This window comes from Lutra lutra, chromosome 16 (assembly GCF_902655055.1).
Source record: "Lutra lutra chromosome 16, mLutLut1.2, whole genome shotgun sequence".
In the NCBI taxonomy this organism is placed as follows: Eukaryota; Metazoa; Chordata; class Mammalia; order Carnivora; family Mustelidae; genus Lutra; species Lutra lutra.
Genome location: NC_062293.1, coordinates 21,150,359 through 21,278,119, shown reverse-complemented (window position 1 = coordinate 21,278,119; position 127,761 = coordinate 21,150,359). Strand labels below are relative to the sequence as shown.

Sequence of the window (127,761 nt, the reverse complement as noted above, 5' to 3'; positions counted from 1 at the left end):
AAGAGGTGGAAGAGTTGAAGAGACATTTTGAAAGTAGAGATGGTAGGTTGTGCTCATTAGGAAGATGTGTGGAGAGAGAGACCAACGACCATGTTTAGATCTCAGATTTACTCATAGGTGAGAGGGGAACTGAGCCACAGAGCTGCCATCTGGGGCACTGGGAAGAGGTGGATGATGAGGTCAGTGTGGGACCTGCAAGGTAAGCAGCATGAAGCCCTTGAGAGGGAGCAGGGCTGAAGACACAAGAGGCCGCAACACCCAGACGCAGAATGTGCTTACTGCCCAGTTCTTGGCCTGGGATGAAAGGTCACTTTTATGTGTGTTAGTCACAGTTTTTTGTGAGCCTCTGTGTGCCTTACCAACATCCTGAATTTCCTGGGTGCTGTCGGGAAAACCCTCCCATGACAGCACCTCCCGAGTCAGCAGGAATGTCAGTGTGGGGAGATTTCACACTTCGAGGCAACTCAATTTTCTTTAAGCCTGATGGAGCACTTCATCCCTTCACAAAAGCAGGCTATAGGAGCCTTTTCAGTTTGTCATCCTAATAAAAATGCCTGTAAGTAAAAACATTTGGTCTTTGTTTTCTGAATTGCATGATCTTTTCAATTTCTGGTAAATTCCTTTATGATATCATTTGGGGATAGCAAATAGCTGGCATCAGGATGGCTACGGACATCAGTCCTTTCCTTGCATGATGTTCACTTTATTCTTTGCTGAGCAGGCAGGCAAAGGTTTCTGGGTTTGGGTTAAGTGGTGGACTTTAGGGGCTTTTTCCAGATATTTTCTAGTGTGTGGTTATAGCCAAGACAGAATCAAGGCTTGCTAGCTTATTAGCCTGTGCCGACTGGATTTCTTTTAAACGGAAATAATGTTTTGCGACTTGAAGACAGCTGATACTGGCTTAAAGGGAGGGGTGAGTGAGCCCTTCCACCCTGTGTCCCATGGACATGTATGATCCTGCTGCAACATGCCAGAGCCGGTTTTGCGGGACTCAGCCACACGGCACATGCACGCTTCATCCAGCTTCTGCTCACTGGCAGTGCTGCCTGTTTTTCTTGGAGGGTTAGTTCTCGTGTGTTACTGTGGGCTGTAGAATGTGCAGTAGTAACAGGAAATTATACACAGTTAAGGAAGGTATAAATTATGTGTGTTAAGTAAAATTAACCTGGTTGGGAAAACGGATGTTTAATAAAATTTGGATGCCTAATATATGACAGGCATTGAGAAAATTAAATTTTTGGCTGTTCACTGTGTGAAATCTAGTATTGAGATAGTTAAACATAATTATTTTATAGTAAACATCGGGTTTTTATTCCCTGGAATTATTTGCTAACAATAGTTATATCAAATAATTTTATTTTGAATCAAATGTTTCTCATTGATTAGTTAGACAAATATGATTACTGGGTTGAATTAAATAGCTACTATATTTCCAAAGAATTCCTGTAAGTGGCTGAAATTTTTTAAAATTAAGATAATTAAATGTTAATGTATTTAAATAACTGGCATGATGACTTTAAAATACATTTTGAGTTGTTAGTTTACTATAATATGCAGCTGATTGTATAATAACAGCAAACCCTTATATAGCATTCACTATGTAGCAGATATGGTTCTATGCTTTGCATGTATTATGTCTTTTAATTCTTACAGCAGCCCCTTGTGGTTGGTATTAAAGATATCCTCTGTTTTACAGATGAGGGAAACTGAGGCATAGCGAGAATAAGTAAGTTGCTCAAAGTCAGCAACTGGTAAATAGTGGAGTTGGGATTTGAACCCTGGCTATCTGACTCCAGAGTCTGTGTTCTTAATCACTGTATACTAATACATAATCTCTCCATTGTTGGCTGTTATATTTTTGAGGAGAAAAATATGTAATTTAGTTTATTTTAGCCAGTCTTTGTTGAGCGCCTGCTATTTGCCTTGCACTGTGGTAGGAGACTGAGGGGACTTGGGAATGAGCAGGACACAGTTGTACTTTCAGGTGGTTTAGTTTCTACTGGAGTTCTTTGGGCACACAGGACTTGAAGACAAAGCGGAGTAGGAAGGTCATTCCAATTGTAGTGAGCAGCTGCAGTAAAGGCACAGATATGGAAAAGAACCAATTGTCATTAGGAAGCAGTGAATAGTATACTGTGTCTGGAAAAGAGTCTTGGAAGGTAAAAGCTAGATGGAGAGTCTTGACTCACAGGCTGAGGAGTTTGAACAAAAGTAAAGTAGTTAGACCATTGAAAGCCACTGGCATGTTTTTCTAAAGCAGGGAAATTACTTCATTAATCTCCCCATTTGTAAAATACCACATCGCTAGAATGTTTAAGGAATAAAGTAAATAATGCACTAAGAATGTTTAACATGGTGTCTGGAACATAGCGAGTGCTCAATAAATGGTTCTAAATAAAGGGTAGTTATTAATTAAATGAAGGGGAGGTAGAGTTCTTTCCCCATCATTTACAAGTGTTCTATTTAACAGCGAGGTGGTCTGGGGTATATCCTAGGAGTTTAGCTTTCCAGTCTCTCAATGTCTGAAGAGTCTTCTGCCTGTTCAGTCTTCACTATAACTTTGCAACCAGTAGGAGCTCCACCTCTCCAAGGAAGGCCTAGTGGCCCTCCGCCTTGCTTTGTTGGAACCCTGTGAAGCTACTGGGAAGCAGTGTCTCCTTTTCTAATACCTTCTGCCATGTTGCCATTTTGTGGAGGTAGTTCTTGCAAACCCTCAGTAAGATTTATTATTTAGAAGGGACTGAAGCACAGCTCTGTCAGCTTGAGTATGGATTTCTCATTCTGAATTCCTTATTAATATCTATGGTTTATGGGAAATGATGCAATTCACATTGAAATTCAGTTTGAAAAAAAATTTTATTTTAAGATTTTATTTTTTTACTTGACAGAGATCACAAGTAGGCAGAGAGGCAAGCACAGAGGTGGGGGAGGCAGGCTCTCCGCTGAGCAGAGAGCTGGTTGCGGGACTCAATCCTAGAACCTTGAGATCATGACCTGAGCTGAAGGCAGTGGCTTAACCCACTGAGCCACCCAGGTGCTCCTGAAAAAATTTTTTTAAGACTTTATTTATTTGACAGAGATCACAAGTAGCAGAGAGGCAGGCAGAGAGAGAGAGGGGAAAGCAGGCTCCCCGCTGAGCAGAGAGCCCAATGCACGGCTTGATCCCAGGACCCTGAGATCATGATCTGAGCCGAAGGCAGAGGCCCATCCCACTGAGCCACCCAGGCGTCCCCAGTTTGAAATTTTAACTGGAGAACCATGATGTATTAGGACAGCTTAAAATCATAGTTGGTCAGCATTCATCAGTAGAAATTTGGCTTCTTGGTCAGTTGGGAAGAAGTATGTGAAAAGAAGGAGAGGACCATCATCTGTGGGAAAAAATTCCTGCAAGTATTGAGTGTTTTGATTTTTCTGAGTGCAGATGAGTTGGATAAAGAAGGAGCAACCACCCAAATGGAGTAAAACACCACCCTGGACAGCCTTCTTCCTAGTTTTCTCAACTTTATCCTCTACTCTTGTGTATTTGAGTATTGTTAACCTTCTAGTAGTAGGGTTTTGTGCTCCTGAAGATGTACAATTGAATGGAGAGGAGGAAGAGAAAAAATTATTTATTTTTTTTTAAATGCCAAGCATATTACTATTGATAAACTTATTTTTTAAAACTATTTTATTTATTTGACAGAGAGAGAGAGAGAGAGAGAGGTCACAAGTAGGCAGAGAGGCAGGCAGAGAGAGAGGAGGAAGCAGGCTCCCCACTGAGCAGAGATCCCAATGTGGGCCTCAATTCCAGGACCCTGAGACCATGACCTGAGCTGAAGGCAGGGGCTTAACCCACTGAGCCACACAGGTGCCTGATAAACTTATTTGATACAGGGACACTGAGATATTAGAACCCCTATTTGATAGACAAGATATAACTGGGTAGATTTGTGATTTTCATCTTAGGTCTTCTGATTCCTTTTTTTGTTCCTTCCTACAGTTAAAAAGGTCTTTAGAGTGATCAAAGTGTACAGTCTATACTCAAATACAATATAATAAGATATTTGTTTGGCTTACTTCCAGTTTCAACCTCTGGTCCACACGAATTTCTGTTCTTAACCTCTGTTTGCTTCTCTCTCGTTTTTGTCTCTTCTGTTCAATAAAACAGTAAGTGTTGGGGTGAAGTTTCAAAATGCTAAACTCAGAGTTTCCTGAATTCTATCTTTAGGATTCATTATATTATCTCCTGCCTCCCCAATGATGCCCTCTAGGGGAGAACCATGAATTTCTCCTGCTTCGAGATCTTCTGGCTGTTACTCTACATAAACCTCTGTCATCTTGATTCTTCTCAAACTTTCTCATGGCTTACCACCTCAGAGGCTCTGAAAATCCTGTGTTCCTTCGCTTCTCCATCCTACAATGTTATAAACCTACTAGGATCTTTTCTGCAGGCCTACAGGTCTGATCTTTTGGACAAATGAATACCATCTTTACTTTATTCTCGCTCCATTCAAACCAAGATTCCTCCCATCATTTTAGAAAAGATTTAGTTTGTCTCTTCCATCAAAGATAAATACTGTATTGAAAAATCTTAAAAAAAAAATGAGGGGCGCCTGGGTGGCTCAGTGGGTTAAGCCGCTGCCTTCGGCTCAGGTCATGATCTCAGGGTCCTGGGATCGAGTCCCACATTGGGCTCTCTGCTCAGCAAGAAGCCTGTTTCCCTCTCTCTCTGCCTGCCTCTCCGTCTACTTGTGATCTCTCTCTGTCAAATGAATAAATAAAATCTTTAAAAAAAAAAAATGAAGAGCCCCAATATGAACAAATATTTGGTGCTTTGGATTAGTCTTTCCCAATCTCATGAGAACACTTTTACTTAACTTTCAAATCCCCAGGCTCACCTAAGGCTTTCATGCTTCGGTTGATGTGATGATTCAGCATTTTCTCCCTTCAGTTTCTCAAAATCCCTTTGTATTCTTGGACTTTTAAAACTAAGTTTGCCTATTAGTGTTTAATAGAACAACCATGATGGAAAGCAGAGAAACCTGCTTTCCATCATGGTAGTTATGGTTTTGGGGATAAGTCAGTAATTAACAAAGGGCCACTTGCTGTCAGGTCTCCATGGCACAGCCCACTTTGCATAGAAGGTTTTTATAGACATGGTAGAGCTTTCTTAACTACAGAGCTAAATGGTCCTGAGCAGTCTCTCTTGTTCCTCAGTCAGAATTTGTCAGGCCTATAATGTAATTCTCTGGCTGCCACCGCCAAAGCTCAGAGTTGTTTTTTTTTTTCTTTAAGATTTTTATTTATTTATTTATTTGACAGATAGAGATCACAAGTTGGCAGAGAGGTAGGCAGAGAGAGAGGAGGAAGCAGGCCCCCTGACGAGCAGAGAGCCCATTTCGGGGCTCAATCCCAAGACCCTGAGATCATGAGATCATGACCTGAGCCGAAGGTAGAGGCTTTAACCCACTGAGCCACCCAGGTGCCCCAAAGCTCAGAGTCTTATTTGTTCCATAGTTAGTTCCCAGGATTAGCCAAAGTTAGATGGGAAGTCTGAACAAATGGTTCAGTAGATAAACTAAATTTTTAAAGGCAATAAGAGTGTAACAGTAAGGGTCCCTTCAAGAAACAAGAACCGCGGGGCACCTGGATGGCTCATTGGGTTAAGCCTCTGCCTTTGGCTCAGGTCATGGTCTCAGGGTCCTGGGATTGAGCCCCACATTGGGCTCTCTGCTCAGTGGGGAGCCTGCTTATCCCTCTTTCTCTGCCTGCCTCTCTGCCTACTTGTGATCTCTGTCAAATAAATAAATAAAAATCTTAAAAAAAAAGAAACAAGAACCACACCCATTATTTGAATCAAGTGAGTTGTATATGGAGTCTTTAAAACTAAGCTCTTAAAAAAATGAAAGGGTTAAAAGGGGATACTGAGATGTTACAAATGTAGGAACTACAGAAAACCCTGGGAAAGATAGTTTCTTTCAAGGGAAAAGGGAGGGAATTAACACTTAGAAATTTAGAGAGGGGGTTGTCCTGAGAATCAGATGTTTCAGGAAAACTGGCTAGCTGGTGACTTTGAGTGGGGTGTGCTGTGAGGCAGTTTCTCCAAGTGTTGAGAATATCGCAGACTGGATTTAGGTGCTTTTCGGGGAAGGATCTGGGGCTGCTGGAGTGAACAGGTATTACTGGGAGAGACTCCTGGGAATTGTCAGCATTCAGGAAGTCCCAATTAAGCAGAAGGAAGCAAAAAGGAAGGAGCACGTGCCTTCTTCCTCTTCAGCTTTGCAGCTTTCCTCTGTCACCCCCTAGTGGCAAAGCCTGACAAAGTGGTTTGCAGAGCATCACAGGGCTGATAACAGCAGGGAGGGCATGCAGCTGGGACAGTATCTTAGCACCTGGTACAGAGGAGCTTACTCTGAAAGCCCAGAGCTTCCCAAATAGGCATCTTTAAATCAGCTGAACCACCGATATCAGCGAGGGAGACAAACCATAAGAGACTCTAAACTATAGGAAACAAATTGTGACGGTTGCTGGAGGGGAGGTGGGTAGGAGGAAATGGGGTAACTGGGTGTTGGGCATTATTAAGGAGGGCACATGATGTAAAGAGCACTGGGTGTTGTATACAACTGATGAATCACTAAACTCTACCCCTGAAACTAATAATATGCTGTATGTCAATTATTTGATTTTAAATAAAGTAAAAGATAAATCATCTACCTTCCCACACCATTCTTTATTTCCAGTTCCTTAATGTCATTGTCTCATTATGAGTTTTGGAGTCAGAGTTGGGTTCATATTTTAGTTTTTCTTTGTGAGCTGTGTGACTATAAGCAAGCTATTTAATTTTCTTTAGTCATTAAAAAACCACTTTGAGATATGATTGACATACAAAAAACCAAGTTTAATGTAAATAACTTGATGAGTTTGGAGGTAAGTATATGGCCAGTGAAACAGCATAATCAATGCCATAAACTTGGAAAGTTTCCTCTTCTTTTTTTTCTCATTTTCCTCTTTTTTTTGGTGATAAGAACACAATATACATCTTTTTAGCAAATTTTGAAGTATACATTGCAGTATTGTTAACTATAGACCCTGTGGTACACAGTAGAACTCTAAGACTTACTCATTTTACATAACTGAAGCTTTGTACCCTTTGACCATTACCTTCTCAATTCTCCCCACTCCTGAACCTCTGGTAACAGATGTGAAATATTGGGGTCCAGGGGCAAACAAGAAAGAATTCTTGAGACATCTTTGGTGCAAAAAGGGTAGTTTTATTAAAGCACAGGGACAGGACCTGTGGGCAGAAAGAGCTGTACTGGGGTTGTGAAGAATGGTTAATTTTATACTTTCAAGTTGGGAGGGGGTTGGGTTAGTCTGAGTCTCTAAGGAACTTGCAAGCAAGGTTTCCAGGACCCTGAGGGACTAGCAGTTGTTAGGAAAACTCCATTTACTACTGTCTAGTAAAACCTTAGTCATGAGATGCTTCAGGTGAATATCTGTGGACCATATGCTTGGAGGATGATTGCTAACATATATCTTGGGTCAGGGTAGAGATAAAGGAAGTTTCCAAAGGGATTTTTATAGGATCCTGGAGGTCTAGCTAATGTCAAGCTAAAGTTGTCTTTTGCCTTTTGCAAAGTATTAATGGTGAAGCAGTTGAGTTCCTGGAGAACGTTCACTCTGCCGTATCAAATACTTGTTGATGGGCTGTAAATTGTAAGGAGATTTAATTTGTTTTTGTTTGTTTGTTTGTTTGTTTGTTTGTTTTTGCTTTTTTACTCCACATCAGTAACCACCATTCTTTTCTCTGTTTCTATGAGTTTGACTATTTTAGTTTCTCATATAAGTGGCATCCTCTAGGATTTGTTCTGCATCTGGTTTACTTATATTAGCATAATCATCCATGTTGTTGGAAACAATACAATTTACCTTCTTTTTTAAAGTTGGGTAATATCTCATTGTATGTAAATACCATATTTTCTTTATCCATCATTCATTGTTGGATACTTACTTTGCTTCCATGTTTTAGATATGTGAATAATGTTGTAATAAACATGGGAGTACACCTGTCTCTTTGAGATCCTGGCTTCAGTTTGTTTAACCTCTTTCAAATTTAATTTACTTATCTTACAAAACCAAGATAACTGTCTGTTTCACAGAACTGATAGAATATTAAATGAAATTGAGTTCACTTGAAGTTTAGTCTGTGTATAGCATATGGCACTAAACAAGGGAAGGAGAAAGGAGAAGAAAAATAAGGAAGCAAATACACATAGTTTCTATAATCCTTGTAATTGGTCACAAGATTGTAGTTGATACTTGTAACTCTCTCCCTCCTCTACCTGTTTTATGTTTTTTTTTTTATGCTCAGTCAGGACTTGAGTTGGTTGAGGTTCTTTATCTGATAGGGAATGATTTAAATCTTCATTTCTGAAAGGTCTTGAATCCATAGTGGTCCTTTTTCAGGTTGTCAATAAATGGGTTACACTAGTACACTCAAATAGAGTATATATTGAATTCAGAATCCAATAAAGCCCACCAAGAGTTGTGCTTTTTCCCAGCCGAAGACAGTTCAAGGGACAGCAGTTTTTCTTTCATCCTAAAAAGGAGATCTCAACATGTTCTAGACAGTTTGACTCCAAGAAGTTTCACTGAGGTGGGAACCTCCTTAATTTTTGTGGGGTTTATCTTCAATCCGGAGTTCACATGTGTTTACTAAGACATCTAAAGTACTTGCTACTTCCTGCTCCTCAGAAACAATTAGCATGATGTCATCTGTAGTGTCACTGTAGTGGACTGATATGCTGTGTGGAATATCAAGTTGATTAACATCTCTGCTGAGTATATTATGACAGAAAGCAGGAGAGTTGACACAGCCTTGAGGCAGTATTTGTAAAGTTACTGTTAGTCATGCCAGGCCAGTTAAAAGCAAACTACTTCTGATTGTCCTTGCAAACTGATTTGGAGAAAAAGGCATTTTCATGTCAAAAGCTGCATACTTCTATGCCTGGGGCTATGTTGATTTGTTCCATGAAATACACTCCATCTGGAACATAAGCTCCAATTGGAGCCATTACCTAAATTAGTTTAAATAGTGGTAGATAATTACTCTTATATTCTAAGATTTCAGCTTATTGGATAAACCTTCAGCTTATTTGGATAAATACATAAGAACACAATTGCTGGATTGTATGATAAGCCTATGTTTAACTTGGTAAGAAATAGTCCAACGGTCTTCCAAAGTGGCTGTACCGTTGTATATTCCCACCAGCAGTGAGAGAGAAGTCTTGTTGCTCCAGCAGGATTTCACCAGCATTTGGTGTTGTCACTAGATTTTTAGCCACTCTAATGGTGTGCAGCTTGAACTTTTTAAAATTTTTTTTTACTCTTTTCCTCCCATTTAGAATGATCTTCATGGGCCCCAAAGATTACCTCCTTTGGGAAGCCTTTCCAGATGCCACTCCTGACGTAACCCCTGCTGGTCCCAAAGTGATCTTTTCCTTTTGAAATCCTGTTTCTGGCCCTTCCATCTTCTTCTTTGTAGTCTACATAACCAAAGTACTACTTTCCACAGCAGTGGTATTACTTTATTGTAGTTTCCCCTGCTCTGTCTGGGTCCTGGGTTGTCTCCAACTCCCTTTGAATCGACCCAGACATGAAATTCAGATCTTCCACTGGTATTCACAGGAAAGTTGACCTACCCTAAAGATTGTGTGAGTTTGGTAACTTAAGGGGAGGAGTCATAGAATAATATTCATGACCTCCTGACTGGGTCTCTCCTCTCTTCTTTCTTCTTCTCACTCCCTTTCTGGAGTATTAAAAAAAAAATCCTTCTCTCTGTCTCATGTGTAATTATTTTACATCCTTCTTTTAGGGTTTTGGGTTTGCCAACATGCACGTCACATGTGATGCACCTATTGTAAGTTGGACCGCTGAGGCATATTGCCACAAAAGCCTCTTCCTAAGATGGAGATTTTTTTCTACCAACTCTCAAGAAAATACAGCTTATCTTGTTAAATTGTTTGTAACTATTTTCTTCTTCTTCTTTTTAAAATATTTTATTTATTTATTTGACTGACAGAGATCACAAGTAGGCAGAGAGGCAGGCAGAGAGAGACGGGGGAAGCAGGCTCCCTGCTGAGCAGAGAGCCCAATGTGGGGCTCGATCCCAGGACCCTGGGATCATGACCTGAGCCGAAGGCAGAGGCTTTAACCCACTGAGCCACCCAGGTGCCCCATGTAGCTATTTTCACACATACTTTTTCTTACTGGATAGCAAATTTCTCAAGGATAAGAAATAAGTTTTCATCTTTCTGATCTCCATAGTCCCTGCTTTAGAAGTGGTGATCAATAAATGTTTATAGAATGAATGAATGAATAACACTATATATGATTTCAGTTTCCTTTAAAAAGAAATAAATATTTCTTTCAAGTAGGCAGTCATGAATTATCACAGTTAACCCATTTTATGTATAAATAGACGCACAGACTATGGTTTGTTTGCCCAGTTATAATATTTATTAAAGAAATGACTGAAAACACTGTATCACAGATGTAATTGAAATAGCCAACAGGCAAGATCATTATGATCCACTCCCCCTTGCAAAAAAAGGGATGGAACCAGATGTTGAACTATGAAAAAGTCTAGCCTACTTCTTAGAGGATGAATGTTGGGTGAAGAGCTTCCATTCTTTCTGGTGACAACTGAGAAAAGTCACTTGGCTATATTCTGGTGCTTTTGATGTTAGAAAAATGCTAGGTAAACAGAGCTAAGAATAGATTATAAGGCAGGGAAGAATTAGCATTGTGGGTAGTTCTCAAGGGTTAATTCTACAGTATATCAGTAATTTTCAACCCTGCAAAAAAATCAGAAATAGATATCTAAAGCATTTTGATAGTCAGCTGGTAGGTTCACAGCATTTCCGTGTTTGCAGTGGATGGTCAGGGTATCTACTACAGAATGAAATCAGCTAAAACTCATATACTTGGTAGCTCTCATAACAAAAACGCAAATGGAAGTCTAAGAACTTGTGGTGGTCCAGGGTGGTTGAGGAGATACGCTATTCAGAGATACTGTATTCTGGGCAACTGGAAATCAGCAGCCTTTCTTTTAGCAGGTGGGCTCACAGCAGGTGGGCTGGCAGCAGCTGGGCTGGCAGCAGTAACAGCAGCAGGCTGGGCGGCAGCAGGACTGTCCACAGTAGGATGGGCGGCAGCAGGGGGCCTGGGCATGGTGCAGCTGGCAGCAGGTTGGGGGCGTGCAGCTCACCACGCAGCAGGGGGGCAGGCAGGTGTCCTCCACGCGGCAGTCAGGGCGGCACCACCTGACTCGGCAGCTCACAGCTCCGCAGCCACCCTCCTGGCCACCACCAGTGCCACAGCTGGTTCCACAGCAGCTGGGCTGGCAGGAGCTGGTCTGGCAGCAGGTTGGCTGACAGGAGCTTGTCTGGCAACAGCTGGGCTGGCAGCAGCTGGTCTGGCAGCAGGTTGGCTGACAGGAGCTGGTCTGGCAACAGCTGGGCTGGCAGCAGCTGGTCTGGCAACAGCTGGGTTGACAGCAACTGGAGCCACAGTTCCCACTGGTGGTGCAGGTGGGAAATCCACAGAAGCTAGTGGAGCAGCAGGCCATGGTCAGGACTTGGGTTGAGAGTTGGGTTGCTTGTCGGTGTTTTGGTGGTAAAGTCTATGTCAGACAGGCCTTTTATATATCTGAGCCAGCTTCTATTTATAAAATTCTTAACATATCTTCCTTGTTTTTGTTTAAATTTGTTCCTCATTGGTCCTCTGATTGGCTTACATTGAAATACTTATGACCTATTATGAGCAGCAGTTTAGAAATTACTTTGTTTTATAGTTTCATTTGGACTCCTCATATTGGTTCTTTGCTCTTTGGAATACATTTGTGGTTTTCCATGTTCAAAGAGCTCTTCCATTTTAGTCCATGTCAACACCCTCATTTTGTAGAGGTGGTTATTTCACGTGACACTCTGTCCATATCTCTAAGGCTAAGGATAATTGTGCTCTTAGTTTTAACTATTATTTTTTCCTTTTGGCTGTATGGACTGAATTCTGTTGAATGTAGGACATTGGAACATCCACTGAATTGAAGAGTACCTTTGGTTATAGATAATTAAAAGCTTCCAACTAATTTACTCCAACATTAAATCAAATTACTATCATAGTTCCTCTGACTTCAATCAACTTGAAATATGTAAATATTATTCATATTCTAGGTCAGAAATCTTTTCTTGTGAACCAAGTGATATAGTTTATATAAAGATATCTCACACAGGGCATAGCTTCAGGTAGATCTTTAATAAATGCTTACCAAATCTGATTTTGAATGGGTGGAGTAAAAGACATGATTCATGGACACATGTACCAATTATAAATAATTTAATAGAACTTTCAAGCTGTAGTGCCTCTCGTGGAGGAGTCCTTGTTATTGTCAAAAGAGAGTAGGAAGTCCTGAAATATTTTTCTGCATTGAAAAGTTGAACCAAAGCTCAGGGAAAAACATCTGGGAGTTAGGACATTTTGAAGAAGGCACTGCTATCTACTATATTCTTTGAAATGCATTTGATCTATCATTGTCAAATGTTTTTGGTCTATCATTGCTACCAGTTAAATGATAGAAGTAAATTCTGGGAGCTTGTAAATAACTTGGAAAATATTTTTCATGAAGTGTCCTATATTTTGTCCTATTGTGTTTTATATATTGCACTAAAATACTTAATGAGGAATTAAAAAATTAAATGGTAAAAGTGTTTTTTTATTCTAGATTTATGTTAATTTCCTAAGAGAACATCTTTCAAGTTGGGTTGCAAAATGCAATATACAGAGTTCGAGATTTGTAATGCATGTGTCTGACCATTGGTGATGGTAGAACTCACAGGGTATCTCCCTGGCTCTTTGTTCTACTGTCATTTAGATTAGAGATACATTTTATACAAACTCACAGTAAATGAAGGTGAGTATTAGCAGTTGAAACTCTAGAGAGCAATTTGGGGACCAGTGGTAAGAATATAATAGGTACGACATAGGAATTAAACCTAAATCCGATATTTTAAAATTTACTTATTAAGTAATATAATCTTTAGATATTAGGTACACATGAAGGAGAACATCTAGTATATAAACTGTAAAGAGAATAAAACAGTAGAGATATATCTAGGTAGAAGTCCTATAGATTTGAGCAACCTGAAAATTTTAGCCAAAAGTGATTTTACTGGCTTAGACCTAATCATAATAGGTTAGAACATTTTAGGTATTTGAATAAATAAAGATTATTAAATGCATGGAGGATTTTATTAACTGATGGATTCAGCATAATGTAATTAGTATTTAATATTTCTGGTTTAGGGTTTCTGTTTATGCTTTAGGATTATTATCAAAATGCAAATCCACTCTTCTTGAATTCCAGCTAAGGGTGGACAAACTTAGAGGTAGAAGGAAGAAAATAACTCAGTTTGCTTTACACATTTAACATTTTATTTGAAATTAAGGGGATATTCAAGGAGAAATGTCTGAAAATTAGTGGGGATCAAGAGAAAGGGAGGAGACCAGAGATGTCACTGAAATGAAGAAATACCCCACCCTGGTGCCTTTTCAAGCAAGGCAGGATATCTAGATACTTTGATTGACACATGCTTTCAGCATGCTAGTTCAGCACATCCAAGAGGGTCCTAAGACTCATTTCTGAGTGACTTAGAAACATCATGATACTTAGCATGGGAGTAAAATTGAACACTTCTTCAGAGATCAGAGCAGTTTGCTTAGCTTCTCCTTTCCTTCTTTCTTAATCAGCAGCCTTGCTTTAGCAGGTGGGCTCACAGCAGGTGGGCTGGCAGCAGCTGGGCTGGCAGCAGTAACAGCAGCAGGCTGGGCGGCAGCAGGACTGTCCACAGTAGGATGGGCGGCAGCAGGGGGCCTGGGCATGGTGCAGCTGGCAGCAGGTTGGGGGCGTGCAGCTCACCACGCAGCAGGGGGGCAGGCAGGTGTCCTCCACGCGGCAGTCAGGGCGGCACCACCTGACTCGGCAGCTCACAGCTCCGCAGCCACCCTCCTGGCCACCACCAGTGCCACAGCTGGTTCCACAGCAGCTGGGCTGGCAGGAGCTGGTCTGGCAGCAGGTTGGCTGACAGGAGCTGGTCTGGCAACAGCTGGGCTGGCAGCAGCTGGTCTGGCAGCAGGTTGGCTGACAGGAGCTGGTCTGGCAACAGCTGGGCTGGCAGCAGCTGGTCTGGCAACAGCTGGGTTGGCAGCAGCTGGAGCCACAGTTCCCACTGGTGGTGCAGGTGGGAAATCCACAGAAGCTAGTGGAGCAGCAGGCCATGGTCAGGACTTGGGATGAGAGTTGTGTTGCTAAGAGGTTTTTGAGCTTTGGCTGCACCTTCTACAGCTGGCCTTTTATATATTTCCTAGAGCTGCATATTTCCTTGACATTCAACATTGTTCCTTAATACAATTTGCAAAGTCAGTCTCTGATTGGCTGATTCCTGAGTTGTTTAGAAAGTTATTAATAGCATTTCAATAACCTGCTTTGGTCATTATTCAATTAAGTCTCATTGTATTTCTTCTTTGCCCTCTGGATCATTATGGAAGCCAATCAGAGCAACACCTCTTTATGCGAATCATATGAGAGACTAGAGTTGGGCCAACCCTGGCTTGCTTTGTCATACTTGTCCTATGTTAACCTTTAGGCTGAGTTTGTCTAAACTGAGCATTTTCTTTCTAAGTGGTCACTTGGGACCAGGACTTCATAAATAGAATTTGTTCAGATTTGGAATGATTAACATTAGTGTCATCAAGACATGAGCTATCTAAATGAATCAGCATCCAAAAGCACTATGGCTTTCTAGGATCTGTCTGTGCAAGTTAGAGGATACTAAGAGTTCTAACCAGTATTTTTACCTTTATCCATCCAATGGATTTTACCTTTATACATTTCCAGTTGAAATCCTTAATGACTTTTGCTGGTAGATTGTTTTCTCACTCTACTAATTAAAAATGTATGCTAGTAATGAATACATGTTTTAAACAAGTCAAATAAGTACACAGGCATATGAAGAAATTTAATATTTTTCCTCTCTTCCCCAAAACACCCATCCCTTCCAAAACTAGTACTTCAGAAATAATAAATATTAACAGTTGATACATATTCTTTGACACCTTTTCCCCTGCTTTTGCAGACATAAACCAGCATTGATAGATAGATAGAAAGATTGTTCATCTAGTTAAGTAAAAGTTGGGGCCTATATGTATTTTTAAAAAGTTTTAATTATAATAATATAATATAAAATTTACCATCTTAACCATTTAAGTGTACTGTTCACTAGTGTGAAGTACATTCACATTGGTGTGCAATCTCTAGAACTCTTTTTTACCTCCCAAACTGAAACTCTTTGTCTGTTAAAGAACAACCTTTCCATTCTGTCCTCCCTAGGCCTTTGATAACCACTTTTTCACTCTTTGTATTGATGAATTTGACCAAACTAGGTGTCTCCTATAAGTGGAATCATACATACATCTTTTTAATGAATGGCTTATTTCACTTAGCATACTGTCCTCAAGATTCATCCATGTTTAGAATGTATCAGAATTTCCTTCCTTTTTTAGGCTGAATAATATTCCATTGTATGTATACAGCATGATTTGTTTATCCACTGATGGACACTGGGCCCGTTTCCAACCTTTTGGGTATTATGATTAATATAACCATGAATGTTGGTGTACAAATATCTCTTCAAGATCATACTCTCAATTCTTTTGGCTATATTCCTAGAAGTGGAATTGCTAGATCACATGGTAATTCTGTTTTCAGTTTTTTGGGTAACTGCCATACTGTTTCCCATAGTGGCTGCACATTTCCACCAACAGTGGAATTTCTTCACATCCTTGCCAACACTCTTTGGGTTTTTTGAGTGTAGGGATTCTAGTGGGTATGATTATATGTCATTGTTGTTTTGATTTGCATTTTTATAATGACCGTTGATATGAAACCTTTTTTCAAGTGCTTGTTGGCTGTTTATCTTTTTTGGAGAAATGTCCATTCATGTCCTTTGCCCAATTTTTAATTGTTGAGTTGTAGGACTTCATATATTCTAGATATTAGCTTCTTATCAGATATATGATTTGCAAATCTTTGTCCCATTCTCTAGATTGAATTTTCATTTTGTTCATTGGTCCTGCAATGCACAGAAGTTTTTAATTTTGATATAGTTCAATATTTGTGTTTTTAATTTTTGTTCTATATGTTTTTGGTATCATATCCAAGAAATCACTGCCAAATCCAGTGTCATGGAAAACACATGTCTCCCTGTGTTTTCTTCTAAGAGTTTTACAGTTTTATCTCCTAACTTTAGGTTTTAAAACCTGTCTTCAGTTAATTTTTGTGTATGGTGTGATGTAAGAGCCCACCTTCATTGTTTTGCATGTGGATATCCACTTTCCCAGCACCATTTGTTGAAAAGACTGTCCTTTCTCACAAGGATCTTGTGAATGATCTTGACACTCCTGTTGAAAATTATTTGAATGTATATGTAAAGGTTTCTTTCTAGGCTCTTTCTTTTATTCCATTTGTCTATATGACTGCCTTTATGCCAGTACCACGCTGTTTTGATTACTATAGCTTTGTAATCTAGTTGAAATCAGGAAGTATGATGCCTCCAGCTGTGTGCCTCTTTCTCAAGATTGATTTGGCTATTGAGAGTCTTTTGTAGTTCCATACAGATTTTCAGATTATTTTTTCTATTTCTGTGAAAAATACCATTGGAATTTTTGTAGGGATTGTAGTGAATCTGTAAATTGCTTTGAGTAGTATGACATTTTAACAGTACTGATTCTCCTAATTCATGAGCATGGAATACCTTTTCATTTTTTTGTACCTTCTTTAATTTCTTTCAACAATGTCTTTTAGTTTTCAGTATACAGATCTTTCATCTCCTTGGTTAAATTTACTCCTAAGTATTTTATTCTTTTTTGATGCTATTATAAATGGAATTGTTTTCTTAAATTTTCTTTCTTTTTTTTGATTTATCTTTATTATTATTATTATTTTTATTATTTTTGGAGAAAGAGAATGAGAGGGAGAGCAGCAGAGAAAGGGAGAGGGAGCCAGAGAGAAACTTAGGCAAGCTTCATGCCCTTGTGGGGCCTGATGTAAGGCTCAGTCTCACGACCCTGAGATCATGACCTGAGCCAAAATCAAGAATTTGACACTTAACTAAGCCACCCAGGCCCCCCTTAATTTTTCTCTTATAGATTGTTGTTAGTATATAGAAATGCAGCTGATTTTTTTAATATTTTGCAACTCTACTGACTTTGTTGATTAGTTCTAAACATTTTCTTCTTTCTTTCTTTCTTTCTTTCTGGTGGAGTCTTTGGGGTTTTCTATATATCATATCATGTCATCTGCAAGTAGAGACGGTTTTACTTTTATCTTATTTGGATGCTGTTTACTTCTTTTTCTTGTCTAATTGCTTTAGCTGGGACTTCCAGTACGATGAGAAATAGAATAGATAAAAGTGGGCACCCTTCTCTTTTTCTTAATCTTAGAGGAAAAGCTTTCAGTCTTTTACCACTGTGTATGATATTAGTGTGGGTTTTCATATATGGCTTTTACCAGGCTGATGTACTTTGCTTCTATTCCTAGTTTGTTGAGTGTTTTTGTTTTCTGTTTTTTTTTTTAATTATGAAAGCATGTTGAACTTCATCACTCTTTCTCCATCTATTGAGATAATCATGTGTTTTCCCCCCTTTGTTCTGTTATGTGATGTATTATATTCATTGATTTTTTTTTTTTTTTTTTTTTTTTGTCTGTTGAATCATCCTTGCATTCTAGGATAAAATCCCACTAGGTCGTGGTATGTAATCTTTTCAATGTACTGTTGAATTCTGTTTGGTGGTATTTTATTGAGGACTATTGTATCAATATTCATCAGGGATATTGGTCTCTAGTTTTATCTTCTGTAGTGTCTTTGGCTTTGGTATCAGGGTAATGCTAGCCTCATAGAGTGAGTTTGGAAGTGTTCCCTCTTTAATTTGTTAGAAGAGTTAGAGGATGATTGATTTTTAACTTTTCTTTAAATGTTTGGTGAAATTTACCAGTGAAGCTTCTGGTACTGGGATTTTATTTGTTGGGAGGTTTTTTTATTACTGATTTAATCTCCTCACTAAATCTGTTTAGATTTTCTATTTCTTCATGATTCAGTTTTTTTTTTTTTAAAGATTTTATTTATTTATTTGACAGAGAGAAATCACAAGTAGGCAGAGAGGCAGGCAGAGAGAGAGAGGGAAGCAGGCTTCCCGCTGAGCAGAAAGCCCGATGTGGGGCTCGAACCCAGGACCTGGGATCATGACCTGAGCCGAAGGCAGCGGCCTAACCCACTGAGCCACCCAGGCGCCCCCATGATTCAGTTTTGATACATTATGTGATTCTAGGAATTTATCCATTTTATCTAGCTTATCTAATTTTTTAGCCTATCCCATATGTATTAGTTATTCTTTTAAATAGCTATGCACTATTCCAGAGTTTGATCATACCACAGTCTATTCAGTCATCCCCCTATTGACAAATCCACAAATATTTTTGTTTGTGCTTTTGAATTAAAGAGATCATAGAATTTTAAGCTAAAAGGGACTTTAAAGGAGTCCAGCTTTAGGTGATTATGAGAACTAAATTAAGCTAATAGAACTAAACAGGCTTCTCAAACAGGTTCTACCAGAAAGTGTATTCTGTGACCTCAGAATACTTAATCCCCCTGAACACTGTTTTATTCATCTGTAAAATGAGATGATCTCTCAGACACTCCAGGGCTAAAATTGTATAATTGCTCTTCCAGATCATTCATTCCTTAAGGGCATGATCTGCTATGTCTGATTCATTTCGGTATTCTACATAGTGCCTTCTGCACAATCTTGAATATAGGCACTCTGTAAAGCCTTGTTGAAGCAAGGAAGGAATGAATGATTGGCAGTGTATTGTAATGATAAGTAGCCAAATTTGCATTTTACCCAAGTCACCTGTCATTTTATTTTATACTTTTTTCTCAGCAGGAGCTCTTAGGTAGTAATACCTGAACGTGGTCAGTAGTTAAAGAAACAAGAGGACAAAATATGTTTCCATTTTTGTTCTGTTGTTCAAGGGTGTCTTCTGGGTTGGATCAGGTCTCTAGAAGAAATGTTGGGGAAACTGATTCTTTGCTTACATGTTATCTTTTACTCATGCTTTCTAATATCTTGACTTTCATTAACTCTTTAATGAATAAAGTATTGTAATCTTCACCAAAGTAATATATTTTTTTAAGATTTTATTTATTCATTTGACAGAGTGAGACACAACGAGAGAGGGAACACAAGCAGGGGGAGTGGGAGAGGGAGAAGCAGGCTTCCTGTCTAGCAGGGAGCCCAATACGGGGCTCAGTCCCCATACCCTGGGATCATGACCTGAGGTGAAGGCAGCCACTTAAGGACTGAGCCACCCAAGCACCCCATTAACCAAAGCAATATTTTTAATGAAAAAGAATTATCTTCAGCTCCCTCCAGTTCTTTTTTTTTTTTTTTTTAAAGATTTATTTATTTTAGAGGGAGAGGTGGAAGGGAAGAGGGGAAGAGAGAGAGGGAGAGAAGAAGCAAGGCGGAGGGGCCAAAGGAGAGGGAGAAAGAGGCCTATGTAGACTCTGAGCTAAGCCCAGAGTTTAGTCCCATGACCCCGAGATCACAACCTGAGCTGAAACCAAGAATCGGTTGCTCAACTGACTGAGCCAACCAGGAGCCCCTGGCTCCCTCCAGTTCTGAGTCCAAGAAAACACAAATTAATCTTGATCCTTGTCTGAAAACTACCCAGATTCATGAAGTATTTCCTAATGCTGTGTTTAAATCTGTGTGCATTCTGGTGTGCCGGGTTAGTGTCTGTTCTGAGCTTGGGTCATGATCCCGGGGTCCTGGGATCGAGGCCTACATCAGGCTGGGAGCCTGCTTCTCCTTCTCTCTCTGCTTGCTGCTCCCCTTTCTTGTGCTCTCCCTCTCTGTCAAATAAATAAATAAATATGTATAAGTTCATTGTATGTATTTTTTTCATTCGTTGTGTATTATGTATGCATACATGTGTATATATAATAAATACATGTATTTCTAAGTGGAAATTTTAAACCAAATTAGTTACATTATTATCTTCACTTTCAGTTTAGAAATGGGAAAAGTAAAATCCTCCATCTAACCAAAAGCATATTTCCTCAGAGAGCCTTGTGCAACTTGTCGCTTTCTTGCTTTACTCTGCAAAGCTATGTATAAATGGAAGAGTGTAATATATTAACCTTATATTCCCATGGTTTGAAGATTGCCTGAAAGAGCATTCCTTTAACAGACTTAAAAAAATACATCATATTCTGGCTCTGGATGCAGAGTTCCTGGCTTCTATAACTTTCTGGTTATAAAAGTACTTTATGAGGTCAGGATATGGAAATAGAGCCTGTGCCACTTCTGAGGCCCTTTATAACTGCCTTTGCTCTATCTTTCTCTGGGGATTAACCTCCGTTAGATCTGGTAAAATTTCCTAGAAACCATTGTGGTATAGCAAAGGCAGACTAAAATCTTTTGTGACTTTTTATGAAATAGGTATCACGAACACACTCAATGAAGAGAAAGAGATATGTTTGCTGCACCAAATAGATATAATTTAATAGGCGTTGGTATATTATTCCCCTTTCATAAAAAGTGCAGTTTGCAGAAAGGTGGAGTATAGGAGGTAAATATAGGACAGATGATTCTTCTGTGGCATCGGTGACACTGAGTCACAGAGTAGATTCAAATGTGTGTTGAAGCAATTTCTTGAGTTAAATTCGTATTTTGGCAACGTCATTGCGGTGATCAAGGTCTTTCTGGAATTGAATGGAATTAGATAGGTCTGTGAGGCCCAAATATTTGGTATCCCCCACAACAAAAACCAAATAAAAATTCAAGAATTTGTTAGTCATCCATGGGTGGTAGAAGAGATAATTAGTTCATGAATTGATTTGGAGGTTGAAGCTTCAAATCAGAAATTAGCAGGCTTGCTTTTAGCAGGTGGGCTGGCAGCAGCTGGGCTGGCAGCAGCTGGGCTGGCAGCAGTAACAGCAGCAGGCTGGGCGGCAGCAGGACTGTCCACAGTAGGATGGGCGGCAGCAGGGGGCCTGGGCATGGTGCAGCTGGCAGCAGGTTGGGGGCGTGCAGCTCACCACGCAGCAGGGGGGCAGGCAGGTGTCCTCCACGCGGCAGTCAGGGCGGCACCACCTGACTCGGCAGCTCACAGCTCCGCAGCCACCCTCCTGGCCACCACCAGTGCCACAGCTGGTTCCACAGCAGCTGGGCTGGCAGGAGCTGGTCTGGCAGCAGGTTGGCTGACAGGAGCTGGTCTGGCAACAGCTGGGCTGGCAGCAGCTGGTCTGGCAACAGCTGGGCTGGCAGCAGCTGGTCTGGCAACAGCTGGGTTGGCAGCAGCTGGAGCCACAGTTCCCACTGGTGGTGCAGGTGGGAAATCCACAGAAGCTAGTGGAGCAGCAGGCCATGGTCAGGACTTGGGTTGAGAGTTGGGTTGCTAAGAGAAGTTTTTGAGTTTTGGTGGTGACTTCCACATCAGGCCTTTTATAAGCCTTGACTAGCTATGATTTACATAATTCTCAAAATCTCTTCCTTGTTTGTATATAAATAATCTGTCTCTGAATAATAATTGCCCTATTCCTGAGTTATTTGTTCAACTTCTGAAAGCTTTTATAAGTTCATTTTATTTGGTCTTCAATTAAGATTCTTTACCACAGTCAAGTAGTCATTGGTGTTCCCTGGGTACATAACACATAATGCCCCATATTTGTTAAAATTTGGTGATTACCCTAAGAATAATTGATGCCTCACCTTTAAGGAGTGTCGTATTACTCAGTGTTGACTCTGATAATCGCACTCTTGGGTCTCACATGACAGTTTAATTCCCAGCAATGTGGTTCCAATATGAACTACTGCCTCTTTATCTTTTTCATCTTCGATTTATGAAGCAAAGTGATCTAGCTGGCCAGAAAGGGATGCTTTTTTGGGGGACTGAGAAATGTTGAATTGTTACTAATGAATTGAAATGAATTGTTACTAATCACAATTTCTGGAGCGCTTTGGAGCTCAAATGGTTCTGACTGCTTTGCATGTATCAGTTCATTTAATTTTTACTGCAGTCATATGAGCCATGCCTATAGCTACTTCCATCATCCAAGTAAGGAAACTGAGCCTCAAGCAGATTTACGTCTCTTGCACAGGTTCACAGCAGCAAGTGGTGAATTTGGAATTTGAATCTACATCATCTGACTCTAGACTGAACTCTATTCAACCACTGCAGTCAGTACTCTGTTTTCCATGTAAGCAATTGTTGTAGAGAAAATCAAAGGGTAAAAGAAAGATGTAAAAATTTGTTCACTTTCAAACTTTTTAGAGTCCAGGGAAGAAAGGCAGAGCTTTGGATGAGGAATAACACTATTTATTAGGACTTATCTGGAAAATTTTGGTGTTTTTTTTTTAACTCCATAATAAGCACGTTTCGAGAAAAATCTCAAGTGCTTTTAAAAAGGTTAATCCCTTGACTTGAGACTTCATCTAAACTTTGGTATTAAGATGTCTTCTAGATTTAAATATCCTTAACTGCATAAAAATGACAGTGTATTAACACTGGAGCACATGACACACTATGGTGTGTTAGATCGGCGGCTTGCAGTTTACTGTACATATTAGGAACTATTCCAACTCGTTGAAAGTTAATATAATTTGAATGAGACAACTGATGAGGGTGAAGATGAAGCTTTTGTGTAGGTACAATGAAAGGTGACCTGGCTTTCACTGAGTATGGATTATATTGTAGGGAAATGGAAGTTAAAACCATACAGAGTTTGAATCAGAATACCAAGTTTTAATTCTGCTTCTCTAGAAATGACAGCTTTGAGTTAAGATCATAACTCTTCTCAAATCAGAATTAAGACGTTTTCAAATCCCACATCAAATGTGAGTTAAAAGGTATGTGAATTTTTTGCCTCCTCTCCTTAAGCAAATCTATCACACAGATTCTTTGATAAGCTGATTTTTTTTTTAACCTTGGATGTTTGAAACATGTAGATTTATCACCATTACAATCTCCCAGAGCTACTTCATTCATATTTAAATTCAGTAGAATCTTTTATTTTGACAAATGATAAATAATAAAAACATAAATTGCAAAAATTCAGATGTTTGAGGAGTTGAAATACCTCCTGGTAAGGGCACTGGACATAGTGGTGTTGTCTTTTAGGTCTCCATTTCTGGCTTTTCTGGTGTGGCACTGTTTATAGCATCTCCCTTGGTGCAAAACTTAACTCAGTTTTCATGTTTCTGGTCTTTTGTTACCCTCAGAGAATTATTAGGTGTTTTAGCTGGAGTTCTCCAGAGAAATAGAACCAGTAGGATAAATATAAAAATATGTAGGAAGAGATTTATTGTGAAGGATTGGTTCACACAAATAGGGAACCTGAGAAGTCCACCAAGAGCACTGAAGTCTGAGGGCAGGAGAAGATGGATGTCCAGCTTAGGCCACAGAACAGTTGACTCATTCTCTGCCTTTTTGTTCTATTTGGGGTCTCAAAGGATTGGATGATACCCACCCACATTGCTGAAGGCCCAGGTTCTTTACTCATTCTACAGATTCATATACTAATTCCTTCTGTAAACACGTTCACAGACACACAGGAAAAATGTTCTACCAGCTATCTGGGGATTCCTTAAGCCAGTCAAGTTGTTACATAAGATTAATCCATCACATAAGGTATGACACTTAAATTTGAGAATTCTGTTCTTCTGCCATAGACTAATCTGAATATTCTCTTATCTTCCCTAAGTAAGTCAAGAAAATAAAAATTACTTCCTTCTACCACTTAAATCTATTTCTTCTTGATTGGTTCTTATACAAATGGAGTAAGAAGTTATGGTCCTTTGTGATGTTTCGCTGTGTAGATTTTTCAGACTTGTTTAAAGGCTGGAAATCTCCATCTGTGGTCTTCTTTGAGAAAAGAATGCCAGGAACTTTACATTTAAAAAAGTATTTTATTACTATGCATATTCTCTTTGGTTTTCATTACTTCATTTAAGCAATGGGGCCCAGACCCAATAGTACCATTTGGAGAAAGGATGTGTTTGTCTCTTATTATTGAATATTTACCTTCTGTTTATAGATACTAATATTTGAGTTATTTTTCTTTAAGAGATCAAGGTTCTGGGTTTTTTACTGTAATTTTGGGGTGTCTCTCAATTCCTTAAAGTCCATTTTACTAGTTCTTTAATTCAGCTGCCTCTGCCTTATTATTTTTTTTTTAATTTTTTAAAGATTTTTATTTATTTATTTGACAGAGAGAGATCACAAGCAGATGGAGAGGCAGGCAGAGAGAGAGAGAGAGGGAAGCAGGCTCCCTGCTGAGCAGAGAGCCCGATGCGGGCCTCGATCCCAGGACCCTGAGATCATGACCTGAGCCGAAGGCAGCGGCTTAACCCACTGAGCCACCCAGGCGCCCTGCTGCCTCTGCCTTATTTAGGTTCCTGAGTGATAAGACGTGGTTGATATACCAAAGAGTTGAACATGCCCAACTTTTTATTCTAAATCAAATAATAAGATTTTTTCTCTGAATGTCAACCTGGCTCTTTTGGGTCTAACCTGAAGCCTTCTAAATCAAAGGTACATCAAACCTAAGTCTTCCTAATCTGTTGGAAGATAAGAGAGTGGTTTATGAGGGGCACAATATTGAACAAGTTTTAGACACATTGTGTATGAATATGTAGGTTTCCCCTGTTGGGGGGCTCTGTCCACTCAGAGGTTGGAGAATCTTCTTCACAAAAAGATGCGCAAGCTTAGTAAGCTGTGTATTCTTCAGACTGTGTCTACCTAAAGGGGGTGACTTTTTCTAATTCTGGTGAAGTCGTGCTAGTGGAGACAGCATCCCTTTGACTTAGTTTTTGAGTTGAGGTGAAATTCACATAACATATATTAAACCATTTTAAAATGTACAATTGAGGGGCGCCTGGGTGGCTCAATGGGTTAAAGCCTCTGCCTTTGGCTTAGGTCAGGATCCCAGGGTTCTGGTATCGAGCCCCACATTGGGCTCTCTGCTCAGCGGGGAGCCTGCTTCCTCCTCTCTCTGCCTGCCTCTCTGTCTACTTGTGATCGCTGTCTGTCAAATAAATAAATAAATAAAATCTTTAAAAAAATGTACAATTGAGTGGCCTTTAGTGCATCCATAATGTTTTACAACCACCATTCCTGTCTCTAGTTTAGAAGCTTTTTCATTGCCTTAGAAGAATCCCTAATAATCTTGAGTAATCACTCCCCATCCCCCTTTATCTCCAGCCACTGGTTTACCACTTTGATTTTTTTTTTTAAGATTTTATTTGTTAGAGAGAGAGAGAGAGAGAGAGAGCATGAAAGGGGTGAGGGGCAGAGGGAGAAGCCAGCTCCCTGATGAGCAGAGGGCCTGATGTGGGACTTGATCCTGGGAAGGCAGTTGCTTAACCAACTGAGCCACCCAGGTGCCCACCACTTTGATTTTAAAATCAAAGATTTTATCCATTAAAAGGGAAGTTCTTATTACGTGTTTTTTTTTTTTTTAATTTTATCCTTGCTTCATTCTAGAACTCTGTCTGGAGATTAGAATAAGAATGGGCATGGTGAATGCCAGGATTGTGCTCCTTTAAATCCATTCCTGTAGTGAATATTTATTTTCTACTTAACAATACATGAAACAACTATATAGATGTTATAGAAACATTAGTTGGAATTCCCTTTCAACATTTTCCAAAGTATATTTTGAGGAATACTAGTGTTACAGGATGTCAGTTGGTAACAAATGAGTGGAAGATTCTCTAAATCAGTTTGGGAGTAATAGTTATAGAGCTTTCTTTAATGTTCTAATGTGCTTTGTAAACCTTCAAGATGGTGAAAATATATGCAACGTATTTGACCATTGAACACTTTTTCCCTGTTGTGCGTCTGAAGAGTCTGTCAGTTCATTGCCTGTTTAGGAAATAATCTGTCCAATGCCTGGGAGAGATGTTGTAAGCAATGGAAGTCAGTTCTTTCATTTTCCAGGCTTTCTAAACTGGTGCTCAGGCAAGCAAAGGGTCTTGCTCAAGAATCCATGGATTCTTAGTTACAGAGTGGGGACAAGGACTCGGGATGTCTTTACATTTTATGCTGATATTTCGAAATCTTGTGTTTATTGTCTTTCCAATTATGTATTACCCTTTTATACCCTTGGTAATTCAAAGAATTGTACACAGAGTCATATGTGAATGAAATGAATAGATTTGGTAACACCTCAAGAAGCTAAATGACATAAAAATTCTTTTTTGTAAAGTTGATCTTCTGGAACACCTAGCCCACCGGTTGCACATGTGAGGACCTTGGAAAATAATTTCTAAATACTGATAGATTCTTTTAATCATACATTTTGGCTGCAGAATATTGGGCCATTTAATGTTAAAACAAAGGAAAACCATCTTTTAAAGACCTTTATAAAAGGACAAAAATAAAGACCAACCATACTGCCATACCACAGTTAGTAAGATTTTGAGAAATCCAAGTACCCCGATAGCAATAAAAAATTCCAATGAAAAGAAAGCTCCAACCATGACTTCATCACTGAAGAATAAAATTTTATTAAATCCCAAATCTAATGAGCTGTTGAACTATTTCAGATGATATTTATAGTAAAGTTTTACATATTCCTCTTAACCTTGCTGGACTTCTATTCATATCCAGGTTTATGAAATATTTTTGGTTTTTGATTATAAATTCACATTTCAGGAAAATTATGTAGCCGTGTGACAAGAGTTCGCAAGCTGGGTTATGAGTATTGGAGCTCAGAAGTTTGTTGGGACTCTACATTGGCTCGTTTTGAAGTGCCAGTTTCTCAGGATTCCTTTAGAAGGTATTCAGCAGGTGGGCTGGCAGCAGGTGGGCTGGCAGCAGCTGGGCTGGCAGCAGTAACAGCAGCAGGCTGGGCGGCAGCAGGACTGTCCACAGTAGGATGGGCGGCAGCAGGGGGCCTGGGCATGGTGCAGCTGGCAGCAGGTTGGGGGCGTGCAGCTCACCACGCAGCAGGGGGGCAGGCAGGTGTCCTCCACGCGGCAGTCAGGGCGGCACCACCTGACTCGGCAGCTCACAGCTCCGCAGCCACCCTCCTGGCCACCACCAGTGCCACAGCTGGTTCCACAGCAGCTGGGCTGGCAGCAGCTGGTCTGGCAGCAGGTTGGCTGACAGGAGCTGGTCTGGCAACAGCTGGTCTGGCAGCAGGTTGGCTGGCAGCAGCTGGTCTGGCAACAGCTGGGCTGGCAGCAGCTGGTCTGGCAGCAGCTGGTCTGGCAACAGCTGGGCTGGCGGCAGCTGGAGCCACAGTTCCCACTGGTGGTGCAGGTGGGAAATCCACAGAAGCTAGTGGAGCAGCAGGCCATGTCAGGAGCTCGATTGAGAGTTGGTTTGCTTGGTGGAGTTTCTGGGTTAGAACTGCTTATTTCACTTGGGCCTTTTATAGGTCTTGGCCAGTTCCTGTGTTTGTGATGGGCAGCATTTTTATCTTGTTACTCTTTAAACAAGCTTTTCCAGAGTCCTTTGATTGTTCAAATATTGAGTTATTTTAAATGCATCCCAGATTGGTTTTTCCTTATTGCTCAGCTAATGCTCACTAAGTGTTTTTGTCCTTGGTAGAAATGTCGTTTCATTTCCAAACAATGCTATAATTTCTCCTCAAGTCTCAGCTTCCATTCTGCATTTACGATCATATCACCTGACAAAGTGACTCTCACTCATAAGATGATGTGAATTTTTAAGGTCATATTCACCAGACTCAAGTCTCCAGAGGAAAATTATTAACAACTGATTGTCTTTTATGTAAGACTGTCTTTGTATTTTTTTTTTTAAAGATTTTATTTATTTGCCAGAAAGAGAGAGCACAGAGGAAATGACAGGCAGAGGGAGAGAAAGAAGCAGGCTCCCGCTGAGCAGAGAGCCCGATGTGGGACTCGATCCCAGGACCCTGAGACCATGACCTGAGCTGAAGGCAGAGGCTCAACCCTCTGAGCCACCCAGGTGCCCCTGTCTTTGTATTTTTTAATTAATAAGATTATAGTCCCTACAGTCAGCCAGATAAAAACTCTGATAAACTTCACATTCATAGAAATTCATAGATTTTTTTCCAGGAATTGGACCTCTCCAATTTCCATGATCTCTCCTGAACTTCACACATTTAGACATCAGAATATATCACTGAAGAAGATCTGTAGAACAAAAATGGCTCTGTTCCAATTTATTGTGGATATTTTATTAGCATGAATTTAAAAGGTTAAAATTCATAGCCAATAATTAGGAAAATATCACACAAAATTTCAAGTGTAATTTGTATTTCTCTATGAAAGGTAAAAATCACTGCTATGTAGATTATCTAGATGGTATTTTTTTAAAAGATTTTATTTATTTATTTGACAGAGAGATCACAAGTAGGCAGAGAGGCAGGCAGAGAGAGGAGGGGAAGTAGGCTCCCCACTGAGCAGAGACCCCATGTGGGGCTCCATCCCAGGACCCTGAGATCATGACTTGAGCTGAAGACAGAGGCTTAACCCACTGAGCCACCCAGGCACCCCTAGACAGTATTTCTTAAAGGTGGGATTTTTATTTTATGTAACTATACCATGTGCCCTGTGAAATGATATTAGGCCAAAGAGCATGACAATTGATTTTATGAAGGGGAATCAATAAAAGAAAAAGCAGGAGTTAGGAGATACTTTTTCTGGATTACAGTGTATAAGGCAGGGTAGGAAATGAATGATCAAATATCATTCAATAGATATAAGTGCAAAGAGATTAAATATCCTTAAGATATAAGTGTAAAGGGATTGATGTTGTGGTATGGACCACTTTTAATTTTCCCTGAGCTTCAGTCAATGTTAGAATACTGTTAAATCTAGGAATGGCTATAATTTGGAGAGGTAAATGATTTGCTCCATTTACAGAGTACATAACCAGAAATTTTGATGTAAATTTCAGGAAAATAAATTTGAAACAATTTTGGTGGTTGTCAAAAGAAAGAATTTGTTGTCAAAAGACGAATGTGTAGGGTTACATGGGGGGAAATGAAAAAAAAAAGTGGTGACCAAAAAGAGCATATTATTGCTACTTGTGGTTAGGTTTATTCTTCCCTTCCAATCTTGAATAGGAGCACATAGTTATTTATGAGGTGGAAGAATTGGTTTGTGCAGTGATAGAATTACATTAGGATGTGATTCATGCCACTGTCAAGAAAGATGTTCACGTCATATGATAACCATAACTATAGGTATGAAGTTAAAAAGTGGTTGAAGGATTCATTAAATATCAGAGATAAAAAAAATTAATAAATCACCTTGTCCAAACATTTGATTGTATAGTTATAGAAACTGACATCATTAAAAAAAAACTGACATCATTGTTTTTATAAGTAGCAAATGTTTATTAAATCATCATTTATGCACATAGCAGTAAAGGGTTGTACAGAAAGCAAGATTCAATCTGTCTCATATCTTGCTCTAGTGTACAAATCATTGTAGTATTGATAGGAGGGATGAATCAAGGGAAAGAGTCAAATATATTATCATCCATCCTCATAGTTTTAAGTTGGAACACTGATGTTGTGGTACAGACTGCTTTTAATTTCCTCTTGGCATCAGCTGATGTTAGTATACTACTGAGTCCAGGAGTGACTGCATTTTGGAGAGGTTAGTGACTTGCTTTATTCACATAGCACACAACAGAAGAGCTGGGTATAAAACTCCTACCTCTCCCTCCTGTATCAGTTCATTTTATTTTATATCATGCTGTTTTCCAGGATCAATAAATTATTAAAACTCTTTGTCTCCTATTAAGAAAATACTTAAAAAAAGAAAATACTTTATAATAGCTCAGGAATAGAAATATTAGTAGTGAGCAGAAATGCTATGGAGTAGTAACTTTAATCACATAGTAAATAAGCATGAATATGTTCAGATTCTTTTAAGTGTCTTCTGGCCAGAAGGGTTTTCTCTAGAGCAGCAATAACACATTTGATTTTTAATTGTTTCTTATTTCCCACATTCATATTAGGTAACATACCTTGGATTTCTATGTCTGCCACATTCTTTGTGTCTTCTTTATTCCGTGGCTATCATCTTAGTTAAGTTCTTACTGTGTATCACTTGGACCAGTACAATGGCCTCTTAATTTGTTTCTGTATAGCCATTATATGTCCAGACTTTGGAGTTCTTTTTTGATAAGCAGCTGCCATAAGAATCATCCTGTTACCCAATGCCTGTCACGCCATTCTCTTTTTCCAAGGCTTTCAACAGGTCCTTAGAATTTATTGCATTAAGGGCATACTCCTTTGGTTAGTATTCAAAGCTCACGCATTTTCCAAATCTATCTTCCATTATTCCTTTGGGATCTCTGCTCATTCTACATATGTCCAGTGTTCCCAGCCAAACTATCCTCTGAATAATCCCTCTCTCTATACATTTGTGCACACTGTTACCAGTGTTGAGAATGCCATCTGCCTTTAGATCTGCATGCCAAAATCTTAACCCATATACAATGCTAGTTCCCTTTTCAGTCCTTCTTGTTCTCCCCAATCAATAGTGATTTCTCTGTTGACATCAAAGTGTGTTGTACTTTTTTTTCATTTTGTAACTTTTACTTGCATTATTATGACTTTCATTTCTCTCCCTAGAAGTTTTTTAAAGAGGGACACATTTTTAACTCAAGTTTAATTGCTGTTGTATACCATCTAGCCTGTGATTTGCCAATGTTAGGCAATCAGTACATTTTTAATTTAAATTTAATGAAAATAATTAGAATGAATAAGTAAAACCAAATATGTATTTGCTAGGCCAAAGAAGAGAAGTTTATTAGAAAACAAGCATGCCACAAGACCCAAGATCTACAGTGGGAAGAAGGGAGTTGATACTGTTACAAAGACTTGAGAACAGTCCAAGTCTTAAGAGATGAGCCTGGATTTCCATTCATCCTCTGGTTGGCTTGGATTTTGATGGTTCAGGGAAGGAGGTTTGGTAGGTAGAGATGGGAGTATGGCTTTTTTTTTTTTTTTCAGAAGGTTGATTGCTTGTTCTAGATGGTCAGTACACTTCTTAGCAGCAGGGGGAGGTCCTACAGGTGGTGCGGCAGGGGGCAGGCTGGCAGCAGGGGGGGCGGCAGCAGGGCGCCTGCACAGAGATGGGCTGGCAGCAGGTGGAGGCCCAGCAGCAGGGGCGGCAGACCACTGCCGTGCAGGACGTGGGGCAGCAGCTGATGGGGCGGCAGCAGCCCTCCTGCAGGCCACAGGGGTCACAGCAGACGGGGCGGCGGCAGGGCTCACAGATGGGGCGTGTGCAGCGGCAGGTGCAGGTCACGGGGCGGCACACGGTGGTCTGGCAGGACACAGGGCGGCAGCAGCAGGGGTCGCGGCAGCAGCAGGGCTGGCAGCAGGGCTGGCAGCAACCTCCTCCACAGCCCGAGGAGGAGCAGGTGGAGCCGCAGCAAGAGCCGGACATGGTGATGTCTGGGGTTGGTTAGGGTTGGACTGGTGAGAGGATTTGGGTGTTGTCAGGTGTGAATGTCTCTGTCTTACTCTTGGCCCTTTATATACCCTGGCCAGCTGCTGATGACACCCCCCTCCATTTATCTTTTGGCCAATTAAGTAGAATTTTGTTTTGACTAATGATTGCATTGCTTGTGACATACTCACGATCTCATTAGAGAACTCTTGTTTTCCTAAATATGGATCTATTCATGCTGTTCATCATCAAAATCTAAACCCTCACAGTCATTTGAGATAATAACAGCTCTTCATATTTATGTTGGGTAGGTAGCACCTGATGAATGTTGGGGAAAATGGTCCTAAAGGAACTGCAAATTGTAAAGGAAACATATAGGGGTCTCTAGATCAGTGACTGGATCCTGACTTGACCCCCAGGAGATGCCCTGAGAAACTTGCATGTGAGTCAAACAGGTATTGGACATGTCCTTGGGTCTGGACTCCTTGGAAGTTTATTGACATATTACTTGATACAATAGAATGCATATACCTTGAATAAGACCGCAGTTCAGATAATTTGTATGGGAATGATAAAAGGTTACTTTTTTTTTTTTAAAGATTTTATTTATTATTTATTTGACAGAGAGAGATCACAAGTAGACAGAGAGGCAGGCAGGCAGAGAGAGAGAGAGGGAAGCAGGCTCCCTGTCGAGCAGAGAGCCCGATGCGGGACTCGATCCCAGGACCCTGAGATCATGACCTGAGCCGAAGGCAGTGGCTTAACCCACCAGCCACCCAGGCGCCCCAAAAGGTTACTTTTGTAAGTCAGTTAAGTTATTGAAATAAAATATCCATGGTTGCATTTCATTTTTTCCCCTTCTTTTCTCTAGGTCAAGTTTGAGCGACTGTGGTCCTTCTGGCCACAGAATGTTGATATTTATTTCTGAGATGTGACTTTTTTTTATATTTGCCTTTCTTATATCTATGATAGAGAATTATGTAACAAGAATTTTTTTCTTAATATCCTTGACATAGGCACTGTATGACTAAGTGGTAAGATGGAGGTTTTCAATCAGCATTGCAGACATAGATAATACATTGATCAGAGGAGGCTTGTAGGAGGCTGCACAGGTGTTCTGTGATGACACTGCTTCTTAGGGAAGTGTTGTTAGAGGCCCTTGGGGAGTTACATGGGGGAAGAAGTCTCATTACTTTTTAGCTTTTCCCCTTTTATTATTCACCAGACAGGATTTTTGGTCACTTTAGGATCATTCCCATCATTCAAAAGAATATGCCTCAAGCCCCAGGAGCTAAAGATCCCCCAGTGAAATTTTAAACATAATTCTAAAACTTTAGAAGGAATGTAAACTGACTGAACATATAGTCATAATTGGGGAAACATAAGAGGGATAAATGAAGTGTGGTCTCATCAATGAAGACCTTTGATTCTCTCACATTTCATGTTCTTTCTCTTGTCCATGGACACACTTGACTTTTTTCCAAAGCATCAACCAGGGCCAAGATAAAAACTCATGTATTCTACTCTTTCTTGTTCTTTTTCTTTTTCCCAGCTTTATTGAGATATAAGTGACATATAACATTTTGTAAGCTTAAAGTGTACATTGGGGTGATTTTGTGCATGTATATATTGAAAAATGCTTACCATGATATAATTAGTCAACACATCCTTCACTGTACCCTATATAATTATCATTTTGTTATTGATTTTTGTTTTTGTTATTGTTTTTATGGTTTTTGTTGTTATTGTTTTTATGATGGAAAGATTAAAGCTTAACTGTCACAGCAACTTTCAAATGTACAACATAGTATTGTGTTTTTTTTAAATTAAATTTTATTTTTTCAGTGTTCCAAGATTCATTGTTTATGCACCACACCCAGTGCTCCATGCATGTAATACATGCCCTCCTTAATATCCACCACCAGGCTCACCTATATGGGTTTGATTCAATATGGGTTTGATTTGAATTTCCCTGATGGCTAATGATGATGAACATTTTTTCATGGGTCTGCTAGCCATTTGTATGTCTTCTTTGGAGAAGTGTCTATTCATGTCTTCTGCCCATTTTTTGACATAATTATCTGTTTTTTGGATGTTGAGATTGAGGAGTTCTTTATAGATCTTGGATATCAGCCCTTTGTCTGTAGTGTCATTTGCGAATATCTTCTCCCATTCTGTGGATTGCCTCTTTGTTTTGTTGACTGTTTCCTTTGTTGTACAGAAGCTTTTGATCTTGACGAACTCCCAAAAGTTCATTTTCGCTTTTGTTTCCTTTGTCTTTGGAGACGTGTCTTGAAAGAAGTTGCTGTGGCCGATGTGGAAGAAGTTACTGCCTGTGTTCTCCTCTAGGATTTGTTAACTGTGGTCACTGTGCTGTCCATTATATCCTTGGTGTTCATCTTGTAACTGAAAGTCTGTATCATTTGACCAAAATCTCCCATTTCTCCTACTCCTCACCCCCTGACAACCACCTTTTCTCTATTCTCTGTTTCTATGAATTCGATGTTTTTGATTCCACATGTGAGGTCATACATTATTTGCCTTTCTCTGACTTACTGCACTTAGCATAGTGCCCTCAAAGTCCATCCATGTTGTTACAAACAGCAAGATTTCCTTCTTTTTTTTTTTTTAGGGTTCAGTAATACTTCATTATGTATGTATAAAACATAGTTATTCATGGGGCGCCTGGGTGGCTCAGTGGGTTAAAGCCTCTGCCTTTGGCTCAGGTCGTGATCCCAGGGTCCTGGAATCAAGCCCCACGTTGGGCTCTCTGCTCAGCAGGGAGTCTGCTTCACTCTCTCTCTGCCTGCCTCTCTGCCTACTTGTGATCACTGTCTGTCAAATAAATAAAATCTTTTAAAAAAACACAGTTATTCCAAGACTTGGAATATACACACACATCATATATATATATATTACTCATATATATATGCCGTGTGTGTGTGTATACATATATCTCATTTTCTATATGCATTCATCTATCATTTGACATTTAGATTGCTTCAGTGCCTTGGCTCTTATGAACAATGCTGTAATGAAATGGGAATACAGAACCTCTTTGAGGTCGTGATTTTGTCTCCTTCAGATATATACCCAGAAGTGGGATTGCCTAGGTCATATGTTAGTTCTGTTTTTAATTTTTTGAGGAGTCTCCATACCATTTTCCAGAGTAGTTTTACCAGTATGTATTCTCACCAACAGTACACCAAGGAAGGTTCCTTTTTCTCCACATCCTCACTAGCATTTGTTAAATCTTGTTATACTAGTGTTCTAACAGGTATGATGATATCTCATTGTGGTTTTGATTTGCATTTCCCTGATAATTACTGATGTTGGGCACCTTGTTGGCCTCTGTATGTCTTCTTTGGAAAAATATCTATTCAGGTCCTCTGTCCATTTTTCAATCAAATTGTTTTTTTTGTTTGTTTGTTTGTTTTGCTTTTTGTTTTTATTTGTTATTTGTAGTCCCGCTTACTGATTTTTTTGTTTTTGTTGCCTGTGCTTAGCTCTTTTCAATGCACATTGTCTCATCAGTTTTTCATATTGTTGGGGGTTTTCATGATCACATTTTATGTAAAGGGAGCCTTTCAAGGATACATAAAACCTTAAGTTAACAAGACTAATTTCTCTACTCTGAACACTTTTGATCCAAAATCATTCCAAAGAGATTTTTTCTTTCTCCTTTGTAAAGATCTACAGAAAGTCCGTGAGTCTCTCAGAAAGCAGTTCTAGTGTTAGTCTAAGATCCTCATCCCCAGCCCATATTCAAGCTTCATGTACAGGCAGAGAAAATATGGGTCCAATTTCAGAAATTTGTGCCACAGAACTCTGTGATTTGACATTGGTGGCAAGCCACAGAGCATTTTTTAATGCCGCTTATCCTAAAACTAGGTAACCTTCACTGAAAACTTGGCCACTTATTGGCTGTGTGTCCTTGGGCCATGAAGGTTAATGATAGGACACACCCAAGTTGTTGTGACAGTAAATAAGCTATTATTTGTCACTTGCTAAGAACAGTGCCTGGCACTTAGCAACTGTCTTGTGTTTATTAAGTGAATATATTTTTAAAAGTCATTTTCTTTGGGTGCCTTTATAACCTTTAACTTTTGAATTTAGAATAAAGGTGAGCATATTTGATATGGCAAATGGCCTGCTCTTTCAGTTAACACTATTCAGGTGGCGCCTGCACCACTCTATTCAGTTACCACTCTATTCTATACCACAGAATATACACTAAAAAAGATAATCTATTGGAGAGTCTCATTAATAATGAAGTAAACAAATGAAATAATAATGAAGTAAAATAAAAATGCCTGGAAGGGGGCGCCTGGGTGGCTCAGTGGGTTAAGCCGCTGCCTTCGGCTCAGGTCATGATCCCAGGTCCTGGGTTCGAGCCCCGCATCGGGCTTTCTGCTCAGCAGGGAGCCTGCTTCCTCCTCTCTCTCTGCCTGCCTCTCTGCCTGCTTGTGATTTCTCTCTGTCAAATAAATAAATAAAATCTTTAAAAAAAAAAAGCCTGGAAGGAAGATATAGAGTTCCGTATTTTTAACACCAGTTTCTCAAAGGGGAGTTAGGTTATTGTTGTAATACCTATAAGAAGAATATGTGTCAGAATTGTGGATAGTGGCCTGAACTGTACTGAGAACCCCACAGTCAATGCAACACAGAGTGAGCTCTTAGAAAAACTTCCATTAAAAAAAGCCTTAAAGCTGATTTAGACAGATTCCTGGTGGTGAAGGGCAACATATTTTGTATTACTAGTGCTAGGACTTTATTTAACACTATCATTTAATGTAACAGTATGATCAAATTTTAACATGGAAAATATTGTCTTATGTTCTTAATTCTCAATTGTCTATTCAAATGGACAAAAATAATTATACCTGTAATTTAAAACTGCTAACAATTAAAACAAACTTTAATTGGGATATATCAAATTACACACCTTATTTAAGCAGTTGAGATGATCCCAAAGAGTTAAAATGCAAATCAATGTTTAATAATTTGATCATTTTAAAGGTATCAGAAAGTCCATCATATATGCCATAGTGATATTCTCTTCTATGTATAATAAAATACTTCTTCTGAGTACAAATAGCTGCTAATTATCTGCTTTACATCCATTTAGACTCTGATAGGTAGGTTTTTAAAAGCAGAGCATAATCATGAGAAAGGTTCAAATATTTTTCCCAAAATAGATACAGGTTTTAGACAGTACATTCCATTAAAAGGAAAATATATGTTCATTTTAAAATTATGTAATTAAAAATTATAAAGAAGAAACTGAGTACTATTCCCAGTTACTCTTAGATTTTGTTGCATCATGTTTTAGGTAATTTTTAAGGCATAAACATACATAAACATGCAGAATACATTTTCCTTACAGAATAGTTGACTATGTTACAGCTTGTTTATTTCTGACTTAAAAATGACAAGATAATTGCACGTGTTTCCTAGTAAGTTTACAATCTTCAACTATTTTTAACTACTTGACATTTCTTCTATATTTATATTGCTTGCAGTATGTACTATTTGACTTTTTTTTCTTATTTATACTTCATCTCCCTAAATACATTGTAACTTCTTTGAAGCAAGAGCCCTCTTTATTCTTTCATATTCTCTCAGTGTGGTCAGCTCAGTGTCTTGTTCATAGTAGATATTTAACAATGTGTAGACTGACAGTGATTGATTAATTTGCTTGGAAAATGCCATTACTGCCCAGTTCCTGAGCATAAAGGTGAGCAGCCTTGAGAGCCGATGTTGATTCAATACCCACAAGACTTGACACCCTGAATAACACTCAAAATGACTACCAGATCTGTAACCCATAGAAAGGAATTACCCAAAACCACAGTTATTCTTGTCCATAAAGGACCAAAGAATTCCTCTGGGCAGAAGAACATGTCTCCTACCATACTGAGAGGAAGTGTTTGACTTTTAAGGGCTTAATGTCAGGGGGCATATGGTCTCCTGGATCTTTAATGAACATCAGTGATTATATTAGTAAGAAACTTACTTTATCTTTCATTACTCGTTGCTCTTCAGCTTCACAGATGTGTTTGACCAGATGTTGCCTGAGGTTCTTTCCACCTCTAACACACTGGGTTTTCTAAGCTTGCCAACAGGTATCAGATCAGTGACGGAACCCTCATCAGCTGAGATGCAGCCTCCTTACTGGGTATTGTTCAAGGACATTTCCCAGATGTTTGGCATGTCTGGATTGTGAGCACATCTGACTCTCTGTGTATGATGAAGATTTAGCTGTGCCCACCTTTCTCACGTGGTTATTGTGCCTTATAAATTCCACTTACAAGGATAATAAGGAAACTACCCAGACTTGGGTTATTTTAGAGAACAAGTTGAGAGGATTATTGTGCATCTTGCTTTGAATGTCTGTGGACAAAACAGAACCTACTGAAAGAAAGTATCACAAAGACCATGATTTCTATGCTGGAAATACTAAGTTTATTAGGAAACAGATGACATGATTGAGGAGTTAGACAGGGTTCTTGGGAGGACAGGGTACTCTTCATGAGTAAGTCAGACTGAAAAAGGGGTTCCAGTGCTTGCTCCAAGCTAGGGTGAAGAGATACAAAACAGACTTCTCAGAAAAGGCGTGCTGTTCTGTTATGAAGAGCAGGATGGATGGACCCCATCTTCTACTGGGGACCATCAGTAATTGATGCACTGCTCAGCAGCAAGGGGAGGTCCTGCAGGTGGTGCGGCAGGGGGCAGGCTGGCAGCAGGGGGGGCGGCAGCAGGGCGCCTGCACAGAGATGGGCTGGCAGCAGGTGGAGGCCCAGCAGCAGGGGCGGCAGACCACGGCCGTGCAGGACGTGGGGCAGCAGCTGATGGGGCGGCAGCAGCCCTCCTGCAGGCCACAGGGGTCACAGCAGACGGGGCGGCGGCAGGGCTCACAGATGGGGCGTGTGCAGCGGCAGGTGCAGGTCACGGGGCGGCACACAGTGGTCTGGCAGGACACAGGGCGGCAGCAGCAGGGGTCGCGGCAGCAGCAGGGCTGGCAGCAGGGCTGGCAGCAGGGCTGGCAGCAACCTCCTCCACAGCCCGAGGAGGAGCAGGTGGAGCCGCAGCAAGAGCCGGACATGGTGATGTCTGGGGTTGGTTAGGGTTGGACTGTTGAGAGGATTTGGGTGTTGTCAGGTGTGAATGTCTCTGTCCTGCTCTGGGCCCTTTATATACCCTGGTCAGCTGCTGATGACCCCCAGGACACATGATCATTTCCTTGTTTGTGTTTATTTTTTCTGAAATGACACTGATAGTTTAGCAAGTTCCCTAGACACTTTTTTTTTTTTAGGTGCTCAGGTATTCGTGAAAGACCATTTGCTTTCCTTATTTAATGGAGACCCATTATATTTTGCTATTTATGGTTCGAATATGAACTTAATGACCCTAACTTCAAAGTTTCCAATTATCTTCATAATTCAGAGATGTTTTACCAATTGATGTTTTGATGACACAGAGTAGCTGTCATGCTCTTACTAATAGTGGAAGTGAATTCCCCAAGTTGTGAGTGTCTGTTTCCGCTGCTAAGCTTCTTGGACAAAACAAGTTCAGGAAAATAATAAAGGACTATTTCAAAAGTCATGGTATCTCAGTAAAAGAAGTTTTACTGTGTACTTCTGGGAGCTACAGGAATCCATCTTATCATCTTGTCATCAGTGTAGTTTTTCCCCCCCAATTTTTTAATTTTGGTAAAATACATATATAACATATAACATATATTTTTTAAATGTACAGTTTAGTGATATGGTATATATTTATACTGCTGTGAACCATTAGCACTTCCATCTCTAGAGCTCTTAAAAAAAGATGTAATTAAATAATTAGTTAAAAATTAATTAATGAGAGGGTGGTGGGTGGGCAGGCAGAGGGAGAGAGAGAATTCTAAGCAGACTTCACACTGAGTGCAGAGGCTGAGGTGGGGCCTGATCCATGAGCCTGAGATCATGACCGAGCTGAAATCAAGAGTTAGATGCTCAACTGACTGAGCCATCCAGATGCCCTTGGAACTCTTTTCATCTTGCAGAACTAGAATTTTGTACCCATTAAACACTAACTCCCCACTGGGACATCTGGGTGGCTCAGTTAGTTAAGTAGCTACCTTCAGCTCAGGTCATGATCCCAGGGTCCTGGGATCAAGTCCCGTATTATGCTCCTTGCTTGGCTTGGAGCCTGCTTCTCCCTCTGCTGCTCCCCATGCATGCTCTCTCTCTCTTTCTCTCTGACAAATAAATAAATAAAATCTTTAAAAAAACCAAACCAAAACAAAAAACCCCACTAACTACACATTGAACCCCTCTCCCCAGCCCCTGGCAACCACCACTGTACCATTTTTTTTTTCTTAATTATTTCTTTCACCCCCGACATCCCACAGTATTGGCTCCAACACTAGGGTGTCATGAGTGTATGACTTTAGGCAAGTCACTTATCTGGTTCCTTATGTACAGAATGTACAATATAAACTCAGCCTCTGGTAATCCCTGTTCTATTCTCTGTTACTGTGACTTTGGCTTTTTTTTTTTTTAAATTGTTTTAGATATGTGCTCATTATTTTCCATAGTCGTAGCTTTCCAAACCATGGAAAATTGCATTTTTTAAATCTTCACAATAATGTATCATTGAATTCTAACAACTATATTCTAAATATTGTGCTAAAACAAATACATGTATTCTCACAATAATCCTATGAGATAGGTATTGTATTCCTCATTTTACACATAAGGAAGTAGAGAAGTGACTTGCCTAAGATCATACACCTACTAGGTTGGAGCCAGAGCTTACTGCAAAAACATCTGTGGGAACATTATTTGTAAGCTGAAGAATGGAATATGGTTATCATATTCCCTGCCATTAAGGAACATCTGTTCTATGTATGAATTTTTTTTTTTTTTTTATTTGACAGAGAGAAATCACAAGTAAGCAGAGAGGCAGGCAGAGAGAGAGGAGGAAGCAGGCTCCCCGCTGAGCAGAAAGCCCGATGTGGGGCTCGAACCCAGGACCTGGGATCATGACCTGAGCCGAAGGCAGCGGCTTAACCCACTGAGCCACCCAGGTGCCCCCTATGTATGAATTTTAACAGTGAATTTATCTTTAAAATAGTTGGTATTTATGAAATGGCTAATTTTTAGAGTTATCTGAAAGGATTCTGACGTCTTCCCCATATCCTCAGGAATTCAAAGAATTATCTCCCACATAGCTTTCTAAAAATCCCAAAGCAGGGGCACCTGGGTGGCTCAGTGGGTTAAACCTCTGCCTTCAGCTCAAGTCATAATCTCAGGGTCCTGGGATGGAGCCCTGCATCGAGCTCTCTGCTCAGTGGCGAGTCTGCTTCCCCCCTCTCTCTGCCTGCCTCTCTGCTTACTTGTGATCTCTCTTTCTCTGTCAAATAAATAAATAAAATCTTTAAAAAAATTCCAAAACATACCCTAAGGAGATAGCATCAAAGTTGGACCTAACGAAGTGGTTATGGGGCACTATGAACAAAGCCACTGTTGAGAAGGTATAATTTACTCTACCCTTTAAAGTTCTTCTAGCTGGACTAAGAACCAGATTGACATGTGACAGATTAAGAGGAGAAAATAAAATTTAATGGCATACTTATGGGGAATCCACACAGCCATGGAAATTCCAAAGACATTGAGGCAACATGATACTTACATGAGCTAAGGAGAGAGGTGGGGGTCTGAGGATACAAAGGGGAGAAAGACCATGAGCCAGAAGGTGAGAGGAGATGTTTGGAAAACAAATTTTGCCCTATTAGCAGATAAGTGTCTTATATAAAGAGAAATCTTGTTAATAGATTTCTTCCTGGTAGAGGCAGGTAGTTGCAGGGGAGGTAAAGAACATTTCCTGAATCTGCTGGGTTTTGATTGCTTTTAACTCAGGAAAATGTTTATGCCGAAGTGGCCCATTTTGGGGCAGCCTGCCCTTGGCCCCTACACCACCATCTAGATGAAGGTTGCAGTCTGCCATCCTAATAGAGCACCCAGGTAGTGATCCTGCCAAAAGTGGTCTCCAGGCCTGCTTTGTCATACCCTGTATCTTGTTCCCTTGTCTCCCCATGCACTGTGCTTGAGCATTCTCCTGCTCCCAGAGCCAGCTGTGATTCTCAGTCGTTTGGGACTGAGGAAAATCACTTCCCTCAGCCACTTTGTAGACTCTGCCTTTGGATTTGCTTGGTTCTGATCTTTTGCTTTACAACTGATCCTGTTCTAGGTCCGTGGTTGAAGGCTGTGGTGCAAGCCTCCTTTCTGATCATTCTGCTTGCATAGTTTCTTGCAGGCTTACCCAGATCCACACCAACCACTGTGGTTAACCATGGCATGGAGTTACTCTGAAAACAAGCACAGTTCAATAATGATGATAAGCTTGGGAGTACACAAAGAATTCTACATCTGAGAAAATAATGTAAGACAAGGAATTCTGTAGGAAGCCAACAAAGAAAATTCTGAGAGGGGAAAATTGTGTAGTTAGAGAATTTTTTAAATGGTGTCCAAGAATATGTAGAAAGGCTCACAAGTCCAGTTTCTATATACCAGTAGATAGACCCTTACTAAAGAGAAGACTCTGTTGTGCGTGCAAATGTTTTGACTGCAATGGACTTCTTGTTGAGAAGTTGTTTTTTTTTTTTTTACCATATTTCAAGAAAAATACTTCCTTCATGAGGTGGCTTATTTATTGTATTAGAAGAATGTACATGTCCATCATAAGGAGAGAATCAGTGAGGGATAGAGATGTTTTTCTCTCTTGCAACCCTGTAGAACTTATTCATTCCCTCCTTCAATAAATTCTGATTTTATCCTATGTGCCAAGTATGGCACATATCAGTGGGAATACAGCAATGAAGAAAGTCATTTAAGTTCCAGACCTTCATAAAGCTTTCCTGGCCTGCCTCATCTCTCTGGACAGGTAGATATGCCCAGTGTGGATTAATGTTTTACCACTTCAACTACTTGGGGATTGTTTTAATGGTAAAGTCATTTGGAGTTCTAAATGAATGATTCCAGCTGCATATCTCATTTTTCCAGCAGCAATGACTCCATTAGAATCAGAATTGGCCATAGTAGTGCCGGAGGGGAGCTGTAGGAAAGATGGGATAATGATTCTTCTAGCCTAGGCCTTCAGTGGTTCAGGATTCTCAGGTACCACTTATATTAATCACTGCACAGTTTTCTAAATCAGGCTATAAATGCAGCTCTAAATTAGTCTTCCTCCTACTTATCACATGTGTGGGGATGACTCATGGATCAAGTTCATGATCAGAGAAACATGTAGTCTCCATTTCCTCAGCATCACTACAAAACCTGTGGCTTGAGCTATAAAAGTACCTCACACAAGAGGTTCTACATTATTTAAACTGCTATTAAAATTACAGATCTTGTACCTGAATTGTTCCTAAAGCTAAAAAAAAAAAAAAAAAGTTCCCTGAAAAACCCTTCTTTCTTTGTTTTTTTTTTCTGATTATGTATACCATACCATAACCAAAAAATAAGCTTTTGAAAATTAATAAACAAAGAGAAACCCATTTGCTTCCCAGAGATAAAATTTTTATTATTTTACCATGCAAAACCCCATCATAAATATAATGATATCCTGGAAAAGTATCCCATCTTATAATAGTAGAGATGTGATGATGAGTCAGTGGGCTAGAGCTCCATTCAAGAGGAACTTTGATCTTTGTTCACTAATTTTTTCAAGCCAGGAATTCAAATGATGAAAGTTGGGATGTTTCTAAAGATTGTAGAAGAGGGGCAGGATTAACTGGGTAATTATGTGGGAAAACGGATAGACAGTTACTGTTGAGTTAGTTGTTGAAGAGCATGTAGGTTGCAAAGGAATCTCTCATTTGATCCCTTGGGTTGGGAAGAGTTTTTACATGTTTCTGAACACCTGGGAATGTTTCTCAGTGGGCTATTCAGCAGCAGGGGGAGGTCCTGCAGGTGGTGCGGCAGGGGGCAGGCTGGCAGCAGGGGGGGCGGCAGCAGGGCGCCTGCACAGAGATGGGCTGGCAGCAGGTGGAGGCCCAGCAGCAGGGGCGGCAGACCACGGCCGTGCAGGACGTGGGGCAGCAGCTGATGGGGCGGCAGCAGCCCTCCTGCAGGCCACAGGGGTCACAGCAGACGGGGCGGCGGCAGGGCTCACAGATGGGGCGTGTGCAGCGGCAGGTGCAGGTCACGGGGCGGCACACAGTGGTCTGGCAGGACACAGGGCGGCAGCAGCAGGGGTCGCGGCAGCAGCAGGGCTGGCAGCAGGGCTGGCAGCAACCTCCTCCACAGCCCGAGGAGGAGCAGGTGGAGCCGCAGCAGGAGCCGGACATGGTGATGTCTGGGGTTGGTTAGGGTTGGACTGGTGAGAGGATTTGGGTGTTGTCAGGTGTGAATGTCTCTGTCCTGCTCTTGGCCCTTTATATACCCTGGCCAGCTGCTGATGACCCCCAGGACACAGGTCATTTCCTGGAGTTGTGGTTGCCCGTTGACCTCTAGATTGGTGGATTCAATTGCTGAGGCAGCAATTCCAACATCATGGAAGGGTGCTTTCCTTTCTGCCTGTCTGCTTTCTTCCTCATTGAAATGAATACTTGGTAATTTATATCATCCAAAAAATTGCTCATGTAATAACCAATCCTTCCATACCATGTCACATGATCAGTTGACATGTCTTATGACAAGTTGACATGTCACATGACAAGATGAAAGTTTGTAGAACCCAGTGTTGCCACCATCCTACTTTCTTCTTGTTTGTATTATTCACCACCCATGACTAAGTATGAGACTGTAGGGTTCACGAGGTCACAGACCTGGTTTCTAATTGATATTGAGATGAAGTAAGAATTTCTGAAAGACCAGGATGACTCATGGAGGGAGACATGTACTGATTCTGCTATGGAAAGAATGGTCTAGTGCTTCTGGAAAATAGAATAGTGCTTCACCTTGTTTTTAAGGAAATAGTCACCAGAGCTACTGGAACGACTCTAGTTTGCCTATAAATCTGAGTCGCTACTGAGATTCTTTCTGTGTAAACAGCACTATGCTATTTGGGAGTGGAGAGGGAAAGGAATAAAAGGAAATTCTAAGTAGTTTCTCATCACACAGTGATTACAAATCTTAGGATGGCAAGACAAAGGCACATAAAGCAATGAAAGGAGAAGACTTTTCATGGGGCAACAAGGTCACACTAAGTGAGGACTTTATTTGTATTGTGCATTTTGAATGCCCCTCCCTGAGTATGGTCTTAGAGTTAAAATTGGAATTACTCTTTCTTTCTAGGAGTGACCATAAGAGCACTTGTATTGAGTTCTTCAAAACATATTGGAGATATTTGTAAAGGAGCCAATTATCTTTCTGTGGTAGATACTTGGGTCTCTGGGCTGAGGGTTTGATTGCTTATGAAGTGTGAAATTGGCTTCAGGAAAAATAAAGGGAGCCACATGTACTGATGACTGATAAAATAGCTTTGTCTTTTCAAACCATAAGAGACTCTTAATCTCACGAAACAAACTGAAGGCTGCTGGGGGTTTGGGGGAGAGGGATAGGGTGGCTGGGCATTGGGGAGGGTATGTGAAGTGGTGAGTGCTGTGAAATGTGTAAGCCTGATGATTTACAGACCTGTACCCCTGGGGCAAATAATACATTATAGGTTAATAAAAAATAAATTTTAAAAAGCTTTGTCTTTTTTAACCATAGTTAAGTAAAGTGAAAATGTAGAAAATAAATTTATAGTTGAAAGGGAGGTTAAGGATGATATCCTCGAAGGCTTGCTGATGACTCTCAGACCAAATTTGTCTCCACAAAGTGTTTCATTTGCTAGATCATGTTTTATACATTCATTGGCCTGCCATAGTCCTAGTCGTTGAAGGCCTTTGAGTTTGTGACCGATCATAGTCCTTCACAGTTCTTGAGGGGCCCGATATGTGAAATGATTTCTTTAAAGTCATGCAGATAAAAGAATGGCAAAGTGTTGACAACACTGTGATCTTCTGATGACTGTAAACAGTGATGAATGACCCCTAGGTTTTTTCCAGCTGAGTTATTTCAGACTAGTGAACAGGTAGCCATAGTTACCAAAACTTCTGTCCCATCTAGTGAAGTAAAGTGGGAACTTGTTGATTTATGATTTAGAGTATTGTTATTTTGGCCTAGAATATATACAGCAATTCAAATGGTAGGAATAAGAAGATGTCTGTAAACTCACTGCATTTGTTAATTAACAGAAAGGACAGAACACTAAGAAATTCTGTGTCCTGAAATCACAGACTCTCAGAAACTTTGCAGTTTTAAGCCACATCATTAAGAATGGAAGGTCTCACTATTTCTGGGACAGGATCTTAGTCACCTTAACACAGAGAAGCAGCCTCAATATCCAACTCAAAGGCAGAGTTTCAGATAAGAGGTTTTCAGGTACAATATTCCTCATTTATCTTAACTATGTAGTTTTCAGGGAAAGAGGACCTAAGTCCTGTCACAACCCAGTCCTGATGTTAATACTTTTGCTCAAACCTCTGTTTTGCTTTGAGCCCATTAAAATACCATTTCATATAATTTTATGTAAACTCTACTGTTCTTCAAAAATCCTATTTAAAAAAAAAAGCTTTTCCTTTGTTGGGTGGGATGCTCCTGGTCCCCTGTGTTGCGTAGTTTCTTTTGCTGTAGCACATAAATAAGCCTAAGCTTGTTGGACAAGAGATTGTCCCTAATCTTTACCACGTGAGCTTTTTTAGTCTTATTATTTGAACTTCAGATGTTCTGCAAGAGCATAATCACCAGAGTGGGAACAAGTAAATGTTAACTATGGTGGTGATAAATTGTGAGATTTTGTGGTTGGATTGAAAAAGTATGCAGTGTTGGTGACTTTTTCTGATGGTGAACCATGCCTCCTCTTCCATAGTTTCATGAGTTGTGATTTGTTAGGAACTGGCCACTGGATGTTAGGAAGGTTTTTAAATTCAGAAAACAGAATATTCATTCCCTGTTCTCCAAAATGATCTTTGAAATACCATCCAATCATAAGAGTCAGAGATGGAGATGGGAAAGAGTGAGGGAGAAAGGGCAGGAGGAGGATAGGGAAGACAAAGAGGGATTCAGATGCTTTCTCCCTCACCTAGCAGTTGTGTGGCTTAGAGCTGATACCCGTCTCTCCGCCAGCACATTTCCTCAGTTGTAGAAGGGGAAAGGTCATCTGTCCCTAATGTTCTTCATAGGCCAGGTTTATCATGAAATCTGTACAACATGAAAGACAAAAGAAATGGATATCATTCATTGAAAAGAAAATGTTTTAGATGGAAAAATTCTAGATGATCAGGGGGGTGGGTGGGATTTTTTCCTGAAATTTAACAAATAAATATCTTTCCTGCCTAGGGGCACCTGGGTGGGTCAGTCATGTGTCTGAGTCTTGATCTCAAGATCGTGAGTTCAAGCCCTGTGTTGGACTCCATGCTGGGTATGGAGCGTACTTTAAAAAAAAAAAAAATGTTTTCTGCCTAATAAATACCATTTGCCCAAAGCCAGGGAAGACTAATCCAAGTAATCTTTTAGAGTTTCTTACAGTCTGAGTTGTTTAATTCCTTTGGGCGCTTCAGGGTGAAAGGAAAATTCCATCAGATGCATGTATTCTCCCCAGCTCTCCTTGCTTCTGATGCTAAACACTTATTCATAAAGCTTGTAATCTAGGGGCTCTTTCCTGTGGATTAGCCAATCCACTTTTATAGAGCATTTTCATTCTGAGATGACCTCAATCTGATGATAAATTTTTTTTTGCCCTCTTTTCTTATACTTAGGAAATCTTAGGAATATGTTTTGTTGTATTAGGAAATCCGTTTCTGCCAGTGGATGTGGACTGTCTTGAAAAAACAAAAGGCTTCCCCTCAATCTTCTCCCACTCTCAGTGACATAATATGTAATAAATAGCACATCTTTTGAGCCCATTTGATACAGTGATATTCAGATGTGCAACAAGGAATATCAGTGGATGGTACTTGGTGAATACTGTGTGCCAAGCACTTTACATGCATAAGGTCATTTAACTTTCCCAGCAACCTACAATGGTAAGGATTAACCTTACCATTTGGCAGAAGAGGAAACCTGAGGGTCAGAGAAGTTAAGTTATACTGATGCTGAAGATTCTGCTTTAAGTAGAATATCTGCCTTTTAGAATTCTTGTCATGAAGACCATTACCTTCTCATTTTGTTTGATTCAACAAATAGAAATCAAGTACCAACCATATTCTAAACATTGAGCTCCAAACTGAAAGCAAGAATAAATAAATTGTGGTCCCTTCTTTGGAAACAGAGAAATGGATGATCTCAATATGATGCTATATGGGGAGGGAAGTAAGCATAGGATGCTATTGGCATGTTAGGGGCACCTAACCCAACCTCTCTGTGTGTATGCACATGTGTGTGGGTGTGTTTCTGTGATGGAGGGGTTAGGGCAGGGCTGTTACAAAAGGCTGAGCTGAATCTTTGAAATGGCTCAGTGTTAGGTAGGTGAAGAAAGTGGAGGGCTGGGGTAGGTGGAAAAAAAATATTCCAGATAAATAAAAGAATATGACAAAAGCAAAGACCTACGGAACTACATGGTATGTGCCACTTACTGTGAGTTTAGTGTTACTTGCAGTGAAACTTGGTGGGGGGTGTTGAGACATGAACCTGGACATGTGGGCAGTGGACAGACCCTGGAAGACCCTGTGTGCACAGATTTCCCATCCACGTAAGCAGTCTGAGGACTAGCCCAGCCATCCCGTACCACCTTCCGAGATTCATACCAGGATTCCTAGCACCTTTCCCTTTCCTCTCCTGTCTTCCTCACCTTCTCTGTCTTGTCTTCCTTCTTCCTATTCCTTGTCTGATCATCTACATACACTAATAAACATTGGACTACTGAATGAATCAGAGAGCAGGGAGGTTTACAAGAAAACTTAGTTTATTGAAAACAAGCAGCACCTTACAAAAGATGGCGGGGAGGGTTTGAGCAGTCCTCAGAGTTCAGGATGGGTTTGCAAAGTCTACTCTGAGGGGTTTTGAAGAGAGATTTACCACCCATAGTGTCTTCTGCTGTTGTGGACATCTGCTTGTATATCCAAATGGTAGGATGTAAAAATGACTATTGTCACCTTATGAAAAATACCTGTTTTTCTTTCTACTTTCTTAAAATGCAGAATAGGTGCTTAGGCTCCAGTGTGTTGCTCTATGCGGATAGTGGGAATCTCAGCAGCAGGGGGAGGTCCTGCAGGTGGTGCGGCAGGGGGCAGGCTGGCAGCAGGGGGGGCGGCAGCAGGGCACCTGCACAGAGATGGGCTGGCAGCAGGTGGAGGCCCAGCAGCAGGGGCGGCAGACCACGGCCGTGCAGGACGTGGGGCAGCAGCTGATGGGGCGGCAGCAGCCCTCCTGCAGGCCACAGGGGTCACAGCAGACGGGGCGGTGGCAGGGCTCACAGATGGGGCGTGTGCAGCGGCAGGTGCAGGTCACGGGGCGGCACACGGTGGTCTGGCAGGACACGGGGCGGCAGCAGCAGGGGTCGCGGCAGCAGCAGGGCTGGCAGCAGGGCTGGCAGCAGCCTCCCCCACAGCCTGAGGAGGAGCAGCAGGAGCCACAGCAGGAGCCAGACATGGTAATGTCTGGGGTTGTTTAGGGTTGGACTGGTGAGAGGATTTGGGTGTTGTCAGGTGTGAATGTCTCTGTCCTGCTCTGGGCCCTTTTTATACCCTGGCCTGCTGCTGCTGACCTCCAGGACACATGATCATTTCTTAATCATCTGGCCAGTTAAGTAAGGATTTAGCATTGAGTAAATCATGTTTTTTGAATCTTCACCTTATACACACCTATGCACACAACCACAAACATTCCTTTGTTTTCCATATTGTTTATTCTTACCAAATGTAGGTATTGGAATCAATTCTGATGAATTTTCCTTTGAAATATTCCTAACTCATGGAAGAGAAAAGAGTGTGTTTCTAAACTAGAATAGTATCTACTCACTCTTCCCTTTAGCCGGCATTTTATTGCTGGACTTCAAAGACTCACATAATTACCACCCAAACAGTGACTTGCCGTATTTACACCTATGGTCCTAACAGTAACAGGTTAAATAGCAACACTCTTGTGCAGGCCGGTAGACATCTGCTTCCTGGATGTCTCCTTTCATGACTCACCGAGGGGCAGGTTTGTGGTTTTCAGATGAGGAGGGACCACATTGTATCCTGCACCCCTGCCACCCTGGTTTAGTCACTCTTCCCTCGTAGGGCCTGGGCTGTTCTGCCCTGGCTGTTGTCTCCCCCATTCACGTGTAATGCCCTCTCCTCCTTCCAGACCAAACTCTACCTTGACTGTAAAATTTTCATCAAGGATCTGTTGCAGTTTTTATCTTTGTAATTTATTCAGGATTAATTGTTATATGTGTAGATTCTGGGAAGGGACTGTAGAGAACATATAGACCTATCCCCTCATCTTAAAGGAGAGGTCATGTGGGTTCACCATAGTCACTCAGTGGGGTCTAGGTCTCCTCACTCCTCAGTAAGCAGCCTCTACTATGAGTTTTATGTTTATCAGGTTCAGTAGACCATAGTCTTCAGACAGGAGAGAGAACATCTCAAGTATTCCCCCATTTTTTTATCTCAAGTCTTAAGTAAGCATTATTAAAAGTGATGCTGGAAAAAAGTTAGGAAAAAGTGTCTTGTTCCAATGAGAGATAATCCAAAAGGGCCCTAGGACTTGTTTGCAGGGTCAGATGTGCACCAGTGCAGAGGTTTCTCTCTGAGGAGGGATCAACAGAGCTTGGCTTACTGGTGGGTGGAGGTGTGGGGGGTTGCCTGTTCTGAGATGTTCTAAGTGTAGATTGGTTCCCTTTGGTAACACATTGTGGCACTGTGAGATAAGCACTTGTCTAATTCCTTTTATTGTTTTTTTAATTTATCCTTCACCCCATTTCTACCCTTTGTGATGAGTTCCATAAATTTGCCTCTTACTTGTGAAGTAGAGATGTACTTTTCCTTTGGATTTGAGGTGAAAAAAAAAAAGCATCCTGTTCCATCAACTCCACTTACTTTCTGTGAGCACTAAATGACAGAAAGGGCCAGGAGCTTGCAAACCACCAATCAGATGTCCTAAAATTAGTACCTTGAGCTTTTTAAAGGGAGAGGCTTCTTACTGTTTTCATGGGGGGATTAGTTTTGTTTTGGCTTCAGTGATATCATGGAAGATATCATAGTTTTGAATTATATTAAATTCTCTAAATCTCTTCATTCCAAGATTCTCTCTTGGCTCCTTTACAGTATTTGATGATTTTTTCATGTGCGGGTGCAGACTAAGTAATTCTCTGAGATAATGTGGCTGGAATTACATGCAAGCTAGTTTCTTGTTGCCACCATGGTTGAGTTAGTCAGCTGTAATGCATAACAAGCAACCACAAACTCTCAGAATATACAATAACAAGTATTTATTTCTTGGTCATATGTCTGCAGGTCAGTTGTGTTTTGTCTGATTAAGGCTGGTCTTGGCTTCTGGCAGTGGGTTGGATGTGGGGCATAAACAATGAATTCTGGAACAATGAAAAGAAATTTAAAAATAAAAATTTAAAAAAAATTGTTATTTATCTGATATTAAAATTTGATGAGGTGTCCTGTATTTTAATTGGAAACCCTGGTTCTGATGGCATAAGCACATGGAAGCAATGCAGTCCTGCATATTTTAAGTCTTTGCATGGATCATGTCCTCTAACATCTCATTGGCCAAACAAGTCACATAGTGGAGTTCAAGTCACAGGGTGGGAGAGTGGGAGAAGAGGATACTTCTCCCAAAGGGGTAGGAAGGGGAAGAGAGCAAACATTAACGAAGAATAATCTAATCTGTCAGAACAGCAAATCAATTAATTTGGGAATCTTTGTTGTAAAGCTTGGATAAAGGCTTTTAGAAAGTCAAATTAGACGTTCACTGCATTTCCATTCATTTGAGTAACTTTTATTTCTCTTCCTCCTTCTCTTCCTGGTCAACCAGGAAATGTCATTGACATAAAAAGGGACTTCCTGATCTACGTATTTAAAGCAATCCCTATCAAAATACCAGTAACATTTTTTACAAATCTAGAACAAACAATCCCAAAATTTGTATGGAACCACAAAGGACCCCAAATAGCCAAAGCAATCTTGAAAAAGAAAAGCAAAGCTAGAGACATCAAAATTTCAGATTCAAGTTATATTGCAAACCTGTAGTAATCAAAACACTATGGTACTGGCACAAAATAGACACATAGGTCGATGGAACAGACTAGGAAATCCAGAAATGAGCCCACAACTGTATGGTCAATTAATATTCAACAAAGCAGGAAAGAATATTCAATGCAAGAAAGACAGTTTCTTCAACAAATGGTGTTGGGAAAATTGGAGAGCAACATGCAGAAGAAAGAAACACTATACACAAAAATAAATTCAAAATGAGTGTGAACCTAAACCCATAAAAAATCTTAGAGGACAGCAGAGGCAGGAATGTCTTTGACATTTGCCATAGCAAATTTTTTCTAGATAGGTCTCCTGAGGCAAGGGCAATAAAGCAAAAATAATCTATCAGGACTACATCATAATAAAAAGTGTCTGGATAGCCAAGGAAACAATGGACAAAACTAAAAGGCAGCCTGTGAGGTGGGAGAAGGAATATTTCTGATAGGGGAAAAATCCCTCTACTTTCCTTTTCAGCATATCTTTGGCTAATCTTGGACCTTTTCTTTTCTATATGCATTTAGAAACAGTTATACTCTGTTTAAAAACCTCATTGGAACTTTGATCAGAATAGCATTAAATTTATTGATTCAACTAGGAAGAATTGACATATTTGTGATATTAAATCTTCCCAGTAATAAACCTGATATTAACTCTTCATTTACATATAGATTTCCAAAGAATATTTCAAACTTTTCTTCATAAACATTGCACAGTTATTTTAGGCTTATTTTGAGGCTTTTTATAATATTTGTAGCTATTTTTAATGAAATCTTCCTTCCTATTAAATTAGAATTACTAATTGACTCTTGCAAGTTATAAAAATGTTATTGGGTATTTTTTTTTTTTTTGGTCAGTACTCTACTGATTTCTCTGAACTCTTTTTAGCACAAGTTTGTGGGTTTTCTTGAATTTCCTATGTTGACAACAGTATTGTCTACAAATACCAACTTTTTTTTTTTTTTTTTTTGGTAACACTTTTTTCTAATCGGATTGCATTGGCTAGGATCTCAAATACAACAATGAATGATAGGGAGTGATATGAGTTATCCTTGTCTTATTCTAAACTTTAGTAGAATACTTTTCATTTGTTAGTTATTATGTTTGCTATGAAGTTTTAATAAATAGCATTCATTAGGATAAAAATGTCCTCTTTTAGCCCTATTTTGCTTAGAGTATTTTAAATAGTAAATGACTATTGTGATGGCCAATTTTATGTGTCAACTTAGCTGGGCCATAGGATGCCCAGACATTTGGACAAACATTATTATGGGTATGTCTGTGAAAGTGTTTCTTGGTAAGATTAATATTCAAACCATTAGACTGAATAAAGCAGATTGCCCTCTCCAATGTGAGTAGACCTCATCCAATCAACTTAAGGTCTGAATAGAAAAAAAAGGCTGACGTCTCCCCACTTTGATTAAAAAGGAGCTCCTCCTGTCTCACTCCCTTGACATCAGTCTTTTCCTGAAACATTGGTTCTTCTTGGGTCTTGAGCCTGCTGGCTTTTGAATTGGAATTATACCATCAGCTCTTCTGGGTCTCCAGCTTATTGAATGCAGATCTTGGGACTTCTCAAATTCTGTGATCACATAAGCCAATTCCTTAAAATAAACCCCTATATCTATATCTACCTATATATATATAGAGAGAGAAAGAGATTTATTTTATATCTATCTATATAGGGAGAGTGGGTATATGTGTGTGTGTGTTGGTTTATGTATATGAACGTGTGTCTATATCTATTTATCTATCTCCTATTGGTTCTGTTTCTCTGGAGAACCCTGAATAATACATTTATATATTATTGAATATAATATATATATATATTAAAGATTTTATTTATTCAACATATATTCTTTTTTTTTCATTTTTTTTTTAAATTTTATTTTTTATAAACATATATTTTTATCCCCAGGGGTACAGGTCTGCGAATCGCCAGGTTTACACACTTCACAGCACTCACCATAGCACATACCCTCCCCAATATCCATAACCCCACCCCCTCTCCAACCCCCCTCCCCCCATCAACCCTCAGTTTGTTTTGTGAGATTAAGAGTCACTTATGGTTTGTCTCCCTCCCAATCCCATCTTGTTTCATTTATTCTTCTCCTACCCCCTTAACCCCCCATGTTGCATCTCCTCTCCCTCATATCAGGGAGATCATATGATAGTTGTCTTTCTCCGATTGACTTATTTCGCTAAGCATGATACCCTCTAGTTCCATCCACGTCATCACAAATGGCAAGATTTCATTTCTTTTGATGGCTGCATAGTATTCCATTATGTATATATACCACATCTGATTTATCCATTCATCTGTTGATGGATATCTAGGTTCTTTCCATAGTTTGGCTATTGTAGACATTGCTGCTATAAACATTCGGGTGCACGTGCCCCTTCGGATCACTACGTTTGTATCTTTAGGGTAAATACCCAGCAGTGCAATTGCAGGGTCATAGGGTAGTTCTATTTTCAACATTTTGAGGAACCTCCATGCTGTTTTCCAGAGTGGTTGCACCAGCTTGCATTCCCACCAACAGTGTAGGAGGGTTCCCCTTTCTCCGCATCCTCGCCAGCATCTGTCATTTCCTGACTTGTTAATTTTAGCCATTCTGACTGGTGTGAGGTGATATCTCATGGTGGTTTTGATTTGTATTTCCCTGATGCCGAGTGATATGGAGCACTTTTTCATGTGTCTGTTGGCCATCTGGATGTCTTCTTTGCAGAAATGTCTGTTCATGTCCTCTGCCCATTTCTTGATTGGATTATTTGTTCTTTGGGTGTTGAGTTTGCTAAGTTCTTTATAGATTTTGGACACTAGCCCTTTATCTGATATGTCATTTGCAAATATCTTCTCCCATTCTGTCAGTTGTGTTTTGGTTTTGTTAACTGTTTCCTTTGCTGTGCAAAAGCTTTTGATCTTGATAAAATCCCAAAAGTTCATTTTTGCCCTTGCTTCCCTTGCCTTTGGTGATGTTCCTAGGAAGATGTTGCTGCGGCTGATGTCGAAGAGGTTGCTGCCTGTGTTCTCCTCGAGGATTTTGATGGATTCCTTTCTCACATTGAGGTCCTTCATCCATTTTGAGTCTATTTTCGTGTGTGGTGTAAGGAAATGATCCAATTTCATTTTTCTGCATGTGGCTGTCCAATTTTCCCAACACCATTTATTGTAGAGGCTGTCTTTTTTCCATTGGACATTCTTTCCTGCTTTGTCGAAGATGAGTTGACCATAGAGTTGAGGGTCTATTTCTGGGCTCTCTATTCTGTTCCATAATTATGTGTCTGTTTTTGTGCCAGTACCATGCTGTCTTGATGATGACAGCTTTGTAATAGAGCTTGAAGTCCGGAATTGTGATGCCACCAACTTTGGCTTTCTTTTTCAATATTCCTTTGGCTATTCGAGGTCTTTTCTGGTTCCATATAAATTTTAGGATTATTATATATTCCATATAAATTTTAGATTATTTCTTTGAAAAAAATGGATGGTACTTTGATAGGAATTGCATTAAATGTGTAGATTGCTTTAGGTAGCATAGACATTTTCACAATATTTATTCTTCCAATCCAGGAGCATGGAACATTTTTCCATTTCTTTGTGTCTTCCTCAATTTCTTTCATGAGTACTTTATAGTTTTCTGTGTATAGATTCTTAGTCTCTTTGGTTAGGTTTAATCCTAGGTATCTTATAGTTTTGGGTGCAATTGTAAATGGGATGGACTCCTTAATTTCTCTTTCTTCTGTCTTGTTGTTGGTATAGAGAAATGCAACTGATTTCTGTGCATTGATTTTATATCCTGACACTTTACTGAATTCCTGTACAAGTTCTAGCAGTTTTGGAGTGGAGTCTTTTGGGTTTTCCACATAGAGTATCATATCATCTGCAAAGAGTGATAGTTTGACTTCTTCTTTGCCGATTTGGATGCCTTTAATTTCATTTTGTTGTCTGATTGCTGAGGCTAGGACTTCTAGTACTATGTTGAATAGCAGTGGTGATAACGGACATCCCTGCCGTGTTCCTGACCTTAGCAGAAAAGCTTTCAGTTTTTCTCCATTGAGAATGATATTTGCGGTGGGTTTTTCATAGATGGCTTTGATAATATTGAGGTATGTGCCGTCTATCCCTACACTTTGAAGAGTTTTGATCAGGAAGGGATGCTGTACTTTGTCAAATGCTTTTTCAGCATCTATGGAGAGTATCATATGGTTCTTGTTCTTTCTTTTATTAATGTGTTGTATCACATTGATTGATTTGCGGATGTTGAACCAACCTTGCAGCCCTGGAATAAATCCCACTTGGTCGTGGTGAATAATCCTTTTAATGGACTGTTGAATCCTATTGGCGAGTATTTTGGCGAGAATTTTTGCATCTGTGTTCATCAAGGATATTGGTCTGTAGTTCTCTTTTTTGATGGGATCCTTGTCTGGTTTTGGGATCAAGGTGATGCTGGCCTCATAAAATGAGTTTGGAAGTTTTCCTTCTATTGCTATTTTTTGGAACAGTTTCAGGAGAATAGGAATTAGTTCTTCTTTAAATGTTTGGTAGAACTCCCCCGGGAAGCCGTCTGGCCCTGGGCTTTTGTTTGTTTGGAGATTTTTGATGACTGTTTCAATCTCCTTACTGGTTATGGGTCTGTTCAGTCTTTCTATTTCTTCCTGGTTCAGTTGTGGTAGTTTATATGTCTCTAGGAATGCATCCATTTCTTCCAGATTGTCAAATTTGTTGGCGTAGAGTTGCTCATAGTATGTTCTTATAATTGTCTGTATTTCTTTGGTGTTCGTTGTGATCTCTCCTCTTTCATTCATGATTTTATTTATTTGGGTCCTTTCTCTTTTCTTTTTGATAAGTCTGGCCAGGGGTTTATCAATCTTATTAATTCTTTCAAAGAACCAGCTCCTAGTTTCGTTGATTTGTTCTATTGTTTTTTTGGTTTCTATTTCATTGATTTCTGCTCTGATCTTTATGATTTCTCTTCTCCTGCTGGGTTTAGGGTTTCTTTCTTGTTCTTTCTCCAGCTCCTTTAGGTGTAGGGTTAGGTTGTGTACCTGAGACCTTTCTTGTTTCTTGAGAAAGGCTTGTACCGCTATATATTTTCCTCTCAGGACTGCCTTTGTTGTGTCCCACAGATTCTGAAACGTTGTGTTTTCATTATCATTTGTTTCCATAAATTTTTTCAATTCTTCTTTAATTTCCTGGTTGACCCATTCATTCTTTAGAAGGATGCTGTTTAGTCTCCATGTATTTGGGTTCTTTCCAAATTTCTTCTTGTTATTGAGTTCTAGCTTCAGAGCATTGTGGTCTGAAAATATGCAGGGAATGATCCCAATCTTTTGATACCGGTTGAGACTTGATTTAGGACCAAGAATGTGATCTATTCTGGAGAATGTTCCATGTGCACTAGAGAAGAATGTGTATTCTGTTGCTTTGGGATGAAATGTTCTGAATATATCTGTGATGTCCATCTGGTCCAGTGTGTCACTTAAGGCCTTTATTTCCTTGTTGATCTTTTGCTTGGATGATCTGTTCATTTCAGTGAGGGGAGTGTTAAAATCCCCTACTATTATTGTATTGTTGTCGATGTGTTTCTTTGATTTTGTTATTAATTGGTTTATATAGTTGGCTGCTCCCACATTAGGGGCATAGATATTTAAAATTGTTAGATCTTCTTGTTGGACAGTTCCTTTGAGTATGATATAGTGTCCTTCCTCATCTCTTATTATAGTCTTTGGCTTAAAATCTAATTGATCTGATATAAGGATTGCCACTCCTGCTTTCTTCTGATGTCCATTAGCATGGTAAATTCTTTTCCAACCCCTCACTTTAAACCTGGAGGTGTCTTCAGCTTTAAGATGAGTTTCTTGTAGGCAACATATAGATGGGTTTTGTTTTTTTATCCATTCTGATACTCTGTGTCTTTTGATTGGGGCATTCAGCCCATTAACATTCAGGGTAAGTATTGAGAGATATGAATTTAGTGCCATTGTATTGCCTGTAAGGTGACTGTTATTGTATATTGTCTCTGTTTCTTTCTGATCTACTACTTTGAGGGTCTCTCTTTGCTTAGAGGACCCCTTTCAATATTTCCTGTAGAGCTGGTTTGGTATTTGCAAATTCTTTCAGTTTTTGTTTGTCCTGGAAGCTTTTAATCTCTCCTTCTATTTTCAATGATAGCCTAGCTGGATATAGTATTCTTGGCTGCATGTTTTTCTCATTTAGTACTCTGGATATATCATGCCAGCTCTTTCTGGCCTGCCAGGTCTCTATGGATAAGTCTGCTGCCAATCTACTATTTTTACCATTGTACGTTACAGACTTCTTTTCCCGGGCTGCTTTCAGGATCTTTTCTTTGTCACTAAGACTTGTAAATTTTACTATTAGGTGACGGGGTGTGGACCTATTCTTATTGATGTTGAGGGGGGTTCTCTGAACCTCCTGGATTTTGATGCTTGTTCCCTTTGCCATATTGGGGAACTTCTCTCCAATAATTCTCTCCAACATACCTTCTGCTCCCCTCTCTGTTTCCTCTTCTTCTGGAATCCCAATTATTCTAATGTTGTTTCGTCTTATGGTGTCACTGATCTCTCGAATTCTCCCCTCGTGGTCCAGTAGCTGTTTGTCCCTCTTTTGCTCAGCTTCTTTATTCTCTGTCATTTGGTCTTCTATATCGCTAATTCTTTCTTCTGCCTCATTTATCCTAGCAGTGAGAGCCTCCATTTTTGATTGCACCTCATTAATAGGTTTTTTGATTTCAACTTGGTTAGATTTTAGTTCTTTTATTTCTCCAGAAAGGGCTTTTATATCTCCCGAGAGGGTTGCTTTAATATCTTCCATGCCTTTTTCAAGCCCGGCTAGAACCTTGAGAATCGTCATTCTGAACTCTATATCTGACATATTACCAATGTCTGTATTGATTAGGTCCCTAGCCTTTGGTACTGCTTCTTGTTCTTTTTTTTTATTGTGAATTTTTCCGCCTTGTCATTTTGTCCAGATAAGAGTATATGAAGGAGCAAGTAAAGTACTAAAAGGGTGGCAACAACCCCAGGAAAATATGCTTTAGCCAAATCAGAAGAGATCCCAAATCGTGAGGGGGGAGAAAAGGGATAAAAAGGGGTTCAGAAAGAAAAAAAAAAAGAAACTATTAAAAAAAGAAAGCCAATAAAGAAAAAATATAAAAAGGAAAAAAATATATATATTAGATAAACTATTTAAAAAACGTTAAAAAAGAAAACGGTAAAAGTTAAAAAAATTTAGCAGAAGAAGAGAAAAAAATTGAAAAAGAAAAAAAATTAAATTAACTGCAAGGCTAAAGAATCATCAGGAGAAAGCCATGAGTTCCGTGCTTTGCTTTCTTCTCCTCTGGAATTCCGCCGCTCTCCTTGGTATTGAAACTGTACTCCTTGGTAGGTGAACTTGGTCCTGGCTGGGTTTCTCGTTGGTCTTCTGGGGGAGGGGCCTGTTGTAGTGATTCTCAAGGGTCTTTGCCCCAGGCGGAGTTGCACCGCCCTTACCCGGGGCCGGGCTGAGTAATTCGCTCGGGTTTGCTGGGTTTGCTTTTGGGAGCTTTTGTTCCCTGAGCGCTTTCTGTAGAGTTCTGGAAGACGGGAATGAAGATGGCGGCCTCCCGGTCTCCGGCCCGGAGGAGCCGAGAGCCCGGGGCCCCACTCCTCAGTGCGCCCTCAGAGAACAGCGCCCAATGACTCCCGTCACCCTGGCCTCCGGCCACGCTCCGAGCTGACCGAGCCTGCGACTGGTTCAAGGTAACCCCGAGCTTAGAGCTCACTCCTCGGCTCTGTCTCTGTAGCCGGCTTCCCTGTTCTAATACTGGTAAGCTCTGTGACACTCAGACACCCCGATCCTTCTGTGACCCTGTGGGACCTGAGGCCACGCTGACCCCGCCTGGGCTTCACCCCAGTTAAGCCTCTGGAGTGATGTTCCTCAGCAGAACAGACTTTTAAAAGTCCTGATTTTGTGCTCTGTTGCTCCGCCGCTCGCCGGGAGCCGGCCCCTCCCCCCACGGTCTATCTTCCCGTCGCTTTGGATTCACTTCTCCGCCAGTCCTACCTTTCAGATAGTGGTTGATTTTCTGTTTCTAGAATTGCTGTTCTTCTTCTCTTCAATCTCCCATTGGATTTGTAGGTGTTTGCAATCTTTAGATAAGCTATTTAGCTGATCTCCCCCTACCTGAAGTAGTCTCAGCCTGCTACTTCTCCGCCATCTTGACTCCTCCCCGAATATAATATATATTATTGATATAACAGCTATTGATATAATCCTGAAGTTTTCCCCCTTTAATGTAGTAATATCAACGAGCTTATTTAAATATTTTCTAATTTTGAAGCATTCCTGAATGTCTAGGAAACTGTAGTTGGTTATGATATGTTATTCTTTTTATATATTGCTAAATTTCATTTACTAGTATTTATGGGAATTTTGCATCTATGATCTTCAATAATATAGGCCTATAATTTTCCTTTATCACATTGTTCTTGTATGTTTTTAATATTATTGTTTTACTAAAAATGGGAAGATTTTCCTTTCTTCTGTTCTTTTTCCTAGTTGGAGTGGGAGAGAACTTTAAGGCTTAATAAACTTACTAATGAATCAACATGGGTCTGGCTTTTTAGTATCAATATATGTAGAGGATAGATTTTGCATCATAGGTATATTTTCTTTAATGGTTATTGGCTTATTTATGTTTTGTATATCTTCTGGAATTACCTTTATATTTTTCTAGACAAGTCAATTCAATCATAATTTTCAAATATATTGGTATAAACTTATATGTAATGTTCTAGTATGTTTTTTTTAATTTTTTATTTTTTCAGTGTAACAGTATTCATTATTTTTGCACCACACCCAGTGCTCCATGCAATCCGTGCCCTCTCCAATACCCACCACCTGGATCCCCCAACCTCCCACCCCCCGCCCCTTCAAAACCATCAGATTGTTTTTCAGAGTCCATAGTCTCTCATGGTTCACCTCCCCTTCCAATTTCCCTCAACTCCCTTCTCCTCTCTAACTCCCCTTTTCCTCCATGCTATTTGTTATGTTCCACAAATAAGTGAAACCATATGATAATTGACTCTCTCTGCTTGACTTATTTCACTCAGCATAATCTCTTCCAGTCCTGTCCATGTTGCTACAAAAGTTGGGTATTCATCCTTTCTGATGGAGGCATAATACTCCATAGTGTATATGGACCACATCTTCCTTATCCACTTGTCCGTTGAAGGGCATCTTGGTTCTTTCCACAGTAATGTTCTAGTATGTTTTTAAAAAATTTCTACTCTTTTGGGAGCTGATTATTCCCCTTTACAAACATAATGTTATTTGTCCATCTTTCAGTCATCTTCTTTCTCTCCCTTTCTCTCTCTTTGACCAGTTTTACCAGATTTTTCCATTAGTTTTTTAATCTTTGTTTATATAATTAATCTCATTAAACTTTTCATTTTTTATTCATGTAATTTTGCTAAGCTTTTCACTTAAAAATATGTTACTAATGTTTAAATTTGTCATTATAATCTTCTTTCTACATTGGGTTTACTGGTTGGTGAGGATATAATAGAAGGGGGATATCCTAATGTGTGATTCCAAAGCATGGCTTCAAGAAGGAGGACCCTGTGTATTGGTAAGGATGTAAATTGGTGAAGCCATTCTGGGAAACAATATGGAGGTTCCTAAAAAAATTAAAGATAGCACTGCCATATAATTCAGCAATTTCACTCCTGGGTATTCATCCAAAGAAAAGGAAAACATTGATTAAAAAAATATGCATCCCTATGTTCACTGTAGCATTATTTACAATAGCCAAGATACATAAACAACCTAAGTGTACATCAATGGATGAATAGATAAAGAAGATGTGGTATATATACACAGTGAAATTTTATTCAGCCATAAAGAATGAAATCTTTCCATTTGCAACAACATAGATGGATCTTGAGGATATTATGCTAAGTGAAATAAGTCAGACAAAGACTAATACTGTATGATTTCACTTATAGGTGGAATCTAAGCAAATGAACAAACAAAACAAAACTCAAAGATGCAGAGAACAGATTGGCTGTTGCCAGAGGGCAGTGGGGATAAGGAGTGGGGAAACTGGGTGAAGGTGCTTAAGAGGTGTACACTTCCAGTTATAAAATAAATAAGTCATAGGGATGTAATGTTAGCATGGTGACTGTAGTCAATATTATTGTGTCACATACCTGAAAGTTGCTAAAAGAATAAATCTTTAAAGTTTTCATTACAAGGAAAATATTTTTGTAACTTTGTATGGTGACAGATAGTAACTAGACTTATTGTGGTAATCATTTCTTAGAGTATACAAACATCAAATTATTATGGTGTATACCTGAAGGATATAATGTTATATGTCAATTATAGCTCAATAAAAATTAAAATTTATAAATAAGAGCTAAGGACATGAATTAAATCTGTCCCAATGTGTATGTGCACATGTACTGCTTTTGTTCCAGTATCTTAAAATTATCTATATTTGATATAGCATTTATTCTCAAAGTGGTTTCAACATGAGTGTTCTTCCTGTATCAACATGTAAAATATAGTTGCCTAGTTACTGAGTAAAATGATCATGAATACAATAGAGAACAATGCCAATGAATTTTTATGTGTAGAAAAGTTTATTAGAAAGCAGAGAAGCAAAAAAACATAAGAAATTCACTCTTTTAGAAATACATAATTGGACCCCCAGGTCTAAGTGTATAACTGAATCCCAGGTCAGAGGGTATCAAATCAGTACTGCATAGGGATTACAGATAATATTTACTTTGTTAAGAAGGATAATCTAGAGCTCCATAGTGATAAGTAAGAAAGAGGAACTTAGAGGAGTGGGATGATTTTTTAGCTGATGGATTACAAATTAATATCCATATTTGGCACCAGTATTGAAAGGAAAAGATAATAATGGAAGAACTTAACATGAACCAGAATGTGCTCACAGAGTCAGTGGGTTGGGTTCATTGGAATCATGAGGCTCAACCTGTGGATGAGGTCAACCAGACTCTATCTTTCCTAATGCTCAGCACAAAAGGAGAAGGGTCTACATCTGTAGGGCAGAGGTAAGCAGAGATGGTAGTCAGAGGGCAGGGGGCTCAACAGCAAGAGGAGGCACAGCACATGGGGCGGGGGCAGGTGGAGATGACACAGGTGGGGCGATAGCAGGTGGTGTGGCAGGAGACCTGGCCACAGACTGGGCGGAGGCAGCAGGAGGGGCAGCAGCAGGAGGGGCGGCAGCAGCTGGAGCCACAGCAGGAGGGGCGGCAGCAGCTAGAAATGCAGCAGGAGGGGCAGCAGCAGCTAGAGCCACAGCAGCTGGAGCCACTGCAGTTGGATCCACAGCAGGAGGGGCGGCAGCAGCTGGAAATGCAGCAGCTAGGCCTGCAGCAGCTGGAGCCACAGCAGGAGGGCTGGCAGCAGCTGGACACACAGCAGGTGGGGCGGCAGCAGGTGGTCCTACAGCAGGTGGTCTGGCAACAGCTGGGGCAGCAGCAGGTCTCCTGGCCACAGCCCTGGTCAGAGCAGACGGAGCCACAACAGGAGTTGACCATGGTGTTAGAGGTTAGAGGTTCTGGGTGGGTTTCCAGAAGAATGAAATTCTCAAGTGTGATCCTTCCCTGCCCTCTGTCACTTTTATACCCTGCTGAGGGCTACTATGACCACGTACAGGACTCTTCTTGTTTATCCTAATAGAAAATCAGCTTTAGTAAATTAGATAATTATGTTTATCTGGTAAATATTCCTATATATAGAAAAGGCTCCATTTCCTTTTCCTGTTGTACTGTGAGCTATCTGATTTGGTTAAAAACACTTAAATCAGCTTCCATATCTCTTCCCTTGCCTACTGTGTCTTCCAAACAAGTCCCATCCCATAGCATTGTTTCACTGGATTTCACAAGAATTAAATCTTCATTTATGTATTTAACTCCAGGATAGTATGTTGAGAGTGGATTTTATGATGACTAAATCTGCTGTTAAAGAGGTTAACAACCAGTCATATAAAAATGCTGGTAGGAAAATAGGGTGAAAGAGCCATCTTGGAGGAAGGGGGGCAGTCCCTTGTGTGCAGTAGGGAATATGGTGATTCCTTTAGATTTTATGGATGGCCAGTAAGGTATAAAGGATCTTATCGAAGTTCCTATCTGTTTTGTCTTATTCACTTATTCAGTTTGAAAGTCATAATGCAATGATTCACTGCTATTGAATAGTAAAAAAAACCCATCGGCATGAATAGGTCCTTTTAAAAATTATTAAATTATTATGGACATGTTCTTCAGAAATAGGGTATCATATAGGAGTACTTTTTCTCTTATTTTGGTGGATGAACATACCCAATAGAATATGCATATTGAATATTTTCTTGTATTCTGAGCTTTTGTCTCTCAAAAAGTTATGTTTGAGATATTTTGCTTGATACAAATGAGATCTAAAATATTAAGCTTTAGTCTGTGTTCTATAGGCATTGAATAAGACAAGACACATATGTAGGGGTTTGGCAAGCATGTAGAACATAGTATGATAAATAAAAATTATGTATTTAAATCTGTACACTTATGAAATATGAGATAATACTAATAGTTACTATTTTTGAGTGCCTATTGTGTGTCAGGAATTTTCTGTGTCTTTAATTGTTACCTTGTTTATGCTTCGCAAGATCTCTAAGAGGTGGTCGCAATTTTTCTTAATTCTTCAGACATGAGGTAATTGAGGTTCAGATAGATTGAAATCATATAGTCAATAGAGAAGATGGTTCTTTCTTAGAAGTTTCAAACGGGTATGAAGAGTAATAATTCCATGTCCTTTCTCATACTGTTTCATTTGTTTAAATATGCTTTCTCTCTTGTCAATTCACAAACTCTTGCTCATACATAAATGTTTACCTGGATACCAACTCACCAACTCATCTCTAATGTCTTTCTTGACATCTACCACACTCAAAATGAATTCTTCTTTTCTTTTTAATCCAAGGTACCTGTGATATAGGGTATCACACTCTACTGTAACTGGTTTATATCTTTTTCCCCCGTATTCCTTCTATATACCCCATGAGGTCAGAGATTGCCTTATTCATATATATAAACAGGGTGCCTAGCAATTGCTCTGAAAGAATGTTAGTTGAGTGAATATGGAATTTACTGAAAACATAAGGCATTTACTCACCCTTTATCATACTATAGATAATCTAGATGGATGGAAAAAAGAAAAACATTCAGACAATGGGGATATAATTGAATGGGGGTTTATTTTGGCCTCTCGTGGAGTAAATGACTTGTCTGGTTGGTATGTATAGGATAGTAAAGACAAATAATAGTTCACTGCTAAAATGAGGAGAATGTAAAGATATTCTTGAATTTATACAAAGAAACTGTATCATCACACAGTTGGGAGAAAGGTGTGAGAGAACATCTAGGCTTTTAAAATATTATTTGCCTGGGGGTGGGGGAGTAACGGGAAGTAGGAGGAAAGTTTAGGTGGTGGCTGTAGGCTAAGGATGAGAGATGAATGCCTATCTAGGTTGGTGGCAATGGGAGTAGTAAGGAGGATAGTGATACAATCAATAGCACTTCAAAGAGAGTCAACCAAGATCACTTACAAAATGGGGCAGTAGAGGTAACAGGAGACCCCATCATTAAAGAGGACTCATAATTTAATATTTTTTCAATTGTATACACATTTTACAATTAAATTCAGATAGTGAAAAGATAATTATTTGTAATAAGGAAAATAGAGTTTAAAATCTCACCAGAAACAAAGTAAAAAGACAAATGACTGAATGAAAAAAAAAATACCTGCAATTTATACCAAAGACAAAGAGTCAATGATGTTAATATATAAAGCACTTCTAAAATTATACTGGAGAAGAGGAAAAACCTGATGGGAAAATGAGATTCAGATCATTCTCCATCATAGAAAGATGTCTAGTATCACACATAAGAATGGAAATGAAATTATATAGGATACCACTTCTCACCTGTGAGACTGTCAAAAATTCAAAATTTCACAATATTCTCTAATAGTAAGATTCTGTGGAAATAGACGTGCTCATACCTTTCTTATGAAGATTTGACAATAATTCGCAGCATTATTCTTTGACTCCGGTATCCCTATTCTATAAATTGTCAAGGTATTCAGGCAAAACTATGAAAAGATGTTATGCAAGATTACTCATGGCACTGCTGTTTTTGAAAACAAAACAATAACAAGAGCTAGACACAACCTGGGTGTCCTTCAGTATTGTAGTGGTGAATGAGCTCTGTTGTATCCCCATGATGGAGTACTATTCAGCTGTAAAAAAGGAATAAAGAGTATCTTTATATGCCACTATGAAGTAATCTCCAGTATATTGTTAAGAGATGATAAAGCAGATGGAGCAAAGTGTCCATAACATTCTACAATGTGTCTAAACGAATAAGGGAGGGATGTGGGTGGGGCATAGGCTAGATGGGTGAAGGGGATTAAGGAGTATGCTAGTTATGATGAGCCCTGGGTGTTCTATGTAAGTGATGAATCACTAAGTTCTACTCCTGAAACCAATATTATACTACATGTTAACTAACTAGAATTTAAATGAAAATTTGGAAAAAAAAATACTGCAGGTAGAAAAAAAATAAGGGAACACATATAGAAAATCTATTTGCTTATATTACATGAATTTTTTAAATAATGGAATAACAGAGAAAGAGCAGAGGAAACAAAACAAAAACAAAAAAGGGACTTACAATTCCTGCTGAGGAGTCTTAGGGACTAGATTTACACTTCTGCCTGAAGCAACTAAAAAAACAGACAAAATAAATGAAACTGTGGCTTTTAGACATTGGCTATCAGGTCAGAACACTGGTGCCTTAGAGTAGGGAAACAAATGAGGTGATCCATAGAATTGCCTCAGTTTATTTCTTGAAGAGAGTTTCTGGGGGGTGCAGCTCTGGGAGAGAGAACCAGGTAGAGCCTGGTAATCCTCCTGACTTGAGGAGACAGAGCTGGCATGAAGGAGACCAAATCAACTGCAATTCACAGCATAGGGTATCAGAGAGGAAAGAGTTGCACAGAGAACCCCAGAGGTCTGCAGAAGATCCACCTGCATCTTCAGCTGAGTACTTATGAGTGCATGTGCATGAAGAAACTACCCAAGGGCAGAAAAAAATCGACCCTGCCCCACCCTGCCCACAAAAAACAAAAGAGAACAATCTTTGGAGCTGACAAAAGGCCAGAAACAGCTCATGTTCCCATGAGCCAGAGTGAAAAAACCTTGTAATTCATGGGTCATTGGTTAAAGGACTTAGAATAGTATTGCCTCAGGAGTGAGGCAGATTTTTCCCTAGAGTAAGGGCTGCTCTAATACCACCATCAGTTTATAAGCAAGTCTTGAAAGGATCAGATTGTTAAATCAACTTAATTGCATTCTAGAACAATCAAGTCCTCGGATTCCATCAAAATAAAAATTACTTTTCAAAAGATACTGTTTAGGCAGTAACCTTTTTGATATTGGCTGTAGCAACTTTTTTCTAGATTTGTCTCCTGAGGCAAAGGAAATAAAAGCAAAAATGAACCATTGAGAGTACATTAAAATAAAAAGCTTATGCACAGTGAAGGAAATGATCAACAAAACTTTTTAAAAGCAACCAACTGAATGGGAGACGATAGTTGCAAATGATGTGTTTGATAAAGAATTAGTATCCAAAATATATGAACAACTTATAAAACTCAACACCCAAAAAGCAAATAACCCAATTAAAAAATGGGCAGAGGACATGAACAGACATTTCTCCAAAGATGACATATAGATGCTCATCATTATTTACCATCAGGGAAATGCAAATCGAAATTATAGTGAGATAGCACCTCACACCTTTCAGCATGGCTACAATCAACAACAGAAGAAACAACAGGTGTTGGTAAGGAAGTGGAAAAAGGGGAAGCCTCCCACGCTATTGGTGGGAATGCAGACACTGGGCGGGGTGCTTCTACTGTGGAAAACAGTATGGAGTTTCCTCAAAAAGCTTAAGTAGAACTACCATATGATCCAGTAATTGCACTGCTGGATCTTCCCTACCCTCCCCAAATACCAAGACATGAATTCGAAGGGATACGTACATCCTTGTGTTTATAGCAGCGTGACTGATGGTAGCTCTTGGATGGAAGCCCAAGTCTACAAATGTCCACCTACAGATGAATGAATAAAGAAAATGGGGTTTCTCTTGCCAATGGAAAAGTATTCAGCTGCAGAGGAAAATGAAATCTTGCCATTGGCAATGATATGGATAGAGCTAGAGAGTATAATTCTCAGCTGGTCAGTCAGTCACTCAGAGAAAGACAAATAACATATTATTTCACTCATATGTGGAGTTTAAGAAGCAAAACACATGAGCAAAGGGGAAAAATATATATAGAGAGAAACCAATCAAGAATTAGACTCCTATTTGGAGAAGGGGGAACCCTCCTACACTGTTGGTGGGAATGCAAGCTGGTGCAGCCACTCTGGAAAACAGCATGGAGGTTCCTCAAAAAGTTGAAAATAGAGCTACCCTATGACCCAACAATTGCACTACTGGGTATTCACCCTAAAGATACAAATATAGTGATCTGAAGGGGCACGTGCCCCCGAATGTTTATAGCAGCAATGTCCACAATAGCCAAACAATGGAAAGAACCTAGATGTCCATCAACAGATGAATGGATAAGAAGAAGTGGTATATATATACAATGGAATACTATGCAGCCATCAAAAGAAATGAAATCTTGCCATTTGCAATGACGTGGATGGAACTAGAGGGTATCATGCTTAGCGAAATAAGTCAATCGGAGAAAGACAACTATCATATGATCTCCCTGATATGAGGGAGAGGAGATGCAACATGGGGGGTTAAGGGGGTAGGAGAAGAATAAATGAAACAAGATGGGATTGGGAGGGAGACAAACCATAAGTGACTCTTAATCTCACAAAACAAACTGAGGGTTGATGGGGGGAGGGGGGTTGGGAGAGGGTGGGTGGGGTTATGGATATTGGGGAGGGTATGTGCTATGGTGAGTGCTGTGAAGTGTGTAAACCTGGCGATTCGCAGACCTGTACCCCTGGGTCTAAAAATATATGTTTATAAAAAAATAAAAAATAAAAATGAATCAGGCTCCTAACTATAGAAAACAAACTGATGGTTACCAGAGGGTGGGTGATGGGTGAAATAGGTGAAGGGGATTAAGGAATTCACTTGTTGTGGTTACTGCAGGGTGATGTATAGAATTGTTGAATCACTGTTTTACATCAGAAATTAATATAACACTATTTTAGCCACCTGAAATTAAAATAGAAATTTTAAAAAAGATACTGTTGAGGAAATTAAAAGGCAAGCCACACCATGGAGAAAATACTTAACAGAACATACATCTCACAAGGATTTGTATATAGAACATATAAAGAATTCTTACCACTCAATAAAAAGAAGAGAAGCAACCCAACAAAAATGGGCAACAGATTTGAATAGACCTTCATCAAAGCAAATACACAGGTGGAAAATCAACCCATGAAAAGATGTTTAACATCATTAATCATTAGGAAACTTCACATTAAAATCACAATGAGATAACACCATATGCACTCTAGAATAGTTGACATTAACAAGACTGACCTTATGAAGTGTTGGTGATAATATGAAACCATTGGAACTTTCATACAAGGAAAGACCATAAAATGGCACAATCCCCTTGTAAAACAGTTTGACATTTTTTTAGAGTTAAAGATACACCTACGATATGACCTAGCCATTCCACCCCAAAGTATTTACCTGAGAGAAATCATATGAACAAAGGTAGGGGGTAGAGGGAACCCCAAAAAGATACTCTTTTTTTTTTAAGATTTTATTTATTTATTTGACAGAGATCATAAGTTGGCAGAGAAGCAGGCAGAGAGAGAGGAGGAAGCAGGCTCCCTGCTGAGCAGAGAGCCCGATACAGGGCTTGATCCCAGGACCCTGGGATCATGACCTGAGCCGAAAGCAGAGGCTTTAACCCACTGAGCCACCCAGGTGCCCCAAAAAAGATACTCTTAACCATAGAGAACAGATAGTTACCAGAGAGGAGGTGGGTAGGTGGATGGGTGAAATAAGTGAAGGGGATTAAGAGTACACTTACCTTGATGAGCACTGAGTAATATATGGAATTGCTGAATCACTATATTGTACACCTGAAACTAATATAACAGTGCATATTAACTATACTGGAATTAAAATTTAAAAAATAAAGTTAAAATGATAATATCCAAGACTTATTTACAAATGTTCATGGGGACTATTTGTAATATAAAAAATCTGGGAACCACTCAAGTGTCTACCAGCAGGTGAACAGATAAACAAATGTCATGTGTCCATACTGTGGAAGTCTTCTCAGTCATAAAAAGAAATGCACTAGTGCTCACTTGGACCCCACATATACTAAAGTTGGAACAATACAAAGAGGATTAGCATGGCCCCTGTGCAAAGATGACACACAAATTCATGAAGTGTTCCATATTTTTGAGAGAGCATGGCACACACGTGCACGGGAGAGACAGAGGAATGGATTAAAATAAAACATGAACTTGGAAAATATAGAAAAATAAGCTAAAAAAAAAGAAATGAACTAGTGATACACATGACAACATGAATTTCAATATAATTATGCTGAGTGAAAAGGCAAGGTAGGGTACACAATAGTAGGATTCCATTAAATTCTAGAAAATGGAAACATTTATAGTGACAGTGGATTGGTAGTTGACTGGGGGTAGGGGATGGGAAGGAATTATAAAGGGGGTGATAGATGTTCATTATCTTGATGTGGTGTTGATTTCAACTGTATATATCAAAACATCAAATTATATGCTTAAAGTAAGTGCAATTTTTGTATGTCAGTTGTACCTTAATAAAACTGAGAAGAAAACAAAAAATAATGGAAGTATCAGAGTGGAGAAATAGAGGATAAAAGCTAAATTCTTGGGATATACCTTGTTCTATAGGTTTGACTTTGGACTCATGTCAATATTTTATATGGTTATAAAACAAAATTAAAGTTTTTGAAATCTCAAAATCATTAAAACAACAATAATAATAAAAGAATGTAACTGTATATCCAGGCATAAAAAGCAACTATTCGAAGATCAAAAATAAGTAAAACAATTGAAAAACAGTCTTGTTTTCAATATCCATATTGTTCTTAGTATTGGTAATGTATTCTGAGACTGTTGGACAAACATATAGAATATATAAAACAGAATATAGAATATATATAGGACATATAGAACATATGGAATATAGAATAAAGAAAACGAGTAAATACAATGGTGTCATTGAGACATTTTTGGCAGAGGAGAAATGAGAGTTATAAGTAAGATATATGAGGTTTAGTAAAAGCCCCGTAGTTCTCAGTAGAAACTCATGACAAGGTTTACCATTTAAATACATATTTTCTAGTTGTGAATGTTGGAAAAGCTAAAACAAAGTGATTTACTAGTAATGAACACCTGCATATTTCAATTTATGGTCTCAAATACTCTTTCCTCCTGAAAGGAACTGGGGGTCCTCAGAGAAATTGTTGATTAGAAGTCTGGGGAAGGAAGTGTACAAACAAGTCTGTAATATCCTGTTATATGAAAAAGAGGAATTTTCAAAGATTACTAGGTCTTGGAGGCCAACTTGAAGTTGCTTATTTGAGGATCAATAGAGGGATATGAACTAGAATGGACTGATTCACCATCAAGTATATTGAAATCTATGAGTTCATATTAATGCAAAATTAAGAAAACAAATTCTTACATCACTCGTGGAGTATGCAAACTGGTAAATAAAAGGGAAGAATCAAACATTTATTTTGCCTTTCCTATACATGTGGATTACTAAATGTCGATGTGGGGAAGTTTCTCTGTATGGAATTATCCCAGCTAATAAATGGCAGCTGAGCAACAGTAGAATTGCAATATCATGATTTTGCTATGCCTAAATGAAATATGGTCCTAGGTGATGATCACTAACAGCTGGTAACATAAAAAAAAAAAAGACAACTGGACAATATGAGCCTCCTGATGGAAAACCATACCACAATCTATGAAGCAGACTTTAGATCTTGTGGGATATAGTCTCCCATGAACACGTTCAGCCATTCTCTGGGTTAGTTGTATAGCTAGCCATAGTTATTGGTCTGTGACAAAGTGAGGTGTGAGAAGGTAGTGAAAGGAGCTTGTATTGCCTGCTTTGTAACACTGAAGCTTCTGTATCATCTTCAAGAATGGAGGTGGCGCTAAATGTCAACAAGGAAATCTGATCACTTTTGTAAGCCCAGAGGGTTCAGGGAAATTTGGGAACTTAAGATCTTCAAGTGCTTCAATCCAGATGTCTCCATCTCATATCTCAGGGTCTCCTCTCCCAACTAGGGCCCTGACCTTGGCATGGCAGAACTACCCAGGCTCAATGAACAACCACCTCTGGAGCTCTGCTCCTCCTCTGATGAAGTCCTAGCCTTGGTCCTCAGCTTTATTTAACCTTTAAGAGAGTCCATTTCTATGCTGCCAGTGAAACCTCTGACTTTTACATCTGTCCTTTAATATCTGATTTATCAACCTCAGCCTTTCATTATATTTTCCCCAAATCATCGATTCCTCCCAGCTACATTCAATTTCATTTTCCTTATAATTACGATTAACTGCTTTCACAGATATGTAGTATGGAAAAGATGTCCCAGGGAGCATTAATTTCTTACAGGTTTTCCAAAAAAATTCTCTCCAATTTTTATCCATGAATTCCCAAGAATGTCTGTTTTATCTAAGAACTTAATAGACTGCCAGTGAAACTGAAGCTGTGACTAAATTGGGCTCTCCCTCTATTGAAAAATTGACAAAGCCATGTTGTCTGTCCTACATGTATAGGTAAAATATAGTTGTCCAGACTGCATTAAAAACTTTTTTTTAAATTTATTTTTTATTATTTTATTTTTTAATCCAAATTCAATTAATTAACATGTATTTTTGGTTTTCAGAGGTAGAAGTCAGTGACTCATCAGTCTTATATAATACCCAGTGACTGCATTGAAAATCTTAAAGAAGAGTACTAACACACTGAATTTTTGTACAGGAAAGTGTTGGTTTATTTTGGCATAGAGTTATAACATAAGAAAATTTGGGGATTAAGAATTATAAAGGAATCCACTGGACAATTAAGAGAGACTATAAAAATCTGTAATGTAGAAATACTGCAATCAAACTTTAGCCCCTTGAGCTTGATGAATTGGTGGCTCAAAATTAAGGAGAATTTGGGAGAATTGGTCAATACAACAGTTGGTATGTTGTAAGAAAATTCACACTTGGATGAAAGGGAGAGGTCCACAAGTAGAATTTGGACTGAGGCCAGAATATGCTCATAGTGTCAGTGGGACACTGATGGGCTCATTAGAATAATGAGACCAAACTCAGTTGAGCAACATTAACCCCATTTCATGTGTCCTAAAGGTCAGCACAAAAAGGGTTCTCACAAAAAGAGTCTATATCTGGGGGGCAGAGGTAAGCAGAGATGGTAGTCAGAGGGCAGGGAGCTCAACAGCAAGAGGAGGCACAGCACATGGGGCGGGGGCAGGTGGAGATGACACAGGTGGGGCGATAGCAGGTGGTGTGGCAGGAGACCTGGCCACAGACTGGGCGGAGGCAGCAGGAGGGGCAGCAGCAGGAGGGGCGGCAGCAGCTGGAGCCACAGGAGGAGGGGCGGCAGCAGCTAGTGCCACAGCAGCTGGAGCCACCGCAGTTGGATCCACAGCAGGAGGGGCGGCAGCAGCTGGAAATGCAGCAGCTAGGCCTGCAGCAGCTGGAGCCACAGCAGCTGGAACCACAGCAGGAGGGCTGGCAGCAGCTGGACACATAGCAGGTGGGGCGGCAGCAGGTGGTCTGGCAGCAGGTGGGGCGGCAGCAGCTAGAGATGCAGCAGCTAGGCCTGCAGCAGCTGGAGCCACAGCAGCTGGAACCACAGCAGGAGGGCTGGCAGCAGCTGGACACACAGCAGCTGGGGCGGCAGCAGGTGGTCCTGCAGCAGGTGGTCTGGCAGCAGCTGGGGTGGCAGCAGGTCTCCTGGCCACAGCTCTGGTTTGAGCAGACAGAGCCACAACAGGAGTTGACCATGGTGTCAGTGGGAGGAGTGGGGTTCCACAAGTGGGTATAAGTGGGTTTCACAAGAGTGGTTTCTTGAGTTTGAAAGTCTCCTCACCTCTGTCCCCTTTTATACTCTGCTGAGTAGCTGATGTTATCACAAAGAGCATTCTTGTTTTTCCTACTAGGAAGCAATTAGTGTTACAAGTTAATAATTATGTTTATTAGGTTAAATATGCCGATATCTGAGAAAAGCATCATTTCCCTTTTTCTGCAGCATTGTGATTCACTGAATGACATTTGCATATTTTTCTGTATATTGTATCTTATATGTTGGAACTATCATATAATATTCTATTATTGACTTTTTCCATGTGTCCCATTTTTGTGTATGACTCCAGTGGTCATAATTTAATTCAAGTATAGTTAACATACAGTGTTACATTAGTTTCTGGTGTATGATATAGTGATTCAGCAATTCCATACATCACCCAGTGCTCATTACAAGTGCACTCCTTAATTCCTATCACCTGTTTCACCTAGTGATGAGTCTCCTCCTATTTCCTTATCAGCACCCCACCTGACAGTAGCACTTTTCCACTTTGCCCCCCCCCCCCCAAAAAAAGAGAGAGACTGTCGTTGTGATAATAATCCTCAAAATATGATCAAGGATTTAATTCCTCTTTTTCCATGATCATATTTTGAGGATGGCTTTTACAGTGCCAAGTCTCTCTCTCTCACTCTCTCTCTCTTTTGGTCAAAGTGGAAAAATGCATTCTAGTGTCAGGTGGAGTACTGATAAGGAAATAGGAGGAAAGACTCATCACTGGGGTTACTTGTCTACAAATAATGGGAGGACTGGACTGTATTTCCTGGATAATTGGAGAGTCAGGGCGTCACAGTGTCTAAACTCATTGTAATGACTCCTCCTCAAGATATAGCTTTGACTCATTCCTTTTTGATGAAAGAACAATTTTCAGAAATGAACTTTTTCCTTCAGGAATCTTCACATATAGTATGGTAAAGGTGAGCATGTTTGATCTTTCTTTTGATTGTCCAACATATGTAATTGATTCTGCATTATAAATAAAGTTTTATTTAAAGCATCTTTTTCTTGTGTTCTTTCCATAATTCAAATTCAAGTCATTCTGCTTAAAGAAGATAAAAACAGATAAGCCTTGCTGTTTGTATGGGCACTTAACTATGATATATTGAAAGACAAAATTTGGGCAAATATTCCAAGCACTGAAGAATTAGTGTCAAAAACAAGCATTATGTATTTAAGGCTTATTTACCTACAGTGAGAAATGAGATATTACAGATACTGTTTATGAGTGCTTGCCATGTGCCAGATAGTCTTCTGAATGCTTTGTAATTACTTTTTTGATTTTTTTTTAAAGAACCCATGAAGTACTCATTATTCTCTAAGACTTCACATAGAGATGTGTTAGGTTGCTGAGTCTTATGAAGTGTATACCTTTGATTTTGCTATTAAATCTTCTTAGAAAGTTCATTCTCCCACTCAAATCAGCAATTCCAGGGCGCCTGGGTGGCTCAGTGCGTTAAAGCCTCTGCCTTCAGCTCAGGTCATGGTCCCAGGGTCCTGGGATCGAGCCCCACATCAGACTCTGCTCAGCAGGGAGCCTGCTTCCATTCCTCTCTCTGCCTGCCTCTCTGCCTACTTGTGATCTTTGTCTGTCAAATAAATAAATAAAATCTTTAAAAAAAATCAACAATTCCTTATTCTCTCTTTAAGTTCCAGCCCAGAGTGCTTCATCCTCCGTTATGTTTTCTTAGACATTTCTTCTTCTTTTCTAAACCTCATCTGTTCCTCCTTTATGTTTGGTATCACATTGTGGAGCACTCAGATTCTGCACATCTACTGTAACCTGAATGTGATTGTCTGTATCCAGCTGGATGGAGACACCTGAGGTGAATGCTTGAAACTTTTTTCATCATGCATGGAACAGAGCACATCATCAGTGGCTTTTTTAAAAAAATAGTTTTTAGTTTCTTGAGGAATCTCCTCCACACTGCTCTCCAAAGAGGCTGCACCAACTTGCATTCCCACCAACAGTGCAAGAGGGTTCCCCTTTCTCCACATCCTCTCCAACACACGTTGCTTCCCGTCCTGCTAATTTTGGCCATTCCAACTGGTGTAAGGTGATATCTCAATGTGGTTTCAATTTGAATCTCCCTGATGGCTAGTGATGATGAACATTTTTTCATGTGTCTGATAGCCATTTGTATGTCTTCATTGGAGAAGTGTCTGTTCATATCCTCTGCCCATTTTTTGATATGATTATCTGTTCTGTATGTGTTGAGTCTGAGGAGATCTTTATAGATCCTGGACATCAATCTTTTGTCTGTACTGTCATTTGCAAACATCTTCTCCCATTCCATGGGTTGCCTCCTTGTTTTCTTGACTGTTTCCCTTGCTGTGCAGAAGCCCTTGATTTTGATGAAGTCCCAAAAGTTTATTTTGGCTTTTGTTTCCTTTGCCTTTGGAGACATATCTTGAAAGAAGTCTCTGTGGCTGACATCGAAGAGATTACTGCCTATGTTCTCCTCTAGGACTCTGATGGATTCCTGTCTCACGTTGAGGTCTTTTATCCATTTTGAGTTTATCTTTGTGTACTATGTAAGAGAATGGTTGAGTTTCACCCCCCTACATACAGCTGCCCAGTTTTCCCAGCACCATTCATCGAAGAGACTGTCTTTCTTCCACTGTATAATCTTTCCTGTTCTGTCAAAGATTAACTGACCATAGACTTGAGGGTCCACATCTGGGCTCTCCACTCTGTTCCACTGAACCCTCTTGCACTGTTGGTGGGAATGCAAGTTGGTGCAGCCTCTTTGGAGAGCAGTGTGGGGATTCCTCAAGAAATTAAAAATGGAACTTCCCTGTGACCCTGCAGTTGCACTGCTGGGTATTTACCCCAAAGATACAAATGTGGTGGAAGGAAGGGCCATCTGTACCCCAATGTTTATAGCAGCGATGGCCATGGTTGCCAAACTGTGGAAGGAGCCAAGATGCCCTTCAACAGACGAATGGATAAGGAAGATGTGGTCTGTATACACTATGGAGTGTTGTGCCTCCATCAGAAAGGATGAATGCCCAACTTTTGTAGCAACATGGACGGGACTGGAAGAGATAATGCTGAGTGAAATAAGTTGGGCAGAGAGAGTCAATTATCATATGGTTGCACTTATTTGTGGAGCATAACGAATGGCATGGAGGACATGGGGAGTTAGGAGAGGGGAGTTGGGGGAGATTGGAAGGGGAGGTGAACAGTGGGAGACTGTGGACTCTGAAGAACACTCTGAAGGGTTTGAAGGGGTGGGGGGGGTGGGAGGTTGGGGGAGCCAGGTGGTGGGTATTGGGGAGGGCACGGATTGCATGGAGCGCTGGGTATGGTGCAAGGACAGTGGATGCTGTTATGTTGAAAACAAATAAATAAAAATGATTTAAAAAACCCCCCAAAATAAAATAAAAAAATAAAAAATCAAGCATATGGCATATAAGGTATTAGTAAATGCAAATGCATACTTCTTTAAAAAAATAGTTTTTAGGAATCCCTTTTTAAAATTTAAATGTTGTTTTGCAATTATGGAAAGTATTTGTAGTTCCAAAATAAATTCACAAATTGAGGCATGTTTAAGGAAGTGTTGTTATTTCTATTCCTTCCTTTCCCCACAGAGAATCATTTTTATAACGTAAAGTTTTCCCTCCCATGGCTATTTTTTTAAAATTTTTTAAATCATTTTTTTAAAATTTATTTTTAGCATAACAGTATTCATTGTTTTTGTACCACACCCAGTGCTCCATGCAATCCGTGCCCTCTCTAATACCCACTACCTGGTTCCCCCAACCGCCCACCCCCACACCTCTTCAAACCCTTCAGATTGTTTTTCAGAGTCCACAGTCTCTCATTGTTCACCTCCCCTTCCAATTTCCCCCAACTCCCTTCTCCTAACTCCCCATGTCCTCCATGCTATTTGTTATGCTCCACAAATAAGTGAAACCATATGATAATTGACTCTCTCTGCCCGACTTATTTCACTCAGCATTATCTCTTCCAGTCCCGTCCATGTTGCTACAAAAGTTGGGCATTCATCCTTTCTGATGGAGGCACAACACTCCATAGTGTATACGGACCACATCTTCCTTATCCATTCGTCTGTTGAAGGGCATCTTGGTTCTTTCCACAGTTTGGCTACCGTGGCCATCGCTGCTATAAACATTGGGGTACAGAGGGCCCTTCTTTTCACTACATCTGTATCTTTGGGGTAAATACCCAGTAGTGCAATTGCAGGATCATAGGGAAGTTCTATTTTTAATTTCTTGAGGAATCTCCACACTCTTCTCCAAAGAGGCTGCACCAACTTGCATTCCCACCAACAGTGTAAGAGGGCTCCTCTTTCTCCACATCCTCTCCAACACTTGTTGTTTCCTGTCCCAATAATGTTGGCCATTTTAACTGGGGTAAGGTTGTATCTCAATGTGGGTTTGATTTGAATCTCCCTGATGGCTGATGATGATGAACATTTTTTCATGTGTCTGCTAGCCATTTGATTGTCTTCTTTGGAGAAGTGTTTGTTCATGTCTTCTACCTATTTTTTGACATGATTATCTGTTTTTTGGGTGTTGAGATTGAGGAGTTCTTTATAGATCTTGGATATCAGCCCTTTGTCTATATTGTCATTTGCAAAGATCTTCTCCCATTCTGTGGATTGCCTCTTTGTTTTGTTGACTGTTTCCTTTGCTGTGCAGAAGCTTTTGATCTTAATGAAGTCCCAAAAGTTCATTTTCCCTTTTGTTTCCTTTGCCTTTGGGGATGTGTCTTGAAAGAAGTTTCTGTGGCTGATGTCAAAGAGGTTACTGCCTATATTCTCCTCTAGGATTTTGATATATTCCTGCCTCATGTTGAGATCTTTCTTCCACTTTGAGTTTATCTTTGTGTATGGTGTGAGAGAATGGTCGAGTTTCATTCTTCTATATGTAGTCCAATTTTCCCAGCACCATTTATTGAAGGGACTTTTTTTTTTTTGAAATTGTACTGTATCTATGTGGTCAGTCTGTATCCATCACATTAATACTGCCTCTTGCCTGTTCATTATTCATTCTTAGTTCTGCAGATAATAAGTATGCATTTCTCATATATATTCAGCCCATAATATATTTATATATCTCCCTCTGCTAGTCTTCATGAAGATTATCCCTCCCATACCTTCACTGATCTTGTTGGTTTAAAGCTCATTCACTAATAAATCCCTTAGAATATGTCCACAGAAAGATTATCCCCTGAGATCTCTCATGTTCACAGTAGTTTATTTGTAGCATGGAACTTGGTTTGCCTGGATATAAAATGCTGGGATCATGTTTTCTTTCCTTGTATGTCTTAAAAATGTTACTGTATTTATCTTCTGATGTGAAGTGTTGCCATCAAAATGCATGAATGCGATCTTGTTTCCTTTTCCTTTTAACTGACATGGATATTTTGCCTAGATATTCAAATGTTCTTTTCTTTGAAATCCAATAGTTTTGGATCATCATAATATAATACAACGTAATAAAATATATATTATAAATTTATTATGTCTCAGTTTTTACCACCATGGCCTGATTTTTCCAGGTACATACAACTGTTCCTTTATTTGAATTATAATTCTTAGTATGTTTTATTGCTTTGTTTCTCCCTTTGGGATATCTATTACATATATTCTCTACTATTTTTTTTTTTTTTGCAGTATGGGAACCCAGCCTTCTGTTAGTTCTCACCCCAAGTGAGTAACTGATGAATTAGCTCCATTCTTTTCTTCATCAGTGAATATATCTCTCCCTCCCTCTCCTAACTTGGCAACCTTACTGTGGCTCTATGGTTGAAGGGTGGGGTACATCATTAGTAAAACTGTCCTTTGGGAACTGTGTCCCCATATGTATCACAGATACTTTCATCTGAAGAGGGGCTTCAAAGCTCAGTCTTATTCATACAAGTAAAAGCACAGAGAAAAAATATTGTGTAGAAACCTGAGTGGACAAATGTATAGAAAAAACTTTACTATTTACTAAAAAAGTAAATAACTCTACTAGAATATCTGCTCTATTACTGTAGAGAGCGTTCTGTGTGTTGGTCTCTGCCTTTACTCCAGTACTTTTAACTGTGCCTCCCAAGTAATAAATGCTCAATAAATACTATTTGGATGAATGAATGAAGAAATTGGCTTTTGGGAGGGTCAATGAAAGCAGACGCACTTTCCAGTGAAAACACTGGGTCCCCATTTTCCCATGGAAGCAATTGACAGGAACTCAGGAATACCCTCTTATGTGGTCATGCAGTCTACACATTGCCCCAGTTTCCACCAAACACTTCATCTTAGTAAGGGCATGCTTTACTCATCTAGGCAAACTGCCTGTCCCTTGAATTCATAAGGATCTGAAACTTCTCTATCAAAAGGAAAAAAAATGAGACTTGACTAAAGCCCTATCATAAATAGAGTCAGAATCAGTGAAAATTTGATTTGCTGCGTGGATGACACCAGTGTCATTGAGTACAAGTCCAAATACGAATTTGTAGACTCTGCTGAGCAATAGATTGCATAGCTATGGTGGCTGGTGTGTTGTGAATACATGTGAATACATGTGAAACATGTATTGTGTTATTTTGCTTTTATCTACCTACAGTCTTCCAAACTTCTAGTTTTCACTTTTTTGTTTATTTTCCTAGGACACGTTCATAGTGTTAGGTGATTTGCCCATGAAATAAGGAGGCACATAGGAAAGATTCAGGCAGTGAATAATGGAAACTATTTATTGAGAAGTGACAAGACCATGTGTGTTTGCTGCAGGTGTAAGTCAAATACAGTTGCCTACGAGCTGAAGACAAAATCTTAAGGGAGCAGTAATCACACTGAATTGTTAATGCAGGGAATTGTAACTTTATTTTGGTACAAAAATATATCAGGTTACAGTAAAGGCCTAGAAAAGGGAAGTTAGGAGAATGATTTCACCAATTGTCAAAGGGTAAAATTTGTTACTGTATAAGCAACTGTGTAAGCAAGCTGCATGCCACATCCATCTTCTTCAACAGTGTGATTGGTTCCTCCATGGAATCAAGGCCCAATTCAGTTGAGCAGCATCATTTCCACTCCATGTGTTTAAAAAGCACAAAAGGAGGGTCTACAAATGTGGGACAGAGGTAAACAAAGTTGGTGGTCACAGGGAAGGGTCTCAGCAGCAAGAGGAGGCACAGCACATGGGGCGGGGGCAGGTGGAGATGACACAGGTGGGGCGATAGCAAGTGGTGTGGCAGGAGACCTGGCCACAGACTGGGCGGAGGCAGCAGGAGGGGCAGCAGCAGGAGGGGCAGCAGCAGCTGGAGCCACAGCAGGAGGGGCGGCAGCAGCTAGAAATGCAGCAGGAGGGGCGGCAGCAGCTAGTGCCACAGCAGCTGGAGCCACCGCAGCTGTATCCATAGCAGGAGGGGCGGCAGCAGCTGGAAATGCAGCAGCTAGGCCTGCAGCAGCTGGAGCCACAGCAGCTGGAACCACAGCAGGAGGGGCGGCAGCAGCTAGAGATGCAGCAGCTAGGCCTGCAGCAGCTGGAGCCACAGCAGCTGGAACCACAGCAGGAGGGCTGGCAGCAGCTGGACACACAGCAGCTGGGGCGGCAGCAGGTGGTCCTGCAGCAGGTGGTCTGGCAGCAGCTGGGGCAGCAACAGGTCTCCTTGCCACAGCCCTGGTCAGAGCAGATGGAGCCACAACAGGAGTTGACCATGATGTCAGAAGGTGGAGGTTCTGGTATTAGGAAGAGAGTGAGTTTAGTGAATTTGAAAATCCCTGTGCTGCTTGTCCTCTTTTATACTCTGCTGAAGCTGCTGTGTTTTTATCCTGGACCATTTCCTAGTTTTCTTTTCCTGAAGAAGTATTAGTCATTAAATTAAATCACTGTGTTTTTCTGGTTAAATATTTTCAGATGAGGAAAAATAAGATATCCTTTTCTGAGTATGTTAAGGTTTCCAATCTGTGTATTCTCAAAATTGTCTTTTCTATTCTCTTTTTTTAATTATTTTTATTTTTTTTTATTTTTAACATAGCAGTATTCCTTGTTTTTGCACCACACCCAGTGCTCCAGGCAATCCGTGCCCTCTCTAATACCCATCACCTGGTTCCCCCAACCTCCCACCCCTCTCCGCTCCAAACCCCTCAGATTGTTTTTCAGAGTCCACAGTCTCTCATGGTTCACCTCCCCTTCCAATTTCCCCCAACTCCCTTCTCCTCTCTAACTCCCCTTGTCCTCCATGTTATTTGTTATGTTCCACAAGTAGGTGAAACCATATGATAATTGACTCTCTCTGCTTGACTTATTTCACTCAGCATAATCTCTTCCAGTCCTGTCCATGTTGCTACAAAAGTTGGGTATTCATCCTGATGGAGGCATAATACTCCATAGTGTATATGGACCACATCTTCCTTATCCATTCATCTGTTGAAGGGCATCTTGGTTCTTTCCACAGTTTGGCGACCGTGGCCATTGCTGCTATAAACATTGGGGTACAGATGGCCCTTCTTTTCACTACATCTGTATCTTTGGGATAAATACCCAGTAGTGCAATTGCAGGGTCATAGGAAAGCTCTATTTTTACTTTCTTGAGGAATCTCCACACTGTTCTCCAATAGGGGGCACCAACTTGCATTCCCACCAACAGTGTAAGAGGGTTCCCCTTTCTCCACATCCTCTCCAACACATGTTGTTTCCTGTCTTGCTAATTTTGGCCATTCTAACTGGTGTAAGGTGATATCTCAATGTGGTTTTAATTTGAATCTCCCTGATGGCTAGTGATGATGAACATTTTTTCATGTGTCTGATAGCCATTTGTATGTCTTCATTGGAGAAGTGTCTGTTCATATCTTCTGCCCATTTTTTGATATGATTATCTGTTTTGTGTGTGTTGAGTTTTAGGAGTTCTTTATAGATCCTGGATATCAATCTTTTGTCTGTACTGTCATTTGCAAATATCTTCTCCCATTCCGTGGGTTGCTTCTTTGTTTTGTTGACTGTTTCCTTTGCTGTGCAGAAGCTTTTGATTTTGATGAAGTCCCAAAAGTTATTTTCACTTTTGTTTCCTTTGCCTTTGGAGACATATCTTGAAAGAAGTTGCTGTGGCTGATATTGAAGAGGTTACTGCCTATGTTCTCCTCTAGGATTCTGATGGATTCCTGTCTCATGTTGAGGTCTTTTATCCATTTTGAGTTTATCTTTGTGTACGGTGTAAGAGAATGGTCGAGTTTCATTCTTCTACATATAGCTGTCCAGTTTTCCCAGCACAATGTATTGAAGAGACTGTATTTTTTTCCACTGTATATTTTTTCCTGTTTTGTCAAAGATTATTTGACCATAGAGTTGAGGGTCCATATCTGCTTTGAAACTGGAGCTCAATCACAAGGAAAAGTTCAGAAGGAACTCAGACACCCGGAAGCTAAAGACCACCTTGCTTAAGAATGCTTGGATCAACCAGGAGATCAAAGAAGAACTGAAACAATTCATGGAAACCAATGAGAATGAAGACACTTCGGTCCAAAACCTATGTAATACAGCAAAGGCAGTCCTAAGGGGGAAATACATAGCCATCCAAGCCTCCCTCAAAAAAAATTGAAAAATCCAGAACACACCAGCTGTCTCTACACCTTAAAGAACTGGAGAATCAACAACAAATCAAACCAACTCCACACATAAGAAGGGAAATAAGATTAAAGCTGAGATCAATGAGGTAGCAACCAGAGATACAGTAGAACGTATCAATGAAACTAGAAGCTGGTTTTTTGAAAGAATCAATAAGATCGATAAACTATTGGCCACACTAATCCAAAAGAAAAGAGAGAAAGCCCAAATTTATAAAATTATGAATGAAAAGGGAGAGATCACAACTAACACCAAGGAAGTAGAAACAATCATCAGAAGTTATTATCAACAGTTATATGCCAATAAGCTAAGCAACCTAGATGAAATGGATGCATTCCTGGAAAACTATAAACTCCCAAAATTGAACCAGGAAGAAATTGACAACCTGAATAGACCGATATCTAGTAACGAGATTGAAGCAGTGATCAAAAACCTCCCAAAAAACAAGAGCCCAGGACCTGATGGATTCCCTGGGGAATTCTACCAAACTTTCAAAGAAGAAATAACACCTATTCTCCTGAAGCTGTTTCAAAAAGTTGAAGCAGAAGGAAAACTTCCAGACTCTTTCTATGAAGCCAGCATTACCCTGATCCCCAAACCAGGAAAAGACCCTACCAAAAAGAATTTCAGACCAAAATCACTGATGTATATGGATGCTAAGATTCTCAACAAGATCCTAGCAAACAGGATCCAACAGCACATTAAAAAGATTATCCACCATGACCAGGTGGGATTCATTCCTGGGCTACAAGGATGGTTCAACATTCGCAAATCAATCAATGTGATAGAACAAATTAATATGAAGAGAGAAGAACCACATGGTCCTCTCAATTGATGCAGAAAAAGCATTTGACAAAATCAAGCATCCGTTCCTGATTAAAACGCTTCAAAGTATAGGGATAGAGGGAACATTCCTGAACTTCATAAAATCTATCTGTGAAAGACCCACAGCAAATATCATTCTCAATGGGAAAAAGCTTGCAGCCTTCCCGTTGAGATCAGGAACACGACAAGGATGCCCACTCTCACCACTCTTGTTAAACATAGTATTAGAAGTCCTAGCAACAGCAATCAGACAACAAAGAGAAATAAAAGGTATCCAAATTGGCAATGAAGAAGTCAAACTCTCTCTCTTTGCAGATGACATGATTCTTTATATGGAAAACCCAAAAGACTCCACCCCAAAACTACTAGAACTCATACAGCAATTTAGTAACATGGCAGGATACAAAGTCAATGTACAGAAATCAGTGGCTTTCTTATACACTAACAATGAAAATACAGAAAGGGAAATTAGAGAATCGATTCCATTTACTATAGCACCAAGAACCATAAGATACCTGGGAATAAACCTAACCAAAGAGGTAAAGTATCTGTACTTGAGGAACTACAGAACACTCATTAAAGAAATTGAAGAAGACACAAAAAGATGGAAGACCATTCCATGCTCTTGGATCGGAAGAATAAACATTGTTAAAATGTCTATACTGCCTAGAGCAATCTATACTTTTAATGCCATTCTGATCAAAATTCCACTGGTATTTTTCAAAGAGCTAGAGCAAATAATCCAGAAATTTGTATGGAACCAGAAGAGACCCCAAATCACTAAGGAAATGTTGAAAAAGAAAAATAAAACTGGGGGCATCATGTTACCTGATTTCAAGCTTTACTACAAAGCTGTGATCATCAAGACAGCATGGTACTGGCATAAAAACAGACACATAGACCAGTGGAACAGAGTAGAGAGCCCAGATATGGACCCTCAACTCTTTTCTATTGTCTTGTTTGTCAAAAGGGCCCATCGAATGGGTTCCATCATTGAGGTTTACCTGTGATCTGGGTATCACTCCATGATGTTATTGGACAAATTATTCACATGATGCCAGGGTCTTTTTGATGTCAAAAGAGAGGTAGAGAAGTGAGTTGGGGGAAATTGGAGGGGGAGACGAACCATGAGAGACTGTGGACTCTTAGAAACAAATGGAGGGTTTTGGAAGGAAGAGGGGGTGGGAGGTTGGGCGAACCTGGTGGTGGGTTTTATGGAGGGCACGTATTGCATGGAGCACTGGGTGTGGTACATAAAGAATGAATTCTGGAACACTGAAAAGAAATTTAAATAAGTAAATAAATAAATATTTAAAAATTTGCTAGAAAAAAAAAAGAGAGAGGTAGAATTATAGTAGGGGATAGAAAAAAGTTCATCTTTATGAGATACCTGTGGGCTATGAGGAAGACAGACCCTATCTGTGAGTTATAAATTCTCATCAGAGAATAGACTCTGGCTGTTTCTAAAGTATGTGCAAGGTATTACTTCCTGTGTTCAATTTGAAACCATTACCAACAACTCATTGTTTGTAAATATTAAAAAATGTTTGGAGCTTCTTTGAAGGGACTCTCACTGGTCCACTATGGGACAGCTTCAATAGCAAAATGAATAGCGATAGTAATGGATTTTAACCCATTAAAAAAACCCCCACAAGTCCATATTGAGACTAATTAAAGAAATGAAAAGAAAGATGAGGAAGTTATCCATGGTAGTAGAATGTCAACTAATAAATGTAGAAGGAAAAACTGAGTTTAAAAAAAATCACCATTTACCCTTCATAATAAAACTTGATTCAGGTAAATATCATCAATGGAGGCTACAGCTAATAGGTGAAAGTTTGTTGGGGGACAAGATATTTGGACATTTTAAAAATATCTCCTCATTGGTCATTTATTAATTTCAAAGGGGAAAATGTTAACTTTACTGTGGAGAAACTTGAGAAAAAAAGCTTAACTATGGGATCAATGTTAGCATCGTTAATAATAAGACAAATGGTCATGTGTCTCCCTGAGTCACACACTGAAAGGACACATCATGTATGTAGTATTCCTGTCAAAATGCATCACCCAAATGTTCTTGGAATCGTCAGAAACAAAAGCAAAAATCATACCACACAGAAATAACTGCTATGAAACAAAAACTCAAAATTAAAGAAGCAGTAAGCCCAAGGAAAAGAAACCACACACAGGTTGCATGGGATGTCCACAGGAAAAATGTTACAAAGTATGCAAGAGGGAAAAATATTACAAAATATGCAAGAGAGTATTCCACCATGAGTAGCATAGTAGATTCAAGAAAAGAAAATGTAACCTCAAGAATTGAGATAATTGAAGATTATGAAGACTATAAATAAATTGGAGTTCAAAGAGGTTCTTAAATCTGTGGTTTGATGTTTCCATCACTTTTGTTAAATTGCCCATCAACTATCTGTTTATAGCTTCTTTCCTGTTCTCTTTTCCTGGGACTCAAGTTTATGTGTACATTTGATCTTCTTTCACTTTGTTCCATGTGTACCTCATGCTCTTGTCTGTATTTTTTTAACCTTTTTTCTTTTTGTATTTTAGTGTGGATATTTTCTATTTCCAGTGTGCTCTTTCTTCTGTCCAATCTGCTAAACCCCTTTATTGAGTTCTGTTTCAGGTTTTGAATTTTTTAATTCTAGGATTTTCACTAGACTTTTCATTTTTGTTTTTATTTTTGTTTTTACATATTTTGGTTCTCTGATAAAATTGCCATTTTTCATCTATTACTTTAAATATATTAATCATAGTTATTTTTTTTTAAAGATTTTATTTATTTATTTGACAGAGAGAAATCACAAGTAAGCAGAGAGGCAGGCAGAGAGAGAGGAGGAAGCAGGCTCCCTGCTGAGCAGAAAGCCCGATGCGGGGCTCGAACCCAGGACCTGGGATCATGACCTGAGCCGAAGGCAGCGGCTTAACCCACTGAGCCACCCAGGCGCCCCTAATCATAGTTATTTTAAAGTTAGTTTTAATTATATGGATCATTTCTGAGTATATTTCTACTATATTTTCCTTGGTTTTATTAATTTGATCCTTTTTTCCTCTGGCATATCTATTTTTAATTGAATACCAGACATTTTATATGAAAAAACTGGAGAAGCCTAAGGTGACTTTATCTTCCAATGTAAAGGATTTAATTTTCTTCGAAGACTATGGGACGCTCAATCCTGCCTGCATAGATCAATTCCCAGTGCTTAAAATCAATTATTCTCTTAATTTTATCCAGTTCTTATAGTTATCCTCATTGAGAGGTTCATTCTGATACCAGCTACTTTGTCATAGCTGGATGTAGAATTCTGTCCTTTGATTTTTTTTTTTCAAGTTGCCACTCTTTTTTGGACACTATTACTTGCTCTATTACTTGCCTTCCCTCTGACTATTCCTTTCCAGTGCCTGTGTTTGCTCTTGCTCTTCCTTCAGCTTTCCCATAGCCCAAGTTATAGATGTCTGCTCTGTAGACATTTCCTATGATCCGGGAAATCACCTGCAGGCCCGAAGCATTAAAACCCGTTTTCAGATTTGTGAGCACCTCTCTTACATACTGTAGTTGGCAAGCTCTATGATGACAGCTGGTACTCACGTCCTTGTGTGATCCCTTCCCCTTGAGTGTGAGCTAGACATGGTGATTCATTTGGAAAATAATGGAATTCAGCAGTACTAAGAATATGTCACTCTCAAGATTAGGTTATTATAAGCTTGTGGCTTCCATCTTGGGTTTTCTTGCTACTTTTCTCACTTTCTTAGATTACTTGCCCTGGGGGGAGCCAGATGGCATGATGCCTGACCAGCCCACATGGTGAGTGAGGAACTGGTCTCCTGCCAGCAGCCATGTGAGCGAGCTTGGAAGTAGATTTTTCTGCCTTCATAGGAATACAGCCCTGGTCAACGGACTTGCTGGCAATCTCAAGAGAGAGCCCAACTTGCCACTTTTGGATTGCTAACCCTCAGAAAGTATGTGAGATAATAAATGTTTGTTGTTTTAAGCTACCAGATTTTAGGATAACTTGTTACACAACAAGTGTAGATAACTAATATGCAAACCAAGTCCATGTGTGTGAAATTCTGGATTTTCCATTAAATCCAGGGTGGGGCTTTTTTGTTGTTGTTGTTATTGTTTTCTTTCCAATTCTTCCACTTACACTCTTTTTCTTTAAGATTTTCTTTATTGTTAATGAAAAAGTACTGATAGAGCCTCTCCCTCTCAAAAAAAAAAAAAAAAAAGACAAAAACCAACCCAAATTTTTATGCTTAAGCCAACTGATGGTGCAACTAATTTTCATCTACCATCTCAGATCTATTAGGAATTTTGTAACTTGAGTGGAGTTGAGAAATAATGTCCCTAGGCAAGTTAAGTTAATTTATGGAGTTAAACACAATCATGACTCAGTCCCACTGTATTACTTATTAGCTCTGCAACTCTCAGAATATGCATTTAGTACAAAGCTTGCTAAATCTTTCTCCTGCTTTCACTAGCATGAGTTCATCAGAAATTTATTTTTAATTCTTTTTTTTTTTAAACTGGGATAGAGTCCATAAGGATTTGGGAGTATTCTGGGCTTACTAGGAACCAAACTAGTGCATTGATTGGTTTCTTGTCAGTCCCACACTCCTCATAATATTTGTTGACAAAGTGCTCCTAAACATGGCTATAAGTACACATCCCAGAAAAGTCATTAAGATAGGGAAATATTAACATTTGAGTACTTTCCATTTTCTGCTATGCTCCCAACTACTCAGGGTGATTGATTTTCCTGAAAGATCATTATTTTGTTGTTAATTGTTGGAGATGAAGTTAGAGAAGCTGAGAGGGTAATAAATTGGATTACATAGGAGATGGATAGACCATAAGGAGAACCCCCTGGTTTTCCAAGAAAACCAGACAAGGGAAGAACAAGAGAGTTGGGGGAAAGAAGGGGAGACAGAGGGATGAGACATCTTTCAGGAGTGGAATTGTAGGGCAAAGTAGGCTTTCAGAAATATTGAAGAAAGGCTTGCTGTGCTATACAACTCTTCTCCTCCATGCCCCCGAATTTTTTACATAAAAATCTTTATGATTCTTCAGTGCATTTGGACATTCTGTATATTGTTATTTCTGTATTGGTTGGTTGGTTGGTTTTTAATGTCACACTCCACGTTCAGATTTTCCTGAAGGTGAGAACAGGGACTAGAAAACCTGATACAGTGGCATGTTGGCTATAATTTCCCAGGAAATGAGGACACTGCCAAACAGCAGACACAAGAACATTGTATTTCTAGGCCAAGAAAGTGGAGCTTTATTCAAAAGTAGCAATAAGATACGGAAATCTTCCTATAAAAGGAACACAGACTTTTGGATTTGAGGCTGTGACAGTAGTGCCCTTGCAGGCTCTGCTGGAATTTCTGTGTTTGGGGCAGGGTGACGTGGTGCCCAGAAATCAAAAGGTCAGAAATAGAATTTGGGCAATTCTAGTAATTTCTTTCTATGAATATCACCTAATTTCATATTCTAGGCCCACTTGAGGAAAAGGTGAGAGTTTGGCCTGAGGCTGGGATGTAGACACATAGTTGCTGGGAATGGCCACCTCCAAGGTATCCATATGGTGTATGGAGTCTGTTGCTATGATGAACCCAATGAAGGGAGAGGGTGGGTTTAGGGAAGGGGCTCAGCAGCAGGAGGAGGCACAGCACATGGGGCGGGAGCAGGTGGAGATGACACAGGTGGGGCGATAGCAAGTGGTGTGGCAGGAGACCTGGCCACAGACTGGGCGCAGGCAGCAGGAGGGGCAGCAGCAGGAGGGGCGGCAGCAGCTGGATCCACAGCAGGAGGGGTGGCAGCAGCTAGAAATGCAGCAGGCAGGGCGGCAGCAGCTGGAGCCACAGCAGCTGGAACCACAGCAGGAGGGCTGGCAGCAGCTGGACACACAGCAGCTGGGGCGGCAGCAGGTGGTCCTGCAGCAGGTGGTCTGGCAGCAGGTGGGGCGGCAGCAGCTAGAGATGCAGCAGCTGGGCCTGCAGCAGCTGGAATCACAGCTGGAAGGGCAGCAGCATGTTTCCTGGCAGAGGCCGTGACCGCAGCCCTGGCCAGAGCAGACAGAGTCACAAGAGGAATTAACCATGGTGTCAGAGGGTGGAAGTTGTGGGTGTATTTCCAAGAGAGTGAGTTTGGAGGTGTCCTTGCCACATGGCTCCTTTTATACCCTGCTGGGGGACTTCTGTGATTATGAAAAGACGATTTCCTTCGTTTTGTTTATATGACTACAAATGCAGTTAGTAAATTAAATCATTATATTTTTCTAGTAAAAACTCCCCATGAATAGAAAATAGTTATTTCCCTTTTCTCAAGTTCCCCAGAGTTTTCATGTGAATCACTTCTTATTTGTTCCTTTGTTTTCAGTGTCACAAGCCTTTAATCTCTGGGTATCATGTGACACAGGTAGGTCCCTGTCTTTTCTCTGTTTCTCATATTGCAATGATTTTGGAAGAGCTTCTGATGGAGAAGAATCTCTAGTGGAAAATTAATATTTCAGTAGATGGAATGCTGGTAGAAAAAAAGGAAGTTAGCTCCTTCTTTTTGAGGGTAAGAAGTGAGGAGACTTATGATTCATTGTGTATATTCTGGTGGTCATTGGGTTAATGAAATTCCTACAACATTCCAAGCTGTGTTATTTCTCATCACTCTGATGTACTTTGAAACAGTTAGCAGCAACTCAGGATTTTTAAATAACAAAGAGTCATCTGGGATTGATCTGTGTTGATTTTCAGAAATGTCTTTTGGACTGGGCTAGCGTAATTGGGCTGATAGTTTTTTATCTGTTTTTTGAAATGTCAAAATACGCCCTGGTTATACTTTATGACATTTTTATTGAAAATTTTTCAAATATTCTAACCTAAAATGTCTGTCAGTTTTTGTTGTATCATTTATGTTTTAAGATTTTCTTAGAAGCATGAAGGGGAATATAAATATTTTTGTTCTTGCATGTACTTACATAGTAATTACAGCCATAAAGAGTTTTATAATCAAGGCCACATCTGGTTCACTCCTAAGAGGTATTCTTTAGTGCCACAGATATTTAGGGGATAAAATATTCAAGGAAAAAGCAAGTTACATTCATGATAGTCCCTCTTGCTGCAAAGTCTCTTGTGAGCTCAGTGTTTTCCTAGTTATTTTTCCCATTGAGTTCAAATGCCACCTTCCTCCTGTATCTTCCTTGGCACGACACAAAGTGAAGTCTTTTCTCCATTGCAGTTTGGTTGTTCTTTGTACATATGTAGGTTCCATCATATCATTTTCTACCAGAAATGCATTTATGTTTCTGGTTCCCTCTAGAATATAAACTCCATTAGGGCAAGGACTATGCTTTGCTCATTTTTGTATCCCCAGAGCCTGAAATAGAATGATTTTGATAAAGGAGATCTCTGTTTAATGAGCATAGATGTTGTCTCAGCCATCAGAGAAGACGCATTGACCTTTTGTTGTTCAAGAGAAAGAACAACAGTTGAGAAGGGGCGTAACTCTGGTTTGTGATGATGAGAGGGAAGTGTCTGGAAGGTATACTTTAAGAAGTAGTGAGAGATAAATTGAGATTGCTAGAATGAGGGAGAGAGTGTGTATAGTCTTATATTTCAGGAGAAATGGTGGGTCTATTAAAAGCCATTAGGCAGGAATGCAATATATACATGCCATATATAGTTTACTTTACGTTTTTGATTTGCCATTAGAAATGCCAAAATACACTTGGCTTTCTGGGGAGAGATGCTAAGGTTGAAGTGGAGCAAGGTGAGCAGTGTGCTTATAGCCTCCGGTGATGACAATGAGCATAATGATCACTTCAAAGCAAAGGCTTGAACCAAATTGAAGATAGAGGTATAAGGAAGGTTTTTCATAAAACTTATAAAACATACTCCATCCGTTTTTTATGTATTTTATAACTCTCCATGTATATAATGCATGCCTTTTCCTCCTAAAAGCCAGTAATTTGAAGTTTTAAGGGATAAATAAATTAGAAACCATTTATGTGCTAAAAACAGAACTGAAGCCATTTAGAGATAAGGAAGAGATATTTGGTATAATTACACACTAATTATACCTGTTCTTTTAAGGAGCCTACACAAAATGAAAACACAATGGATTGTGGAATTCTTGTCCTTCTTTGCTTCCTTCTCCAGGCTCTGAGTATTACCTGCTGAGTACTTTGCTAGATGCTGCAGTAACACAACACCCAGCAATTTATGCAGTTGTTTCGGTGGTTTACACAGATTAGCGCATTTGCCAGTACTAACTGCCCAGTGCAGTAAGCTTCACTATAATCTCCCCTTTACAGGTGAGGAAACTGAGGCACAGGGAGAATTAAAACCAATAAATAGGAAACAATGATTTGTTTCCAGGCAACCCAGCACTGGAGTCCACATTTTTTTTTTTTGGATTTTTTTTTTTATTTTTTTCAGCATAACAGTATTCATTATTTTTGCACCACACCCAGTGCTCCATGCAATCCGTGCCCTCTACAATACCCACCACCTGGTGCCCCCAACCTCCCACCCCCCACCCCTTCAAAATTCTCAGATCGTTTTTCAGAGTCCATAGTCTCTCATGGTTCACCTCCCCTTCCAATTTCCCTCAACTCCCTTCTCCTCTCCATCTCCCCTTGTCCTCCATGCTATCTGTTATGCTCCACAAATAAGTGAAACCATATGATAATTGACTCTCTCTGCTTGACTTATTTCACTCAGCATAATCTCTTCCAGTCCCGTCCATGTTGCTACAAACTTGGGGATTCATCCTTTCTTTCTTTTTTTTTTTTTTTTTTTTTTTACAGCTTTATAAACATATATTTTTATCCCCAGGGGTACAGGTCTGCGAATCGCCAGGTTTACACACTTCACAACACTCACCATAGCACATACCCTCCCCGATATCCATAACCCCACCCCCTCTCCCAACCCCCTCCCCCCATCAACCCTCAGTTTGTTTTGTGAGATTAAGAGTCACTTATGGTTTGTCTCCCTCCCAATCCCATCTTGTTTCATTTACTCTTCTCCTACCCCCTCAACCCCCCATGTTGCATCTCCTCTCCCTCATATCAGGGAGATCATATGATAGTTGTCTTTCTCCGATTGACTTATTTCGCTAAGCATGATACCCTCTAGTTCCATCCACGTCATCGCAAATGGCAAGATTTCATTTCTTTTGATGGCTGCATAGTATTCCATTGTATATATATACCACATCTTCTTTATCCATTCATCTGTAGATGGACATCTAGGTTCTTTCCATTGTTTGGCTATTGTAGACATTGCTGCTATAAACATTCGGGTGCACGTGCCCCTTCGGATCACTACGTTTGTATCTTTAGGGTAAATACCCAGCAGTGCAATTGCAGGGTCATAGGGTAGTTCTATTTTCAACATTTTGAGGAACCTCCATGCTGTTTTCCAGAGTGGTTGCACCAGCTTGCATTCCCACCAACAGTGTAGGAGGGTTCCCCTTTCTCCGCATCCTCGCCAGCATCTGTCATTTCCTGACTTGTTAATTTTAGCCATTCTGACTGGTGTGAGGTGATATCTCATGGTGGTTTTGATTTGTATTTCCCTGATGCCGAGTGATATGGAGCACTTTTTCATGTGTCTGTTGGCCATCTGGATGTCTTCTTTGCAGAAATGTCTGTTCATGTCCTCTGCCCATTTCTTGATTGGATTATTTGTTCTTTGGGTGTTGAGTTTGCTAAGTTCTTTATAGATTTTGGACACTAGCCCTTTATCTGATATGTCATTTGCAAATATCTTCTCCCATTCTGTCAGTTGTCTTTTGGTTTTGTTAACTGTTTCCTTTGCTGTGCAAAAGCTTTTGATCTTGATAAAATCCCAAAAGTTCATTTTTGCCCTTGCTTCCCTTGCCTTTGGGGATGTTCCTAGGAAGATGTTGCTGCGGCTGATGTCGAAGAGGTTGCTGCCTGTGTTCTCCTCAAGGATTTTGATGGATTCCTTTCTCACATTGAGATCCTTCATCCATTTTGAGTCTATTTTCGTGTGTGGTGTAAGGAAATGATCCAATTTCATTTTTCTGCATGTGGCTGTCCAATTTTCCCAACACCATTTATTGAAGAGGCTGTCTTTGTTCCATTGGACATTCTTTCCTGCTTTGTCGAAGATGAGTTGACCATAGAGTTGAGGGTCCATTTCTGGGCTCTCTATTCTGTTCCATTGATCTATGTGTCTGTTTTTGTGCCAGTACCATGCTGTCTTGATGATGACAGCTTTGTAATAGAGCTTGAAGTCCGGAATTGTGATGCCACCAACTTTGGCTTTCTTTTTCAATATTCCTTTGGCTATTCAAGGTCTTTTCTGGTTCCATATAAATTTTAGGATTCTTTGTTCCATTTCTTTGAAAAAAATGGATGGTACTTTGATAGGAATTGCATTAAATGTGTAGATTGCTTTAGGTAGCATAGACATTTTCACAATATTTATTCTTCCAATCCAGGAGCATGGAACATTTTTCCATTTCTTTGTGTCTTCCTCAATTTCTTTCATGAGTACTTTATAGTTTTCTGAGTATAGATTCTTAGTCTCTTTGGTTAGGTTTATTCCTAGGTATCTTATAGTTTTGGGTGCAATTGTAAATGGGATGGACTCCTTAATTTCTCTCTCTTCTGTCTTGTTGTTGGTGTAGAGAAATGCAACTGATTTCTGTGCATTGATTTTATATCCTGACAGTTGACTGAATTCCTGTACAAGTTCTAGCAGTTTTGGAGTGGAGTCTTTTGGGTTTTCCACATAGAGTATCATATCATCTGCGAAGAGTGATAGTTTGACTTCTTCTTTGCCGATTTGGATGCCTTTAATTTCCTTTTGTTGTCTGATTGCTGAGGCTAGGACTTCTAGTACTATGTTGAATAGCAGTGGTGATAACGGACATCCCTGCCGTGTTCCTGACCTTAGCAGAAAAGCTTTCAGTTTTTCTCCATTGAGAATGATATTTGCGGTGGGTTTTTCATAGATGGCTTTGATAATATTGAGGTATGTGCCATCTATCCCTAGTTTTGATCAGGAAGGGATGCTGTACTTTGTCAAATGCTTTTTCAGCATCTATGGAGAGTATCATATGGTTCTTGTTCTTTCTTTTATTAATGTGTTGTATCACATTGATTGATTTGCGGATGTTGAACCAGCCTTGCAGCCCTGGAATAAATCCCACTTGGTCGTGGTGAATAATCCTTTTAACGTACTGTTGAATCCTATTGGCTAGTATTTTGGCGAGAATTTTTGCATCTGTGTTCATCAAGGATATTGGTCTGTAGTTCTCTTTTTGGTTGGGATCCTTGTCTGGTTTTGGGATCAAGGTGATGCTGGCCTCATAAAATGAGTTTGGAAGTTTTCCTTCTATGGCTATTTTTTGGAACAGTTTCAGGAGAATAGGAATTAGTTCCTCTTTAAATGTTTGGTAGAATTCCCCCGGGAAGCCGTCTGGCCCTGGGCTTTTGTTTGTTTGGAGATTTTTGATGACTGTTTCAATCTCCTTACTGGTTATGGGTCTGTTCAGGCTTTCTATTTCTTCCTGGTTCAGTTGTGGTAGTTTATATGTCTCTAGGAATGCATTCATTTCTTCCAGATTGTCAAATTTGTTGGCGTAGAGTTGCTCATAGTATGTTCTTATAATTGTCTGTATTTCTTTGGTGTTTGTTGTGATCTCTCCTCTTTCATTCATGATTTTATTTATTTGGGTCCTCTCTCTTTTCTTTTTGATAAGTCTGGCCAGGGGTTTATCAATCTTATTAATTCTTTCAAAGAACCAGCTCCTAGTTTCGTTGATTTGTTCTATTGTTTTTTTGGTTTCTATTTCATTGATTTCTGCTCTGATCTTTATGATTTCTCTTCTCCTGCTGGGTTTAGGGTTTCTTTCTTGTTCTTTCTCCAGCTCCTTTAGGTGTAGGGTTAGGTTGTGTACCTGAGACCTTTCTTGTTTCTTGAGAAAGGCTTGTACCGCTATATATTTTCCTCTCAGGACTGCCTTTGTTGTGTCCCACAGATTCTGAACCGTTGTGTTTTCATTATCATTTGTTTCCATAAATTTTTTAATTCTTCTTTGATTTCCTGGTTGACCCATTCATTCTTTAGAAGGATGCTGTTTAGTCTCCATGTATTTGGGTTCTTTCCAAATTTCCTCTTGTTATTGAGTTCTAGCTTTAGAGCATTGTGGTCTGAAAATATGCAGGGAATGATCCCAATCTTTTGATACCGGTTGAGACTTGATTTAGGACCAAGAATGTGATCTATTCTGGAGAATGTTCCATGTGCACTAGAGAAGAATGTGTATTCTGTTGCTTTGGGATGAAATGTTCTGAATAGATCTGTGATGTCCATCTGGTCCAGTGTGTCATTTAAGGCCTTGATTTCCTTGTTGATCTTTTGCTTGGATGATCTGTCCATTTCAGTGAGGGGAGTGTTAAAATCCCCTACTATTATTGTATTCTTGTCGATGTGTTTCTTTGATTTTGTTATTAATTGGTTTATATAGTTGGCTGCTCCCACGTTAGAGGCATAGATATTTAAAATTGTTAGATCTTCTTGTTGGACAGTTCCTTTGAGTATGATATAGTGTCCTTCCTCATCTCTTATTATAATCTTTGGCTTAAAATCTAATTGATCTGATATAAGGATTGCCACTCCTGCTTTCTTCTGATGTCCATTAGCATGGTAAATTCTTTTCCAACCCCTCACTTTAAACCTGGAGGTGTCTTCGGGTGTAAGATGAGTTTCTTGTAGGCAACATATAGATGGTTTTGTTTTTTTATCCATTCTGATACCCTGTGTCTTTTGATTGGGGCATTTAGCCCATTAACATTCAGGGTAAGTATTGAGAGATATGAATTTAGTGCCATTGTATTGCCTGTAAGGTGACTGTTATTGTATATTGTCTCTGTTTCTTTCTGATCTACTACTTTGAGGGTCTCTCTTTGCTTAGAGGACCCCTTTCAATATTTCCTGTAGAGCTGGTTTGGTATTTGCAAATTCTTTCAGTTTTTGTTTGTCCTGGAAGCTTTTAATCTCTCCGTCTATTTTCAATGATAGCCTAGCTGGATATAGTATTCTTGGCTGCATGTTTTTCTCATTTAGTACTCTGAATATATCATGCCAGCTCTTTCTGGCCTGCCAGGTCTCTGTGGATAAGTCTGCTGCCAATCTAATATTTTTACCATTGTACGTTACAGACTTCTTTTCCCGGGCTGCTTTCAGGATCTTTTCTTTGTCACTAAGACTTGTAAATTTTACTATTAGGTGACGGGGTGTAGACCTATTCTTATTGATGTTGAGGGGGGTTCTCTGAACCTCCTGGATTTTGATGCTTGTTCCCTTTGCCATATTGGGGAAATTCTCTCCAATAATTCTCTCCAATATACCTTCTGCTCCCCTCTCTGTTTCCTCTTCTTCTGGAATCCCAATTATTCTAATGTTGTTTCGTCTTATGGTGTCACTTATCTCTCGAATTCTCCCCTCGTGGTCCAGTAGCTGTTTGACCCTCTTTTGCTCAGCTTCTTTATTCTCTGTCATTTGGTCTTCTATATCGCTAATTCTTTCTTCTGCCTCATTTATCCTAGCAGTGAGAGCCTCCATTTTTGATTGCACCTCATTAATAGGTTTTTTGATTTCAACTTGGTTAGATTTTAGTTCTTTTATTTCTCCAGAAAGGGCTTTTATATCTCCCGAGAGGGTTGCTTTAATATCTTCCATGCCTTTTTCAAGCCCGGCTAGAACCTTGAGAATCGTCATTCTGAACTCTATATCTGACATATTACCAATGTCTGTATTGATTAGGTCCCTAGCCTTTGGTATTGCCTCTTGTTCTTTTTTTTGTTGTGAATTTTTCCGCCTTGTCATTTTGTCCAGATAAGAGTTTATGAAGGAGCAAGTAAAATACTAAAAGAGTGGCAACAACCCCAGGAAAATATGCTTTAGCCAAATCAGAAGAGATCCTTGCAGAAAGTGGTTGATTTTCTGTTTCTGGAATTGCTGTTCTTCTTCTCTTCAATCTCCCGTTGGATTTGTAGGTGTTTGCAATCTTTAGATAAGCTATTTAGCTGATCTCCCGCTACCCGAAGTAGTCTCAGCCTGCTACTTCTCCGCCATCTTGACTCCTCCCTCTGGAGTCCACATTTTTAAGCTCTGTATACTCTGCCTCTGAAAAGTCAGATGGGAAAGAAATTGTCTTTACCTTCATGTTACCCTAAGTTAATAATGCACTGTACATTATTAACATACAAATAAGCATGAAACTTACATAGAGTCGTTTGAAACTCCACTGTCAGCAAATATCTATGGACATGTATTCTAGGGGATTTCAGATTCCATTTCATGGACCTAAGGGCCTAAGAGCCCACTGATGTTCACTATTCATATAATATTTTTCTGTTTCTTTTTGGAATTAGCTGTGACCATCATGCATTTTTCTAAATAACTCAAACTAAAATCTGTAGTCCCTTCCAGATGATATTATTTATATTGTAATAAAGGAGAACATGTAATACTTAAACAGTTCCCTTGGAATTTACCTCTATACCCCAAACATGCTTGCTGATTATATAATTCTTCTCTTAGATAGTAGGGAAAGTGCATACCCAGGAAAGCTGCCTCAAATGAGGCAACTGAATTATGATGTGATACCACAATGGTGCCTACCATTTTCCCCTGGGGGATGGAAAACTTTCCCCCAACCCCAAGTCTTCCCACTGTTTGAATCAGGCTTCTAATCATAACCACTGAGCTGGGCTGTGTGTGTGTTGTAGCTCTGTGTCCACCCCTCTATCCATATAAGCTTTGGCAAGACCAGCATTGCTAAGACATGAAAAGAAATCTCCTTTAGAAGGAATGTAGGCTCCACAAATAAGTGAAACCATATGATAATCGACTCTCTCTGCTTGACTTATTTCACTCAGCATAATCTCTTCCAGTCCCGTCCATATTGCTACAAAAGTTGGGTATTCATCCTTTCTGATGGAGGCATAATATTCCATAGTGTATATGGACCATAGCATGGAGGACATGGGGAGTTAGAAGAAGGGAGTTGGGGGAAATTGGAAGGGGAGGTGAACAATGAGAGACTATGGACTCTGAAAAACAATCTGAAGGGTTTGAAGAGGTGGGGGGGGTGGGAGGTTGGGGGAACCAGGTGGTGGGTATTAGAGAGGGCACGGATTGCCTGGAGCACTGGGTGTGGTGCAAAAACAATGAATACTGTTATGCTGAAAATAAATTTAAAAAAATGATTAAAAAAAAAAGAAGGAATGTAGGAAAAGTTCAAAGGTTGCTTAGCATTGTCTTGGATATGGAAGAAGTAGAGGGTAAAAACCAAAAAAACTAGTCTCTGGTGAAATATTTTTATATTTTGCATCTTTTATATTTTAAAATTTAAACATCTTGAATATCATTTTTTCACATGTATTCCTCTCACCTTTCTTCACAGTCACCTAGGTTCCCCCCCTTGAAGGCAGCCAGAGCTTCCAGTTTTTTGTTACTCATTCTGAAGATATTTAACACATAAGGAATAAGAATATTTATTCATTTCTTTCATCTATACAAATGGTAGTACATCAGTCATGATCTTCCTGCTTTGTTTTTTCACATGAAGCATTCAGGTAGTATATAGATCGCTTTGCCATTCTCTCTTTCTTTTTAATTATTTTTATTTTTTTATAAACATATAATGTATTATTAGCCCCAGGTTTACACACTTCACAGCACTCACCATAGCACATATCCTCCCCAATGTCCATAACCCCACCACCCTCTCCCTAACCCCCTCCACCCTCCCCAGCATCCCTCAGTTTGTTTTGTGAGATTAAGAGTCTCTTATGATTTGTTTCCCTCCCGATCCCATCTTGTTTCATTTATTCTTTTCCTACCCCCCAAACCCCCCATGTTGCATCTCCACTTCCTCACATCAGGGAGATCATATGATAGTTGTCTTTCTCCAATTGACTTATTTCGCTAAGCATAATATCCTCTAGTTCCATCTACGTTGTCTCAAATGGCAGGATTTCATTTCTTTTGATGGCTGCATAGTGTTCCATTGTATATATATACCACATCTTCTTTATCCATTCATCTGTTGATGGACATCTAGGTTCTTTCCATAGTTTGGCTATTGTGGACATTGCTGCTATAAACATTCGGGTGCACATGCCCCTTCAGATCACTACGTTTGTATCTTTAGGGTAAATACCCAGTAGTGCAATTGCTGGGTCATAGGGAAGCTCTATTTTCAACTTTTTGAGGAACCTCCATGCTGTTTTCCAGAGTGGTTGCACCAGCTTGCATTCCCACCAACAATATAGGAGGTTCCCCTTCTCCACATCCTCGCCAGCATCTGTCATTTCCTGACTTGTTAATTTTAGCCATTCTGACTGGTGTGAGGTGGTATCTCATTGTGGTTTTTTTTTTTTTTTTAAAGATTTTATTTATTTATTTGACAGAGAGAAATCACAAGTAAGCAGAGAGGCAGGCAGAGAGAGAGGAGGAAGCAGGCTCCCTGCTGAGCAGAAAGCCCGATGTGGGGCTCGAACCCAGGACCTGGGATCATGACCTGAGCCAAAGGCAGCGGCTTAACCCACTGAGCCACCCAGGCGCCCCCTCATTGTGGTTTTGATTTGCATTCCCTGATGGCGAGTGATGTTGAGCACTTTTTCATGTTTCAAGCCATCTGGATGTCTTCTTTGCAGAAATGTCTGTTCATGTCCTCTGCCCATTTCTTGATTGGATTATTTGTTCTTTGGGTGTTGAGTTTGCTAAGCTCTTTATAGCTTTTGGATACTAGCCCTTCATCTGATATGTCATTTGCAAATATCTTCTCCCATTCTGTCAGTTGTCTTTTGGTTTTGTTATGGTAGCATTGTATTCCATTTATGAAGGTATTATAATTTATTAAATCAGTTTTCCACTGCTGGATATTTCATTTGCTTTTAGTCTTTTGAGATTACATATGATACTGCAGTGAATAAGCCTGTTCATACATAATTTCACATGTGTGAGTGTTTTCTGTTGAATAAATTCCTACAGAAATAGAGTAGCTGGATCAAAGAGTATACATTTGTTCATAATATTTGTTAGATAATGCCAGCTTCACCTTCCATAGAGATTATACCATTTTACACATCTACCAGCAATATGTGAATGTTTTGTCTTTCCCCATTTTTATTAATGCAATGATACACAGGATACACAAATACATAAATACATATATAGCAATATGTATCTATGTATATAGACACCTGTGTATTTATCTTTAATCTTGGTATGATAGGTGATATGATAGGTGAAAAAGTTTCTCTAGGTTTTTTTTTTCTTTTTCAAATTTTAATTTAAATTCTAGTTAGTTAGCATATAGTTTAATATTGGTTTCAGGAGTAGAATTTAATGATTCATCACTTACATATAAGTGGCCATCCCAAGTGCCCTCCTAAATACCCATCACCAATTTAGCCCATCCCCCACCCTCCTCCCCTCCCTATGTGATATTTTAAAAATTTCTTGTTATTAACATATAATGTATTATTAGCCCCAGGGGTACAGGTCTGTGAATCACCAGGTTTATACACTTCACAGCACTCTATGTGATTTCTTTTTTAAAAGATTTTATTTATTTATTTGACAGCGAAAGAGACAGTAAGAGAGGGAACACAAGCAGTGGGAGTAAGAGAGGGAGAAGCAGGCTCTCTGTGGAGCAGGGAGCCTGACGCAGGGCTCTATCTCATCCTTGGATCATGACCTGAGCTGAAGACAGATGCTTAACATGACTGAGCCACCCAGGTGCCCCTCTCTATGTGATTTTCATTTGTATTTCCCTTATTGTAAGTGGGATTGAGCAGCTCTTCAGATGTTTAAGGCTATTGGTATTTCCTTTTCTTTTTTAAAAAAATTGATTAATTAATTAATTTGACAGAGATCACAAGTAGGCAGAGAGGCAGGCAGAGAGAGAGAGAGAGAGGGAGAAGCAGGCTCCCCGCTGAGCAGAGAGCCCGATGAGGGGCTTGATCCTAGGACCCTGAGATCATGACCCAAGCTGAAGACAGAGGCTTTAACCTACTGAGCCACCCAGGTGCTACGGTATCCCCTTTTCTATAAGAAAAAAATAGAAATCATGTAGAAAAATTATAGAAAAATTTCTGTATTGTCTATATTTATTATGTTTTTATGTTTTTCTACTGTGGTTAGCCTTTATACATTGATTTTATGTAATATGAATTTCACATATTTTTTCTAGTTTGTCTTTCTTCTTTGACTTTGCTTATGTCATTTTTGCCATGCAGCTGTTTACTTTTGATATAGTCAAATTTATTAATCTCTTCTTTTATGACTTCCGGGTTGGTGTCATACTTTGAAAGACCATTCCAGTTATAATTTTGCACAAACATTGTTTTTATAATTTCTTCTGTTCAAAGTTTCATGTTTTATATTTTCAAATATTTAATCCATCAGGATACCAAGATGTGAGGTTTAAATGTTTTTAAATCTGATGTGACCATAACCTAACACCACTTACTAAGCAATGCATTTTTTTTCCCCTGCTGATTTAAGATACCACCTTTTCATATACTAAATCTCCTTATGTATTTGAGTCTATTTCTGGACTTGCTTTTTCAAATTCATTGATGATTTTTCACTCATGAATGCCACAATTATCAATGTATAGTACTAACTTGCTATTAATGGTTATCAAGTCCAAGCCTACCTCACTAGATTATGGCAATGTGCTAGTGAACACAAACATCTGTGTAGCCAAACCATAAAGCTATACTTGATTCTCTGCCATACCTGGCAGAAACTGAAACTGGCATGGGAAAGAATGCAGTAGGCAAGTCTGGAATGGCATAGAAGTCTGGCTAAGCTTGTTGTGCCTCCTATAAAGTTCTGATATATTAGTTACAACTGAAGCAACTGGGGGAAAGAGCTGTTTAATCACCAGGAGTCTGTTGTTAATCTCCAGGAACTGTCTTCCCATACACAGGACTGTTAAAAGTGTTTGTGGGGATTACAAGGCTCCCTTCAGCTATCTCCTTCATCAGAATAGTCTGAACTGGAATTCAGAATGCTTAGAGTTTACTACCTATGAGGGCTTGAGCAATTCCAGTGGTACATATTTAACACAGACAAATAAAACTGGATGAAAGACAGACTTAGTCCATGCTCTATTCACTTTAAATCCATCACAGCTCTGTGTTCGGTAAAGTCGGTGGGACCACAACCACACTTTCCCATTCATAACTGTTTCTACCTTGGTTTTCTCTGCTGCAGTATCTCTGGTATTACTTCTGGATTTTTTTTTAGAGCACTGCAACTCTCATGGAAATTACTGTACGTTGAGTGCATCTCTGTAGTAATCCTAAGAAGGTTGGCATGCTGCCCTTTGACTACTTCACCCAAATCCTTGCATAGGTCTTCAGGCATAGGGTAACTGCTCCTTGCTATTATGAGCCCTGGGTATTAAGTTATTCCTTGTTGCTTTCCCTAAAAGTCCTGTCCACACTTTTGTAAATACTCCTTTTATTACACAGATTCAGACTGCTATCTTGTTACTGCTGTGACATAGTTCTTGTTATAAAAACAGGAACTTTTAAGCCTCCTATACTTCAATGCTGAAAAGGCAGTATAAAACCTACACTCTTTGATTCAGGTCTAGGTAATTAAGCATAACATTAAAACAAGAGCCTGCATCCTATAATTAGTAGTTATCAAAGAGGAACATATGAGAGGATAAAAGATTTGTTAATTCTGGTGTGTGAATAGACAGGGTTGTATTCTGTAGAACATTTCAGAGTAAGTTGAAGCTGAAAATGTTTACCAGACATTTCTATGATATGTGAAGAATGTGATATGTAACCTGTGTTGGGGTGAACCCCATTTTATATAAACTCCTATCTGGTTTGTCTCTTACTACTTCTCTTTTAATGTTAGAGATAATAACCCTTAATTGTGCTTGTTAAATTTTTGGGAAATATAACACAGCTAATAGATAAAACTGATATATGTACAATTTGAGTTTAAAATGTTTTTACTGTACTTCAGAACCAAAATGTATACTCCCTCATGTTTCTATAAACATGATATTGTTATATATATTGTGACACATTTTCTCACCTAAGGAGGATCATTCTTACCTGAGTCTGGATGCTAAGAAAACTGAGTCTCAAAGAAATATCCTGTAAATATTCTTTTAAGTAAAACCAGGCAAGGTAATAAAAAGGCCAAAGTGGGGGGGAAAAACCATCAAGAAGATGAGAAATTTCAGGAACATGAGAATTTTCATGAGACTCAGAAAATATGGAGTTTTGCTGTGAATTGTGTAAGACTGATGATTCATAGACCTGTACCCCTGAAACAAATAGTACATTATACGTTAATAAAAAATATGGAGTTTTGGTCTAGAAATTCTAAAATTTTGAGCATCTGTTAATGAAAAGTTTTGAAATTTTTATGGAAAAGTTGCCATGGACTTAATAGATTTTCAGAAATTTGGATTTAGGAGGTATAATTAATATTCTAAAAGAGAGTTTTTATGCTTAGAGAGGAAAGGAGGAAGGAGGAGAAAGTATCTGAGCTAGGTAGAACACCCGATATTTGCACAACCAATAATGGAACTTACTGGAAGTCGAAATATAGTCAGGTGAAATTTAGGTGACTTTATGATGTCATCTAACATACTTTTTTAAAAGGGACATTTGGGACATATACTAAAACTTAATTTTGAGGTATATAGGACTGTGAAACAATTATGTAAACTTTCTTTGCTGTTTTATCAAAGACAGTAACAGTAGTATCCTATGATAGTGTTCTAGTCCACGGTAGTGTTTCAAGAAAAATAACCAAAAAGAATATTTGTTGAGAGCTTACATTATGTGTCCTACCCTGTGCTAACTGTATTACTGGATTATGTCTTTATACCTTTGAAGAACATAGTGTATTGTCCCCATTTCCTAGAGAAAGCAAACTGAGGCTTGGAGAGATTAAGCAATTTTGTCCATGTCATACAACGAATGCCTAGTGCAGTCTTGATTCCACTGTAAGTAACTGTTCTTGAACATATTCTCCTGCATTTGAAGCAAGATAGCCTTTGGTATGAGGTGATAGGTAAAGACATACACACACACACACACACACACACACACACAGAAACGCACACATGCATGCATCAGGAGAAATGGCTGTTTTTTAAGAACATATGAAAACAATGTCATGTAAGAACATCATGATCAGTGTATACGTAGGATGAAGATATTGCTGGCCTGAAAATATATGCATTTGGGCCTGGGTTAAAAATCACTTGACAGTTGTTTTAATCTGTCCTTTCCTAAAACTGAATGGAACTCTGAATGCCAAATCAGAAGATGAATAGTTGGCAGCTAAGGAGTCCATTCCATAGTTACTGGTTAGCTCTAATGCATTTTATGTGACTTATAAAGATATCCATATGTCACAAAGATTTTAGGCAGAGAGACTCAGCAGCAGGAGGAGGCACAGCACATGGGGCGGGGGCAAGTGGAGATGACACAGGTAGGGCGATAGCAAGTGGTGTGGCAGGAGACCTGGTCACAGACTGGGCGCAGGCAGCAGGAGGGACAGCAACAGGAGGGGCGGCAGCAGTTAGAGCCACAGCAGCTGGATCCACAGGAGGAGGGGTGGCAGCAGCTAGAAATGCAGCAGGCAGGGCGGCAGCAGCTGGATACACAGCAGCTGGGGTGGCAGCAAGTGGTTCTGCAGCATGTGGTCTGGCAGCAGGTGGGTTGGCAGCAGCTGGAGCCACAGCAACTAGAACCACAGCAGGAGGGACGACAGCAGCTGGAGATGCAGCAGCAGGGCTTGCAGCAACTGGAGCCACAACAGGAGTTGACCATGGTGTCAGAGGGTGGAGGTTCTGGGTGCGTTTCCAGGAAAGTCAAGGTCTTGAGTGTGGAAGTCTTGTGCCGTGGCCTCTTATATACTGCCCAAACAGGGTGATTTGTCAACATGTCTTCCTTGTTGTTGTTTACCCAATATTTGAGTAATTATCAGATACAGTACTGTTTGACTGATGGTTTAAATGTGTTGGAAACAAATTTTCTTTTCTAGATGTGATCAATTCTATCTGGTTTGCTTTTCCTCCTGATTCACACCCTCTGGCATCTTTTGGACCACTCTCTCCTCCTTTTCCTCCACAGAGGGCTGTTGTGTGACAGGTAGTGTTTGCAATCACATTTCTTTCTGTCCCCTATCCCTTAGCAGGATGGGATTAGGGCAATTATATTTCTGCTCGTGCATTTCTTCTAATGATCAGTGGGGAGGAAATCTCATGTGCATAGTGTGGCATGTGGGAAGTGGCAAGAGAGAAGAGGAAAAGGACCTCTATTATGGGTCATTGATGAGCAATGAGAAGGAGACAGCTCTACATGGTGTGACATTGCTGATCTCTTTGGCACTGGAATGGCTTTTCTTGGATGTTTCAAACTTTGGATCGTGTTCTTTACTCTAAAACCATGGTAGGCAATTATCTGTATGGTTCTTTTCACTACCATGTTCCATTGCTCGGAGTTGTTACTTTGCTGTCAAATATATTTGTGTTGTTTTTTCCAGCTGGTCTTTAGATTCTGGAAGGCATAGCCTCATTTTTATTCCTCATCCCATTCTTAATTAAAAATACTCTTCAACAGAGCAGAGAAAATGTTGGCTAATCACAATGTGCCTCTCCTCAGAACTTACCTCTGTAGCACAGGGTTTTTATTTTTGGATCTATTTGAAATGTGAATGAATTTTAGTCAATTTAACTTCATTTAGTTACTATTTCTACTTATCCTTTATTTAGTGATAGTCTAACTTGAACATGCATCATATCATCCAAAGGGCTTATTAATGTGGTTGGGACAATTCTCAGAGGTTCTAACTACAGGGTGGAACCTAAGGTTTGTCTGACCAGTACCCAGATGATATTGATGCTGAAGGACCCAAGGACCCTTAGAGACCTATTCCTTTATTCTGTTCATTCAAGCTTTGAGGAAGTACCTCTATCAAATTCCTGCTTGTTTATAAGGCAGATTTGTTGAGTGGATAATCTTGAGATACATATGTTGCCAGTAATTGGGGTTATACATGTGATTTAGAATTTGCTCCCCAGGAATTTACAGATAACTGTGACGATCACATACATGCATGTGTGTGTGTGCACATGAACACACATGTTTGCACATCAAAGGAGTGCAACATCAAAGGAGTATAATTTAACTAAAAGAGTGGTGTCTAAGATGAATTAGCTAAGGTAACAATTTGGTAAAGACACAGATTAATTGTTTTATGGTTAAAATTCTTTTTAAAAATTTTATTTATTTATTTGTTTATTTATTTATTTATTTATTTATTTATTATTTTTATTAACATATAATGTATTATTTGCCCCAGGGGTACAGGTCTGTGAATTGCCAGGCTTACACATTTCACAGCACTCACCATATCACGTACCCTCCCCAATGTCCATAACCCAACCACCCTCTCCATCACCCCCTCCCCCAGCAACCCTGTTTGTTTTGTGAGATTAAGAGTCTTTTTGGGACGCCTGGGTGGCTCAGTTGGTTAAGCGGCTGCCTTCGGCTCAGGTCATGATCCCAGCGTCCTGGGATCGAGTCCCACATCGGGCTCCTTGCTCAGCGGGGAGCCTGCTTCTCCCTCTGCCTCTGCCTACCACTCTGTCTGCCTGTGCTCATGCTCTCTCTCTCTCTAACAAATAAATAAATAAAATCTTAAAAAAAAAAAGAGTCTTTCATGGTTTCTCTCCCTCCTGATCCCATCTTGTTTCATTTTTCCTTCCCTACCCCTCACAACTCCCCGCCCTGCCTCTAAAATTCCTCATATGAGAGGTCATATGATAATTGTCTTTCTCTGATTGACTTACTTCACTCAGCATAATACCCTCTAGTTCCATCCACGTCATTGCAAATGGCAAGATTTCATTTCTTTTGATGGCTGCATAGCATTCCATTGTGTGTGTGTGTGTGTGTATCACATCTTCTTAATCCATTCATCTGTTGATGGACATCTAGGTTCTTTCCATAGTTTGGCTATTGTGGACATTGCTGCTATAAACATTCAGGTGCATGTGTCCCTTCGGATCACTATATTTGTATCTTTAGGGTAAATACCCAGTAGTGCAATTGCTGGGTCATAGGGTAGCTCTATTTTCAGCTTTTCGAGGAACCTCCATGTTGTTTTCCAGAGTGGCTGCACGAGCTTGCATTCCCACCAACAATGTAGGAGCGTTCCCCTTTCTCCGCATCTTCACCAGCATCTGTCATTCCTGACTTGTTAATTTTAGCCATTCCGACTGGTGTGAGGTGATATCTCATTGTGGTTTTGATTTGTATTTCGCTGATGCTGAGTGATGTGGAGCACTTTTTCATGTGTCTGTTGGCCATCTGGATGTCTTTCTTGCAGAAATGTCTGTTCACGTCCTCTGCCCATTTCTTGGTAGGATTATTTGTTCTTTGGGTGTTGAATTTGATAAATTCTTTATAGATTTTGGATACTAGCCCTTTATCTGATATGTCACTTGCAAATATCTTCTTCTGTTCACTGACATCCAACTCTTGGCCATAAGTTTACCAATAACATAGTCAAATAACATATTTTTTATGTTGTGTGTCTTGTACACTGTACTCTAAGAATAAAGTAGGCCAGCAAAAAGAAAGTTATTAATAAAATCATAAGGAAAATTTTAGAATACTGCAGTGTATTTATATAAAAAAATCCACCTATAAATGGACTCAAGTGGTACAAACCTGTATCATTCAAGGCTCAAATATAGGTTCAATCAATGCTTAATCTAGTATTCCTTTCTTAAGTTGTAAATAGAGCAAGCACTTCAATTCACACTGAATTTATAAAAATTCTTATGAAAAACACATATACTGCATAGTGTATAAAATACACATGTGTAATGTAATAATTTTGACACAAACCCTCTATACCTAATGCCCAAGTCATAAAATAGAATGTTACATTCACCAGTGTAGCCCTTGATATGTTTTTTTTGGACCATATCTCCCTCTTTCCACCCTATAGGTTATCACTAACCAGATTTTTATATTATCTTTTTGTTAATTTTCTTCATGATTTTACCACTTGGGTATACATCCCTAAACAATAGTCTAGTTTTACATGTTTTCAAATTTTAAATAAAGGAATAGTGATTCTTTCAATATTATGCAAAAATTCTGAGGCAGACTCCAAGAAGGCCCAATGCTTTCCACCTCTTCACGTTCATGGTCTCATGTATTTCCCTATGCTCAAGTAACTTGCTTCTAAACCACAGCAGATGGCAACATCAAGGGGTTGAGTTACAAAAGACTGTGACTTTGATCTCAAAGCCAACCCTTTTTGCTCTCTTACTGGCTTTGATGAAGCCAGGTGCAATGTGGGAGAGATCCTTGTGACAGAAAACTGAGCACAGTCTCCATTCACCAGCCAGCAAGGAAGCAAGGTCCCCACTCTAGTGGCCTTCCAGGAACTGAATCCTGTTGGTGTCCTTGTAAGTGAAGTGAGAAGTAACTTCTTTCCCAGTCAAGACCACACTTGAGACCTTAGTGCCAGCTAACTAGTTGAGGATACCCATCTGAGAACCCATCTGAACAGCATCAGGATTCCTGATCCACAGAAACTGTGAGGTAATAAACACATGTCATTTTCGGTGGCTAAATATTGAAGTAATGTTATATAATGATGAATATCCAGCACAGATTTACCTAGCACACTCCACATACAGCTGAGGAGAAGATTTCAAAAGGTGCAGAGATGTGGAAACACATAGTCACAAGCCCAGAGAGGCCAACTGGCTGAATATGACCCCGGGTAGGTCTCAGGGGCACTCTCTTTACTGAGGTAATAAGGAATCATTAGATATGGGAGTCAGCAGAATCACTGAGTAAATAGTTCCTATTCCTTGAATTCAGAGTCTGTGATAGGGAATACCATCAGAGTACTGATCTCCTAGGAATAATGGGGATGATATATCTCTGAATAGTAGAGTCCAGTGCCAACATTTAATTCAAGGAAGTAATGTGGATATAATGATAATATTGCCAGCAAGCTTAGAATGACAAAGGGGGGCAGAATGGGTGTGAACTTCAGGGATCTATCATTGTGGGTAAAAGAGTATGGTGTCCTTAAAAATAGGATATAGGCAGTTTTAAGTAGGTTATAGGAATACCTGTACATTAAGCTCTGTAGAATTAGGGAATAAATGAACGAAAAGATGAGGATACTGAATCTGAAGAAAACTCAAGATCCGTTTTACAATGCAGACTGAGTCAGTTCTCAGACTAGAACTCACGGACCAATCAAACCAGAGGCCAGTCATATAGGATAAAGAGGAACAACAAGTGTGAATACTAGAAATTTCCCAAGAACATTCCAAATGAAAATTTTAACAGGGAAAGCTGGAGTACTCATCCATTTGCATGCAATTAAATAAGGGATCTGAGATGACCAGGAAAGATAACTACAAAATGCTGGTATAGCATCATTAGAAACAATAATCCAGATGTCAGGAATATAGGAGTTCCCAGTCACCTCAGTTCCAAGTATTCCATTTATGGGAAATGTTACCTCATTATTCCGTTATTATACACTGTGTATTTAGGGGTAGTGACTCTGAGAGAAGAAAGCAACCTTGAGGGTAAAATAGTAAAATCTGATTGCTATGAAAACACTGGCTGGCACCTATCCCCTTGGGTTTCTAGGGTTGGGAAATCATCAAGCACAGAAGGGAGCTCTGGGAGCCATTAGGAAGATGTTTAGCATTGAGCTGATCTACAGGAGCATTCTTGGTATTCCTATTCCCAGGATCAACCGCCGATGAGCAAGTAGTGTAGCCTGAAGAGGACATAGGAATCATGGGCTCAGCACTCTCAGGGATGGGGTTTGAGGTCAGTGCCCCCAGGCAAGTCAGCTAAAGGAGCAGAGGAGCCACCCTCTAACTCCCTGTCTTGTAAGTTTTTCTAGAAGTGGTGGCAGACCCCATGGAGCGGGGTTAATGAGAGCAATCCATAGACATGAGCAGAGGCAGGGGTAGATATGGATATTCATTCGGGCGTCTTTTGCCTTAAATGCCCTGATCCACACGCTAGTGCAGAGTATGGGCTACGCATGGCTCACACTGTTTGCGCACACTGTTCTGCAGGGAATTGTGTCAGCCTAGGGGTGGACCACAGCTGGATGTCTGACCCCTCCCTTCTTTCTACGCACCAGGGGTTGTCCGTGGCTAGTGATACGTGATGTAGGAGTACATAGGCTCAACCCCCTTGCCTCTAAGAGGAGCAGTCCCCTACCCCAGTCCACCACACCCCTCATCTGTGGGGTCGGAACGTGGGGGTGGAAACGGAGGGAAACCACATTTTGCATTCGTTCCTTTTAGACCCCTGATAAGTCTCCCTCCGTTTCTTTCTTTTTTTTTTTTTTTAATTTTTTTTATTTTTTCAGCATAACAGTATTCATTATTTTTGCACCACACCCAGTGCTCCATGCAATCCGTGCCCTCTACAATACCCACCACCTGGTGCCCCCAACCTCCCACCCCCCACCCCTTCAAAATTCTCAGATCGTTTTTCAGAGTCCATAGTCTCTCATGGTTCACCTCCCCTTCCAATTTCCCTCAACTCCCTTCTCCTCTCCATCTCCCCTTGTCCTCCATGCTATTTGTTATGCTCCACAAAGAAGTGAAACCATATGATAATTGACTCTCTCTGCTTGACTTATTTCACTCAGCATAATCTCTTCCAGTCCCGTCCATGTTGCTACAAAACTTGGGGATTCATCCTTTCTTTTTTTTTTTTTTTTTTTTTTACAGCTTTATAAACATATATTTTTATCCCCAGGGGTACAGGTCTGCGAATCGCCAGGTTTACACACTTCACAACACTCACCATAGCACATACCCTCCCCGATATCCATAATCCCACCCCCTCTCCCAACCCCCTCCCCCAATCAACCCTCAGTTTGTTTTGTGAGATTAAGAGTCACTTATGGTTTGTCTCCCTCCCAATCCCATCTTGTTTCATTTACTCTTCTCCTACCCCCTCGACCCCCCATGTTGCATCTCCTCTCCCTCATATCAGGGAGATCATATGATAGTTGTCTTTCTCCGATTGACTTATTTCGCTAAGCATGATACCCTCTAGTTCCATCCACGTCGTCGCAAATGGCAAGATTTCATTTCTTTTGATGGCTGCATAGTATTCCATTGTGTATATATACCACATCTTCTTTATCCATTCGTCTGTAGATGGACATCTAGGTTCTTTCCATAGTTTGGCTATTGTAGACATTGCTGCTATAAACATTCGGGTGCATGTGCCCCTTCGGATCACTATGTTTGTATCTTTAGGGTAAATACCCAGCAGTGCAATTGCAGGGTCATAGGGTAGTTCTATTTTCAACATTTTGAGGAACCTCCATGCTGTTTTCCAGAGTGGTTGCACCAGCTTGCATTCCCACCAACAGTGTAGGAGGGTTCCCCTTTCTCCGCATCCTCGCCAGCATCTGTCATTTCCTGACTTGTTAATTTTAGCCATTCTGACTGGTGTGAGGTGATATCTCATGGTGGTTTTGATTTGTATTTCCCTGATGCCGAGTGATATGGAGCACTTTTTCATGTGTCTGTTGGCCATCTGGATGTCTTCTTTGCAGAAATGTCTGTTCATGTCCTCTGCCCATTTCTTGATTGGATTATTTGTTCTTTGGGTGTTGAGTTTGCTAAGTTCTTTATAGATTTTGGACACTAGCCCTTTATCTGATATGTCATTTGCAAATATCTTCTCCCATTCTGTCAGTTGTGTTTTGGTTTTGTTCACTGTTTCCTTTGCTGTGCAAAAGCTTTTGATCTTGATAAAATCCCAAAAGTTCATTTTTGCCCTTGCTTCCCTTGCCTTTGGGGATGTTCCGAGGAAGATGTTGCTGCGGCTGAGGTCGAAGAGGTTGCTGCCTGTGTTCTCCTCGAGGATTTTGATGGATTCCTTTCTCACATTGAGGTCCTTCATCCATTTTGAGTCTATTTTCGTGTGTGGTGTAAGGAAATGATCCAATTTCATTTTTCTGCATGTGGCTGTCCAATTTTCCCAACACCATTTATTGAAGAGGCTGTCTTTGTTCCATTGGACATTCTTTCCTGCTTTGTCGAAGATGAGTTGACCATAGAGTTGAGGGTCCATTTCTGGGCTCTCTATTCTGTTCCATTGATCTATGTGTCTGTTTTTGTGCCAGTACCATGCTGTCTTGATGATGACAGCTTTGTAATAGAGCTTGAAGTCCGGAATTGTGATGCCACCAACTTTGGCTTTCTTTTTCAATATTCCTTTGGCTATTCGAGGTCTTTTCTGGTTCCATATAAATTTTAGGATTCTTTGTTCCATTTCTTTGAAAAAAATGGATGGTACTTTGATAGGAATTGCATTAAATGTGTAGATTGCTTTAGGTAGCATAGACATTTTCACAATATTTATTCTTCCAATCCAGGAGCATGGAACATTTTTCCATTTCTTTGTGTCTTCCTCAATTTCTTTCATGAGTACTTTATAGTTTTCTGAATATAGATTCTTAGTCTCTTTGGTTAGGTTTATTCCTAGGTATCTTATAGTTTTGGGTGCTATTGTAAATGGGATGGACTCCTTAATTTCTCTTTCTTCTGTCTTGTTGTTGGTGTAGAGAAATGCAACTGATTTCTGTGCATTGATTTTATATCCTGACAGTTGACTGAATTCCTGTACAAGTTCTAGCAGTTTTGGAGTGGAGTCTTTTGGGTTTTCCACATAGAGTATCATATCATCTGCGAAGAGTGATAGTTTGACTTCTTCTTTGCCGATTTGGATGCCTTTAATTTCCTTTTGTTGTCTGATTGCTGAGGCTAGGACTTCTAGTACTATGTTGAATAGCAGTGGTGATAACGGACATCCCTGCCGTGTTCCTGACCTTAGCGGAAAAGCTTTCAGTTTTTCTCCATTGAGAATGATATTTGCGGTGGGTTTTTCATAGATGGCTTTGATAATATTGAGGTATGTGCCGTCTATCCCTACACTTTGAAGAGTTTTGATCAGGAAGGGATGCTGTACTTTGTCAAATGCTTTTTCAGCATCTATGGAGAGTATCATATGGTTCTTGTTCTTTCTTTTATTAATGTGTTGTATCACATTGATTGATTTGCGGATGTTGAACCAGCCTTGCAGCCCTGGAATAAATCCCACTTGGTCGTGGTGAATAATCCTTTTAACGTACTGTTGAATCCTATTGGCTAGTATTTTGGCGAGAATTTTTGCATCTGTGTTCATCAAGGATATTGGTCTGTAGTTCTCTTTTTGGTTGGGATCCTTGTCTGGTTTTGGGATCAAGGTGATGCTGGCCTCATAAAATGAGTTTGGAAGTTTTCCTTCTATTGCTATTTTTTGGAACAGTTTCAGGAGAATAGGAATTAGTTCCTCTTTAAATGTTTGGTAGAATTCCCCCGGGAAGCCGTCTGGCCCTGGGCTTTTGTTTGTTTGGAGATTTTTGATGACTGTTTCAATCTCCTTACTGGTTATGGGTCTGTTCAGGCTTTCTATTTCTTCCTGGTTCAGTTGTGGTAGTTTATATGTCTCTAGGAATGCATTCATTTCTTCCAGATTGTCAAATTTGTTGGCGTAGAGTTGCTCATAGTATGTTCTTATAATTGTCTGTATTTCTTTGGTGTTTGTTGTGATCTCTCCTCTTTCATTCATGATTTTATTTATTTGGGTCCTCTCTCTTTTCTTTTTGATAAGTCTGGCCAGGGGTTTATCAATCTTATTAATTCTTTCAAAGAACCAGCTCCTAGTTTCGTTGATTTGTTCTATTGTTTTTTTGGTTTCTATTTCATTGATTTCTGCTCTGATCTTTATGATTTCTCTTCTCCTGCTGGGTTTAGGGTTTCTTTCTTGTTCTTTCTCCAGCTCCTTTAGGTGTAGGGTTAGGTTGTGTACCTGAGACCTTTCTTGTTTCTTGAGAAAGGCTTGTACCGCTATATATTTTCCTCTCAGGACTGCCTTTGTTGTGTCCCACAGATTCTGAACCGTTGTGTTTTCATTATCATTTGTTTCCATAAATTTTTTAATTCTTCTTTGATTTCCTGGTTGACCCATTCATTCTTTAGAAGGATGCTGTTTAGTCTCCATGTATTTGGGTTCTTTCCAAATTTCCTCTTGTGATTGAGTTCTAGCTTCAGAGCATTGTGGTCTGAAAATATGCAGGGAATGATCCCAATCTTTTGATACCGGTTGAGACTTGATTTAGGACCAAGAATGTGATCTATTCTGGAGAACGTTCCATGTGCACTAGAGAAGAATGTGTATTCTGTTGCTTTGGGATGAAATGTTCTGAATATATCTGTGATGTCCATCTGGTCCAGTGTGTCATTTAAGGCCTTTATTTCCTTGTTGATCTTTTGCTTGGATGATCTGTCCATTTCAGGGAGGGGAGTGTTAAAATCCCCTACTATTATTGTATTCTTGTCGATGTGTTTCTTTGATTTTGTTATTAATTGGTTTATATAGTTGGCTGCTCCCACTTTAGGGGCATAGATATTTAAAATTGTTAGATCTTCTTGTTGGACAGTTCCTTTGAGTATGATATAGTGTCCTTCCTCATCTCTTATTATAATCTTTGGCTTAAAATCTAATTGATCTGATATAAGGATTGCCACTCCTGCTTTCTTCTGATGTCCATTAGCATGGTAAATTCTTTTCCACCCCCTCACTTTAAACCTGGAGGTGTCTTCGGGTGTAAGATGAGTTTCTTGTAGGCAACATATAGATGGTTTTTGTTTTTTTATCCATTTTGATACCCTGTGTCTTTTGATTGGGGCATTTAGCCCATTAACATTCAGGGTAAGTATTGAGAGATATGAATTTAGTGCCATTGTATTGCCTGTAAGGTGACTGTTATTGTATATTGTCTCTGTTTCTTTCTGATCTACTACTTTGAGGGTCTCTCTTTGCTTAGAGGACCCCTTTCAATATTTCCTGTAGAGCTGGTTTGGTATTTGCAAATTCTTTCAGTTTTTGTTTGTCCTGGAAGCTTTTAATCTCTCCGTCTATTTTCAATGATAGCCTAGCTGGATATAGTATTCTTGGCTGCATGTTTTTCTCATTTAGTACTCTGAATATATCATGCCAGCTCTTTCTGGCCTGCCAGGTCTCTGTGGATAAGTCTGCTGCCAATCTACTATTTTTACCATTGTACGTTACAGACTTCTTTTCCTGGGCTGCTTTCAGGATCTTTTCTTTGTCACTAAGACTTGTCAATTTTACTATTAGGTGATGGGGTGTAGACCTATTCTTATTGATTTTGAGGGGGGTTCTCTGAACCTCCTGGATTTTGATGCTTGTTCCCTTTGCCATATTGGGGAAATTCTCTCCAATAATTCTCTCCAATATACCTTCTGCTCCCCTCTCTGTTTCCTCTTCTTCTGGAATCCCAATTATTCTAATGTTGTTTCGTCTTATGGTGTCACTTATCTCTCGAATTCTCCCCTCGTGGTCCAGTAGCTGTTTGTCCCTCTTTTGCTCAGCTTCTTTATTCTCTGTCATTTGGTCTTCTATATCGCTAATTCTTTCCTCTGCCTCATTTATCCTAGCAGTGAGAGCCTCCATTTTTGATTGCACCTCATTAATAGCTTTTTTGATTTCAACTTGGTTAGACTTTAGTTCTTTTATTTCTCCAGAAAGGGCTTTTATATCTCCCGAGAGGGTTGCTTTAATATCTTCCATGCCTTTTTCAAGCCTGGCTAGAACCTTGAGAATCATCATTCTGAACTCTATATCTGACATATTACCAATGTCTGTATTGATTAGGTCCCTAGCCTTTGGTATTGCCTCTTGTTCTTTTTTTTGTTGTGAATTTTTCCGCCTTGTCATTTTGTCCAGATAAGAGTTTATGAAGGAGCAAGTAAAATACTAAAAGGGTGGCAACAACCCCAGGAAAATATGCTTTAGCCAAATCAGAAGAGATCCTGAATTGTGAGGGGGGAGAAAGGGGATAAAAAGGGGTTCAGAAAGAAAGAAAAAAAAAACTATTAAAAAAAAGAAAGCCGATAAAGAAAAAAATATAAAAAGAGGAAAAAATATATATATATTACATAAACTATTTAAAAAACGTTAAAAAAAAGAAAATGGTAAAAGTTAAAAAAATTTAGCAGAAGAAGAGAAAAAGAAAAAAAAATTGAAAAAGAAAAAAAATTAAATTAACTGCAAGGCTAAAAAATCATGGGGAGAAAGCCATGAGTTCCGTGCTTTGCTTTCTTCTCCTCTGGAATTCCGCCGTTCTCCTTGGTAGGTGAACTTGGTCCTGGCTGGGTTTGCCGTAGATCTTCTGGGGGAGGGGCCTGTTGTAGTGATTCTCAAGCGTCTTTGCCCCAGGCGGAGTTGCACCGCCCTTACCCGGGGCCGCGCTGAGTCATCCGCTCGGGTTCGCTTTCGGGAGCTTTTGTTCCCTGAGCGCTTTCCGTAGAGTCCGGAGGACGGGAATAAAGATGGCGGCCTCCTGGTCTCCGGCCCGGAGGAGCCGAGAGCCCGGGGCCCCACTCCTCAGTGTGCCCTCAGAGAACAGCGCCAAATGACTCCCGTCACCCTGGCCTCCGGCCGCGCTCCGAGCTGACCGAGCCTGCGACCGGTTCAAGGCAACCTTGAGCTGAGAGTCACTCCTCGGCTCTGTCTCTGCAGCCGGCTTCCCCGTTGTAATACCGGTAAGCTCTGCGACACTGAGACACCCCCGATCCTTCTGCAACCCTGCAGGACCTGAGGCCGCGCTTACCCCGCCTGGGCTTCACCCCAGTTAAGCCTCTGGAGCGATGTCCCTCAGCGGAACAGACTTTTAAAAGTCCTGATTTTTCTCCGTTGCTCCTCCGCTCGCCGGGAGCCGGCCCCTCCGCCCGCGGTCTATCTTCCCGTCGCTTTGGATTCACTTCTCCGCCAGTCCTACCTTGCAGAAAGTGGTTGATTTTCTGTTTCTGGTATTGGTGTTCTTCTTCTCTTCAATCTCCCGTTGGATTTGTAGGTGTTTGCAATCTTTAGATAAGCTATTTAGCTGATCTCCCGCTACCCGAAGTAGTCTCAGCCTGCTACTTCTCCGCCATCTTGACTCCTCCCCCTCTTTCTTTTTTTTTTTTAAATGATTTTATTTACTTTTTTGAGAGAGAAACAGTGAGAGAGAGCCTGAGAGGCGAGACGTTCAGAGGGAGAGGCAGACTTGCCATGGAGCTGGGAGCCCGATGCGGGACTCGATCCCGGGACTCCGGGACCATGACCTGAGCCAAAGACAGTTGCTTAACCAACTGAGCCACCCAGGTGCCCTCTCCCTCTGTTTCTTACGCATTTCTCCCGAGAGCTCTCCCTTGCACATCGTGTTTTAGTCTCTGGTTTTCCGAGTGCGGTGTAAGCATCACAGATGGGGGCAGTTCCCCTCAAACAGGCCTCCTCTAGGGAGACAGCTCCTAACATGGTGGTCTGAGTTCCTCACGGGAGAGTGTCCTGTCCCTCAGGACAGTAAAGAATGATACTTTAGGAATTGGAGACTAATAGTCTAAGACCAAGTGTGCAAATACTGTAGGAAGAAACAGCATATAGTGAAAAGATTAGGTGCTTCAGTGGAGATTCATGTTCAGGGGTGGCCTGCCACCACGGTTACCGTGCCGGTTGTATGGGAATGTTTTGAAGGCCCTGATCCTGAGCTCCGGAAGGCTGGCGTTAGGGTGATGTCAGGAGCAGACTCCGACAACAGAGGTCTGAGAGCAAGTAGTTTGTTTGGGAGGTGATCTCAAGAAGGGCCGTAGGGAACGTGAGAAGTGATCCAGGGAAGGGACGGAAGCCAATCCAGAATGATTTCCAGAGCAGGTAAGCCCTGTAGGCAGCTGAGGTGCAGTCCTGGCTGAGGCCCCCGGTCTCACACCCCCCACCTCGAGGGGAAAGGGGCTAAAGGGGCTAGAGCACTTCATCCACCAAGTGCTGCCCACTGGTTGAGGACTTCTCCTAGAGACTTCCTCTCCCTAGCTGTGGCCTGCCAAGAATTGCCTCCCTCATCTAGACAAAGGGCTCAGCAGAGAGCAGCGGGTGCTTGCTATAAACCAACAGTGTCGATGTCAGCATGGAGAGTGCTGAGGGGATAGAGGTGGAAATCCTAAAGTCGTCTGCGGTGGACTCCCCTTTCTGCAGGGAGCACCAGAAATACCACCGACCTGCTAAGGATATAGTGCACGAGGGAAAAATAATGAGACACAAGGCCCTTCGATCTGTATGCCTGGAGACGTTCAGGTTTATTTGAGGTATAGGAGCATCTCTGTATGAGGAAACCTGGCAGGAAAGAAGAGTGTGATTGGGATGACACGCTGGCTGAGAGATTTCAGAGAAAATGCAAGGTCCTTGGATTCCCTTGGGAGGGAGCTAGTAAGAAGGAGGCGGGGAGGAGGGTGTTGTTGGTGGGGAGTACATTTGGAGGCCACGTCAGTTGAAAGGGCGGCCGGAACTGAGGTTTGACAGTTGGCTTGTCAGGATTCCGCGCACAGTGGGACTACCTGAGGAAGATTGGTTGATGAAAGACAGCGGGGTGCCGGCCAGGATGCTCGGCAGCAGAAGCCACTAGAGCAGGTTGGGGAGCAGCAGGTGGTCTAGCAACAGCTGGGGCGGCAGCAGCTGGACACACAGCAGCTGGGGCGGCAGCAGGTGGTCCTGCAGCAGGTGGTCTGGCAGCAGGTGGGGCGGCAGCAGCTGGACCCACAGCAGCTGGGCCTGCAGCAGCTGGAACCGCAGCAGGAGGGGCGGCAGCAGCTGGACACACAGCAGCTGGGGCGGCAGCAGGTGGTCCTGCAGCAGGTGGTCTGGCAGCAGGTGGGGCGGCAGCAGCTAGAGATGCAGCAGCTGGGCCTGCAGCAGCTGGAGCCACAGCAGGAGGGGCGGCAGTAGCTGGACACACAGCAGCTGGGGCGGCAGCAGGTGTCCCTGCAGCAGGTGGTCTGGCAGCAGGTGGGGCGGCAGCAGCTAGAGGTGCAGCAGCTGGGCCTGCAGCAGCTGGAGCCACAGCAGGAGGGCTGGCAGCAGCTGGACACACAGCAGCTGGGGCGGCAGCAGGTGGTCCTGCAGCAGGTGGTCTGGCAGCAGCTGGGGCGGCAGCAGGACTCCTCGCCACAGCCCTGGTCAGAGCAGACGGAGCCACAACAGGAGTTGACCATGGTGACAGAGGCTGGAGGTTCTGGGTAGGTTTCCAGGAAAGCGAAGGTCTTGAGTGTGGAAGTGTCTGTCCTCGTGCCGTGGCCTCTATATACTGCCCAAACCGGGTGATTTGTCAACACGTCTTCCTTGTTGTTGTTTACCCATTATTTGAGTAATTATCAGATGCACAGCAGTGTTTGTCTAAGTAATGGTTGATGCCCGTGGGACACAAATTTTCTTTTCTAGATGGGATCAATTCTGTCAGGTCTGCTTTTCCTCCTGACTCACACCACTGGCATCTTCTGGACCACTGTCTTCTCCTCTTCCTCGGCAGAGGGCTGTTACCTGATAGGTGGCATTTGCAATTACATTCTTCCTCTCCCCTCGTGTATCCCCTAGCAGGATGAGATCAGGGCCAACCTACCTCTGGTCGTGCATTTCTTCCAATGGTCAGTGGGGAGGAAATTCCATGTGCATAGGGTGGCATGTGGGAAGGGGCATGAGACAAGAGGAAAAGGCCCTGTAGTATGGGTCACTGTTGAGCAATGAGGAAGGGGACAGTTGTCTATGTGTGTGTGACGTTGTTGACCTCTGCCACGGGAATGGGTTTTCTGGGGGGTGTTTCTGTCTTTGGGTCACGTTGTCTACCCTAAAGCCGTGGCAGGCCAGTATCTGAATGGTTCCCGCCACTGCCCTGATTCGTAGTTCCGGAAGCGTTAAAGTTTGCGGTCACGTATCTTTGTGTTGCCTTTCTCCGGATGGTCTTTAGATTCTGAAAGACTTAGCCTCATCTTCATTCTTATGTCGTTCGTATTTAAAAATACTCTTCCACAGAACAGAAAGGAAATGTAGCAAAATCCGAACGTGCCTCTCCTCAGAATTTATCCCCAGACCTGGGAAAGGTACAGCACATTTGTGTGTGTTGGGGGGGGGGGGAGCGGGTGTCCACTGGAAATCAGAATGGATGTTAGTCAAGGTAACTTTGTTCAGTTACTGTTTCGCCCGCTCCACTTAGCCATAGTCCAACGTTGGGATGCGGCAGTCATCGAAGGGCCCGTTAAATATGTCGGGACACATCCTCCAGGTTCTGATTACACGGGGAGCCTGAGGTTTGGCATTTCTGACAAGTACCCAGATGATGTTGATGTTGAAGTCCCAGGGACCATACTTAGAGACGTACTCCTTTATTCTGTTGGCTCGTGCTTTGAGCAAGTGCCTCCGTCAGGTTCCTCACCACTGCTTTTCGATTATAGGAAGCACCCCCCACCGCACACACACACAACTGCAATATGCCATGCAAAGAACCAGAAGAGCTCATAGTAGTGTCATTTAACTAAGTTTAAGGCAAAGTGGCCAAGATGACAATTTGTTAAAGACAGAGATTTATTCATAAAGAAATAATGTCGTCACTCTTTCTCATTTGCCTTTTATGATTGATTTTCTGTTTTTGGTGGACTTTACACACAGTGAAGTTAAAAAATCCTGTGTGTAGTCATCCATAGTGGTGAATTTTGATATACAGAAGCCCATCCGTGTAATGCCCGCATCTATCGGGATAGAGCATTTCCATTTTCCTGGACGGGCGCCACCTGCCCTTTAGTAACGTCCTGTCAGTCACAGAGGTGATTGCTGTTTCAGTAGGTTTTCTTTTACCATGGGTCTCTTTTGATCTGGAACATCAAACAGACACTACATCTAGGTCTAGTGTGCGGGCTTGTGTGTGTTTGTATGTGTGAGTGTGTGTGTGTGTGTGTGTGTGTGTGTGTGTACATACTATTCATATAGTCTGCAGAATTTCTCTTAGGTTGGGCACCATTGGCTTGGCTTCTGCCTGTAAGAATCACTAATGTTGATGCACATGTATCACTATTTCAGTCAGCGCCGTCCTAGTGACGTACCAAGACTCCTTTGAAGTCATAGCTTTAAATTTCATGGTAGGGTGACCATCCATCCCTAAAGGTAAGCTTTCGTTTTAAATCTTAAATAGAGTATGGATTTCAGTTCACCCTAAATTTTTAAACAATTCTTTCATCTGATGGAAAATGCATAGGACTGAAAAACATGTGACCTATACGAGCATAAGATACAAAACAGTTATGGAGCAAATATTTGTATAGCCAAAGCTTGAGTCACAAAACAGAAGTTTGTTGCCACCAAGAAGGCTCTTGATATGTCCTTTGTTGACCAGAGTTGTTTTTTCCATGCTACAGATGATTACCGTGCTGATTTTTCAAGTAACGTTTTCATTCATTTTCCTTATGGTTTTATTAGGTAGGTATGCACACCTAAACAACATAGCTTGATTTTTATATGTTTCTGATTTTTAAAAAGAGAATTCTGATTTGATTCTTTCACTCAGTATTATGGAAGAGTTCTGGTAGGCAGACTCCAAGATGGCCTTCAAGATGCTATCCACCGCTTGGTGTTCACGGTCTCCTGTATTTCCCTCCCGTCAAGTAACGTGCTTCTAAACCATGGCAGATGGCACCATCAAGGGGCTGAGTTACCAAGGACTGTGACTTTCATCTCAAAGCCAACCCTTTCTCTCTCTCTCTCTCTCTCTCTGGCTTTGATGAAGCCTGGTACAATGTGGGAGAGATCCTTGCAGCAGAGAACTGAGCACGGTCTCCATTGACCATCCAGCAAGGAAGCAAGGTCCCCACTCTAGCGGCCCTCAAGGAACTGAATCCCGCCAGTGAGCATGTAAGTGAAGGGAGAAGTGGCTTCTTCCCCAGTGGAGCCCTCACCTGAGACCCCAGTGCCAGGCAGCACCTTGCGTGCAGCCCTGGGAGACCCTGTGAAATGGAGGGTCTCGGTGGGCCGTACCTACCGAGATATCGGATCCACAGAAACTGAGATCATAAATGAGTGTCACTTGAAACTGCTAAATTTTGCGGTAATACTGTGTAAGAATGGATAACCAGAACAAATTCATCTAGGACGACTGCACACACAGGTGAGAAAGGAGGAATGAAAAAGTGCAGAGAAGGGGCGCCTGGGAGGCTCAGCGAGTTAAGCCTCTGTCTTGGGCTCAGGTCACGATCTCGGGGTCCTGGGATCAAGCCCCGCATTGGGCTCTCTGCTCAGCAGAGAGCCTACTTCCCTCTCTCTCTGCCTGGTACTCTGCCTACTTGTGATCTCTCTCTGTCTGTCTGTCCCTGTCTCTGTCTCTGTCTCTCTCTCTCTCTCTGTCTAATAAATAAATAAATAAATAAATAATCTTTAAAAACAAACAAACAAAGAACCGCTCAGAGAATGAGAAGAGCTAAAACTAATGTAGTCCTAAAGCCAGAAAGTTGAAGTGGCCTCGATTCCCTAGGAGAGATCTGGGGGCACTCTGTTTACTAAGATATCCAGGAGTGATCAAGTATCGGTGTCAGCAGGTCACTGAGGTAGTACTGCCTATTCTCTGAAGTGAGAGGTTGTGTTGGGATTGCTGGGACCAGGAATATGCTCCCTAGGAATAATGGGAGGATAATATCCCTGAATGGCCAAGTCCAGATGGCAGCATTTAACTCTAGGAAGTAATGTGTGTATTATTATGTGATGGCCAATCAGAGTGGAATGCCAAGGTTCAGAATGATGTGAAACCCTCAGGGACCTAACGATATGGATCATAGGGCATGGTGTCTGTCATAATAGGATATAGGCAGCCGGGGGCTGGGGAGGTGGACGTGGCTCCTGGGGGGCTCAGTCGGTTCAGCTTCTGCCTTTGGCTCAGGTCATGGTCCTGGAGGGCTGGGATGGAGTCCTGCCTCGGGCTCCCTGCTCAGTTGAGAGTCAGCTTCTCCATCAGCCCCTCACCCTGACTGGGCTTGGTCTCTCTCCATCTCGGTCTCTGTGTCTGTCTCTCTTTCTCCCCCTGGAACAGTCAAACAGGATATAGGTAGCCAAATACTGTGCACCTTTGTGTGTGTGCACACACACACACACAACACACACACACAGAGGTGTGTGTGTGTGTGTGTGTGTGTGTGTGTGTTGTGTGTGTGTGTTGTGTGTGTTGTGTGTGTGTGTGTCATTAAAAGAGCTTAAGAATAAAAGAACAAAGGCCGAGGTCCTTGATCCCAGTGGAAGGTCATGATCCCTGACGCAGTTTGAAGACCTCAGGCTGTTCTCAGACCTATTAACCCATCAATGGAGAGACCAGTATTTTTGGATGAAGGACCCCAGGAAGTGTATATCATAGAATTTCCTTAGTCCTTGCCCAAGAATCTGTAGCCATTGGCCCATGGGAATCTGGAATACTCATATGTTGGCAGGCTGTTGGACATGGGATCTGTGTTGAACTGGACTGCGGGATATCCAAAACCTTTGATGGCCCCTGTGTGAATACACGGATCTAGAGGTTAGAGTGCAAGGAGAAGTTTCCACATCATCTTCATCCCGGTGATCCATTTGGGGGAATTTGTGCCCCCTTCTCCTCTAATTGTAGGCTGTGTGCATCTAGGGGTCGTGTCTCCAGGAGAGGAAAGCTAGCTTGAGGGGAACATGGTCAAATGTGATTGGTATGAAAATGCTGGCTGGCACCTTATCCCTTTGGGTTTCTAGTGTTGGGAAATCATCAAGCACAGAAGGGAGCTCTGGGAGCCATTAGGAAGATGTTTAGCATTGAGCTGATCTACAGGAGCATTCTTGGTATTCCTATTCCCAGGATCAACCGCCGATGAGCAAGTAGTGTAGCCTGAAGAGGACATAGGAATCATGGGCTCAGCACTCTCAGGGATGGGGTTTGAGGTCAGTGCCCCCAGGCAAGTCAGCTAAAGGAGCAGAGGAGCCACCCTCTAACTCCCTGTCTTGTAAGTTTTTCTAGAAGTGGTGGCAGACCCCATGGAGCGGGGTTAATGAGAGCAATCCATAGACATGAGCAGAGGCAGGGGTAGATATGGATATTCATTCGGGCGTCTTTTGCCTTAAATGCCCTGATCCACACGCTAGTGCAGAGTATGGGCTACGCATGGCTCACACTGTTTGCGCACACTGTTCTGCAGGGAATTGTGTCAGCCTAGGGGTGGACCACAGCTGGATGTCTGACCCCTCCCTTCTTTCTACGCACCAGGGGTTGTCCGTGGCTAGTGATACGTGATGTAGGAGTACATAGGCTCAACCCCCTTGCCTCTAAGAGGAGCAGTCCCCTACCCCAGTCCACCACACCCCTCATCTGTGGGGTCGGAACGTGGGGGTGGAAACGGAGGGAAACCACATTTTGCATTCGTTCCTTTTAGACCCCTGATAAGTCTCCCTCCGTTTCTTTCTTTTTTTTTTTTAAATGATTTTATTTACTTTTTTGAGAGAGAAACAGTGAGAGAGAGCCTGAGAGGCGAGACGTTCAGAGGGAGAGGCAGACTTGCCATGGAGCTGGGAGCCCAATGCGGGACTCGATCCCGGGACTCTGGGACCATGACCTGAGCCAAAGACAGTTGCTTAACCAACTGAGCCACCCAGGTGCCCTCTCCCTCTGTTTCTTACGCATTTCTCCCGAGAGCTCTCCCTTGCACATCGTGTTTTAGTCTCTGGTTTTCCGAGTGCGGTTTAAGCATCACAGATGGGGGCAGTTCCCCTCAAACAGGCCTCCTCTAGGGAGACAGCTCCTAACATGGTGGTCTGAGTTCCTCACGGGAGAGTGTCCTGTCCCTCAGGACAGTAAAGAATGATACTTTAGGAATTGGAGACTAATAGTCTAAGACCAAGTGTGCAAATACTGTAGGAAGAAACAGCATATAGTGAAAAGATTAGGTGCTTCAGTGGAGATTCATGTTCAGGGGTGGCCTGCCACCACGGTTACCGTGCCGGTTGTATGGGAATGTTTTGAAGGCCCTGATCCTGAGCTCCGGAAGGCTGGCGTTAGGGTGATGTCAGGAGCAGACTCCGACAACAGAGGTCTGAGAGCAAGTAGTTTGTTTGGGAGGTGATCTCAAGAAGGGCCGTAGGGAACGTGAGAAGTGATCCAGGGAAGGGACGGAAGCCAATCCAGAATGATTTCCAGAGCAGGTAAGCCCTGTAGGCAGCTGAGGTGCAGTCCTGGCTGAGGCCCCCGGTCTCACACCCCCCACCTCGAGGGGAAAGGGGCTAAAGGGGCTAGAGCACTTCATCCACCGAGTGCTGCCCACTGGTTGAGGACTTCTCCTAGAGACTTCCTCTCCCTAGCTGTGGCCTGCCAAGAATTGCCTCCCTCATCTAGACAAAGGGCTCAGCAGAGAGCAGCGGGTGCTTGCTATAAACCACCAGGGTCGATGTCAGCATGGAGAGTGCTGAGGGGATAGAGGTGGAAATCCTAAAGTCGTCTGCGGTGGACTCCCCTTTCTGCAGGGAGCACCAGAAATACCACCGACCTGCTAAGGATAACAGTTCACGAGGGAAAAATAATGAGACACAAGGCCCTTCGATCTGTATGCCTGGAGACGTTCAGGTTTATTTGAGGTATAGGAGCATCTCTGTATGAGGAAACCTGGCAGGAAAGAAGAGTGTGATTGGGATGACACGCTGGCTGAGAGATTTCAGAGAAAATGCAAGGTCCTTGGATTCCCTTGGGAGGGAGCTAGTAAGAAGGAGGCGGGGAGGAGGGTGTTGTTGGTGGGGAGTACATTTGGAGGCCACGTCAGTTGAAAGGGCGGCCGGAACTGAGGTTTGACAGTTGGCTTGTCAGGATTCCGCGCACAGTGGGACTACCTGAAGAAGATTGGTTGATGAAAGACAGCGGGGTGCCGGCCAGGATGCTCGGCAGCAGAAGCCACTAGAGCAGGTTGGGGAGCAGCAGGTGGTCTAGCAACAGCTGGGGCGGCAGCAGCTGGACACACAGCAGCTGGGGCGGCAGCAGGTGGTCCTGCAGCAGGTGGTTTGGCAGCAGGTGGGGCGGCAGCAGCTGGACCCACAGCAGCTGGGCCTGCAGCAGCTGGAACCGCAGCAGGAGGGGCGGCAGCAGCTGGACACACAGCAGCTGGGGCGGCAGCAGGTGGTCCTGCAGCAGGTGGTCTGGCAGCAGGTGGGGTGGCAGCAGCTAGAGGGGCAGCAGCAGGGCCTGCAGCAGCTGGAGCCACAGCAGCTGGAGCCACAGCAGGAGGGGCGGCAGCAGCTAGAGATGCAGCAGCTGGGCCTGCAGCAGCTGGAGCCACAGCAGGAGGGGCGGCAGCAGCTGGACACACAGCAGCT

At 40.7% G+C, this 127,761-nt stretch overlaps 14 protein-coding genes and 1 non-coding gene across 20 annotated transcripts in view; 1 reads left to right on the top strand and 14 right to left on the bottom strand.

Moving 5' to 3' along the window:
• Positions 1 to 10,491: 10,491 nt before the first annotated feature.
• Positions 10,492 to 11,636, bottom strand: LOC125087275 (keratin-associated protein 1-3-like). Its single transcript, XM_047707444.1, has one exon. The coding sequence runs from the start codon at positions 11,606 to 11,608 to the stop codon at positions 11,090 to 11,092; it is 519 nt and encodes a 172-aa protein (XP_047563400.1). The 5' UTR covers positions 11,609 to 11,636; the 3' UTR covers positions 10,492 to 11,089.
• A 1,836-nt stretch (positions 11,637 to 13,472) lies between these two features.
• Positions 13,473 to 14,344, bottom strand: LOC125087277 (keratin-associated protein 1-3-like). The gene has a single exon (XM_047707446.1). It carries the CDS (start codon positions 14,312 to 14,314, stop codon positions 13,796 to 13,798), a length of 519 nt encoding a protein of 172 aa, XP_047563402.1. The 5' UTR covers positions 14,315 to 14,344; the 3' UTR covers positions 13,473 to 13,795.
• Positions 14,345 to 20,656: 6,312 nt separating this feature from the next.
• Positions 20,657 to 21,554, bottom strand: LOC125087278 (keratin-associated protein 1-1). Its single transcript, XM_047707448.1, has one exon. It carries the CDS (start codon positions 21,522 to 21,524, stop codon positions 21,036 to 21,038), a length of 489 nt encoding a protein of 162 aa, XP_047563404.1. The 5' UTR covers positions 21,525 to 21,554; the 3' UTR covers positions 20,657 to 21,035.
• A 5,109-nt stretch (positions 21,555 to 26,663) lies between these two features.
• LOC125087276 (keratin-associated protein 1-1-like) lies at positions 26,664 to 27,484 on the bottom strand. Its single transcript, XM_047707445.1, has one exon. It carries the CDS (start codon positions 27,457 to 27,459, stop codon positions 26,941 to 26,943), a length of 519 nt encoding a protein of 172 aa, XP_047563401.1. The 5' UTR covers positions 27,460 to 27,484; the 3' UTR covers positions 26,664 to 26,940.
• A 3,417-nt stretch (positions 27,485 to 30,901) lies between these two features.
• Positions 30,902 to 31,568, bottom strand: LOC125087922 (keratin-associated protein 2-3). Its single transcript, XM_047708722.1, has one exon. It carries the CDS (start codon positions 31,555 to 31,557, stop codon positions 31,156 to 31,158), a length of 402 nt encoding a protein of 133 aa, XP_047564678.1. The 5' UTR covers positions 31,558 to 31,568; the 3' UTR covers positions 30,902 to 31,155.
• A 6,451-nt stretch (positions 31,569 to 38,019) lies between these two features.
• On the bottom strand, positions 38,020 to 38,665 carry LOC125087951 (keratin-associated protein 2-3-like). The gene has a single exon (XM_047708801.1). The coding sequence runs from the start codon at positions 38,663 to 38,665 to the stop codon at positions 38,252 to 38,254; it is 414 nt and encodes a 137-aa protein (XP_047564757.1). The 3' UTR covers positions 38,020 to 38,251.
• A 4,455-nt stretch (positions 38,666 to 43,120) lies between these two features.
• On the bottom strand, positions 43,121 to 43,947 carry LOC125087952 (keratin-associated protein 2-3). The gene has a single exon (XM_047708802.1). The coding sequence runs from the start codon at positions 43,895 to 43,897 to the stop codon at positions 43,496 to 43,498; it is 402 nt and encodes a 133-aa protein (XP_047564758.1). The 5' UTR covers positions 43,898 to 43,947; the 3' UTR covers positions 43,121 to 43,495.
• Positions 43,948 to 48,539: 4,592 nt separating this feature from the next.
• Positions 48,540 to 49,242, bottom strand: LOC125087953 (keratin-associated protein 2-3-like). Its single transcript, XM_047708803.1, has one exon. The coding sequence runs from the start codon at positions 49,182 to 49,184 to the stop codon at positions 48,783 to 48,785; it is 402 nt and encodes a 133-aa protein (XP_047564759.1). The 5' UTR covers positions 49,185 to 49,242; the 3' UTR covers positions 48,540 to 48,782.
• Positions 49,243 to 62,436: 13,194 nt separating this feature from the next.
• Positions 62,437 to 63,367, bottom strand: LOC125087950 (keratin-associated protein 4-6-like). Its single transcript, XM_047708800.1, has one exon. The coding sequence runs from the start codon at positions 63,353 to 63,355 to the stop codon at positions 62,900 to 62,902; it is 456 nt and encodes a 151-aa protein (XP_047564756.1). The 5' UTR covers positions 63,356 to 63,367; the 3' UTR covers positions 62,437 to 62,899.
• A 6,834-nt stretch (positions 63,368 to 70,201) lies between these two features.
• LOC125088208 (U6 spliceosomal RNA) lies at positions 70,202 to 70,308 on the top strand. Its single transcript, XR_007123613.1, has one exon. It is a non-coding gene; the product is annotated as a U6 spliceosomal RNA (small nuclear RNA).
• A 2,601-nt stretch (positions 70,309 to 72,909) lies between these two features.
• On the bottom strand, positions 72,910 to 73,961 carry LOC125087948 (keratin-associated protein 4-6-like). Its single transcript, XM_047708798.1, has one exon. The coding sequence runs from the start codon at positions 73,924 to 73,926 to the stop codon at positions 73,351 to 73,353; it is 576 nt and encodes a 191-aa protein (XP_047564754.1). The 5' UTR covers positions 73,927 to 73,961; the 3' UTR covers positions 72,910 to 73,350.
• Positions 73,962 to 80,852: 6,891 nt separating this feature from the next.
• On the bottom strand, positions 80,853 to 81,670 carry LOC125087949 (keratin-associated protein 4-6-like). The gene has a single exon (XM_047708799.1). The coding sequence runs from the start codon at positions 81,668 to 81,670 to the stop codon at positions 81,125 to 81,127; it is 546 nt and encodes a 181-aa protein (XP_047564755.1). The 3' UTR covers positions 80,853 to 81,124.
• An 8,027-nt stretch (positions 81,671 to 89,697) lies between these two features.
• Positions 89,698 to 106,284, bottom strand: LOC125087947 (keratin-associated protein 4-12-like). Of its 2 annotated transcripts, XM_047708796.1 has the most exons (3): positions 105,988 to 106,284; positions 101,992 to 102,000; positions 89,698 to 90,456 (listed from the first exon to the last, which is right to left on the bottom strand). In XM_047708796.1, the coding sequence occupies exons 1-3, from the start codon at positions 106,282 to 106,284 to the stop codon at positions 90,067 to 90,069; spliced, it is 696 nt and encodes a 231-aa protein (XP_047564752.1). In that variant the 3' UTR covers positions 89,698 to 90,066. The 2 variants fall into 2 exon arrangements, with proteins under 2 accessions (XP_047564752.1, XP_047564751.1); XM_047708795.1 differs by lacking the exon at positions 101,992 to 102,000.
• Positions 106,285 to 119,991: 13,707 nt separating this feature from the next.
• Positions 119,992 to 120,670, bottom strand: LOC125087780 (keratin-associated protein 4-4-like). Of its 2 annotated transcripts, XM_047708436.1 has the most exons (2): positions 120,580 to 120,632; positions 119,992 to 120,516 (listed from the first exon to the last, which is right to left on the bottom strand). In XM_047708436.1, the coding sequence occupies exons 1-2, from the start codon at positions 120,630 to 120,632 to the stop codon at positions 120,072 to 120,074; spliced, it is 498 nt and encodes a 165-aa protein (XP_047564392.1). In that variant the 3' UTR covers positions 119,992 to 120,071. The 2 variants fall into 2 exon arrangements, with proteins under 2 accessions (XP_047564392.1, XP_047564391.1); XM_047708435.1 differs by having other exon boundaries at positions 119,992 to 120,670.
• Positions 120,671 to 127,328: 6,658 nt separating this feature from the next.
• Positions 127,329 to 127,761, bottom strand: part of LOC125087775 (keratin-associated protein 4-4-like) — a 720-nt gene continuing 287 nt past the window's right edge. For 2 of the 4 annotated variants that reach the window (XM_047708423.1, XM_047708424.1), the window contains exon 2: positions 127,329 to 127,761. This exon is cut by the window's right edge. In XM_047708423.1, coding sequence (XP_047564379.1) covers positions 127,375 to 127,761 — 387 coding nt within the window. In that variant the 3' untranslated portion in view covers positions 127,329 to 127,374. The other 2 variants (XM_047708425.1, XM_047708426.1) reach the window with 2 other exon arrangements.

Coding starts and splice junctions, on each gene's coding strand:
- LOC125087922 (XM_047708722.1), bottom strand. CDS start 31,557: ATGTCCGGCTCTTGCTGCGGCTCCACCTGCTCCTCCTCGGGCTGTGGA.
- LOC125087949 (XM_047708799.1), bottom strand. CDS start 81,670: ATGGTCAACTCCTGTTGTGGCTCCATCTGCTCTGACCAGGGCTGTGGC.
- LOC125087952 (XM_047708802.1), bottom strand. CDS start 43,897: ATGTCCGGCTCCTGCTGCGGCTCCACCTGCTCCTCCTCGGGCTGTGGA.
- LOC125087780 (XM_047708435.1), bottom strand. CDS start 120,632: ATGGTCAACTCCTGTTGTGGCTCCGTCTGCTCTGACCAGGGCTGTGGC.
- LOC125087276 (XM_047707445.1), bottom strand. CDS start 27,459: ATGGCCTGCTGCTCCACTAGCTTCTGTGGATTTCCCACCTGCACCACC.
- LOC125087278 (XM_047707448.1), bottom strand. CDS start 21,524: ATGGCCTGCTGCTCCACTAGCTTCTGTGGATTTCCCACCTGCACCACC.
- LOC125087277 (XM_047707446.1), bottom strand. CDS start 14,314: ATGGCCTGCTGCTCCACTAGCTTCTGTGGATTTCCCACCTGCACCACC.
- LOC125087947 (XM_047708796.1), bottom strand. CDS start 106,284: ATGGTCAACTCCTGTTGTGGCTCCAGTTGCTGCAAGCCCTGCTGCTGC.
- LOC125087948 (XM_047708798.1), bottom strand. CDS start 73,926: ATGGTCAACTCCTGTTGTGGCTCTGTCTGCTCAAACCAGAGCTGTGGC.
- LOC125087950 (XM_047708800.1), bottom strand. CDS start 63,355: ATGGTCAACTCCTGTTGTGGCTCCGTCTGCTCTGACCAGGGCTGTGGC.
- LOC125087275 (XM_047707444.1), bottom strand. CDS start 11,608: ATGGCCTGCTGCTCCACTAGCTTCTGTGGATTTCCCACCTGCACCACC.
- LOC125087953 (XM_047708803.1), bottom strand. CDS start 49,184: ATGTCTGGCTCCTGCTGTGGCTCCTGCTGCTCCTCCTCAGGCTGTGGG.
- LOC125087951 (XM_047708801.1), bottom strand. CDS start 38,665: ATGTCCGGCTCTTGCTGCGGCTCCACCTGCTCCTCCTCGGGCTGTGGA.